Source organism: Haliotis rubra, unplaced genomic scaffold, assembly GCF_003918875.1.
Source record: "Haliotis rubra isolate DU_JTF1 unplaced genomic scaffold, ASM391887v1 Scf1629, whole genome shotgun sequence".
In the NCBI taxonomy this organism is placed as follows: domain Eukaryota; kingdom Metazoa; phylum Mollusca; class Gastropoda; order Lepetellida; family Haliotidae; genus Haliotis; species Haliotis rubra.
In genome coordinates, this window is record NW_025765591.1 from 9,110 (window position 1) to 138,714 (window position 129,605).

Genomic DNA, 129,605 nt, shown 5'->3' on the forward strand with positions numbered 1-129,605 from the left:
CGCCACACTCAGCAATATTCCAGCTATACGGTCTGTAAATAATCGAGTCTGGACCAGACAATCTAGTGATCAACCGCATGAGCATCGATCTACGCAATTGGGATACGATGACATGTGTCAAACAAGTCAGAGAGCCTAACCACCCGATCCCGTTAGTCGCTTCTAACAGCATGGGTTACTGAAGATCAATTCTAACCCGGATCTTCACGGGTCCATATTCTGAAATGTGATGGCGTATGGAATAGTATAAGGGACATTGTCGCACTTTGGTTAATTTTGACACGTTCTGCTTGTTTTTGTAAGGGCGACAACGCGATAATGCCCCTTCTTCGATTTCATAGATATCTGATTATTTACAGGCAATTCTCTCACGTCACCCAAACTTGGAGCCTTCTGTGGCTTCATGACGCCTTCCTACAACAGCACTGGGAAATACCTTCTCATTGAGTTCCATTCGGATTCGGCAAGGACATTCAAAGGCTTCAAGATACAGTATAAAACAGAGGATGACAAAAGCAGTGGACACAGGCTTACTCACAACTTGGGCTTGTTAGCTATAATAATCTCATATCTATCACTCCAGGCAAACCTGTAAAGGAAGGTATGATATTACCAAGTCACGCCTAGTGTATGAGTAGATGTACTCGAGACAAGTTTTTGCAATATAGGCTCCTCAACAATAATTTCTTAAAATAATAGGAATATAACGTTGTTCTTCTATCTGTATTGTAAAGACGTTAAGTTGGAAATTACATATAGTATGCCAGTGTGCACGCCCGATTACTCCTGAAATAAGTGAGTGAACGAGTGAGTGAATCTGATCAACGCCGCTTTTAATAACATTTAAATTTCAGCATGTCCCTTCATGAGGGTGGTGCAAGTGTTGACCTTTGTATAAGTGAAACCTAGCGAGCGCGGGTTAGGATATGACAATGTAAACCTAGAAACATGATCACACGAAAGAGGGATTCGAACAGAAGGCCACTACCATCGTTTCAAAAACGACTGGGCCACCCCTACAACTGAACCGAATAAAGATGACAGGTATAAGACTTCAGAATACCGGATACCTCCCGCCATCTTTGAAAGCACGCGATGTTTACTTAGGGTTAGGGTAAGGTTTAGGTTTAGGTTTAGGGTTAGGGTTAGAGTTAGGGTTAGGGTAAGGTTTAGGGGTAGGGTTATTGTTAGGGTCAGGGCGACGTGACACTAAACAACATGGCTGGTAGGTATCCGGTATTCTGAAGTACCATGACAGGTTATGTATTTCAACTTTTACTGGCAAATATATAATAAATATATTAAGTAAAATAACACCGACATCTGTTGTTTCCGATGATTGTACATCATGATGTCAATGCCGTAATACATTCGGAAGGTGGAAGTGTCCCTCAGAAACCACTGTACATAGATCTGGTTTCTGAAACAGTACCAAGGACTTTCGATTAATGAAATATCATTCGAGGTGGAAAGGGATGGGGTCAGAGGTGGTAACCTCCAGGAGAAACAGGTGTATTGCAATATATTATATAATAGTATATATAAGCCATACCCGATATGCATGTAATAAAGAAAAGAGATTATAACACAAAATCGTACTTGATCTATTTGTCAATTGTGGATATTGGTCTTTAGCAACCCATGCTTGTCGTGAGAGGCGACTAACGGGATCGGCTGGTCAGGCTCGCTGACTTGATTGACACATGTCATCGTATCCCAATTGCGTAAATCGATGCTCGTAATGTTGATCACTGTATTGTCTGGTCCAGATTAGATTATTTACATACCTCCGCCATATAACAGGAATATTGCTGAGTGCAGCATTAATCAATAAACAAATCAATTACGGATAAGGCATGCTGACCTGAACTCATGATAACAGCCTAACAACGGTGGATCTGTCTGTAGTCTAGTTTCGACATCGACGACCTGTGAATCTACAATGTACTGCTCTCTACAAACATGAAGTTCACGCTACGACATACGGCTTAACGTCAAACAGGTTTATCTCTGTACACCGATAACACCACGAGAAGACAATGCACCTGTGAAAGAAACTGAACGAGAAATTCAATTAATTAATGATACTGATTCATAACCATGTCTATGTTTATGATAAAGTCGAAATCGTACAATAAACGCTGTTTATAACAGACATGTATCATTATTATGTTAAGGGTTGTGTAAAGTTCATGTAATAAACAGGATTTCCGTTATGGTAAGTCGGTTGTATCGAAATGACAGCTGTGGTTATATATTATTCAGTTAAAAGAACTGTATAACATAATGAATATCATATTACGTCTTTTAGAGGCATTTAGAAGTTCGAGCAGCAAGGAAGGATAACAATATATGGGTGAACAACTTTATTGCTGTGAGAGCGACGTTTCGGTGTAGGATCATCACTTGCTTGATAACGGTGTTAGAACCTGCATCGAAACGTCGCATTCATTGCTATAAAGAAGTTGTTCTTCTGTTCATCCATATATTGTTATCATTCCCTGAATACCATATTTGCAAGGGTTTCTAGATTATTTTTATATTAATTAACAGACCTTCAAAATTTAGTTTGCTACTCTCATGCTTTCCCACGGCTACAGATGTTATCTATATGCAATATAAAAAGAAAGGAAAAAATAGAAACGGAACATTGGAGGTATTTGACGGAGTGTTTGTTGATATTGACACAAAATGAATATTAGTTGATTTTCTCATGTCAATATACATAGGGAGTGGTTTGTGCTTAAACTGACGATAGCTGCACTGTATGTACTTGCGAATACAGGACCGGTATATTTGTTTTGATATATAGCTTGTTTTACGATGCAGTAACCAAAATACCAGACCCCGTTTCACAAAGCTATCGCAGCTACGACTGTCGTACCTCCTCTACTGGGCCTAGATTTTCGAAGCTTTCTTGGCGCTAAGATAGTCGTAAGTTAATGTTAATGTATGGCACTTACAACTATCTTAGCGCTAAGAGAGCTTGGAAAATCTAGGCCCTGTAACATAGACTTACGACGTCATCACGAGTATGACTGACATCACGAGTATTGATGTATCATGATATGAATAGCATTACAAACAATCAACAATGTCACATAGTCTGAGATCAAGCCTATCAGCAGCCACTTACGACAAGCACAAATTGTTGGGGATCGATAGTCTTACCAGGACAATCAAGGGACATGTTGATCTCGTGGCAACACTCACTATGAACCTACCCAATAAGAAAAAAAATAAAAGGTTGTCAGGTTTGATGATAAGGCTGATTGCGCGTTCCCGCATCTCCTCGAAGTCCAATGCTGCTCATATTATCAACCACTGATTTGTCTGTCCAAGATTCGTACATTTCACAGGCCTGTGTCACAATGCTGGAACATTGCTGAGTGTGGCAAACGATAAATAAACTATAAACACTTAAACAATGTGAGCCTTGAAACCACCCGCTAGGAATTGAATGTATGTGCGGTTAGTTAACTAAGAGATTATCAAGGTTTTATTCTTTGGAGAAGCACATTTCTAGCATAAATTTGTCAGTTACAGGTTTGAAATCACATTAACCACCCCTTGGCTGAAACATCTGATTACACCACAAACACGCACAGTGATAAATACGCTGCCTTTTCGGTTCTTAATTCAATTTATTTCCCTAACTCTGCGTTCATCAACGAACTTAGGCTCTGTAGTCCATACTTGGCATTCATGGGGACTGGTGGTACCTTCAAACATATCACACAGAGCAAACAATGAGGTACAGCTGTAAAGAGTAAATGAAGATGGCCAATGACCACCACACAGGGTAGCCTCAGAAAAAAAGTTTTCTTAAAAGTGAGATATTAGTAATTTGAGTATATACAAAAACACTACATGTCAGCATATGGTAGGAATTAGAAAACTAACACTGTCCTTCCGCTCTTACAAATCCTCTGTAGTGAAGTGATATCGTGTTTCTGTTGGTACATGTTATCACTAACTGTCGATGGGTCCAATGCTTCTATTCATACCGTTTGTAGCTTTAAGATTTGCTGATTCGACGTTCGATATAAAGAATAGGGGTTGAAGAAAATCAGTCGCAGCCAAATGTTCAAAGCATGGGACTACGTACTTTCTACACCGGATCTGTATTACTAGTCCTGTTTTCAGTCACAGGTGGGTGTTTGACAATGCTAGGATCGATATGATCGATATGATTTTCTATGAAATGAACTACCTTATTATCGAAATATGACTGAAATGACTCCATGATATGCTAACAAAGTATGTTGGTCAGTTACGCTATGTCAAAGGTGAATTAAAGACATGGATAGTATATTTACCATATCGTGACCATATTCACTATTCACCCCAGTATAAAATAATTGTAGCAGTATCATATTGCAGCAATGTCCATCTCTACGCTAAATTTGATTTGAGATTATGTTTTTATATTATCAATAATTTAATATGTAACAACACTGACAGTGTGTCCTATTTCTCAACAGATTCGTGCAACGTTACTCTAACCGCAACCATTCCACCATCATATATCACATCTCCAAACTATCCGAAGAACTATCCGAGGTACAAGCTTTTTTTTTGTACTTAGATGGTGCTACTTTACTACTTGACAGTTCTTTGGAAGAATGACTAACCTGTATACTCCAAACTGAGAATGATGTCTTCTCTCTCTACGCCGTATTCAATAATGTTCTAAGAGTCCAATTGGCAACAATTGTTGCCACAGTCTCCGGGTCTTCATGTACAAAGCTATCTTAGAGCTAAGGCGAATCTTACGATCTTCAGCATGGGTTTACGATATTCCTAGCGCAACGATCGTTTGTGCACCCACGGCAATCAGTTCAAAAGTCAGTGACCTATTATGCCCAATTCTCGAGTACACAACATATTTGACCTTTTCAGAAATTGTATATATTTAATACCTGACATCATAGCTTTGTTTTGAATACGATTAGACCTGACATGTGTGGTCACCAAACTTCTTGAGCGAGTTCAGATCTGTGTTTGGCTACAGAAAAGAAAGACGATGACGTCAGTTATCGTCGCTACTATGACAAATGGTCGGGTATTTATCACACTAGACACTATTTTGTGCATATACTGTTTATACAGTAATGGAACATAGTTCCTATCCAGTATTCCTGTTTTACGATAAACGGAGTAGTTGTCTTGTTCAAGACAAGCAAGACTCCGCGGTTGGACACACTGAGTCATCACAAGGAAACATATTGGTCCAGTTTGATCATATACTGTATATGTTGATATGACCCAATATAACATGTGTTGACTGGTCCTAGCTGAGATGGTGTTTATTACTTCATTTTGTGACAGAAATACCGATTGCTGGTGGAGGATCGATGCCGGCAGTAAGGACAAGAGTGTTATGGTGACAGTCGTGGACAATTTTATCGAGTATTCCACCAACTGTACAGATGACAATCTTTCCTTTTATGACGGTAAGTGAAATCTTGTCACCGGTTGTTCTATTCCAACAAAATGTGTGCATGGCTTTGTGCATATATGAGTGTACATACCTGAGTACGTGTGTTGGGGTACATATCAAAGGATGAGTATTCGTTGCACTATCAGTTAGGGCGATGTTATCCTGGTGAACTGAAGGTCCCGGAGAGTCATCAAAAGCTCAGTAGCATATTTTTGTGTGCTCAGTCAACAACAAACGAATATTTTGGTCGGGACATTAGAATTGACCCACAACGTGATTTAAAACAAATATTGTCTTTGAATGTTTTTCTTAATACTTCTTTAATCTGAATCTCTGTTCTTCATCATAGCAGTCGAAATTGAAATCTGACAGGACCTTACTTCCATCGATCACTTGCTTGTCTGGTGCGTTTCAAGGGCGCGGTCGCATGTCATGATTACTGCTGTGCGGTCTCAGGCAAAACATACTTCCATATTAAGCATTTGTTTAGAATGGTGGGTTCTACCGGTAGGAAAGGTTTACCCTTTGCGCGAACACCTGGTGTCGTCACTCATTTTCAGTGATCCATTCATTGAATTTTCACATTGAACATTTCCCTTCACACCAAACAGAGTAAATGTTGTTTCTGAGGGTAGTCAAGACTGGGTATTCTTTCGCACTGAGGTTCCATAATTATTTGCATACACAAAGAAGGAAATACAGTTCACATCGAATTTCATCAAACGTCAGTGCGATATCCCATCCAATATGAAAATGCTAAATTTTAAAAATAAATAGTCAAAGATCAAATGATTGCACGTAAGAAGTTACAGTATTACGTCACCTCCCTACTTCTTATAAGGAACACATGTGATAAATATGTTGTGCGTATTTTATCATTACTTAAATTATTAGTGTTCATTGTGTTTCTGTTTTAGGACCAAATACATCAGCTCCTCTTCTCCGGAAAATCTGTTCCGTCACTAAACCTGCTCTTATCAGCTCCGGGCGTTCCATGTACGTCCAGTTCAAAACTAATCAACGGGGCGAGCGCACGGGGTTCAAGCTGGAATACGTTGAAACAACTCGTAAGTTGGAATAAATCAGAAGTAAAGTATACATATACCTACACAAATACCTATTCATTTGAATGGTCAAACAGCTGACCGTGAATTTGAAATGTTCTAAACGAATTACTAGTACTACACATGCGCGCACGCACACACACATCATGAAGAATCACAATGTTCACAACCTTGCTATAGTAGGTGGAGACACCAGGCAACTAACATCGCCTGAAGGTGGGCCTTTTTTTATGTGCTTGCAGGAATGTTAGAACATGTACATACACCACCGGCACTGTTAGTTCATTTTTGACATGTACAGTTTTGAACAGGGAATTGTTCTTATTCTATTCTGCACAGGTTGTGGAGGTACATTGAAGGCTACTTCTAACCCAACAGTCTTACACTCGCCCGGTTACCGTCGCCGATACTTAAAGTACGTATGTATACAGGACTAGGGGCGCGGTGGGCGAGCTGGCTAAGGCGCCAGGCTAGTGATCCAGCGAGGTTGAGGTGACGGGATCGAGCCCATCTGTGACCGGGTATAAAAAACCTTGGAGTCAACTTTGTGTGCAGACTCTTTCCGTATTGTCACAAACCCTAGTGTACAGTACACAACCCTGCGCACTTAAAAGAACCAACGAATCCTTTGGTATATGACCAAATGGTGGCCATATGAATACGTGCAAACACCTAGTTGCGGGTACAGCAACGTGCAGTGAACTTGGACAAAGTACTGTGACTATATGTTCCAGTCCAACCAGCTGTGAATGGGCACCTCGATAGGATGAGAAAGCCACAAGAACTCGGTGCGCCTAGTGGCAGCAAGAGTTGTATACTCCCCAGGGAGTTGAGATTGATAATACGATGTGCCGGTGAGATTGACATCCAATGATCGAGGGAAAAATACCAGCGCCTTGAGCATGCACTAGTTGCGTGGATATGTGCGCTATATAAATATCCTATAAATAATAATAGAATGATCACAGGTGTGGCGTAGCAGTAAAGGCAAGATATTGCATAGATGAAACCTTCTGATGTGGTTTGGATACCGATCCTTTCAACAGAAGTGATCATCCATAACATATCTTGCCTTTAATGACATAATAGAAGAGCGTTCAGCCAATCAGAAAGCGACATTTATGTGAGGTAATATAATACGTGATGTGAATCAGAAATGTTCAAGCACATCAGTTTGTCACTGATCATGAGGTGTTTGCCCGGTCAGGCTGTACAATGTTACTCACACATGGATATGGTATGGGCTATGTGATAGTGAATACTGTCCATGGCACAAGAGTTTTCTGACTTCAAGTCAGTTTCCTTTTGTTTTACTGCCTGTTATTGTTTGCCATATAGGTGTAGTGAAGTAGTAGAAGTGTTATTTTACAGTGACATGAACTGCACGTGGCTCTTAACAGCTGAAAACGACGGCGAAACGGTTGTTGTTGAATTTCAAGAAACCTCAATAGGTGGGATGGAGGACTGCTCCAGTGATTTCATCTCAGTATATAACGGCAACACGACAAGTGGTAAGTAGATGTTTAACACGAAACATGCATTCTTGTATCTCTGGCTAGAGATGCCCTCCATGTCTTTGTGAGAATGATTTACAGACACATCCTACACGTCCAAAGAGAACCGTGTTAAATGCAATGCGTGGTTAACCATTAAATTAAATTACCTTGATTGGACCAGAAATGCCAGTTCATGAGTTGCAACGTAAGGCCCTCATTTAATGGTTTTGTATTGTGCACAGCAGATGACCTATTCCTCGGAAAGTTTTGTGAACCATCGCAACCAACATTTCAAAGCTCAAAGAACAGTATCCGGATTGACTTCAAAACCGATGGTCTTTGGGCTGATCAAGGCTTCGCCCTGCAATACAGGGCTGTTGGAGGTACGCATAAAGAGTGCACTTAAATGAAGGAATAGAACTTTGTCTAGTTTCACAGAACTGCTACCCTGTTAGTGCACTTGATGGTGCAGCTTAAGCTCCAGTCTTCACAATTACAAAAATGAGTGTATTATGAGAGGGTGTCTTGGATGTAACTATACTATGAAGACGACAAAGATGTTTCAAGGCGAACCAACCTTCCTTAGTGACATATTCGCTAATGTTTGTGAAACCGACAATCATGAATACATTGTTGGTAAATCAAGGCTAATGAAAAACGTTTAAAATATTGAACCATTCAGAGGATACCGACGTTACATTATGATAAATACATGTCCATTATCCCGAAATGTTGATTAACATTGGAAATGCACTGTTAAAACTTAGCCTGTTGTCCCGATTCAGTCTCCTGCATTATGAACACTATTTCAAGTATATCATGAATGGTCAGCTCAAGAGGAATTCCCAAAGCAAGGCCATGAGACCAACAACTAGGTAGACATGAGGATAAGAGCCACAACAATAACATTTCGACAATATATATATTAGGTTTCAAAACCATCGCCAAGAAATCGCTGGTAAAGACGGGATCCATTGTAAGATCACTATCATAAGCGTGTGTTCACGATTCCTATGAAATGGTGAGGATGCCATTTTCAAATCTTACTCATTTGTCAGATGCAATTTCATGGCCAGGTACAATCATCTTCTCGAACACTTTTTTATGATCACTCCTTCATGGTAAATGACATTTATAAACATACTATAGACTCTGCATTTAGCAGGTATATGTTATGATTATGGAAGGAGTTTGAACTTCCTGACGCCCTTTCTCTACAGCTGGGTCGTGTAACCTTACTCTGATGGCTGACTCCAAACCAAGGTATTTCTTATCCCCTGGATACCCCAGTGCATACGGCAAGTAAGTACACAAAATGCTAATAACTGATAAAATTGCAATGTCATGCACCTCAGGAACACACGCAAATAGCTCAATTGACATGACAAACTGTTCTTGAGGAGTTTGTGTATTACCGTCGTCTTTTCAGCGACTTAGATTGTGTATGGGAGATCTTTTCACCCTTTCAACATGTCCACCTTGACGTGATAGATTCAGACGTTGAGGGACCTTCTCCTCAATGCAGCAAAGATGTAGTGAAAGTCTATTCAGGTAGGTTCATATACAGTTATTTATATGTTGTATTATATAATGTATTAACACACAAAATTGACATAAATCCTGGCTCATTCATATTTAGATGTAGAGATACCGATATCGTTATTCCAGAACCTTAGTTTGATCATGTTTTCAATGTCAGTACCTTGCATCTAAGTATCTAATCAACTGTATATTCCGTCAACCTAATTATTGAAACTCCTGTTTTATCCAATGTCTTCATATCAATTCAATTTCGGAGAACGCCAAAACTACTCCATACTGGTATTGAGGAAGGGTCGTCAAAGATGACTGAGGTGAAGTAATTGTTTCATTACTTTTGAGGCTCTCCCTTAATATGTCCACATGTACATGACGCTTATTGCAAGTGTGACCTTGCTCGAGAATCACTTCCTTACATGTTTTGTCAGACATAATGTCACTTGCTACACGACAGGAATAGCAATTTAAGTTACTTTGTTAGATAGGTAACAGTTTTACTGGTCCTAAAAAGTTTTAAACACAAATAGTTTCTGTTAAGGTGTACCCATGCGTATGGATGGGATTTCAAGAATCTGAATTTATTGTAGGATAAGTGAGAACAGTCCTAAAAATGATAAACTATACATGTGTGTATCGAGCTTGACTGTAGTCTGTAATTCAGTATTGATTATTCACATACCAACAGGTAACACTGGGTCAAGGTCTGACCTTGGGTCTCTGTGCGGCAATTCCACGGCGACGTACGACACCTACAGCTGGGGCGTGATGGTTGAATTGAGGACAGATGCTGCGGTGGCGGGCAAGGGGTTTCGTGTCAGATACCAGAGCGATGGTTCGTTAAGCACATGTAAGAACACATCGGTATTGACACGATTTGCAGGCCCTTGTGATAAAGATTCAAGTGCTGACTGCCGTGTAAATCACTACTGATCTTACTCATGTATTGATCTACTTATGGTTTTACTATAGTATTTCACCTGTATCTTCCCCTAGACTTATCTGTATCCATTGATAACACACCTATTGTCATGACTATAGGAACAAGGAATCGAGAAGGTGTTTTACATTCCAGTTTTTGCAATGTGAACACATAATTCAAATTGTAAAACCCGGTAAACTCTACTCGTAGCCATTAAAAGATTAATTTATTAAATAGTGAACCACAATTTTTTGTCATATAAAGTAAATGCGTATTCTCATGTCACGAATATTAGTGCCACTGGAGTTAGAACTTGTCAAGATCTTGGAAATATGTTACACTGTTTGTTACAGTGACAACGCCAGATCCAGCTTGTGGTCAAGGCGAACTGACCGCTGGGGATTCCGTCCACTACCTCCGTTCCCCTGGGTATCCTGTAACCTACCAAAAGTACTACTTAAATTGTAGATCGGGAAACTGGAATAGAATGATTGATATCTATCAGCTACGGAGTCATCTGCGATTTTCCAGTACATTATATCGCCAGTAGATTAGGAAAAGTAATCATCATCACAAATAACGTGGAAAAAACTGATGTACAAAAGAAAGTACATACCTGGTGTTTTTGGATTATTTTAAAATATACTGAGTCAAAAAAGAAACTTCACAAAATGTAATTTGAAAAATAATGAATAATTTTTCTCTGATGATACATCTATATATCCGAAATGGGATCCCTATCTTTCGACTCTAGAAAGACGTTAGCAAAACCCACTCAAACCCATCCATTCGTCGTGCAAATGACGTTAGTGTCAAATCAGGTTTTGCACGTGCAGTCGATGACGGGATCTTCGCATCGAAGTTTTCTTCATATGCACGTGTTTGCATTGGCCTCAAGAATTGAAAAAACACTTTTAAACCACAGTTCTAACGGTACTTGAAATGCCACGATTGTCAAATGCGCAACGTGAACGTGCCTTTGGCATGTTGCAAGCGGGAAGATCAGTTATTGACGTTGCAAGAGCAATGGGATGCAGCCGTCGTACTTTGTATGACTTGCAAGGTCGTCTACAACAAACTGGCACCAATTCTGATCGCCCAAGGTCGGGTCGACCACGTGTGACGTCACGAGCAGAAGACCGTCAAATCGTCCTACGTCACCTACGTGACAGATTTCTGCCGGCTACACGAACCAGGGCTGAGATGTTTAGAGGTCCATATCGTGGGCCAATATTGACGCCGTTTCATCAACGTCAACGTCTGCTGTGGGCCCAACGTCACCTCCGATGGACCTAGAGAGACTGGAATCGAGTCGTCTTTAGCGATGAATCCAGGTTTACCCTCAGATTCGCGGAAGGCAGGCATAGAGTCTGGAGACGACGTCGTGAACGGTATGCCCAATGTTGTGTACAGGAAGTCGACAGATTCGGGGGCGGAAGTTGCATGGTGTGGGGTGCTTTCTGTGGGAACAACCGTTCCCGACTTCTGGTCATCCGTGGAAACCTCACAGCGGCTGCTTACCGCGACAGGTGCTCACCCCTGAACTCGTTCCTTTCATGGCGGCTCCTGGCCAAGGTCTACAGTTCAAGCATGATAATGCTCGGCCGCATACCGCCAAGTTGACACGAAATTTCCTTTAAAACGCTGGAATCAACGTCATGGACTGGCCATCGAGGTCCCCTGACCTTAATCCAATAGAGCACGTTTGCGATGCACTTGAGAGAAGGCTTCGTGGTCTTCGGAACCAACCTCAGAATTTGCAGGAACTTGGCGCTGCCTTGCAAGAGCAATGGCGCAGAATCCCCAACCACGTGTTCACAAGCATCAGGCAGTCGATGAGGAGACGGTGTTTGGCAGTGGTGAATGCACGGGGCGGCCATACACGATATTGAACTGAGAAATTTCGCATTTTTATTCGTGTGACTTGACATTCTGTATACCCATGTTTTGGAACGGCGGTGTAGCCTAATGGAGCTGATCATGTAAGTGTATTGAGTACATGTACATAACACAGATCTCAGCAATGAAATAATAACAATTTAACCATCTTACCATCTCTTGTTCGTTTAAAGTGTCCTGAAGAAAGAATATGAAGTTTCTTTTTTGACTCAGTATATAACCCTGTAGGAAATATTTTAAGAACTGTTTTGATTGTGACTTACAAGTCACATGAGTTGCACTTGAAGTTGCATTCTAAAGTACATTGAGTTGGTGAGGGGGTCGATTAGATTTTACGCCACCTTTAGCAATATTCCAGCAATAGCACGGCGGGGGACAGAAACCGCCCCAGAACACATGAAATGTACAATCATTGATCTTTCAAATAAAGTCAACAAGCACTGCTACTAAAGTATTCATGAATCGTTCTGTCACAGTAACGAGCAGTGCACCTGGACGCTGACCGCAGTCTCGGTGTTCGGCCAAGTCCGTGTGATTGTGACGGACTCTCACCTGGAGGGTGGAGCACACTGTCAGTTTGATTATGTCAAGGCATTTGACGGTTCGTTGATACCAACCATTGATAATAAACATGTAGGCTGGGCAAAGTAAGAAACCGATAAACAGAAATGTGAGTCAGTGGACATTATATAATAAATATCTGTTCGTCAAATAATATAATAATTATTGGAATAGTTTCTCCTTGAGGATTTTATAGCGCTTTTAGCGCTTTTATAGCGCTTTTGGCAATTGTGTCCGCAATATCACAGCGGATTCACTCATTATACCATTGTAGGGAATAGACCCCAAGCTAAAGCTTTAACCTCTAGGCTAACAGATTGTTTTACTATTTTGACAACATTCAGTCAATGCATGCTAGCTGAAAAGTGAAACGTGCAATGAAATGATGATATGTAAAGAGGAAAAGTATGATCCTCTTTGCCAAGCAATCTTCATTTTATATATTCTCACGTGTGTTGCTACAGGCAAGGATGTAAACTCCCCACTACTCGACACCTGGTGTCAAGTAACGACTCCGACTCTGACCAGCACGGGGCGGTCACTAACGCTCATGTTTAAGACTGATGATTCAACAACGAACGATGGATTCAACATCAAGTATTTTCAAATCAGAGGTAAGCGTAATTCACCATTGTCTGATATAGTCCATATGACGAAATGTTCCAAGATAAGTGATGAACTACGGAGTAGTTTGAGCACAGAACTTGCAATAATAGCTTACTTGATATCCAATAATAGCCATTGTGTAAAATATTATAACACTCAGTTTTTAACAGGTAACTCAGTGAAGTAGGCTATCGTATAACACTTACTAGTATAAGTAACTGTTTGTCCGTATGGATTAGTTGTATTTCTTTGATAGTGTTCATGTGTATTTTATCTTAACAATTGAATGCCCGAATCCAGTTTAATATGACTGGTTGAAACGAACATCAATGAAGAGTAATAAATGTGTTTGAGAGTTTTGTTACTATTTGTTGAGGCTGAAATGCGGTCAGACCCTGTTGTGTCGAACCTTGATGTGACGAACATACGGTTATCTCGAAGTCAAAGCTCAAACGCTGTGTATTCCTTATTTAGTCATCATTATGAATTTGCTTTGTATTGAATCCACTCGAGAAGATCCAGGTCAGAATTGATCGTCAGTAACCCATGCTTGTCGCAAGAGGCGACTAACAGGATCGGGTGGTGAGGCTCACTGACTTGGTTGACACATGTCATCGTATCCCAATTGCGTAGATCGATGATCATGCTGTTGATCACTGGCTTGTCTGGTCCAGACTCGATTATTTACAGACGGCCGCCATATAGTTGGAATATTGAGTGCGGCGTAAAACTAAACTCACTCATCTGTATCGAACCTGTCAAACTCGAGGCATGTCCCTTCAACTTCGACACAACAGGGTTTGACTGTATGTTTAAGATGACAATTTTTTGCAGCTGTTTACCCGTGTCATACACTTTCATATATCATCAGAGCCATAAATATAACCATACCATCATTTTCCATCTAACTGTACATCGCACTTTGACATATTATACTATGAACTGTTTAATAATATAAAACGTGAAACATAACATGTAAATTATGTGTTTGTTACATGGATTTCTTTTACGGCATGCTACAGTAACTGTATATTCTATATTTTACTTGTATTCCTGACTTCAGATTAATATGCAGAAACGTGTTCTTTTTTTTTAGCGTGTAGAGTTCTGCTCAGCTGATATCTCCTGAGGCTGAAACTGCTGTTTTAAAACTTCATAGGACAATAGATGCAGAGCGTCATATAACGTTTTGATGATAATCAATCTTGACTAATCAATTAATATTGCATCATAATGCTTCGTTTTGGGAGGACTTGTGAAGATCCGGGGTAGAATAGGTCTTCAGCAACCCATGCTTGCCACAAAAGGCGACTATGCTTGTCGTAAGAGGAGACTAACGGGATTGGGTGGTCAGGCTAGCTGACATGGTTGACACATGTCATCGGTTTCCAATGGCGCAGATCGATGTTCATGCTGTTGGTCACTGGATTGTCTGGTCCAGACTCGATTATTTACAGACCGCCGCCATATAGCTGGAATATTGTAAAGTGCGGCGTTAAACTAAACTCACTCACTCACTCGTTTTGGGAGAACTTTTAGTATGATGATTGTCTTCCATTGTTCATGTTCCTTGTAAGCTTCACATTTCATGCCTTTTACTTCATATTGTGTCTAATAATGAAAGTTGGTAAGATATGTACATGCTCACCAAAGGTTCAAGCTTGCACCATTTCATTACTGGCGACAGAAAATCCTTGATTCCCAACATCTCGTTGTTAAATCTGTAAATATATCTGTCACAGATATTGCCGAGACAGATTCGAGATTTCAAAATAGGACGTACTAATGTGTCACCGAGCTGTTTCAGGTGACCATGGCGCTAGTTTGACCAGGTGAGTTATATTACTCCCGGATGCACATACACAATGATCTGGGCGTTACAGCTATGACTATGTTAGAGTGTGGGAGTTGCGATACTTAAAGTTCAGGTCGTCTTGAGAAACTGACCCCAGATGCAATCGGATCTTGTGTGTACAGGTGAAAATCACCTGACACTGGCTGATGTTTCGAGATAAGCTGTCTTTGACCGGTACGACTTGAGTTGTAGGGGTTCGAAACAGAAAACGTAGATAGGGGAAAAAACGCAATGTTATTCGATTTGTACCATTGATGGTTTTACGCCACTTTTAGTAATGTTCCAGAACATTTAATGATCGGGGATCTCCTAATAAGAAATCACTGTAAACCAAAAGTAACCATAACATCGGATGTACATTTCGCTTGAATTTGCAAAACATCAGCTGACGTCGTGGTAATGGCCTGTCATGATCATGTGAATTCCGTTAATATTTCTTTAATCCGAATTTCAACATCCTTGGTTACTGCGCAATATAAACACAATAAGTATGTAAGTCGGTAGTTATCATTCCTAATTCTCCGAGAAACCTTTGGACGATTGCAAATCTGTATCGTGTTTGTCAGAAGGCGTACGAGCCATATAACCTGTCTCTACGATACACTGATCCATATCAGCTGTAGGCTTGGTACACATCATGACCTACACAGACATGGAGATGGTCTTCATGTGTTTACTGTCTTTTGTGCTGCTAACACTTCCACACCTTTCTGAGGCATCTGGTGAGTAAAAGATTAATTTTCTTTTCAATGTCACTTAAATGAAATATTTCAACGGATTTCTTACTTACAAAATAATCCGTTTCTATTGGGCAATACATTTGGTGACCTGGATACGATCAGTAAACAGTCAGTGCGTGGGTGAGTTTGATGCAGCTTTGTCCAGTGGTGAATAAATACACAATTCTACCAATTACATGCAAAATTACAGTACAGGACCAGTACCAAGGTTTACTTTTACGCTTATGAGATACTTGCATCTCTTTATTGGAGGGCAAAACCTTTAGACTTCAAGAATGTACAAAGTAATAACCTTCAAGTTCATCACATATTGATTATATGGTATTTGAAAACTGCTTCCTGAGATGTAAGTTCCCATGGACTTACATGATTTGAGTCACGACACGGTTCCAGCTTTAAAGTTGCCATAATATATCCCTTGTGTCGTCATCAGTATTATTCATTTCCTCCCTGCGGGCACTCGACCACTCGTTATAGGGCTTGGGGTAAAAGTCATTATCGGGAAATAACGTGGGCCTAGTCGAGTGTCATTATTCTCCGACAACGCTGGTCGTTGACCGTGCCTGCTGAATTAAATGCAGCATTTAAACTCACTCCCTCAAACTTTTTACTCTGATACTTGGACTATCAAAGTCCGTTTATGACTTTTCGATCAGGAAATTTTGAAAAATAATCGGTTATAAATTAATGTAAATTTCTCGAACATATGAACGTGCTGATGAAAATAGGATACGGCTTTGAGAAAGTGTGTATACATGCATATTACGATTATTGTGATTTAAGCTAATAGCATATTCCAAGGAAACGTTCAGAATATCCAGCCCTACACCCGCTTCGTACAGGCTGATGCCAACAAGAAATAACCACCTATTCTAAAAGGAATATATCTTACTGTTCACCATACTCTGAAAAAATACTATTTTCATACTCTGTAAAACATGAATTTAAGAACTTGTAGGATCACACATCTAACACTTGCATTTGTTACAGCTCCAGGCAAATACATTTGTTACAGTTTGATGCAAATACATTTGTTACAGTTCCATGCAGTAACAGTGTAGTCGTGGTGACGCCCAACTTTGTCAACATCACGTCCCCCGGCTACCCTAACCAGTATCCAGAGTAGGTATCTTGTTCAGTGTGTTTTACATCATCCTAAACGAACTGTTGATTGTTCACTCGATTGATTAATATTCCATTTACAAAATATTCCAATCTCAACGATCATTTAATGGCATCAAAACCACCTCTCTGTTTAAGACAGTTAATGTGACGGTCGTAACACCATTGGGGCTTACATTTCAGATCTTCTTTCTCTGCCATTGCTAGTATTTAAGAATAATCAAACTCCAATAGGGCCCGTAAGTAGGTCACGGCACTTCACGAGACCTTACGTTGTTTAGTACTTCCGGTGACAAACAAGGTTTTTTACCTTTTCGAATGGTGTCATGGTTGTCAGTTGACAGTAAGGAACCAGTACTCCTTGCAGTAATAACAAATTTCCGTTTAGAAAATTAGCATTTGGCGGTCGCGCAATTTGGAACCAGAACTGGTTCTTGATAAACTTGTCACCGGAAATCTGGTACCGGAAGTAAGCTAGGCCCCGTCTCGCATATCGCAAGTTGTAGCAAAGAGAGCCGTGAGCCAGCTTAGTACCGGAAGTAACGCCTCGCGAGACTTACAGGCGCTATTAGTGGCTACACAATGCAGAGTTGCTGTTTCTGCAATATTCAAAGTGTTTGTGGTGATACATTTTGGGCACTAGATATGACAGATATCGAATATCAAATGTTAGGGACGATAGAGAGTTGAAATGTGGTGTTTTCTGTGTCTGTCTTTTGCATCATATGAATTGTGCGACATGATAAGCCGTGAAATGAAGAACCGTGTAGGCATAATTAAGATATCCATTTATACGTTTTAAGTAAGGCTTGATCAACATAATGGTAAACGAAGGATGACGTATTGAAAGATGCAAGAGAATGTGCCTTCTGTGTAATTTAGATGTGGAAAAGGAAATTCATTTTCTACTGCATATGTCCTTTTTATAAAGATTTGCGTACGAAATATACAGCTAAATATTATCCATGTAAGCCACCTTCAGTAGCTTTTAAACCACTTCTGTCATCAACTGATTACACTCTTATTAAACGTAACAATTTGATATAAAGTTTTGTAGATCCATCGTATTTCACTACTTGTAACGTAATTTACTGCCTGTAACATGATTCGCTGTTGGATCACTAATTACTATTTATTGCAACATATGTATAATGTATATGTATAACTATAATGTATATGGGCCGGAGGCCTTTTGGACTTTGACTTTGACAAAAGCCTATTAGACTTACAGCTGTTAAGTTCATGCTGCTCGAGATGTAGCTTGACTACACACTTTCGAGTATATATGCATGCGAACAAAAGCAACCTATACACCTTAAAATAACTAAGCACCACTTATATATCTATGAATGTAGTCACTCTAAGAATTGTACCCTGCAATATATTGGTTTTTGTCTGCAAATTTTCATGTTGAACTCTGGAAATCCAAATCGATTACTTGGAGCTCTGTTTTGAGACTGTTCTAGGACAAAAGCTCCTCGGTTATTCTTTTAAAGTCCTCAACTGGTTCCTTTATTAAATTGTGTGTTGTATACCTCTGACAATTCGGAGGAACCTACAGTGCCCTTGTGCTGACGTTCCACAAGGAAGGAGTGGTTTCCTATACATTCATCAAAAGTATGCTCTGTATTAGATACGTAAAGAAAATACATGGCAATGTCAGGAGACATAACAGTAAACAAGGAATGTGACTTACGTTTTAAAGATGTATATGTATGCATACCTATTGTCTGTTACAGCAACTTGGACTGTGGATGGACATTGCGAGCAAGGGATCCTGGCAATATTGTTGCTATTGGAATAGCTGATTTGTCAATTGCCTGGTCGCAAAACTGCTCCAAAGCAGGCCTGGAGGTCTATGATGGTAAGGAATAAGTTAATTATCAGGATACTATGCTAAGTAATACCACGCCTGACAGTCTGTGATGGTAAGGAGTAAGTCCATCATCAGGTCGCTATGCTATAAGGGTAATGCTATTTTTGAGGGCATTATCATTTGCAGAAGCCCGAGGCTTTCCATTAACTGCCCGACGAAGGAGGGCAGTTGAAAAAGACCGAGAGCTTCTGCAAATGATAGTGCCCTCAAAAAAAGCATTACCGTTATTATTGCTAAAATAAATGGAATTTGTGTTGAGAAGAAAAAGGAAACAATGAAGGAATTTGACTGTAAGTTTACCCAAATCAACTTCTGAAGGGGTTAACTGTCCGAATGCAATCGTCGAACAATTCAAAAGTGACGTCACAACAGAAAGTGACGATATTCGACCTTGGCCTTTGACCAGACCATAGCCTGCAACATGTCAAACTATGTCAGTGTTCGGTTTTAGTCATTCAACAGCCTTAATAGTGCAATTGCTAAGGTTAGAACCAACAAGAAAAACAATATTACCGCTATTTACAGCGGGAATTCGGGTTGTTTTGACTTGTTTGACCCAGAATATCTGCCAGTCGAAAGCCAATTAATGTCGAATGAAGCGTAAGCCCACGCACCCACTATGACGTCACAACAGAACTGATAGTGGCCCGTCGTTAAGGTTGAGCGGTCCAATATCATTTGCAGCGGCCCGCAAATTTCTGATAATGGGAGGGCCGTTTCATGATAATTCCATGTATTTTAGCTATAATAAATAATAACACGCCCTGCAGTCTATGTAGTTAGGAAACACAATCATCATGCAACTACGTTGCACATAACACGCCTAACAGTCTATAATGGTGAGGTATATGCCAATCACCTGAACACTAAACCGTACGATAACGGGATTTTTAGTCTATACTACCCATCAAAAGTTTAGACTCACTAGTGTACGTGTAACCACTTACTTCAGTCAACTATTCTAACTATATTTTGCATAATATTCCATTCTGTTTAAAGGTACTGTTTACATATGAACTGATGTATTGTAAACCAAATTCGTAACGTGGAAAAGATTATTATCGTCAGTTCAATAAATGATGAAACTCAGTAAATATTGGCGAATTCTTAACCTAAGTTAGTGGAGGAATGTATCTTCATTGTAACCATATGTATATACATAACATATAGTGAGTGAGTTAAGTGAGTCTAAACTTTTGATGGGTAGTATATGTTGCAATGACAGGGTATGGTTGTAAGGTGTATGCCACCATCAGATCGCCATACCGTCCATTTATAGTGATTCAGTTTTACAATACACAACCATCATATTTGAAATAATAATAATACCTTGGCTTCCAATTTATACAATGGATACATTGTACATACAAAGATGTTAACATGCTGAACATATGTTTCTTAGGAGCCGACAGGACAGCCCCAATCATCAACATATTTTGTGGATTTTTTAAAGACTCTATTGCCAGTTCTGGAGACAACCTGTTCGTTAGGTTCCACTCAGGGACAGGAGGCCAAGGACACGGATTCCGACTTGTCGCACTGGAGATGCCACGTACGAGATGACAATATCAATATCAACAAACATATCAATAACATAATCAAGTGAAGCCCCGTTTATCTATTCTAGGATACGGGCGGTGGGGTAGCCTAGTGGCTAAAGCGTTCACTCGTCACGCCTAAAACCCAGGTTCGATTCCCCACATGGATACCATGTGTGAAGCCCATTTCTGGCGCCCCCTACCGTGAAATTGCTGGAATATTGCTAAAAGCGGTGTTAAACTAAGGATAGATCAATGCAACAAATTATCTGTATATTTATTTCGGCAACTGTTTTTCAACATTATGTCCTAACCAGTGAGATAGAATAATCGTAGATTTTCAGTTTTGAGATCATATAAATCATGTCATTGTATTCTCACTCGTAAGACGTTCAGCATTCGGCTACATGAAAACAGTATATGAAAGACTTTGTGTGCTGGATACATGAGAAACCTTTACTTATTCAGTTGAACATAAAAAACATTAGCTGCGTAACATTTATATTGCTTGTACTTTTAAAACATTAGGTTTTAGGGCTGAGACGGGTCAAGATTTTCTACCCGGGTACCCCCACCCCCACCCCCACCCCACCCCTCCTTTTACCCTACCCGGATACCCGTTATCGTAATTCCAAATTAATGAAAGTAATGGCAATATATTTTCCAGCTCGGGGATAAATATTTCGAGTTTTTCAACATCTTAATCAAGTATTATATTCAAAAGAAGTGACTGTAATTATGTCTAAATCTTCAATGACAATACAACTTTTCATCATGAAAGAATAACATATTACATTGTTTAATCTATTAGTCACATGATCATAACGGGGCCAGGTATTGAGGTTGGTACCGGGTCCAACTCATTACCAGGCCGTCCAGGTATCCAGCTTACCCGTCACAGTCCTATTAGGTTTATAAATAGATAATACTTTGTTAGAAAACACTGCTGAACGTCACTTATTTTGACCTTGTATCTTTTGTTGGGGATAATTTGTTGAGGTGATAATCTACTTATGGTCCTTAAATGTCCTTAAACACCCTTGTGTCGAGGTTGAGTGAGTGAGTGAGTGAGTGAGTATGGTTTTACGCCGCTTTTAGCAACACTCCAGCTATATCACGGCAGGGGACACCGGAAATGGGCTTCACACATCTTAACCATGTAGGGATTCGAACCCGGGTCTTCAGCGTGACGAGCGAACGCTTTAACCAATAGGCTACCCCACCGCCCCGTGTCGAGGTTGAAGGGATCTACGTAAATACTTTGACTGTACACAACCACAAAATGATGATTTAAGAAGGAAGTAAGCTTTTAGTTCATCAAATTAACACAATTGTGAAAAAGTATTAATTTTATAATACGTCTTCACGTTACAGAATGCACAGGGAATCTCAATGCTACGTCGAATCTGCAAGCGCTGTCGTCGCCACTTTACCCGAACAACTATTTCAGGTTTGAAAATAAAACATTTTACCTAAACTGCCAGGCAGAAAAAGGTATACACCCACACTTTAATTAAAGCAACCCTGAAATGGTTACTCGAAGGTGACAGATTTTATATTGTTATTGTATGCACAAAGAATTTAGCTAAGCACCCCCTGACATATCTCACTATTGAACAGAAATGGTTTTGTATGAAACTCACTGTTTTAATTTTTAAATGAGCTATTATAATCATAAAATCAACATGAATTCAAATGATTTTGCCGACTTTTATGAGAACTTCACCACGAGAAGTTGTATGTACGTGTTGAAAACCTATCATTGCCTACCAGGTGCTTAATTAAGTTCTTTGTGTTTAGATGAGTGTGTTTTCGAGATTTATGTGTACGTTCGCAGTGTTTCTGCGACTGTGTTCAGTCTAGTAACGTTTTGATAATACTTGTGAGGTTTTGTCAAATCCATCTAGGTGTACACTTTTCTTTGCATTGAAATAGAATGGAAAGATACAAACTGTTGTGGTCGTTTTTCCATAGTGTGACCCAAGCTTCACGTCTGCACTGGAGTTCTCTACATCTACCTCGATTGCAATAAAATGTACCAAAACATGTTAGTATTTAGTACAAATTGTAACCGTGAGTCCTTATATTGCATAATCGTAACTTATTTCGTTATCACCTTGTGCCTAGTGTCGTCGCTCACTTTCAGGGAACCCGTGAAGATCTGGGTTAGAATTGATCTTCAGTAACCCGTGCTTGTCGTAAGAGGCTAACGGGATCGGGTGGTCAAGCTCGCTGACTTGGTTGACCCATGTCATCGTATCCCAACTGCGTAGCTTGACGCTCATGCTGTTGATCACTGGATTCTCTGGTCCAGACTCGATTATTTACAAACCGCCCCGATATAGCTGGAATATTGTTGAGTGTGGCGTAAAATTAAACTCACTCACTCACTTTCAGGAAGCAATCTAATTCATTTTTACCGCTTTTTTGCCCTTCACACCCAATTGAGTCTACATTTAATGGTTATCCAAACTCTTTATCCTCCAATTTCGACGTTACATTGTACGTACGAGGGCTGGCTGAAACGTTGTAAGCCTAACCGCGGTGAAAGACCTGTACAAAGTCTATGGTTTCCATTTATGTGTTGACGTAGTCCACTTCGAGGTGTACACACTTTTGCCAACGATGTTGCAAGGCCTGAATACCGGTCAGGAAGAAATTTAATTCAACCACCATGAAAAAGTCGTCCACAGCTGATATGACGTCAACACTACTTGTAAAATGACTGCCGGCTAGTTACTTTGATTGAATATCACGCAACTGTCTCAGTAGGTCAGCATAATATCGTCCATTGAAAGTCTGGTCTTTTGCAAGATAGTCAATCAACAGAATACCCTTGGAATCTCAGGAGAATGAAGCCATCACCTTTCCAGCGGAAATTACCGACTTGTCTCTCTTTGGGGCTGGGTGCGTCCACGGTTAAAACAGAATTTGTTTTATTCTGGTTGAAAGGGGTGAATCCAGGTCTCATCCATGGTTACAAATCTGGCCCAAAAATTCAGGATCTGCTTCAAAATGGCTCAGGTTTTACAGGACGTCAGGAATGAGACACGTTTCTGACCAGCAGTCAAGAGCTTTGGCACCCATCTTGCAGAAACGTTTGTCATCAATAACTCGTTGTCGATTACGTGCTCAACCCGCTCAGGGCAGATGCCAACAACACTGGCAATATGGCGAGTGGTCAATCGTCGATCAGCCATCACCATGTCATGCACCGTTAATGTTTTCTGGAGTGGTTGCTGTTGGTTGCCTTCCAGGATGCGGGCCATCGTCAAGTCTCGCCGCCACGCTTAAATTCTGCTGTCCACTTCATAACTTTTGAAAAGGATGGGGCATCATCCCCGAGACCATGTCGGCATGAATCAGTGTTGGGGTTAGTCCTTTCAGTTGCGGGTACTTGATGACTGCCATAAAGCCAGTTTTGTCCATTTCTGGTGATTTTAATGAGTCGGTTCACAAGATGTTTTAGTACGAAGACAATATTAACACTGCAGTTGCAATTCGTATGTTTATGATTGTACATTTTGTTGGCAAAAGTCTGATTCGACCCGAGAGAGTTATCCTATTTAGCCTCAGAACTTTTCAGCCAGCCCTCATATGTGATATGATATTGAAGCTTTATTGCATTAGTGTCCTTCTTAGAGGCATGTATTTGTTTTTCCTTATCCAGTAATCTTCATTGTAAATGGACAATAACAGCCGACATCAACAGTACAATCATCATCCAAGTATTAAACGCCCAGATTCAACCTAGTACTGGGTGTACTGCTGATTCACTCGCTGTTTATAACGGGAATGATACTACAGGTGTGTAAATTGCCCATTTTGTACACATTACGATACATGAACATATCTGTAAACAATCACTTGGGAACGCTTAATACCCATTCGTCAGTAACGACACAATTTCTCATCCACATTGTGGATGCGCCCGATCTGGACGACCGGTCTTTGCCTGGAAAAGTTACATAAATTGAGTGAGTTGAGTCAAACACCGCAATGGGTTAATGACATGCCTCAGGGACACAACCTAAAATAAATTGGCCAACCATTGAAACCAGCATATTGTTTATACGCCCGGAACGTTGAACGGAAAGTGGTTTAAATGCAGTTTGAAAAAATGACATGTGCATCCGAACTACCTCTAAACATGAGTTGGACGTATTTAAAGTGGAGGAGGCTAAAAGCCAAGTCACCTTTACAATATCGAATAATGAAGCCAAAGAACACGGATGTATAATACTGACAGACGAATAACCCGGGCCAATTTGGCGCGGGAATTGAACCAGCGAATACTGGTACGACAAAGGGAAGAAACTGTGCACAGTTTAGTAACCAGACATAATAGACAGCAGTATTATTGAATGCAAATTATCTGGTTAATATTTGGTTTATTTCCGACACCAGTCCACTATTTATAGTACGTGTTTTTATTATATTAGATATTCACATATATTCATGTTTATCAATATGCTTGTTATAAAATGTCATAGTGTTTTTCTGTTGTTCTATTTTCAGCATCCAGTCTGCTGGGTTCCGGTTGTAGTGATGACACTCCCACCTATCAGACCGGTTTAAACAAAGCAGTTATTACTTTTGAAACTGATTATTCCTTTGTAATGATGGGTTTTAACCTGACCTACAAATCCGTCCCAAGTAAGCAGCCATAATCACGATATTAATAATAGTGCATATTTATAGTGCGCACATATCCACTCTCGTAAGCGTGCTCATAGCGCTAACACATCATTACCCCGAATAACCCAAGCTGCCTGTTAGGCGCTAGAAGGTTATAGTCACGTGACTCCTCCCACCGAGTACAAATTTTCTGCTGGGTGAAAAGAGGCAATTTTGAACCAACTCACTTGCCTACGGTCAGACCACATGTATCACATTGTGGGGCAGGACTGAAATCCTAGAAACTCCCAGGAGTCAAGCTGCCAAACACGGCCACCCATCCCCGCCCAAAGTTGCTGAACTTCAACTGATTTGTGACCTGAGCTCTATGTACAGGACCACACACCTGCACAAACGCCATACGTTTTACTCATGGGCGGATCCAGGAATTTTGAAAGGAACCCCTGAACCCCAACCCCATATACCCCCTTCTTGATCCGCCAATGTTACTTGTGGTGTAATACCATATACTATAACGCAATGTTCACAGTTTTACAGGTTATGTATGACATATTGTATGGTGTATGGTGTAAGTTTACATGCTGCAGTTTACGGTTTAAATAATTTTATCAGTTGGAGAGAGTGAGTTTGGTTCTATACCATTTTTAATAATTCTGTGACAGAAACGTTGTCAATGACACAAATCCTATACGTTAATCACTCCAGTGAGACCCACATACACAGGATATGGCCCTGAAACAATATACTTGATCTGGTAACATTCTTTCCTGGGGCCACAGCACGAAAAGTCGAATTTCCATTTTGCGAAACCTTCTTTTTTCGTTCTGACAAAATGTCATTCGGAAGAACCTTTTGTTCAGTTGAGTAAGAAGGACTTGCAATTGACAATGTAATGTCAAATGTCTAATATTGGTTTATGAAGGGAAGCGGAAGCGTTTTACAGAAAACGGAAACATGACTTCCTTCTGCTTTCTAGTCACTCTCCCAACGCAAAGTATTGCTCTTTAGGTCATATCACCAACTGCCAGATATTGAAAACAATTTTGTTCAGTATGGTTAGTGCATGATATTAAGACATGACCATGTATTATATGAAATGAAATCATATGCTTTCAGGTTCGAGCTGTTCTCTGGCCATCTTGGCCTTTGAATCATCTCCATATTACATTGTTTCACCGGGCTTCCCTAATGCATATTACAAGTACGATGTCGTTCCGCTTTAAAACACGTTCGTTCTATTCCAATAAAAACTTCTTTATGATATACATGTATTTGCACTCCTTGATGAATAGGGGCGGTGGGTTAGCCTAATGGTTAAAGCGTGCGCTTATCACGCCGAAGACCCTGGTTCGATTCCTCACATGGGTAGAGTGTGTGAAACCCATTTCTGGTGTCCCCCCGCTGTGATATTGCTGAAATATTGCTAAAAGCGGCGTAAAACTCACTCACCTACTCCTTGACGAATGACAATTTAAAATTTGAATTAATGAACAGGAAGGTACGTGAGTGAAGTTGCCTTAATGCAGCTTTGGTGAACCTCACGAGGACGGCGAAGAGCTGACCAACCTACATCTACAATCATGCTCATGCTGTTGATCACTGGATTGTCAGGTCCTGACTCGATTATTTACAGACCGCCACCAGATCGCTGGAATATTGCTGAGTGCAGTGAAACACTCACTCACTCACTTTTCACGAGCACCTGGTGTCATCAATGATTTCCACTGGTCCGTCATAAATTTTGCACATCTGTATTGCCCTCTGCACGGAATCTGTATCTGAAGATTGTCAAGACTTGTTATTTCATTTAAATTGTCGTTGTATAAATAAATTTCTAAATACTAATAAAAAGTATACAAAAAATCAGATCAATGAACTCATATAAGCTGAACAATGCACGATGAATCTACGTATCTAAAATTTATCTACATCAGGTGTGCCAAGTTACTGCGTATAGCTGATCGATTGTTTTACTCTGTTGCAGCAACCTTGATTGTGTGTGGACTATAATAATTGTCCCTGATTCTGATAAAATTGAACTGGATATTGTGTCATCCGATGTGGAAGGTCCTTATCCTGCTTGTGGACATGACGTTGTTACTGTACACTCAGGTGGGTACACGATTGTTCTCCGTGCATTCCAGGCACAGGGAACATTGTCTTCGTAAGTGGCACGTGTTCATCGGATGAGCTGACTTCGATAAATGCAGGACTGGAATTTTGGACTGATTTAGACAGAATAGATTCCATGCATACGTAACAAGGCTGAGTTGGTTGTATACTACCCAGGGTGATGTGACTGACTTAACATCGATCGATAAGTATTCGATTACATGAAAAAACAACAGCAGCAGTAGTAGCAGTATAGCAGCAGTAGTAGAAATAGTAATAGTAGCAGTAGTTGTAGTAGTAGTTGTTAAAGTAGTAGGACTAGTAGCAGCAGTAGTAGTAGTCGTGTAGTAGCAGCAGCAGCACTAGTAGTAGCAGCAGTAGTAGTAGTAGTAGTAGTAGTAGAAGTAGTAATAGTAGCAGTAGTTGCAGTAGTAGTTGTTGTTGTACTAGTAGGACTAGTAGCAGCAGTAGTAGTAGCCGTAGTAGTAGCAGCAGCAGCAGTAGTAGTGTTTGTTTATGAGCTGTTTAACCCCACCTGAGTAATATTCCAGCTGTATGTCGGCGGTCTCTGTATAATCGTATAGGGACCAGAAACCCAGTGATTGACATTATGAGTAGCGTTTGCATTGATTGCACAGTCTTATTGACTATGTGATACTATGAACAGTGAATCACACTACTGTCGTACAATGACAGGTCGCCGAGACTCACCGTACTGATGCTCTATCCATTACGGTAAAGAGACAGACGACAATTATAGAATGGCCCTATTTCAGGCTCCTCCGGCCCGTTCCACAAAGTGTTCGTCATATCATCGACTTCTCAAATAACAAACTGAATTTGCTTATCCATTGTTACTCTCGGCTTTACTATGCTCGAAAAACATTGTCGCCTCTGACAGTTAACAAATCTGACAGCATGCAAATGTATACTGTTAAAAAGTTAGACGGAATTCGGTTTTCACATTCTGATATTTGTATATGTTCTCAGATATTCCCCCGGATGGTGTCAAAGTTGGAGAGTTTTGTGGTAACACAACCAACACAACAATATTTACAACATACACAAATGTGATGCTGCTGAAGTTTAAAACTAACAGTGCTGTAGTGAGACGTGGTTTCAAGTTACGCTACAGTGGATTCTCTGGAGCTGGTAAGTCTTGGTTTAGTTTACATTTTGGCATCTTATACTGTGAGTGTATGGAAGGAAGTATCCAATTGGCTTGACATATTATCTGAAGTAAATACTGACTTCCCTCATGAAATTAGTTTTGGTTTTAAAGGTAAAAACAATAATCCACTTAATGTGGTCATACTAATTGTAAAATATACATTATATATAATACGCTTCAAAATTACATTTCAGCCAAATTTAAATAACAAATATTTCCTGCGTGAAATACTAAATTATCATAAAACTACAAACTATATCGCCTTTTCATATGCAAAGCCAACACAATTTCATTCCTTTTGGTCTTCCTTTCACAAACTATTTTCCAATATCATGGATTCTTGATGTATCTTTATAGCAATCATGTATATACAATACTCAACATTTAAAAAAGTGTACATCGTCTCCTATCATATATCGGCTATGCAATTAACACGATTCATGATCATTGTCTGATTTGCAATAATTTTGCATTGCAACATGTTTATTTGTTGAAATATGATGCTTAACATGCTTGCAAGAACTTTACATTGTAAAATGTAACAATTTTATTTGTTGAAATGTGATGTACTTGTACAACATGCTTATGGGAAACAAAAATGCATAAAAAACATATTGGCACCTGCACACAACCATAAAACATTCTTATTTGCGGCGAAAAACACATTTCTGGAACATGTTCTTTATAGTTTAAAGAACATGACAATCACGAAAACGTCATTTGAACAAACATATATGTCGAGAAATCAGTTTTGTTGAGTCCGAAAGCAAATCTGGTTTTAGTATGTGTGTAATATTTACTTTTAAGTTCTTTTTCTTTTCAAGGTTTCCAGTGTGTCATCTTCCTTAAGATCTAGAAGTGGGAGAATTACTGGTCACTTTTACGATGAGAAACAGTTTTGTTTTGACGATAGAACTGTTTGACTCTGTTGAACTTATCAGTCGAGATTGTTGTTACTGCAGGGCCCACGAAGCCTCCGCCACCATCTCTCCCATGTGGGAAGGCGAATTACACCCTACCAGACACATCGTCCAACTTTACACTCATATCACCTGGTTACCCAAAGGGTTACAACGGGTACGTTTCATATCCCCAGGGCATCCCAAAGGATGTGTTTTCATATAATACTATACAGATTACACTGTTTTAAGGGTATACATTTTCAAATCACCTAATTATCTGAACAGTCATAAGGGGTATGTTTTATATTACTTGGGTATCCAGACACACCCACACACTATGGTTAATGCCGGTGGCATATAAATGAGCACAATGGTGTTAGGGAGAAGATATTCGACTGACATTATAAACATGCAAACATGTTATCAATGCATTAGACATTTTCTAAAATGTTTCTGTGTTTAAAACAGTTGATTTACTACGTCATTCCATGATTCCTATCTGACCCGTGAAGATCCGGGGTGGAATAGGTCTTCAGCAACCAATGCTTGCCACAAAAGGCGACTATGCTTAGTTTTAACTGCTGAATACAATGGTCAGAGCGACAAATTTAATACACCTAATAAAGAAATATACTTCAGTTTCTAAGCATACTCTAAAGTCCTGCGACAACTGTTTTGGTCACATTTACTTTACCCTTGGAGGAGATGTTGCCACTTACTCCGGGTGACCCGTGAAGGTCCGGGTTAGATCTTCAGTAACCCATGCTTGTCGTAAGAGGCGACTAACTGGATCGGGTGGTGAGACTCGCTGACTTGGTTGACACATGTCATCGGTTCCCAATTGCGCAGATCGATGCTCATGCTGTTGGTCACTGGATTGTCTGGTCCAGACTCGATTATTTACAGACCGCCGCCATATAGCTTGAATATTGCTTCGAAAAACTAAACACACTCATTCACTCATTATTCCTATCTGAATTATCATAGATACAGAGCAATGAGAATAATCAGTCTCGATCGTCAACCGAAAGAGCGTAACGGGGGGCAAATAGCTGTGAACACTAAATGAAACGATCAGTCAATAGCAGCAATGACACCAGTTGTTTCTTGACAGCATTTACACAACATGTATAGCCATGGTATTTTGCAAACTTTGCTATATAGTGCACATGATATATCAATATTGCCTTTGGGCTTCCACTGTCTTTTAGTATTATCTATCTCAGGCCTAATTAGTATCTTTCTTTTGATTTATGCTTTAAGTATGCCTGGATACATAATATTGTTCGTATTGTATAGGAAATACGGCTAGTGCAGGTTTGACTGTATCTGATAACATGCAAGTCATAAATCATTTTTACATTACATACATACTCTCTGAGGTTTACAATGTAAATATTAAGTCTCAGAAGTCTAAAAATAGTGTGTGGAAAGAGGACCAAAATGCAAAGAATTAAGACTGATTATTATTTGTAAAATCAATAAAAGTGTATGCTTGATAGTATCTTAATATTCGTTTTGGATACATCTAAAAAATATTTTCCCCCTTTTTCTGCTCACAGTGTAGATATTTGGTTTCACAATTAAACAGATGGCATTAAGTGGGTTAATAATTAGTAGCTTTGTTCATCTGTCCGGTTGCCTGACAGGAAAGCAAACTGTTCGTACTCCATCACGGGACCACCCAAAACCATGATACACGTCAAGATTACAGATTCCAGTCTTTCATCGGGACCATTCTGCAATTCGGCTTACGTCAATGCATACGACGGTAGGATCCCGAATAAAACTGACTATGCAGTATCATTGCAATTGTTGACTACCAAGGCCATTCAGGTAGACGCACAACCGCCGAATTACACCACTGCGAGTTTTGTGTAATAGGATTGAAATATTATGCAATAAATTTAAAGCAAAGCGTATTTTGAGGTTAATTTGCTCAAAATTAAAGACTACGATTTCATAGTTTCCGACCTTTTGAGTCTATATTCTTTCTCCATGTGATATTTTTCGCTATAGCTATATTTTAAAGTTTGTCGAAATCTTTGTCGAAATTGTTTTGCTGGGCATCTACGTCAGCTACGATGTTGATTGTCAATGATGTATTATCTTGAGCCATAACAAATTTGGCAATACGCATTAGTGTATGCGGGAATCGGGTTAAGCATCTTTGGGGAAATTATTTCTTTGTATTATTGTATGGTGTTTTCTTGTATTATTGTTAACCATATATATCATAATTGCCTTCTTCTTCTTTTCTTGAGCAAGGCGAGAAGTTCTTGACAGTGTGGTGTTCTGGACTAAAACCTGAATTTCAGACGACAGGAAATCAACTTAATCTGAGATTCATAGCAAATGGATCAACAAGATATAAAGGCTTTAATCTGACGTACTTTGCCACTACAGGTATATGCATGTCCTGTCTGTATCAAATTATCACGGGTATCTCATTACTCGTCTAGTTCACTTGTGTGAAAGTGACAGAAATAGCAGTCAGTGGAGTTCCTTGCCTTACTCCAAAAGCATTATGCACGCTGGCAAACATTAACATGACCATAAATTTAAAATCTACATGTTATGAAACATAACTTTAAAAACAATATACAACATCTTCTATGAAAATTTAACAAGGCTTCCGACTGGATGAAGTTAAAACAATATGAAAAAATTATGAGTTTATATGAAAGTTAAATATCCATTCATTTCAATTCAACAAATGCTTGACAATGTGTTATTTTTAAAAGTCATCGTGAAATTTACCTTACTGTTGCGGGATCTGAAAATGACATAAAAATTAAACACGTTCCGTTGTTGGTTTATTGCGCGTTCTGATGGCAGCAAATTGACATGATGTGTTATAGATTACGAAATTCATTTGCAAGTCCACTGATTTGACTAGTGGGTTTATTTCTTAGTACAGTTGGTTTCTCGGAAACTAATTCTCCTATGAACTGTCAGGCAAAAAATGGTATACAACCATGTTTGATGGAGCTCATATATAGCGTCATAGGGACTCGGGGTCGGTGGTTAAAGCGTTCGCTCGTCACGCCGAAGGTCCGGGTTCGATTTCCCACATGGCTACAATGTGTGAAGCCCATTTATGGTGTCCCCCGCCGTGATATTGCTGAAACATTGCTAAATGCGGCATAAAACTAAACTAACTCACTCTCAGGGGCTTAGTCATGGAGGCTGAATTGTTAAACAAACACAACTAAATAGTCATGATTTCAGTACATTACTATCCGAATATGCCGTCATTACACGTTCATCCCAAAATTATATCTTTCAGCGCCCTACTCCTGTGGAAATCAGCTGATAGCTTCCACGGCGGCTGATTATCTCCGATCACCTAATTATCCATTTGGGTATCAGAAGTAAGTTTTTGTTTCAAAAGTAACACCGCTTTGTGGTATTCTCCAAATGAAAGTCTTTGATTCGATTGTCCATGTTAATTATGCTCAATGCTTTGTCCAGGATCACAATGTACCGTTGGTGAAGTCATTTCACAGTTACTGTTTTCAAATCATCCTAGGTTCAGTTAGTGATATTGATATTGTAAAATATAAAATGAAATAAAAGTGATCTTCTCCCTCAGCAACGAAGATTGTCAGTGGCAGATAACAACCTCGGCGATAAATATCAGGGTACAATTTATAGAAATGTCACTACAGGGAGGACGTAACTGTGACCACGACTACGTCGCTATATACGACGGTGAGCTCTACTGATTGTACAATGGTAGTGATATCGCGGGAATATTGCAAAAGTTGCATAAAACCCAAGTTGCACCTTATTCACTCAACCTATTTCGTACATGTCCTACCTACCTCACTCATACAGTTTTCACAACTATTTTACCATTGCTCATCCTTTTCGCGAACACCTGGTGTCATCACTCATTTTCATAGATCCATTTATATAATTTTTCAAAACCACTTTCAATGGACTCTGCATTTTATTTGGGTTGAAATTGGTTTGTTGCCTTAATATATTTATATGACGTTTTAAACAATTGTCAGGTTCATCCAACTCTACGCAGATGCTGGGGAAACTGTGTTCTACCGATACCCCGTCATTTACCAGTTCTGGTTCCAATGCTTTCATCCATTTTCACACCGATGCTTCCGAATCTCATAATGGCTTTAGGATGAAATACATTGCAGGGAATTTTTCCGGTAAGCAGCCTGTGTTAGGGTTAAATGTTAAATTTACAGGCACCAAGTCATTGTATTATTCATGCGTCACTGTAATGACGTTTCTTGGATGAAAATGTAGAAAATTCGTTACTTTTACATCATTAATACCTGATGATTCTGACACCTCCAGATGTATTTCATCCAAAGGTAAACCTTTAGCTTCTCAAGCTGATGCCATGGGTCCGATTCTTCACTGGAAAGAAAAATTATTATCCCAAGTTATGATGAATTTGAACGGGTACTAAAAATGGCCTGAAAGTCTATTAACTCTTTAACTTCTATTAATCACGACGTTTTCATATCTTATGTGATGTTAATAACATTACAATAGCCTACCTACGTTTTCTTTCTGACAATAACAGTAGTTTGACTGACATAATAACGATGCTAACTCAATCACCGTCAGGTCCACGTTTTGTTTTCGATCTATATTGCAATTTCTATGATATAATTTCAGTTTGTGGTAAGACGGATCTTACAGCTTCATCCGATTTTATTTCGAACATAAAGTCACCGGGATATCCGTACTCTTACCCAAGGTAAGCATGTCTTCCAGATGCATCCAGGGCGGTGGGGTAGCCTAGTGGTTAAAGCGTTCGCTCGTCACGCCGAAGACCCGGGTTCGATTCCCCACATGGGTAGAATGTATGAAGCCCATTTCTGGTGTCCCCCTCCTTGTCATTCATGGAATATTGCTAAAAGCGGCGTAAAACAAAAGTCGCTGACTCACCATATGCATCCAAAGCATGATTCATCCTCTGTTAAACATTCGCTAGCATGTTTGGTAGCTGTCAAACCCTGCAGTCAACAAGATTTCAGCAGTATGATAACGGTCTGAAAATTATGGTGTCCTATAGTTGTCATCGCGTGGCGCGTAAAAAACGAACGACGTCGTAAGCGACGTCGCTTTGCAAAATATGTTTCTTATTTATGGCGACAAAAATAATGGGCGACGTCGTTCGTTTTTTACGCGCCACGCGATGGTAATTATAGTACACCATATAATTGAGTCTCGGCTAGACAATCCAGAGATTGAAATCATGAGCACTGACTTGCACAATTGCTAGACGATGACATGCATCAACCAAGTCAGTGAGAGTGGCCATCTGACCCCATTCGTTGCCTCTTACGACAAGAGCTGGATGCTAAAGACCAATTCTAAATCGGATCTTTTCGGGTATTGGCAACATGTTGGGCATATATTGCTTGATTACAGCTCAAAAACCTAATAGAAAAGGTGTGTGAAAATAATTAAGCTTAAAAGATAACTATTTTATTTGAGACAAAACCTGATGGCATGTGTTAAAAGAATATATCATGCTCAAAGTCGATTCGCTCTTTAAGGTAAATTATTTTGTATTGTTGCCCGACAATCAAGTCCGGATTGTGTGATATTAACATTGTAGCTTTCATCGCTTTCCTGAATATTAATTTTGTTGTGCAGGAATACTGAGTGTGTATGGACAATCCGTGCAGACAGTGATTTGATTGTGAGACTCACCGTATCCGAGGCCTCCCTGGAGAACAGCCCTGGTTGTGTCAACGACTATGTGCAAGTCTACAACGGTAACAGTTCACAAACAAAAAACGACTAAAACATTAACTACATGTTTCTTATATTCGAAATGTGTTCCCTCAAATACAAGTATCCTGCTCTTTCCGCTTTACTATTAGATTTCTCCATGTACACTTCGAATTTGCCGAAAATTACGTTGTAGAGTTCCTTCCCTCAGCCGTAACAGGATCCGCGGATCTAATATTCCAGATATGCCCTGATTATAATTCTTGGCTTGTCAGTAACATATCACTAAACGTTTACCACCTTCATCGGTCAAACCCTGGAATAGTTTGTATAACAGAAATACTTTTCACTGCCGAAGTTGATCCCTATATTTGCTGCTGTTACAGGTCCAAGTGTTTCATATACATCACTGGGGAGGTTTTGCGGGACTCAGACGCCAACATATATAAGCTCTGGACGCTATATGACAGTGAAGTTCCACTCAAATGGCGACAACAGCGACAAGGGTTTCAAGCTAGTATACACTGCTGATTTCAAACCCAATTTTACACGTATGTATCGACACGTAGGAAGCTAAACCGAGGTAATATTGCATGGACAAATCTTTTAAAATCAAAATAATGGATTCCTTTGACTTTCATACACTTTGTTAAACTATGCCTGTCGTATAGATGCATCCCGCAATTATCATCCTTAATCCTGCTGGAGCGGTGGGATATCCAAGTGGTTAAAGCGCTTGCTCGTCACGCCGAAGACCCGGGTTCGATTCCCCACATATGTGCAATGTGTGCCTGGTGTTCCCCGCCGGGATATTGCTGGAATATTGCTGTTGACCAATTCTCGAGGCTGTGATAGTGAGTTTAGTTTTACGCCGCACTCAGCAATATTCCAGCTATATGGCGGCGGTCTGTAAATAATGACGTTATGCCCAGACAATCCAGTGATCAACAGCATTTGGGATACGATGACATGTGTCAACCAAGCCAAAAGCCTGACCACCCGATCCCGTCAGTTACCTCTTACGACAAGCTTGGGTTACTGAAGATCAATTCTAGCCCGAATGTTCTCGGGTCTCCAGACACTATTATCTTTCAATAGTTTGTTGTAATGTTGGTTCCTTTGTTGTGTAATATATCCATTCTACATTTATTTATTACGACAGGTTGTAAATAGGCTCTGGGCCAGGGTTTTTAACATCATGACCATTATTATTGTCCATAGATCTTCACGGATCTGTTGATATGTCAACAAGAGATTGTAGTCTTCATATTCGTCTTAAAACTTTAAGTTACACAAAGCGATATCTCTCAACCCGCTACAATTTCCATTTATCCTCGTAAATGGTATGGCATATAAATAACCAAGCCATGGGCTAAATATTGACATGGTTACATTTTCATCATATGAAAATAGTCGCCTCTATTTACAGCATCACACCTTGACGTCGAAATTGGAGGCAGTGTTGGCGCTGCTGTGTTCCTGGTTATCGTTGCAGCAGTTCTGTGTGTCTACATCAGACGGAGACGAAGAGGACCAACTATGCAGAGGTTTTAGAAAACGTAACTATTTTTAGGTTTGGTTTTGGTTTGTTTTTGTTGTTGAACTTCATCTTAGACACTGTCGAAAGCTTAATGGAACCAATTCGTTATTGTTATGTTCATTATGTGTGTGTGTAGAATGTACTGTAATGTCCTGTTTGATCCATCAAGTATCACACCTTTCTGATTGTACTGTAATGTGTTTAGTAGTCATGAGGATACTAGAATAATTAAGATGATGATGGATCACCGATGATTGGGTGTAAGGTCACGTATTGCTCTGCTCCACTGTGTCCCTTGGTTCTAATCTTTGTTATGTTTAAGCCAAAATCTGCTTTTTAATCCTCAATAGAAGGAAAAAACCTTTTATCCGTAATATTGTTTTGATAATGGTTATGTTTTAATAATGATTTTTGTCTCTCATAATTCTCATTTGAATGGTTCTGTACATTGTACTCTTTTGAATGTTTGTAAATTGCATTTGTATGTACAGATGTAAGACGTAAATAAACTACTGTTGGTCTGTCTTTCTGCGTTCATTCATTCACAGACTTCCCGGAAAGAGACGTTCATCCGAACCTACTCATTCACTCTAAATACTGTTTATAAGAAGGATATGCTAATCAGCCGAACATCAGGATAACTGAACTATATACAACTATACTTTCGATGTGTAATGACTTCATAGATGGACCGTTAGCAAATGTTAAACTGTGGCATATTGTGAAGTTGTCAAATTAAACACTAATTTGAAATGAATGTATGCAAGACAACATAATAAATCCTTGTTTCGTTTTCATTAATACTGATTATGGAATAACATGACGTTTTGTTCACAGTGATACAAATGTAATATTCACTGAGTCTTTTGGTGCTATAGTTTCTCGGGTGTGCACTATTGTACCTAACAAAAAAGTGTGTCAAGCGCCATGCTCCTTCTGCGATTTTCCCTGGGTTTTTAATTTAGATGGCAAAATTCACACGTCTTTAGACAAACGGTTCACCAACACAACAGCAGCCTTTATTGTTGTGTTTCTGTTTTCTTGAGTCCACAAGCAAAGACATGTACAAGGCCTTGAGAACACGCGTAGAAAAGGTATGTCATCGTTTTTACAGTATGTTGTTATATGCATATGTCAGAACTAAACATTGGAGTCATCACTGGAGGGGTGCCGGTGGTTTGATAACGATTTGTCTGATTGGAACCGTAGTTTTCATGAAAATCGAAAAACATATTTCAAGCGTATCTGGAAGCAAGATGAAAAGAATGCTATGAACACGGATTCACTTATATAGATCTTGAAGCAACAAACCCGGTCTATGACAACCGATAGATGCTGGCATACTGGTACACAAACATAAGATAAAAGGGCTTTAAGTCGCATTCATCACTATGCCAGCCACCCGTCAACCTGAAACTAATGAAATCTTGTGAGGCCATAGTATAGTCAAGTTAGAAACCGCCGAGGTTTGGCTTCATGCATCCGAAACAAGTCACCGAGTCGGACACCCTACCTATTTAGTCGCTACCTACAACAAGCATAGGCTGCGATAGAACTATTGTACCCAGAGTCCGCACACAAATGCATCGTATGAACGAAAAGGCACCTCTCGAAAACTTGAATCTCAACTGTCATCAATAAAACAGCTAAAATGAATACCTCTATTGATGGTATATCTGTTTACATATTTCCATGGCAATTTTAATACAACTCACTATTTATCAATAGTACAGTTTCACTCATGTTGACATGTTTTCCTGCATGAAACAACGGCAATCCACTGAGAGGAATGCATCTGACTTTCATGTGTAATGACACTTAATGATCCACACTATTATAGCGTATTCTGTTGTATTTATGAAGACTGACTGGCTGAGTATGGTTTTACGCCGTTTTTAGCAATATTCCAGCAATATCATGGACACCAGAAATAGGCTTCACAAGTTGTACCCATGTGGGGAATCGAACCCGGCCCTTCAGCGTGACGAGCGAACGCTTTAACCACTAGGCTACCCCACCGCCCCTAGTTTAAGAAGAAAAGAAACATGTTGACTATGAACATATATATCAACATACCATTATTGGTATCGCGATATTGCAATTACACTTTGTATTTTTGCATGTGTAAATGATACTGTGGATTGAGACCTGTATTTTTGATATTTTTATTTTCTATGTAAATTACGTTATTTGTTGACAACGTTGGTGGTATTTACAGTGTATGTATAGAACATTATGTTTGGCAGATTCACTGTGCGTGAATGACTTAACAGTTTTCCTTCCAACCATATTAGTCAGTTTGAATTAGATTATGTAAAATATCTAATTAAATTGTTTGTTTGGCTGCGAAGGTCGTCTTGCACATTCTCGTTATAAAGCTCTCGGTAAGTTTTCGGTAACGGCCACAGAGTTGGCGTGTGGCCTCTTCACGGGATATTTCATTTACCATGGAGTCGGTCTTTTGTATGTAGGAGTAAGTGAGTATGGTTTTAGCCAGCTTTTAACAATATTCCAGCAATATCTCAGCGGGTCACACGAGAAATGGGCTTCACACATTGTACCCATGAACGGAATCGAACCCGGGTCTTCGGCGTGACGAGCGAATGATTTAACCACTAGGCTACCCTACCGTCCCTCTTACCTGTAGGAAAGCCCAAAAGATCCAAGTCAGGGTTAATAATGGATTCGAGGTTTTGTATCAAGAAGAATGATGCAAGACTGTACATCGCGATCATCAGTTATATCTATATATTATTGTAAAGATGAGATATAGTCAAGAATAAGTTAATCTAGGTGTTTGCATGGCACATGTGTTAAGTCTTCTTGTTAGCTCTCATATGTATACTTTTACTTCCCTGGTTACGATATGGGGATCGAACCACCGACATTCCGCACAGAAAAACACTGACTGACTGTCGGCATATGTCCATATTGACCACCCGGGCCAAAATGCAAATCAGCCGTATTGCCATATCAGCCCAAGGGCCGAAAATCCATATCAGCCAAAGGGCCGAAAATCCATATCAGCCCAAGGGCCGAAAATCCATATCAGCCGTATTGCCCGGCTACTAAACTGGTACGGAATGAACACACGCAAACTCTCGAAACTTCAACAGACGGAGCTTAGTTTATTTTACACCCCTCGGTGTGGTAGGTTATGACATGACAGTTACCTTTTCGCCAGTAATATCAGCGCTCCACTACCACATCATACCTCGGGACCTTCGGCTCTCGGACTCATATGGTAGTCTCGGGCCGATATGACTGGCGAAAGTCATGATGTAATAATCTCTTAATATTAGCATATTATTTACAAATAGTACTAAAAATAGAAGTTATCTTATCAACGTACATGTGGACATTTCAAAATACCTTTACAAATATTAATTAGTTATACTCCACACAAATTTTGAAGGCTTCACTCATATAGACATGAATGATAAAAACTCACATGTGAAATTACTATAATAATCAAATCACAGACAGAAAAGCAGAACAAAGTGTGCGACGATTCTGAGTACAGCAGCAGGAATGCTTTAAAGAGGCTATAGTCAAAGTAATGTTTTGGCAAATTTTGACGTCACTCAGAATATTATTGGTAGTCTGTGGCAACGGTACCGAGCCACTAGAGAGGAGGCAGGATAGCTACAGCGTAAACCTTAGTCACCGTAACATGTTCCTATGGTCATATGACTCATGATGAACTATTTAATTACATGAAAGTACGCATTCGTCAAAGCTCAATACGATCGGTCACTTTTGCCTTTTCTTGACGCCCGGCAGTTCGACCACCATATCATAGACAGGTGCTTTGGTGCTCTCACCATCAACGATGGAATCAAGGTCAGTGGACCATCAGTTCTTTCTCTGATGAAAACAGATTCAATCGTTCATTCCAAGATGAAAAGTATACGGTTTGAAGATGTATTGTTTGATAACTATGTTATGAGGCAGCATAATAGCGACCGCATCTTTATGGATGACAACTTCTTATTTATTGCATAGAACGACGTTTTGATGTAGATCCTTACATCGCGATCAAGCTAAAAGTAAAACACCTTTAGCTTGATAACAATGTAGATCTACATCGAAACGTCGCTCTATGCAATAAATAAGAAGTTGTCATCCATAAAGGTTGTATGTTTCATTTTTGAAACCGAATGCCGATCAAACAATTAACGACTGCAAGGTTCAGTTACTCTAGGTTGCTGCTGTGAACCTGACAGCACAACGCTTCAGCTTTAGATATTGGCCCCAAAAGTGACACTCCTTTCATGAGGACTATGCGTAAGATAAAGGGACGCCAATATTTTAGGGTGATAATCCCTCTCTGCACTGTGAAGACCTTGTCAACGCCTTTCACCAAAAAACAATGTGCACGAAGGACGAATTGGCCTGCATGCTAACCAGATCACTATGGAACATATACAGACATCGTGTGACACATGATCTCCATCCTCTCCAAAAGCTCTCATCATGGAATGCCATACCTCAAGCTTTCGTTAAGAAAACGAGTTCAGGAGCACTGGTTCAAGATGCAGTGTGGGAATCCTCCAGAGATGTGAGTCAGTACTTTGTATGGCCACCAATGGAAGCAGTTACTGTTGACACCCTCTGGGCACAGACTGGATACGTCGACGAAGTCGCTCTTGCGGAATTCTTCTCCACTCTTCTAATCAGCAATTATCTCAGAGCCTACCAAAATGATATCTCCTAGGAGATCTGGATCTTCGACAAGCGATATCTCCTCAGGAAAACAGCCAAAACACTATTAACACGAAGTACCAAATGAATTCCCACAGTTCGGCATTCCCAGCGGGTAACATGCAAAATGTGACTCACTTGTAGGCGGGGTACATTGATTGGCTCAGCCAATCAGAAAACGACATTTATGTGTGAGGTAAGATAACACCTTTTAACTACAAATATTTCACAAGGATCATACGGACAAAATAGATGAACACAAATATACGTACGGAAAGTACATACACACATACATGCACGCACGCACGCACGCACGCACGCACGTACACACACACACACATACAGACATACATCAAAATTTCATTTCATTCACTCTACCATACGTGACTACACCACAACATTCTTGATGTTGACATTCGTCACATGACGCTCAGTTGATACGAGCTTATCAAACGGGGTCAATTTCAGAAATTCGGTGTAGTATTTCGCAACTTAATTGCAAGGTAAGTAGATTGCGACACTGTGACATGCCATTTATCGCTATGTCACCATGTCGCATTGTTTCGTGATCAATATCCTATAGGTTACAGTTTAATGCAAGGTAGCATAATTCCTGTATATATACAAATAAAGGCAAGTCGCATGAGTTTTCACTGAAGATGAAGATAGATAACCTCAACACATGTGTGGTATCCAGTATCTGCTGGGGACTGCTGTCTCTCGCTGTATCAGGTAGGAGCAGTTATTGACCTGACCTATATGGCTGATACGGGTGTTGATGACACGGTTGATGACACAGTGAATTAAACACGATTAAAACGTTACGTCTATACTTTGTTTATACAACATTGTCGTTTCAGTATTTAAAAGTCAATATAAGTATGAAATTAATCACATTATTTAAACGCCTCTTATGGTCCAAAACACAACTTTGGTTCCAGTTTAAAATCCTAAACCCTAGAACAAACATTTGTTGTTTGTTTGGCCACGATCATTCAATGATGAGTGCCTTTGTCCGGCAGGTTAGTAACCATGATTATCTTACCTCCCACATAAATGTCGTTTTCTGATTGGCTGATCGCTATTTTCAATGTATCCCGCTTACAAGTGAGTAACATTTTCTACGATACCCGCTTGGAATGCTGAACTGTGGGAATTCATTTTGTACTTCGTGTTAGTAATTCTTTATCTCGAATAATTTGAGTAACATATGATGGACGGAAATTACCGATGCAAATCGACGGAAGGGAGATAACTCTTAATTTGTATACTTTCTTGTCGTCTCTCGTTGTCGGTATTGGCTAATTACCTAACTCTGGTACTCCTTATTATGAACCGACACCCGTGCTACAAACAGTTAAAAATTAACATTGAGGTGTTCGGTAAGATACATACGTTGTTCACTGGTCCCTCGGTACTCATGGGTTGATGTACCCTATGTTTGTATAAACAGTCATAGGGGGTACATCAACCCATGTCCCCCACGTGACCAGTAACACTTTTGAATATATATCATTAAGACCTAAGTTGAGTAATCTGATTTGGCTTAAAAAAAAGAACTGTACTCAACTGGATGTAGCATTGATAATGCTTATCGATTAATTAGTATATACGTTTTCATGTTATTATATTGTTGGGTTAAGGTTTGTACGTCGCAGTAAGTAAAATTCTAACCGTATGAAAATAATCAAGCCAGACCCAATCTAATAAGTGGTTAATATTATCAGCCAGGACCTTTGCCATTGTACTATGCTTGGTTTAGAGTAGAACTGTTTGTCGTAATAGTCGACAAAACTTTGATCTGGATTTTATGGATCTTCTCTCATGGTCTTAGTCACTGGTTTGTCACTGGTAGTCGAACGTACCCGTATTACAGCTGGACCATCTGAGTCTTTGGAGGTAAACGTAAAACATACGTATATTTCGTAGACTGTGGCTAAAATGGTGCCGTTGTTAGACCATAGTGCGGAATTGTGGGGACGTACATGGTATGATGGAGTTCCGATAAGTTCAGGTTCAGTGCATCGTAAGATTGAGTGCAGATTGTGGAGGTTCCATTGTACTTTGACAAGGTCATGTTAATATGCCTGATCTCGACATTTTCTTGTTTTCACATATTTAACCATTACAGTTTCCATGGAAAGATAAACTTACATTGTACTTACTTGGTAGTCTGGTAGGTATAATGGTCAGACAATATTGGGCTCCTAACACGTTATTAGTTGTACTTTACATCAAGTATTGAGTTTTAACTACACACCCTGACATTGTTTACAATATGAGCAAACGCATATTCACTCTCACTTTGTACATGGAGAGTCCATCAGTCCATAAATAAATATTATGAATAACCATTTTATTGAAAGGAATATGTAAGTCGCCAAAACAATAAAAGGTCATTTCATGTTATTGACAGTTCCATGATCATGATAAGTATATTTGATTTCTGCAGATGCGTGCAATGTGACAAAAACGACATACAGAAACTCTTCTGTACTCACTTCTCCAAACTACCGGTATAACTACCCGAGGTACGTATATTTCATACATCTACATGTACATACCTCTTATAGGTTTAGGTTTGCTTGTTTATATCTGATAGAGAAAACAATACAATAATCGCAGTAAGACAAAAGTAGCAGAAGTGTTACAAACTGTGTCTCTTCACTGATGTTCGAGAACGTTGTTCGATTTCCACATCCGTAACCGCTGCAAATATCTCTATCAATTAACAACTAGCACGGTTCCAACACAGCAAACCTTTTATTCTGAGTCATCTGTGTACATTATTGTTTTCTGCTGCTACTGCTGTTGTCGGTTTTGAAAAAAATGAAACTGCATAACACTACATGCCCCTGTCACCAGGTTACCTCCCCTTTGAAAGTCATGTGACTTACACGAGATCTTAATCTAAATATAACTATCTAACTTAAGCACCTGACCATAACATCAGCAATATGATACTTCAGAAGGACAATACCGTGTATTACTTTGATACTCCTTAACATTTGTCTGTCAGACCTGTTCCCATGTAATCCATACTTGTGTGAAAGGCGATCTGATGGATGCTTATATGATCAGTCTCGGCGACATGGGTGATAGCCTGTCTTTGTTACAGATGTACCTGACCCAGACCCACACCCAGAAAAGGCTTCAATGAAAGTCCGAAATCGCGGTATCAACACTGCAGCCTTATAAGATGGTGTTCGGGGGTGAAGACATCACCTATGGTTGCACTACATTATCGTGACCCATGACTGACAATTAATTAATGCGGTTTCATATCATCAGAACGTTCTTTCAACTTTGGGGCGGTGGGGAAGCTTAGTGGTTAAAGCGTTCGCTCGTCACGTCGAAGGCCCGTGTTCGATCCCCCACATGGGAACAATGTGTGAAGCCCAATTATGATGTCGCCCACCGTGATGTTGCTGGAATATTACTAAAAGCGGCGTAAAACTATACTCATTCGCTCTTTCAGATTTTGTCATTTTGTCACTTATTCCCGCACATTGAAAACATTTCGAAATTGATGAAACGTTTCATGTAAAAACAGAACATTAAACAATACAAAGGCATACATGGGCTATAATTTATCGTGCTTTTCTTGCAGCAAATGCAGTTCTTTGCGTACTCTGTAATCAATCACCGACGCCTGTATTTAAAAGTTCCAAGAACATTATGCGGATTGATTGAGAACAAGTGGGCTTAATGCTCGACAAGGATTCACCATGCGGTATAAGGGTGTTAAAGGTTTGGACAACTCATTCGCTTTTTGCATTTATAAACGTTTATCGCCTATTTTTTTTTAAAAAGACGTTCATTTTACACATGGTAAACAGGTTTTCAGTTTCAAAGGAAGACCAATTTGCCGCAAAGAGCGACAGATGCTGACATTCGTAATACAATAGCAGTGATGATAGGATTGATTTGACACATTTCTAGCTATATACAACCACATCATTAAAAAGGAAATATAAACCTCAAGAAGCGTTACGTACATAGCATTGATACTAGTCTTCAGATTGTAGAATATTCGTGTGTTCCTCATTCTCTCCTGCGGGCTCATCCAGATTCATATGCTGAGTAGGTTCATCAATATTCCATAGCCGTAATCATTTTAATATTTATCTAACATTTCTTAATAAATAATTGTATTATCAAGTTATTAGCGGTTTAAACCATCGACTTTGCTGGCGTTAATGTATCATTAATGCTTTGTTTTTTCACTATACACACATCCTCACTGCAATAACTACATGTGTTTTGGGTATGGAAAGTGAATTCAATTATGACGTTATGTTTTCAAGACTTTGGGTGTCGCTCAACTGCTTTTAGTAAAAAAATCTTTATGATAAAATGCTCGAGTAAATATAATTTGCAATCTTATCAGCTGGCAATATGGTAAGGACTGGCTGACTCTTGTGCTGTCCATGGTGGGTTTACTGTAATTTCAGCAACTTGGTTTGTGTGTGGCGAATCATTTCGCGGTATCAGTATATCAATCTGAGGGTGATCACTTCCGACATAGAAGGGACGTCTCCACACTGTGGTAACGATGCAGTGAGAGTCTTCTCATGTATGTTGATGAATACACTTGCATATATGCCTGGGGTATGGTCGTTGAATTCAGAACAAATCGTAATGTTGCGGGCACGGGATTCCGTATCCAATATCAAAGCAGTCGTCCCTATAGACAATGTAAGTGTGGTTTCTTCAACCTGGAACATAAGCTACAAATATGATGTTAACATGAATGCGCCTGTGTGCTTCGAATCCCGTGATCATTTGCTCAGGAATCAATCAAAGTAGTTTTGTACTTACAAGCATATGCTGTTTTCAAATTTTGTGTTTGCATCTACAATTGTTCAGAGGCATTCAAAGGAACATGGTTCATTGGCCATCATCCTGAACACTGGATTGTCTCGATTATGTAAAGACTGCTGGCGCATTGCATGACCGCTGGGTGCGGCATCAGGCAACAAGCAATCAAAGATGTTCTTGTGATAATTGTGTTAGTTGCCTAGTAACAGTTAGAGCAGAACATGCTTACTGATTGTTGGTTCGTTGATATTGTTTTTCATCATTATTTTGCCTTTCACGCATTGATATTTAATCTGTATGGTTTGAAAAAATGCCAAAATAATTCATTATATTAATAATAGATTTATCCACAGGCCTATCCACGAGTGGAAGAGCGCCCAAGTTTGTTATTGTAATTCATAACATAACATTGTAATAATCCTCTTATTTAATGTTAATGGCACAGGATTACGAAAGAACACTCCTTTACCTATGGGTGACATATGCCTGTCTATTACAACTGTAGTGTTACCAGTGCTATAATCTACAACACAATTAAGCCCTGTACCAATAAATGTAGTGATTAGCATTGTAATACAGATGCATGCATAGCACATGTTAATTAAGAAACAACCAATATAAGTTCTAATTATTTTAATTTTGAGGACAAAGGATGGCTAAGTTGATAACACCTATGTGGTCACACGTTTTCAGAGATTTGTAGATATCTTCCATGCAAAATTTGGATTCATATGTGGATGATCTAAACCATGGACCTTTATCATTCCAGGTGAGTCAAAAGACACATTCTTGGGTAAGTGATGTGGTACTGAGTCACAAATCTGTCGAAGCTCTAGAAATCTTGTTCTAATCAGCCTCGTTAGTAACGACAACGAATAGGCCTATAGTACATTTTACATACATAGAGTAGCAGAGGGTGCAATATAAAAGAATATATAGTAAATAATATCACATCTGTAATGCAGAGGATCTCATATTCATGGCATGGTATATATACATTGCGAGATATTTTGTGGCTGTTTAATTTTGAGATGCCATGAGGGTATAGAATTTGTCTTTGCCGGGGTTCAAGTAGAAATATTTCTTTATGTATTCTTTTCTGATATTTGCATACAAAGGACAAACAAGCAAGAAATGATATTCATCTTCTACCTCCTGATAAGTACAATATTTACACAATCGTTTATCCCGTGGTATCCCTAAATGCCTACCTTTTTCTAATAGAAAATCATGGGAACTACATCTGAAACGGGCAAAGGCTGTTCTGAATTTCTTAACATTAATGTCTAGAAGATATTTTTCTGTACGAATGAATGCTTTAAAACAGGAATAACTGTTTTACTAAATGTGTAAACGTAGTGAAAAATGCCACTTTTGAAAATACATATCTTTTAGCCTTTGTGTTAAATCATATATAAAATGCTCTGGTGCTGTTACACTTTGTTCTCTCCAGATATAATCATAGCCGCAAAACTGAAGTATCTTTCTGACACCAGAGGTCCAGTTATTTTTACCTCTGTCATCGTAAAGCATCATCATGTTATAACATTTTGGGGACAGGGAGTAAACAACATATTAACATTTTGTTTCTGACAAGAGATATATTTGGATAGATTTACTATGTCTCGAGATGTTTTTACAGATAATATTTTCGTTAACTTTGTTTTATTAAGGTTAGATGGGAGGGTAAATATTGTTTCCTCAAATTATCTAATGCTTTGCAATGAAACATATAATGATATTCATCTGCAATGCTTTTAGAGGTGCATAGTTGACACGTTATCTCGTCCCTTGGAATAATATACCAACAGCCCGTCTCAATAGGTAAACTATGGTTACTTGCTCTTAATCTCAACAATGGTAAAGAAATACGTTTTGGAAGGAGGAGATATGCATCAAAATTGGGAAATGGCTTTAGGTGCTGATAGTAAGTTCCCTTGGGACTAGAAATAATGTCATTGTGCCAGTTTTGGATAAACTGTTCTTTAAGAATATGTTGAACTTTTGAGACCAGCTACTGGGCTGTACACATTGAGGGTTTATAAAAACATACGAAAGTCCAGTATTGTCTAATATATTTTTAACCTGCGAGAGCAAGGGATTATGTTTTTTTATTTATTGTTTTTTGAAGTGATACGTACTTATAAATTAACGTCGTAAGCTTAAAAACACCCTTTTGTTAAGTTAACTGTGCCAATAGGGTATCTTCCTAGTTCTCCATACATCATAAAACGAGGGGTTGAATTTCTTAATCCTGTAATGAGTCTTAAGAATTTAAACGAATTTTCTCCAAATTATTTTCGAAAGACCAGACTTCTGTACCATTTGTCGAGATAGGTATTACCATTTTGTCAAATGCTAACAATAAACAGTCTAAGTGCAAGCCTAATTTTCTAGCTTTTTTCACTAAACTATACATTGATTCTGAAGCACTATTGCTTACAGTTTTAATGCTTGATACGAGTTTTCTATTTCTATGTAGGGTTATACCGAAGTAGGTATAACTATCAACTAATTAGAAATTTACCATCCAAATGAAATATATTTTTTGGTGGTTTTTGATGGTCCTCCCCCGAATATTACTATTTTAGTTTTGTTTATATTCACTTTAAACTTCCATGAATCATAATAGTCCTTGAATGTGTTCAAAGCATCTTGTAGTCCCTTTGGCGATTCATCAAATAATATTGTATCATCTGCATATAATAAAACTAACATCATTACAAATACCACCAGATCTTCGTCTTCAATATAGTTAAGATTTACACCATTACAGTCTGAAGCAAGTAAATGAGATTCAATATCATTTATGAAAATTGAGAAAAATGAAGATTACAGATCTTCCCCCTATCTGACGCCTTTGTAGTGAGAAGTAGTTTGATACATTATTATTACATTGTACAAGTGATTTGATATTGTTATACATTGATTTAACAAGATTGAGGAATGTACCCTCTATACCAGTCGTTCGCATTTTTTTCTAAAATCCCACTCGCCAAACAGTATCCAAAGCTTTTGTAAAGTCTGTAAAGGCACAACAGAGGTTTTGTTTCCTATCTTTCAAAATTTGCATCAGATTATAAATTATAAATACATTGTCAACAGTGGAGAATAACGTTCTAAACCCGGCTTGGGCATGTGTTAAAACCTTATTAGTATCTAAGAAATATAAGTTTCAAAAGGACAACAGACATTCACCAGGGGTCCACATGACAACACCTTCTGAATGAACCCTTTGTTTAACACTGAAATGGCATAGTCTGAGACCCGATGGGATTGGTTGCTGTAACGGGGCAAAGTCGCTGTAACTCTTTGGTAAGCAAAGACATGTACAAGGCCTTGAGAACACGCGTAGAAAAGGTATGTCATCGTTTTTACAGTATGTTGTTATTTGCATATGTCAGAACTAAACATTTGAGTCATCACTGGAGGGGTGGCGGGTGGTTTGATAACGATTTGTCTGATTGTAACCGTAGTTTTCATGAAAATCGGAAAACATATTTCAAGTGTATCTGGAAGCAAGATGAAAAGAATGCTATGGACACGGATTCACTTATATAGATCTTGAAGCAACAAACCCGGTCTATGACAACCGATAGATGCTGGCATACTGGTACACAAACATAAGATAAAAGGGCTTTAAGTCGCATTCATCACTATGCCAGCCACCCGTCAACCTGAAACTAATGAAATCTTGTGAGGCCATAGTATAATCAAGTTACAAACCGCCGAGGTTTGGCTTCATGCATCCGAAACAAGTCACCGAGTCGGACACCCTACCTATTTAGTCGCTACCTACAACAACCATAGGCTGCGACAGAACTATTGTACCCAGAGTCCGCACACAAATGTATCGTATGAACGAAAAGGCACCTCTCGAAAACTTGAATCTCAACTGTCATCAATAAAAAACAGCTAAAATGAATACCTCTATTGATGGTATATCTGTTTACATATTTCCATGGCAATTTTAATACAACTCACTATTTATCAATAGTACAGTTTCACTCATGTGGACATGTTTTCCTGCATGAAACAACAGCAATCCACTGATAGGAATGCATCAAGTTGTACCCATGTGGGGAATCGAACCCGGCCCTTCGGCGTGACGAGCGAACGCTTTAACCACTAGGTTACCCCACCGCCCCTTGTTTAAGAAGAAAAGAAACATGCTGACTATGAACATATATATCAACATACCATTATTGGTATCGCGATATTGCAATTACACTTTGTATTTTTTGCATATGTAAATGGTACTGTGGATTGAGATCTGTATTTTTGATATTTCTATTTTCTATGTAAATTACGTTATTTGTTGACAACGTTGGTGGTATTTACAGTGTATGTATAGAACATTATGTTTGGCAGATTCACTGTGCGTGAATGACTGAACAGTTTTCCTTCCAACCATATTAGTCAGTTTGAATTAGATTATGTAAAATATCTAATTAAATTGTTTGTTTGGCTGCGAAGGTCGTCTTGCACATTCTCGTTATAAAGCTCTCGGTAAGTTTTCGGTAACGGCCACAGAGTTGGCGTGTGGCCTCTTCACGGGATATTTCATTTACCATGGAGTCGGTCTTTTGTATGTAGGAGTAAGTGAGCATGGTTTTAGCCAGCTTTTAACAATATTCCAGCAATATCTCAGCGGGTCACACGAGAAATGGGCTTCACACATTGTACCCATGTACGGAATCGAACCCGGGTCTTCGGCGTGACGAGCGAATGATTTAACCACTAGGCTACCCCACCGTCCCTCTTACCTGTAGGAAAGCCAAAAAGATCCAAGTCAGGGTTAATAATGGATTCGAGGTTTCGTATCAAGAAGAATGATGCAAGACTGTACATCATCAGTTTTATCTATATATTATTGTAAAGATGAGATATAGTCAAGATTAAGTTAATCTAGGCGTTTGCATGGCACATGTGTTAAGTCTTCTTGTTAGCTCTCAAATGTATACTTTTACTTCCCTGGTTACGATATGGGGATCGAACCACCGACATTCCGCAAAGAAAAACACTGACTGACTGTCGGCATATGTCCATATTGACCACCCGGGCCAAAATGCAAATCAGCCGTAGGCCCAAGGGCCGAAAATCCATATCAGCCCAAGGGCCGAAAATCCATATCAACCGTATTGCCCGCCTTCTAAACTGGTACGAAACGAACACACGCAAACTCTCGAAACTTCAACAGACGGAGCTTAGTTTATTTTACGCCCCTCGATGTGGTACGTTATGACATGACAGTTACCTTTTCGCCAGTAATATCAGCGCTCCACTACCACATCAGACCTCGGGACCTTCGGCACTCTGACTCATATGGTAGTCTCGGGCCGATATGACTGGTGAAAGTCATGATGTAATAATCTCTTAATATTAGCACGGAGATATTATTTACAAATAGTACTAAAAATAAAAGTTATCTTATCAACGTACATGTGCTCATTTCTAAATATCTTTACAAATATTAATTAGTTATACTCCACACACATTTTGAAGGCTTCACTCATATAGACATGAATGATAAAAACTCACATGTGAAATTACTATAATATACAAATCACAAGTTGTCAGTGATGTTATGTTGATCATGAGAATGGCAACAACATGGGGTAAAGTATTAACGGTAAACGTTTGAAATCCAAGTTTTGTTTACAGCCATCAAGAGAAAAAAACCCGTAACACACGAATACAGGCAGCTGCTACCATTGAAAGCTCATGTGGTCTCAAATGTTCGGAACGATAGGAGCGACAGAAAAGCAGAACAAAGTGTGCGACGATTCTGAGTACAGCAGCAGGAATGCTTTCAAGAGGCTATAGTCAAAGTCATGTTTTGGCACAATTTGACGTCACTCAGAATATTATTGGTAGTCTGTGGCAACGGTACCGAGCCACTAGAGAGGAGGCAGGATAGCTACAGCGTAAACCTTAGTCACCGTAACATGTTCCTATCGTCATATGACTCATGATGAACTATTTAATTACATGAAAGTGCGCATTCGTAAAAGCTCAATACGATCGGTCACTTTTGCTCCTTTCTTGACGCCCGGCAGTTCGACCACCATATCATAGACAGGTGCTTTGGTGCTCTCACCATCAACGATGGAATCAAGGTCAGTGGGCCATCAGTTCTTTTCTCTGATGAAAACAGATTCAATCGTTCATTCCAAGATGAAAAGTATACGGTTTGAAGATGTATTGTTTGATAACTATGTTATGAGGCAGCATAATAGCGACCGCAACTTAATGGATGACAACTTTTTATTTATTGCATAGAGCGACGTTTTACGCGCAATGCTTCAGTTACGAGATACTGGCTCTACCGAGACTCCTTTCATGAGAACTATGTGGAGGTATAGAGGCTCTCCTGTACTGTCACAATGAATTCTTTCAAAATTTTTGTACGAATGCGTAGAGCTTTTTAGACAGGCATACATTTTCATGCTACTGGTATGTACCACGTCTGTTCCTGTATTACTTGTTCAGTAACCCGTGAAGATCCGCAGTATATAACCAAACTTTATTTTCGGGATCGGGTGGTAAGGCTTGCTGACATGGTTGGCACATGTCATCGTATCCCAGTTGGCAGATCGATGCGCACGTTGTTGATCACTAGATTGTGTGGTGCAGACTCGATTATTTACAGACCGCCGCCATATAGCTGGAATATTGCTTTGTGCGGCGTAAAACTAAACTCACTCACTTCTACGTGTAAATGCACTTCCTGTATTTTTGTGACAACCTCAGTGATCGATGCACCGTTTATTTATGTAAACATGAAAATGTTCTTCTAATGTTATACCAATCATCATTCTCTCTGTATATACATTGTATGCAACTTATCGTATGACAAAGGACGTTCATAGTTAACTGTTCAATCTTTAAAACCCTTTGGTACAGGGTTTATGGGGTTGTGTGGAGTTATATGCACGGACAGGTCAGTACGTCCTGCAATGTCACTTACTGTGGGAAGACAATTCAGCCAGTGCATCGGGTCGTCTGTAAGAACGCCCATACAGAGTTCTGAGAAAATAGTCTCAGCCGATTTTTATTGCATGAGGAGGCGCGACTTCAGCAAAGTGAAGTATCCCAAGAGGTTTATTTACAACATTATACAAGCACTTATAAATCGTAATCGCGTGACACTGCAATGCACACAATACATTCAAAAGCTCATAAAAGTATGGGCTGAAGGGTGGGGGGACAACGTTCCGGTTTAAGTGTTCAACAGCCACCCAGGAGAAACGTGAGTCAATGTAGTCCATGCTGTGCGCACACCCGCTGTATAATATTGCTGTGTCGTAATACTGCACACAAGAGAAGTTGCAGTTGCTCACAAGCTGTAGTTGTGTCGCAATACTTCAAGCTTCCAAGTTGAAGTTGTTTTTTATACTGTACAACTTCTATTTTTTAATCAAATATTCTCTTCAAACTACGTGTTGACACACCAGCTGAATAACGACGGTCTGTAAACAGTCGAGTCTAGACAAACCTGACCACCCGTTCCCGTTGGTTGCTTTAGATGAGTTCTATCTTGGGTCTCTTTTCAGTTCAATCCTATCAACTTCATCAGAAGATTGTTCCTCAAAAGACCCCTCACTCAATTACAAAAAGCAGTTCCTACAACGAAGCATACCAATTCTACTTAAGACGTCATATCGTTAACTTTACAACGGGTCAATATGACCTACATACCTTAACCAGTTGCAAAATACCTTCACTGAGTGGAAAAATATCACGTTGTCGGTGACGTCACAGTTAAGGACATGACAACCTGGCTATGGTTCTATAACTGGGGCACAGACTTCGTAGAGTTCACACAAACAAACGGACTACACAATGTTGATACTGACGTTGATCTCAACGACATTGTTGATTAGTAACATCCACGCAGATGCCAACAACCCAGGTAGGCCCTTAATCAAACCCTGTTTGGATGCGCTTCACAAAACGCGTCTCGCACAATCGTGATCTGTGTTTGCCGACCTGATGTTGTAAACACTAGTCCAGGAAAGTTATATGTACAGATATGGCTTACCAGGGATCTCACTCTTCCCTTCACCGTTCAGTATCACTATTTCTCAAAAACTAATTGTAATTAGGCACGGGAATGTATATATGAATATAAAGACATTTAAGGTTACGTACAAACTGTGTGTGGATCTTCTCATGTAGATTAACTGTTACTGTGTACACATCATAATCTTGTCAACAGAGCCCAGTGTTATTTGGTTTTGTTTGTATCTGAATATGGATCAGCTGCTCCTCAAATAGTCTTTCTTTTTCAGAATACTTGAATATATATAGTTTGTATTACGGGGCTGTTGATATAAATTCTTTGAACAAGACACGAAGTAATTAGCTACAGACACTCTGTAATTTGAAACGATATGCTAGCTTACTCTTAAAATGCAAGGAAAATTACGTGGCATCAATCTTCAGCCCAATTCATAAACACAAGTTTGTCTTAGAGTTTCTCTCTTAGGCTGGAAGTTTACATGAATGCCCCTGGACAAACCCGGTATGAGAAATATTCCCGTTCTTACAGTTGTGAGTGTTGAAAGGAATCTGTTCATATGATTGTCATCACTATTTTATTTGTTTAACGGGAGTTAGTAATTGCGCAGTATAATTGTTAACATTATTTTTATATCAAACGGTACCCGTGAAGGTCCGGGTTAGGATGTGCCTCCAGTAACCCATGCTTGTCGTATAAGGCGACTAACGGGATCGGGTGGTCAGGCTCGCTGACTTGGTTGACACATGTCATCGGTTCCTAATTGCGCAGATCGATGCTCCTGCTGTTGATCACTGGATTGTCTGGTCCAGACTCGATTATTTACAGACCGTCGCCATATAGCTCGAATATTGCTGAGAGCGGCGTAAAACTAAACTCACTCACTCATTCATATTAAACGGAGTCTAGTCATATAATTGCCACTACTACTATGTATGTATGTTAAACGGAGTCATATAATTCGTAAATACTATGTTGTACGTTAAACGGAGTTTGTTCATATAACTGTCACTACTATTTGGTATGTTGAGTGTGTTCATATAAGTGTCGCCATATAGCTGGAATGTTCCTAAGTGCGCTTTAAACAGCAAACAAATAATATAGTCACTACTATATTTATGTTGACATGAGTCTGTCCAAGGCTTAATATTTTCTGTCGTATATGATTTAGATTGACATGTAGACATTATCATGTTACGGACATTAACAGCCAGTATTTGTAACAGGTTTATATACCGCCTCATCTTGTTTACCGTTTTCACAAATAATTACATAATACCAGATGGACAACGCCCAACCACACAGTCGTATTGTCTTTAAATACTTTGACTTTAAATGTCGAGGAAACTAAATTGAACTGTTTTTTTCATAATCTACACCCGTTTAGGTCACATATACTGATATAAAGCACTAACGTCTGTTGTCACTTATGATGTCTTCTGTTGGCCTTATACTGAATAAATCTGTCTGTCTGTCTGTCTTCTGTTGAACCCATCTGAGACAAGAAAATTACAAACCCGTTTCAGTCACACTTAAACACAAACATTGAACCACGAAGATATCTGGTTGTGATCCCTTACAGATGAATTCCTTTGTTATAACTGTTTAAGACATGACATTGTTAAGATTACCCGTCTATGTCACAGCACACACTAATCTTAAAACATCATAATATCTGGTTGTTAACATGTTACACCGCTGTCACAGTATACACTAATATGAAACCATCTGGTTGTTAACATCTTTCATTGGTGTCTGCTATTCCCGTTTAAGTCAAAGTACACGCTAAGATTCAAACATTCCGATATCTGGTTGTTAACATGCTTCATTGGTGTCTGCTATTCCCGTTTAAGTCAAAGTACACGCTAATATTCAAACATTACGATATCTGGTTGTTAACATGTTTCATTGGTGTCTGCTATTCCCGTTTAAGTCAAAGTACGAGCTAAGATTCAAAAATTACGATATCTGGTTGTTAACATCTTTCATTGGTGTCTGCTATTCCTGTTTAAGTCAAAGTACGAGCTAAGATTCAAACATTACGATATTTGATTGTTAACCAGTTTCATTGGTGTCTGCTATTCCCGTTTAAGTCAAAGTACAGGCTAATATTCAAACATTACGATATCTGGTTGTTAACATCTTACATTGGTGTCCGCTATTCTCGTTTAAGTCAAAGCACACGCTAATTTAAAAAAAATACGATATCTGGTCGTTAACATCTTTCATTGGTGTCTGCTATTCCCCTTTAAGTCAAAGTACACGCTAATTTTCAAAAAATACGATATCTGGTTGTTAACATGCTTGATTGGTGTCTGCTCTTACCGTTCAAGTCAAAGTACGAGCTAAGATTCAAACATTACGATATCTGGTTGTTAACCAGTTTTATTAGTGTCTGCTATTCCCGTTTAATTCCCGTTAAGCTCTCTGATTGTTTGTTTTTTAAAGCAGCACTCGGCAATGTTCCAGTTAATTTCTCATAATGGTTCCGTTCACCTTCAAATATTGATCATGTTTTTTCTTTCAATAACTTCTGCATGCGTCATCTATCTCGAGTTGAGAACCGAATCTTTGAGTTTTTATAACTTGTGTCTTTTTTTCAGTGATAGTAGCCAACACAACGTTCTTGGTGAACGAAACAGCAACACACGTTTCATCGCCTGTGTTTGATTTTGATTATCGGTATGTACGCTTGTGCATCCTAAATATTTTAAACTTTGTTTGCAATGATCTATTGGCTGATACGCTTTGTATTTATATAATTCAGTTGTTCAGTCTAACATGATGCATACCTTTGACCACTTCACTGACGTGGAACCAGGTAAAAAAAACATGTTGCTAACATTTGCCATGCAAACCAAATTGCTGTCACGAGCGAGAATAATGCTGTGCTATCATAGATAGGTCGCGATGTCCCAGTCGCATTGCATGTTTCAAAATAGAGATGGCATAAACTACACTGGATAACGAGGAACTGAAATATTTGTGAAAGAGTGACTCTAGTTTTTCGCCGTTTTTAAGCATTATTCCATCAATATCACGGCGGGAGACACGAGCAATGGTCCTCACATGTTGTACTAATGTGTGGAATTGAACCCAGGTCTTCGTCAGAACGAGCGAACGCTTTAACCAATAGGCTACCCCGCCGCCGAAATATTTGTGTCCATGTAGCTACAAACGTAAAAACTGGTGTGCATCATATTTGAAGCAGTAATAACACTGTATGTCCAAAGGGAGCAGCGGGGTAGTCCAGTGGTTAAAGCGTTCGCTCGAAAGTCCAAAGAACCGAGTTCGATTCCCTACAATGGGTATAGCCCGTTTCTTGTGCTTCATGTCGTGATGGGCGGTTGGGCAGCCTAGTGGTTAAAGCGTTAGCTCGTCACGCCGAAGACCCGGGTTCGAATCCCCGCATGGGTACAATGTGTGAAGCCTATTTCTGGTGTCCCCCGCCGTGATGTTGCTGGAATATTGCTAAAAGCGGCGTAAAACCAAAACTCAGTCCTGTCGTGATATTGATGGAATATTGCTATAAGTGGCATAAAACCGTACTCACCTGTTCACGTATAGTCCAAAGAGATCAATGTCTTATCCGGCTACCACTGGGGCAAGGGGAACCCACTGGGGAGGAGTTGAAAACCCCATAAACATGATGAAAGTCAAACTGTGATTCGAACCTACGTCATACGTTTTTACACAAATAAGGGACTCAACCTTGGGCTGCGAACTGGAGTGCCTTAGACAACTGAGCAATACATGCCTTCATCCAAAGCATAGAAGAAGTGGTGGTATTTACCGTATAATTAGTACCTATTGTTTGTAAATGCTTTAAAATTTGTATTCTGACAGAGATGCCTCAGTTCGCATCTACTATCTCTCACACTTACTTTAGTTGTTGCACATTTGATGTTATCCTCTGTATCTGCAGAGGTCACATCTCGAGAATATTCATTTACCCCTGGATCAATTCCCGAGGTCTGAAATTACTTGTCCTTTGCATTTTTATTGCCGACCAGTACAACGTCGAGATAAGGAACAAGGAACAAGTGAGTGAGTGAGAGAGTATGGTTTTACCCCTTTACACATTGTACCTGTGTGGGGAATCGAACCCGGGTCTTCTGCGTGACGCACGGACGCTTTTACCATAAGGCTACCCCACCGTCCTTAAGGAGCAAGGAAATGGATAAAGGGTGTAATTTGTATTACCTAGGGCCTCAAGGCACCATCAGTCATAATTGAGATGGAGACGAACACTGGAATGGACCTCGGGGTTAGTGAAGGGGCCCAAGACATACAGAGTATGATATGATGTGCTATGTAAATGATACAATTCGAACACATTTCTTTTCAGCCTTATTTTTTTCCCCATGGTGGAAGTTACAAGCCCAAAACCCAGACATGAACATTATCTTACATATAGTAAAGTTCGGAAAGTACAGGTGGTCGCCGTGCGCTTCAAGTTCTTTAACCGTATATGATGGTAAGTTAACTTTGCGCTATCATCACACAATAGATATCTCGAGTGAGTGTGTATGTGTGTGCGCGCGCTTGTGTTTTCGTGCGTGTGTATGTGCGTGCGTGCGTGCTTACATGTACTGTTTGTCGGGGCGAATGTTTTGTGCGGAAATGTATGACAGAAATGTGTGTCTATATGTTTGATTTTGGATTCTGTGTATGTGTGTGGTGCTCGCGCGCGTGCGTGCCTGTGTATGCGTGTCTGTGTGGGAACAGGTGTGCATGTTAATATGTATTCTTTGTCAGGTATTGTCCTGATAAAAGAAAGCTGGAATCCGTGAACGAAGGCCACGTCTATGCACAGTATTTGTTTATTTCACACGACTGGACATGAATACTGCCAAGAGTTACTAAATTTATGCAATTCAATTCGTCACATGTGAAGGAACCGACTTGTTTCCAGGTCCAGCGACAGCAAGTCCACGACTGGCTGTTTTCTGCGAGTCGCTTACAGATCGACATCTAGTCAGTTCTGGGGATACCATGTTCATTGCTGCATACTATGATTACTTTGGACCCAACACATCATATTCCTTTGCTTTCTCATCAGAAAGAGGTAACAATGCATAGCAAACAGCTGTTAAAAGGAACTTGTATGTGTGTGTGTGTGTGTGTGTATACAGTTTACTGACAAAATTATATATCAGTCAATAAATCGACATTACAACACACACACGTTGATGTTATATATACTGAAGGAACAAAATAAGGGATCACATGAAAGCACAAGTGTTCCTTTATTTTTTTATAGGTGTCTTCACAAACTGTGCAATACAAGGCTTGTGAAGAAACCTTGGAAAAAAATAAAGGAACACTTGTGCTTTCATGTGATCCCTTATTTTCTTCCCTCAGTATATATGTTAGTGTGTGCGCGCGTAAACATATATATACACACTCAGACACACACAACCAATGTGTGTGTGTTGTAATGTCGATTTACTTTACTTTGTCAGTAAACTGTCAGGCAAAAGAAAACACTTAAAATTGGATGTTGCCATAATATATATTACAGAGGTCTAAAATACAATCATGATAGACGTTCTCAATACATCGAATAACCATTTCATATTTGTTCCATCGATGCTTTCCTTGACCTGCAGTTTAATTCTGTTGGGTTTTTTTCAGGTTAAGTCACGATATCTTCAGTAAAGTAAATGTACACCGTTAATTGCCACTGTGTCGCAAGTCATCTCAGCATAGTAGATTTTTGTATGTATATGAACGTGTGTATTTAGTAGGAGGTTCCACAGTTGGTAGTGTTGAATTATTTCCCTTTTGCTTATCCGGATTCGCAGATCTTTATTTTGCCTAGATTATGATCCTTTGTTTGTACAAGTAAGCGGTGCACTATATAACTCTCTCAATTTCTGTTATCTACCACATTATGCCGACGTGTCAAGATGTAATTTATAAATAGGACAGCCATAAACACCTTCACACACTCACATGTATCCAATGTATTCAGTTGACAAATCCTGCGGAGGTGTTCTTGAAGCCAGTTCTACAATCAATTATCTGACTTCACCCGGGTATCCCCGAAACTATTTCAAGTGAGTACAGAAGGGGTGCTTATAACCATAACCCACAACCCGGGAACATTCGAGAGACAGGTCATACTCACTCAAGACTAATCAGATTAATAATAATTTGAAAAGTGTTTTGATTGATTAAAGATGATAGTTTAAAACAGTCCCTCGTCTTTGTATGTGACATTAAAACACTTGAAGGAGAAATTATAACATTTGCAGAATGATTTAAGAGTGACTGATAGGAAATTTTACAGATGTTTACAACAGACTGTTGATGTTTATACAGACGTCATCGGTCTGGATTCTTCAAATCTTATATTTGTTCCAGCAATCAGACATGTGAGTGGACCATACAATCCCAGAACGAGTCCGTGACTGTGGCAATATTTGCAGTGTCTGTGAAGCTACAGGGTTCCTCGACATGTTCAAACGATTTTTTGAAAATATTTTTCCTCAACGATACGCATAGTAAGTATGATTAATCATAAAAACATGGCCATCCCTTCCATATATTTAACTATTTGTTTTGGTATCAATGATCGAGGGGCGGTGAGGTAGCCTAGTGGTTAAAACGTTCGCCCGTCACGTCGAAGACCCGGGTTCGATTCTCCACATGGGTACAATGTGTGAAACCCATTTCTGGTGTCCTTCTCGCCTTGATATTACTGGAAAATTCCTAAAAGCATACAAACACACCCAGTGAGCGTTAACGTAACGTGTGGGTTAAGTTTACAGGCATAGTATGTTTAACGATGATGGAATCTGCACCAACACGTCGCATTTTGTGATTCAGAAGCCTTCCTATCTGTTTCATCGAATCTTGTGTATTTTTCACATTTATCCGCCATAATCACGAACAGAAGTGCGCAGCACGCATTCAAATTATTACCGACAACTGGTGAGCCTTGGCAGTTGATAATGATAATTGTCTTAATAAATCTAGTTTTACGGGTTGGGATCAGATGCAACTTAAGTTCTACGTGACAAGGGTTTTAGTTCTGTTATTTTGTTTTCAGATGAGCTGCTGCTTACAACAATATGCTCGACAACAAGCCAATATTTTTTGGTTAAGAGTCCCAGAAATACGCTAATCCTGCGTTTCGAAACTGACAGTGAATTGGTGGACAAGGGGTTTGACATATCGTACACAACGGAACCAGGTACGTATAAGGGATATATGGCGTTATTGTCTGGAAATTTAGTTTGACGTATATATATATATATATATGTTTAATGTGTGAGTTTAAGGGCCTTCCCAACATTCCAGCTTTATCATGACCATTATTTGTAAACAGATCACGTTTGGGATCGGCAAACCAGAAAATCCAGTGACACGTCAGCACTAATTTTATGAAATTAAATTTTGAAAACGTAAAGAAAAAAGTTTACTGCTATGGTTAATGGTATCGTACTAGTCCTGTGTTAGTGAGCCTGACCACCCGATCCCGTTAGTCTCTCCTGACGACAAGCATGGGTTACTGAAGATCAATTCTAACCGAGATCTTCATGGATTTTGTGTGATGAAGGTTCATCATAACGTGTTATACTTAGTCAATCGCTCACGCCAAAGATTCGGGTTTTATTTGGATTCACCACATAACTTCTATTTCTCGGAACCCCGAAGGGTTTTATCAGAGTAGTACAGCTTGCGACATTGTACAACACCAATACAACTAAAATCCTGTTCAGATATTTAAAGCTTAACTGTTCTACAAACAAGCAAACAAGTATCACTGTACCCCATCGTTTTTATTGGACTAAATTATGAGTATTCTTTTACGACGCTTCGAGCAATATTCCAGCATTGTCACGGGGTACACCAGAAATTGACATCAGGCATTCTGCCCATGCCTGAAATCGAACACGCGTTTTCGGCGTGATGAAGGAATGCTTTATGCACGTATTTGGCTACGCCCCTAGAACTACTGCATACCACTGTATGTTTTTGGTGTACTCGTGATCGTTTGAGTGAGCGAGCAAGATTTCACGCCGCTTTTATCAATATTCCAGCAATATCGCCGCGGGGCACACCAGAAATAGGCTTCACGCATTAAACCAATGTGGGGAATCGAAGCCGGGTGTTCGACGTGACGAGTGAACGTTTTAATCACTAGGCTACCCAACCGCCACTCGGTCGTTTGACAGTATGAACAGTAAAAGGTCTTTATCATGCATCTTCCTCATGGAGATCATCAGTTGTCAATTCCAGATGAGGTAAACTGTTGCATCACTGTATTTTCTTGCACCACAGCCACAACTACAGCCACAGCCACAACTATAACCACAACTACATCTACAACTACAGCCACGACTAGAGGCACAGTTAGACCGAACCACTGTGAGGATACATACCTGAGTGCTACAGAAACCGATCAGTATGTGACATCGCCAGGTTATCCTACCAGATACGTTCCGTACGTATATTTGTGTTCATCTGTCTGTTTCGTCTGGTTGATCCTTTGTGAAATGTGTCTGTGTATGTATGTATGTATGTATGTATGTATGTATGTATGTATGTATGTATGTATGTATGTATGTATGTATGTATGTATGTATGTATGTAATATGTATGTATGTATGTATGTATGTATGTGTATGCGTGCGTGTGTGTGTGTGTGTGTGTGTGTGCGCGTGCGTGCGTGCGTGCGTGTGTGTGTACACGTTCATGTATAATGTTGACGTTGATTTGGTTTCTAGGGACCTGTATTGTGTCTGGCACATATCAGCGCCCCGAGGGAAGATGATCCATGTTGAAGTCGTTGATTCAGAACTGGAATCCTCCACATCATGTAGCTATGACATCGTGAAAGCCTTCGACGGTGGGCTACATAATTTTGTGTACTTGTCCAGAATTGTGAACTTTGTATCTCCGCGAATAACAGATTGTTAATTGAGACTGATGTAACCCAAAACAACTCTGATTTCCATTTTTTCCTTAAATGCAAATGCACGGAATAGAACGTCTGCCGCGGCTGAATACGTCTCGTAGGCGAACATATTCCATGTTGAGGAGACACGGTCTAATATCCGGGCGTTTTCTTTGTGGCATTTGCTTTGCTCAATATCCGCTGCTGGTCGGTTCAAATCCCATCGTCGTCCTTGGTATAACCATTTTGCCAGAAGAAGTCGTTTTACCAACGAGGAAAACATTTCAAATTTAGGTTACTTAATTGCGTTTGCCTCACTCATTTACCTGAAGCGTATGACATGACCGATATACTCACGCGCTCACTCCGTTTGCATCACTCATTTACCTGAAGCGTACGACATGATCGAAATACTCACGCGCTCACTCCGTTTGCATCACTCATTTACCTGAAGCATACGACATGATCGAAATACTCAAGCGCTCACTCCGTTTCCTTCACTCATTTACCTGATGCGTACGACATGACCGAAATACTCACGCGCTCACTCCGTTTGCATCACTCATTTACCTGAAGCGTACGACATGACCGAAATACTCACGCGCTCACTCCGTTTGCATCACTCATTTACCTGAAGCGCACGACATGACCGAAATACTCACGCGCTCACTTCAGTGCGATAATACCCGAAAGTTAATTTGATAAGGCATCTTTTTAGGACAGCATAAACTTTCAGGCAACATAAATATCATTCACGTGTAAAACCCGCGAAACGTTTTAAGATCATTGAGTGGAAATTTGTAACTATATGAATAATAAGCATGAAAAAGCTCATAAGTACATAAAGGAGAAAATTAATCTTTATGTAGAGTCCATTATATTTATTCAACTATGTCAGTTTCACATGTTTATGGATCATCACGTTTTGTTTCAGGTGCCACAAATCAAAGTTCTCTTCTTGAAAACTGGTGTGGTGACAGAGCCCCCACATTTCAAAGTACAGGAAATGCCATGTTAATAATCTTCAAAACTGATAGAAGTATAAATGAAAAAGGTTTCCGTCTGAAATATTCAATGACAGAAAGTGAGTATTATATTCATTTCACAGTCATTTTACTTTCTCAATGTAAGCTGAGGACCAACTATTGAGGATACGAAAACTCATGAAACAAATATAGACTGAAAACAATGATTGGGTAAACGAATTGGATCTCAGTTTCATGATAAACGAAAAAGCAGTCAGTAGCATGATCATTATGTGACGAGGACCTTGCAATTGTCTTTGGATGTATCTGGGCAGAATCTCATCAGTAGCGCATCATTGTCAGAGAACTGCCGAAAACAACTGAATGCACATGCGGGTCTCTATGACAGGTCGCTATGTTTAAGCGTTCGTGAGACCGAAAGATGCAATCGGACAATGAACGACAACGCGTCATCTTATGGTGCGTGGGTTGTCGATGCTTACTTCGGACAGTAGACATTTGACACATGAGATCGCTCTGTCTTTCTACCAAATCCACAGGACCTTGGCAATACTCTTCTGAAGCGTGTATTCTCCTGGGACTCGTTCCCCAAAGCGATCGTAGCGCTACGACATTCGTAAGTAAAATAGTCGTAAGTGCCATACATTAACATTAACTTACGACTATCCTAGCGCTAAGAGAGCTTCGAAAATATAGGCCCTGTACACTTGTTAGGAGTGTGAAACGACTGCTCCCTGTGATGGCATCACGTGTATCAATTAGGGGCTCAGATGTCTTTTTCTTTTCTTTTTAACTTTGTGTGTGCGTGTGTGTGTCATTAAAAATATTTTTTTATGTTTATGTTTTAGTCAGATACTCTACATATAAATGTCTTAAGGGGTGATCTTACTGAGTATTTCTGTTAGATAATTCGTCGAAGGCTTTATACAACTAACATATCCACACCCATTCTAATTACAGCACCCTACGCCTGTAGTACAAACGTCTCTGTGACGGCTTCGGGAACGATGATCTACTCACCAATGTATCCTGTTACTTACCCAAGGTAGATTCTCTTATAACTGGGCTAAATGGATTGAGTATTACTACACGTAGAGGGAACTTGACCAACTCTTATAGTTGTGTCCACAGATTTTCAAAGATCCGTGGGGCGGTGGGGTAGCCTAGTGGTTAAAGCGTCCGCTCGTCACGCCGGAAACCCGGGTTCAATTCCCCACATGGGTTCAACGTGTGAAGCCCATTTCTGGTGTCTCCCGCCGTGATATTATTGGAATAAAGTGGCGTGAAACCATACTCACTCACTCAAAGATCCGTGGTGCAAGATTCATCCATTGGTCTGTAAGCACCACGTTGTGCCCACTGATGTCATCAGACTGATCAACTCACACCCTATAGCACTGGTGTATGTCGTAAATCGTACGACGAAATATTCGTTCTTGACTGTTAACCAGAAAAACAAGCTAATTACTGTAGCGGTAATCATTTTACATGTCCGTAGTTGAGAGTTACCCCTTTGCCCTTATATTTCTTTGCAGTGTAAGCCCCACAGTCATGAACAGAGGTTTATGGAGTTTTAAGGAAGTTTGAACGAAGTACATGTGTATGTTAAATGTGCTGCGTTCTTTGAACCTTGTGAATTGGCGCAAAACGAAAACTAACGAACTAACGCTTGTATTCATGAACACGTACGAACCTCCGTAAATAAGGACACTTGGAGACTTTGAAATCATGTTTTATGTGGAAAATGAATAACGGCAATTACAATATTATCATCATGTGCGGTTAATAAATTGTCAGCAAAATGAGTTGACTTTTGCATATCCAGATTTGCATATGTCTAGTGTGATGTTTATGTCACGTGTTCTGTTGACTTACCACGTTGTACTGTGTACATGAACTATACTGTAGTTGTACTGAGTGTAGAATATAGCAGAATATAGTAATTTCCATGTGGTATACTGACAAGGAAATGCAAATGAAAGTTTAACTCATAGTGCTTAATGTGCTCAAGTAGATTTGAATCCAGATGTCTTATCCGGCGCAATTAGCTGTCCTGATTTGCGTCCTACAAGCATGAATCCAAGATTCGTTTTGTTTAATTTTGGGGGTTTTGAACTCTGCTGGTTATTTTACCAAAGTTTCGCCTAAGACATCTCTGACTTGGTTCATCAAGCAAGCTGACACACCATGACATAACTGAAATACTTTTTGTGTGTTTTTTGTTGTGGAATTGCAGACTGTTTGGTTATGTAAATCTATGATTCACGTTTCCTTCTAAATTTCAGGCACAGGAATTGTTGGTGGTACTTAACAGCAGATCATTACGTCAACATCAAACTAAGTGTTCTGGCGAACAGTTTCCGATCATCCGGTGACTGTTCTGTGGATACTATTTCCATTAGTGACGGTAGGAATGATATATGTGTAGTATTACTCAGCAGTGAGTTGAGAAATAATATGTCAGTGTATATGACTGTTTTCAAACTTCAAACACACGCACTAATACAAGTGTATAATAATTATTGTATATTATTGTTCATCATCTATATAATTATGAGATTTCCGATTAACAAGATAACAAGATGTTGTAGTGGAGCTAATTAATTTGCGTCTTATGACAGTTTAATAGAATATTTTAATGTAATATTTTTGTGAACTTTCTTTCCTGTGCCTGAAAAAAAGTATGCTATTGTCTTTACAACATGTATTCAGATTCCGGAGAAGTTGGTTCGCTTTGTGGAACTTCCGACCAAACATTCGTAAGTTCTGGGCACAATATGAGAATACGATTCTACTCTGGTAGTTACGGGACCACAGGAACAGGTTTCAAGCTGTCTGCCACTGGGGGTAATTACGCAGGTGAGTACTTCTGGAATGTTTGCTGTCATTTATGAAAGAGGCAAAATTCACTTAAAATGTACCAGTATTGTAATATTGCAGTAGCATATAGCTTAAAACTCAAAACCTCGGTTTGTTCTTATTTGGGCTGAAAATAATCCCACGAGAAATATGTGGTCTCATTTATACAGATATAAATGTACCTAAAGGTTACCTAATGGTATCCGTAATTTGAATTCATGTAATCATATCTTTCTTTGTTCTCCTTATATATCACCTATAACCATCATGATAATTGAAAAGGTTCGTTATTTTTTGCTTATGGGAAAACATATTCATCAATGCACAATTATTATTATATTTCAGCAACACACAACTATATTTATCATCAATGTGGATGTACCTTCCCTGTTCAACATTTTCTTATTAGTTTATTTAACTCCCTGGTGATAATCTTAAGATATTTCGCACATCCGACATCCAAGAAGCTATATCCATGTTGTCTTGTTATATTACTCGTGAAGGTCCGGGTTAGAATATTGATCTTCACTAACCCATGCTTGTCGTAAGAGGCGACTAACGGGATCGGTTGGTCAGGCACGCTGACTTGGTTGACACATGTCATCGGTTCCCAATTGCGAAGATCGATGCTCCTGCTGTTGATCACTGGATTGTCTGGTCCAGACTCGATTATTTACAGACCGCCACCATATAGCTGGAATATTGCTGAGTGCGGCGTAAAACTAAACTCACACACTCACTCTTGTTATATTATCCCCTAAACACTACATTCCGTCTTTGGGTGAGTGAGTGTGATTCTACTGGGCTTTTAGCAATATTCCAGCAATATCACGGCGAGGGACACCAGAAATAGTTTTCACACACTGTACCCATGTAGGGAATCGAACCCGGGTCTTCAGCGTGCCGACCATTTAAACAACCCCACTACCCCACAGAGAAGGAACGTAGACCTTGTGACTTCACTGATCATTCAATTAATACATTACGTAGTAACCTTTTTAGAGCAAGCTGTTGAATTATTACGTTTCATTCCGTTCAGCCTAACAATCCTGTAAAGTGTGTTTCACAGTGTCACAGTGGAACTGATGGCCATTTATCAGTCGGTATCTGATATTATGAAAAACCTGATTAGTGGTATTATATTTTTCTATTTGTTTTGTCAGTTGCCTGTTTTGTCAATTGGACACGGGCATCCTAGTTGTGTGATGTTTATGTTGCAGAAAATATGTGATTCGATTCGAATTCTAGGTTTGTCAGCACCAATCCCGAGCTCAATGGTCTGTACGTATGTCTAAGAAATGCCGCATTTTGAGCTATCGTCCCTAGTCAAATACAACCCAACCAAAATACAACAGTGATATAGCTTACTGGAGACAATTACAAATGTCGGATATTGCTGGACCGTTCATAGTTTATGGCTAGGGGGGTGGTGATGATTTTAGGGTGGGTGGGTAGGGGGTCACCCATTTTGTTCTGGGGAGGTAGTGGGGGTCATCAATTGTGTACACCTGTCCTAGCAGCAATTTTGTACATAAAATATGTAAGGATTATGCTTAAAAAATATGGGAAGGAGGAAGGGGGTGTCATTGATTTTGTACATGACATACAGGGGGGAGGGGTCACTTATTTTAGGGGGGTCATTCATATTGCACATGCTTCTCCATAAAAGTCATCATCAACCCCCTAGCCATAAATTATGAACGGACACAGACGTGATATAATTGTGCATTCGTGAAACGAGGCGAATATATGCTTAATGTTCGACTAATCGTTTGTTTCAGTTTGTGAGCCACGACATCTGGAAGCAGATGAGTATTATAGCTACGATTTAACATCGCCTCGGTATCCGCTCTCTTATCCAAAGTAAGATAGAAGCATTTGCATTCATTAATGCATAACCTGTATTAACAGCGTTACCTTTCAAATTGTGGAACACTTGTAAATTTAAGACAATGTTTTGAAATTCTTTTTTGCGTGTAGTGTATGATAACATTAACAAATTTTATCTTAATTTAATGCCTAGGATGAACAGTAATGATTTTCGGGGGAAAATAAGTGGGGTTTGTGTGTGTGTGTGTATGTGTATATACATATATTAAGCGCTCCCTTTTTCAGCAGACCGCCTCCGTGGTGTAGTGGTTAGAGCGTCCGCCCGGAGAGCGGAAGGTCGCGGGTTCGATCCCCGACCGCGTCATACCAAAAGACGTTAAAATATGGTACTTGTTGGTCCCTGTCTGGCGCTCGGCATTAATGGGTACAACAAGGACTGGTCAGCACGGAGTCAGTATAATGTGTCTGAGTGGGGTATTCATGCTTCACTGCGGCATGGTATCTCAGTGAGCTAGCACTATAAAACCAGCTTAAGTCTGGGCTAGTACAAGCAGCCGCACATACACATACGCACGCATGCACGTCGTCCTATGAGCGAAATATTCTCAAGCACGACGTTAAACTCAATTTCACCTCACCTCACCTTTTTCAGCAATGCCGACTGTACATGGTTCATATCAACCAATTCCTATGACCATGCCATTACTTTGCAAGTGGTGGTATCTGACATTGAATATTCTGCTGGCTGTTGGAAAGACTACGTTGAGGCATTAGATGGTACGTAAAGGTTGTGAAGTCATAGCAAATATAACCAGTTGTTAATTTGTGATGAATTTTTATTCACTTCATCATTTCAGAATAGTATTTATTCATTTCAGTTATCGGTGAACAGTACTTGTACAAATACAGCTCTGTTCAATGTTTCTGTTCAGTGAAGACTGACTGACTGAGTTTGGTTTTACGCCGCTTTTAGCAATATTCCAGCAACATCACGGCGGGGGACACCAGATATGGGCTTCACACATTGTACCCATGTGGGGATTCGAACCCGGGTCTTCAGCGTGACGAGCCAACGCATTAACCAATGCTACCCCACCGCCCTGTTCAGTGAAGAAGGTGGTTAGGAAGACATGGTTAAATTTTCAACATGGTCTCAAAGAATTATTTCCTATGAATATATGTCTTCCTAAATCTTCAGTGAGGGGAGTAGCAATGGGTTAACCAAGCGGTTAACGTAGTCGGCCGCCACAATTGCCAACTTTATGTACTGGGTGGACCAATTTTTGCTACTTCAATAATGCCGGAAAATACAGTATGGAAGAAAGGAGTAAAACTCAAACGTTGCGTTCTAAAATTAATTTTTCAATTATTCTGTTATGTCATTGTAAAGTTCAGAACACTGGCTGTGGGAAATATCTAACGAAAATGGAAACTGACAATAACATGAGCCTTGAGTTACAAGAATGTACTATTTCCTCGGTAGTGCCAGAACGTTTTCTGGCACCAACTGTGTATTGACCTCCTCCATTTTTATTTGACTCGAGGTTACAATAGCAATTTGTAATAATACACAAACGTCATTAGCTTAATTATTCCAGGTTGTGTTTGAAAACGTGCGCCTTCTTTGGATTGTTATAATGAGTAAGAGAAACTTTAGTCACATCGGCAATATTTCAGCCATATCGTGACTAAAACGGTTAATACGTTAATGATAGATAATATTAGGGTAATTTTTACTATCAAATCGGTCGACAGAGGACAGTACATCAACCAGACTATCACAATTTGAGATATTAAAACTAGCATTTAACATGAAGTTTCCATAACTATTTGGGACAATACAATGTAAAAAAAAACGGCCTGAGTATCGCCAGCAACTGAAGGTAGATCACAATACCAGGGACCATAGGGACTTACAGTACCTTTACTACCTGCATTGACCCTACATGGACATCAGTCCTTCAGCCGTTGGCGATTGTAGTGAAATTTAGCCAAATACTAAAGGGACACATATTCTGCATATAAAATACGTAGTATGAAAAACATATTTTGAATGAAATTGGACTTACATACCCTCTCAGGGAGGTAATCATTTCACGCTACTTCAACCCTCTTTGAAGGAATTGCCACAAACAGTCGACAGTTGTTTATTCATGCTGACAAATTAACATATATTTACTAATTACAATATAGAATCAAAATTTATTCAATAAATCAATATATTTTAAAAAACCCACAATAATTAAATGAAAACGAACCATTTCTTTGTTTTCGTTATGATCTTAGTCTACAGTATATGGATCAGTAGAAACCATTTGTTCTATCATATGTGCAGTTCCGAAAATGTTTGGAATGACACCTATGAGTATTTGGGACGTACATTTTAGGGCAGTACACATCTTCACTATCCCTTGGACGATGGTGCGGTATTCTTAACCCAACAAAGACAAGTTCTGGCAGCTCGATGACAGTTCTCTTTCATAGTGACCAATCTCACACGGAAGGCGGTTTCAAGATATCATATTACTCAAAGCAAAGGAACCAAAATGGTAAGCTACATAGATTGCCAAATATTCGGCAAACGGGACACGACATTACTTTTGACATACTTCCAAAGACGCCAAGTCATTGTGAACGTTATATTGTCACCATGACACAAAGAAGTTCTAAACGTGTAATTGTTACCATTATACAAAGCGGTTCTGAATATTATCTTGTCAAAAATGATAGCATTACAAAGTAGTGCTAATAATATCATTATACAATGTAATTCTAAATGTTACATTGTTACAGTGATGTAAAGTATTTTTGAACGTTCATTGTTACCATGGTTATAACAAACTTGTTCTAAATGTTGAACTGATCTAGTGATGCAAAACAGTTTTAAACGTTTTATTGCTTCCAGGATATAAAGTAGTTCTAAACGTAACCATGACGTAGTTCAAGGTGATAAATTAGTGGCTGCGTGCAGTGAATACTCATTACTTCAATACTTGTATAATACTTGCTTCAGAGAATGGACCGGTCGAGTTCAATACTGGTGCACTTTTCGGAGGATTGGCTGGAGGTGGGCTCTTGCTTGCTATCCTTATCCTTTGTGCAAGGTCATATAAGAAACGAAAGTTAACAGAAATGTCTCGAGCAGATGTAAGGACAAGACCTGCTTATTTGACCACACCAGTTGGGCAATTGTCTACCCCAACCCCGGAATATACGGTAGGGTACAGTCAGCAACAGGTTTCAATCCAGCCAATGAACACAGGGGAATACTACAACACCGCTGTGTTTGACCCACCGCCTTCCTACGATGAAGTTATAAAGAATAACACCGAATTCCAGGTACCTCCCCCTTACAGTAGTATTCCTGATAACTCTACAACGAACAGTAATACAGCAGACAGCCAGGCCGATGACGCACGGTTGTAGCAATTGTACTTGCGTCAGAAAGGCTATGCAATGTTTTTATTTGATATCCAAGGTCAACATTTACTTTAGTGGAATATAAGCACTGGAGAGTATTGGTCCACGACAGCAGCCAAGTGACTGGGCAGTGAACGTTGTGTTGCCGACTGTGTCAATCCTGACAGAGAAGGATGTGTCGGACATACAAACTTGTGTTTGACGTATCCTACGACGTCAGTGGTGAATTGTATAATTAGGTGACAGTGTGTTTGGTTGATGTTCCCGAACATTGGTTAATCGGACAGGCGGTTGTTGCAGCCCTGATCGCATCAGAAGGATACGGATGAGTGATTGTGGTTTTATGCCGGTTTTAGTAAAATTCCTGCAATACTACGTCGAGGAACACCAGGAATGGGCTTCAAACCAGAAGGATTCGGGGTACACTTAGTCAGAAGTATACGTACATGTAATGAAGATTAGGAATAAGATCCCATTGAACTTGTTTCTGTCGAACAGTCTGGTTTGCTAAAGAATGCACCGGAAAAAAGACTTCTCTCTCCAAAGTGGGCATATGTAATTTCCAAAAGAAAATAACACCACTTTGACTGGTTTTGGAATGTTGCTTTTGCTGGAGGTGGTGAAGAACTGAATAATGAGTTGCTCGGTGATGTTATTTGTTGAGTATATAATACCTGTGTGTGTAATTGTTAAAATGTATTGACAATTGCGCAATATCACTAACTTTGTCATGAGGTACCAGCTTCTTATCTTATAACAAATACCTTCAGTGCTACGTACAAACGGATAATATCATTAGCATAAAGTGAAAATGTATCTTAGTTTACAGACTGTTCGAATGTGAATTAGCTCTTCTTTAAGAGCCTTGTAATATTTCAGTGTACAGTTCAATAAACATGTAATGCAAACAATCATCCAACATTTGTCAGAGGAACATCGACTTGCAGATGTCATATATTTTGTCTGAAGAGGGTGTGTAATAATGGGTTGTGAAAGAGAATAAACTAGTATACACCAAACGTCCCCCCACTCGTTCGTATATCGGGGGGCGGTGGGGTAGCCTAGTGGTTAAAGCGTTGGCTCGTCACGCCGAAGACCCGGGTTCGATTCCCCACATGGGCACAATATGTTAAGCCCATTTCTTGTGTGCCCCGCCGTGATATTGCTTGAATATTGCTAAAAGCGGCGTAAAACCAAACTCAGTCAGTCAGTCGTATATCGGCATGCAACACGGTTTGTATGTCTGAAACGTGAATTATCACATGGAAATGCATGTAGTATTATTACATCTGTTAAAAAAATGTTCATGACCCTACACGTACCCAAGAAGAGTTCATGGCCCAACACATACCCAAGAAGTGGTCATGACCCAACACCGATCAGAAGTGGTCATGACCCAACACCGATCAGAGGTGTTCATGACTAAACAGACACACAGACCCAGAACTGTTCATGACCCAACACGTACAAACGAAGAAGTTCATGATCCTTTTCATAACAAAAGTGTTCATAATCCTACACGCACTACAGCTTGTTCAGCTTGACCTGAGCTACTCTACATATGCATGACCTTGGAGGTCAAATGGTACAAACGGCTGGTCGAGTTAACTTCATTAAATAGGGGACATGTTCTATTCGTCCCAGGGTTGCACTGGAAACATCAGGCCAGAATCGCATAACATTAAACCATCTGTAGCTTATTTTTTTAAAAAGTTAGGACATTGCTGAGACACTGAGATGTCAAACGGCGACCTTGTCTTGGCTTTTCGGACATGTGTGACAATCAACTGACAAAGGTTTGCACCCCTTCACAATATACACCGAACCAGTTGTGACACGGTCACGCAATACATTATTCACTTGATTAGGTCAAGCTGAAGAACACATGACCCAACACATAACAGAAGTGTTCATGGCTCTATGCGTAACAGAAGTGTTCATAATCCTACACGCACTAATAGACTAGTGTTCATGACCCAACAGATACCCAGCAACCCAGAAGTGGTCATGGCCCTATACATCCCAGAAGACTTCATGACCTCACAGGTACCCAAGAAGTGTTCATGACTCAACACGTAAGTGAATGAGTTTAGTTTACGCCGCACAATATTCAAGCTATATGACGGCGGTCGGTATATAATCGAGTCTGGACCAGACAATCCAGTGACCAACTGGAAGATGATGACATGTGTCAACCAAGTCAGCGGGCCTGACCACCAGATCCCTCTTACAACAAGCATGGATGACTGAAGACCAATTCTTAAGTGGAAAAGTCCTTTTGTGGAAAAGACAATATACCTATGAAATTATGTGAATGGACTACTGAATTTAGTAAAGAGCCATTCAAAAATTATCATAGAAAAGTAAATATGAATAGCCTGACGCCACACAGCAGAACTTCTGCCACGCCATGTAAACAAACCACACAGACCAGTGATAAATGAGCCAAAACTCATTGTTTAATGACGGCTGTATTGAAGTGCATACATTTTGCTGCTTACAAGTAAAGGCAAACGTTAAGGAAATTAATTTCGTTCACAGAGGAGTTTGAGTATGAATGTCTCGGACGAAACATTTCTTTTGTAGTTGACTTAGTATATATAAATGCTACTGAGGGTATGATGCAGATCTCAGACGATTCTTCTTTGATAAAACAGACAAGCAAGAGTAGTGTGCTGACAATCATTGACATTCATCATCAGGTATCGAAACCAGTGATTTCGGTATGGTGCAACCAGAAATCTCGTTAGTGAGAGCACTACCAACTCGGTTTTAATTCGAAGAGTTATATTAATTCTGCCACGAAAATCATGAAACTATGTTAACGTTTCATTGACAAATTTCGAAAAAATATATGAAAAGAAACCTGGAGATTAAATGATACGGGTTTTTTAAACTATACGCATGGTATTAATTTATTACCATCATTCGATAGATACATACAGTTAAAATGTGATCAGAAATACGAGTTCTCCATGAACGCATTTACATCAAGTAAATACTACAATATAACTAAAATTGTCACATACATATACACACAGAACCTACGTTATGGAAATTAAAGGTCACTTTTAACCACCAATCACTTTATCCATTATTAGCTGAAATTCAATAAGAAAGGTGAGACTGAGACCAGTATCAAGATAGAAAGAACTGCATGTTGCCCTGTGCATTACATAAAGAGCATCTCAGGTTGACGTCACATTGCAACACTGCTCAGCAAGGTCGTAGCATGAAATAAAATCGAGAATGTACTGTGTTAGGGGTATTAGCCTTCAAATATATTCAAAATGGTTGCGGGCTTTTCTAAAATTAAAGTCTACCTTTTCATTTTCACTAAACATTTTAAGGTTGAACAAGCAAATACAAAATGTTGTATAGTTGGTTGCTACCACTACTACTACCACTGCTGCTGCTACAGCTACTGCTACTACTACTGCTTAAATAAATACTAATTATCACACGCCGTAAATGTAGATTTATTCGTTGAACACATATACATGATGACGATCTGTCAAGGAAACAGAATAAATTAAAAAAAATGTAAACTAATCACCGTCGTGTCTTTCAACAGTACACAATTTCAATGGAAATAAATAGTATTGAAATATCAACTTGTTGCAAAAATACTTTATGGATCGAATAATGTTTTACTTGTTTGTACTAAAATAGCAATATTACAGCCAAATGACAAATCATTACTGGACCACACAATTTAGTGAGTGACATAACGACTACCGTTGTATGCAACTGCCGCATACCCAAGAATCTGTGCCCTGAAAATCACTCCAGGTTGAAATCGAACGCAAGCTGGTGATCGGTAAATAGTAACTGTAGTTCAGATGTCTATCTGAGTATTTAGAACATGTTCCCTGGATTCATAATACTGGAAATCATGTCTGTATGGTGCTGTAAGTTAGACATATTGAAACATTTGGAAGACACTTATAACAACATTTGAAATTTGTCTCATGGTTGCTTCTACATGCACACCCGCGTTTAGAATTGATCTTCAGTAACCAATATTTGTTGTAAGAGGCGGCTAACGGGATCGCGTGGTCAGGCTCACTGACTTGGTGTACACATGTCATCGATATCGTATGCCAATTGCGTAGATCGATGCTCATGCTGTTGATCACTGAATTGTCTTGACCAAACTCGATTATATACCGACCACTGCCATATAGCTGGAATATTGCTGAGTGCGGCGTAAAACCAAACTCACTCACTTCTCCGTGTTAATGCACTTCCTCTATTTTTGTGACAACTTCAGTGATCGATGCACCGTTTATTAATGCAGGCATAAAAAATGTTCTTCTAATGTTATAACAATCAGCATTTTCTCTGTATATATATTCAACATATCTGTAGTATGACAAAGCACGTTCATATTTACCTGTTAATCGTCATTACCCATAGGTGCATGGGGTTGGTGGATGTATATGCACGGACAGGTCAGTACGTCCTGCAAGGTCGCTTACTGTGGGAAGGCAATTCAGCCAGGGCATCTGGTCATCTGTAAGAACGCCCACACAGAGTTGGAAAATAGCCTTAGCCGAGTTTTTTTTGCATGAGAAGGGGCGACTTCAACAAAGTAAGTGAAGTATCCCAAGAGGTTTATTTACAACATTATACAAACACTTATAAAGTCGTAATCACATGACACAGAATTTATGGGTTGAAGGGTGGGGAGACAACGTTCGGGTTTAAGTGTTCAACAGCCACCCAGAAGAAATGTGAGTCAATGTAGTCCATGCCCTGCGCACTCCCGCTGTCAAGTGCCAATGCATTATATTGCTGTGTCGCAATACTTCTACACAAGCGAAGCTGCAGTTGCCCACCAGCTGTAGTTGTGTCGCAATACTTCCAAGTTGCAGTTGTTTTTTTATGCTGTACAACTTGTATTTTTCAATCAAATATTCTCTTCAAACTACGTGTTCACACTCCAGCTGAATGACGACGGCCTGTAAACAATCGAGTTTAGACAAACCTGACCACCCGATCCCGTTGGTTGCTTTAGATGAGCTCTATCCAGTGTCTCTGTTCAGTTCAAATCTATAAACTGCATCAGAAGACTCCTCACTCAGTTACAAAAAGCAGTTCCTACAACGAAACATACCAATTCTACTTCAGACGTCATATCGTTAGCTTTACAACGGGTCAATATAACCTACATACCTTAACCAGTTGCACAATACCTTCACTGAGTGGAAAATATCACGTTATCAGTGACGTCACAGTTAAGGACATGACAACCTGGCTATGTTTCTATAACTAGGGCACAGACTTCGTAGAGTTCACACAAGCATACGGACTACACAATGTTGATACTGACGTTGATCTCAACGACATTGTTGATTAGTAACATCCACGCAGATGCCAGCAACTCGGCAGGTAGGCCCTTTATCAAACCCTATTTTGGATCCCCCTTCACAAACGATGTCTCGCACAATCGCGATCTGTGTTTGCCGACCTGATGTTGTAAACACTAGTTCAGGAAAGTTATATGTACAGATATGGCTTACCAGGGATAACACCTTTCACACTTCCCTTCACCGTTCAGTATCACTATTTCTCAAAAACTAATTGTAATTAGGCACAGGAATGTATAGATGAATATAAAGACATTTAGGGTTACGTACAAACTGTGTGTGGATCTTCTAATGTAGATATAGCTGTTACTGAGTACACATCATAATCTTGTCAACAGAGCCCAGTGTTATTTGGTTTTGTTTGTATCCGAATATGGATCACCTGCCCCTCAAATAGTCTTTCATTTACAGAATACTGGAACAAATATAGTTTTCATTACGGGGCTGTTGATATTAATTCTTTGAACAAGACACGCAGTAATTAGCTACAGGCACTATTTAATTTTAAACGATATACTAGCTTACTTTTGAAATACATGACAGAAAAATACGTGGGCTCAACCTTCAACCCAATTCATAAACACAAGTATGTCTTAGATTATTTTCTATTAAGGAGGAAGTTCCACGTATATGCCACTAGACAATCCCAGTATAAGAAATGATATAAGATTTCCTTTCCTACAGCTGTGAGTGTTGAAATGAATCTGTTCATATAGTAGTCACCACTATTTTGTACGTTAAACATAGCCTAGTCACTACTATTTTGTATGTTGAAAGGGGTCTGTTCATATAATTGTCAATACTATTTCCTACGTTGAATCAGTTCATATAATTGTCACTACTATTTGCCAATGGTATGTTAAACGGAGTCTGTTCACATAATTGTCTCTACTATTTTGTATGTTAAATTGAGTCTGTTCACATAATTGTATACTATTTTGCATGATTAATCAGTTTATATAATTGTCACTGCTATTTGGTATGTTGAATAAGTTCACGTAATTGTCTATACTATTTGCCTGTGGTATGTTAAACGGAGTCTGTTCATATAATTGACTCTACTATTTTGTATGTTAAACGGAATCTGTCCATATAGTAATTGTCACTACTATTTGATATGTTAAGTCTGTTCATATAATTGTCGCCATACACCTGGAATATTCGTGAGCGCGACGTTAAACAAGAAACAAATCATATAATTGACACGACTATATTTATATTGACAGGAGTCAGAGGAGGTTTTAGATTCAATTTAGACATTATCAGATTACGGATAATAACCAGCGTAACACGTGCCGGGTCTGCGTTTTGTCATTTCAACGGCTGCATACTATTATGGCGCCTTTTCTTGTTTATCGTGTTTACAAATAACTACATAATATCAGATGGACAACATCCAAACACGTAGACGCATTGTAATTAAACAAGTGTGATACTATTGCAGGGTCAACGTTGGCATAGACTACCAACACTCTGCTGGGGTGTGAGGTTGTTTATTTCGGTGAATGTGATCGATAAACGACACCCTGTAACAATAAATATAATAATATTATATACATCTCACACAATTCATACAGTATGCATATAATTCCATACACGGGTTAATACATATGGACAATTACCAATAATACTGTAGTTACTCAAGGCATGAATACCATTATTTACAACACATATGGAATATGGGCATTATGAAATTACAGCATTACGAATAACGTAATGATAATACATGCGTACAATGTAATACACAGAAGATAGATAATAATACACCATTACGCATTAGTCGTTATGATAATGTACACATGAGTCGTCACCACGCATTACGTGATGGTACTATATACAAATACAATGATGTAAAAAGACATATACACATACCCTGTGGGTGGTACAAGGGTGCACAACAATCGGGCACGGCACCAGTCTTATGGACGGGGACCTATCTGCTGCAAATAATATTAGATGATAAATAATATACAATGTAATGTGGAGTAGATTTTGGGCTGCTACATTCATGAACATAAAATAATTACTTCCACACATTGATAATTACACTTATACTTATCATAGTTAAAACATAGCAACTTATATTAAAACACATTCTCTCATCTGACACATTCAGTGAAAGGGATAGTAAAGATAGGAAACTATTAGTGATACTTATTGATGTTTATAGCTTAGGATTGGAAAGCTAGCATAAATACATATAGCACACTTACATGCTATACAATATAATACCTATTTAAATGATAGTAAATAGATATGCGTTTATTATATATATACTCCAAGGATGAAATGTAATATTACTTTAATTAAATGAATACTAACCTTAATGTTACACTGTGTGTCTGTCTAAGCTGTCCAAAAGTCAGTGCAGAATGAGTGAAATTGTGCATGGAGTTCGTGAGACCAATCAGCCGAGAAGCGTCATGGCTTGGGCAATTAGTGAGAGAGGCCAAGCTCTAAAGCTTAAACCTTAAACTGCCTAGAAATAATATAGCTAAAAGGAGAGAATAATAACATGATTAAAATAATATATTTACACTGAAATACACCTGCCACAATACTTTGACTTTAAATGCCGAAGAAAATAAACAGAATAGTTCTTTCATAATCTTTTCAAAATCGTTACTTTTTACATCGATAGTAAAGGAAGCATACAGTGATAAATCTGCTAGTCAAAGTTTGACATTAAATGACTGACCTTAAATCAGTACGATGTTGCTATGCCTTATGCTGATTTCTGTTGCTCTAGTTTAAGACAAAGACAGGTTATACCCATTTAAGTCACAGTACGCACTAATATAATATAAATATTCTGGTCTTTGATAATCTGTTGTACCGGTGTCTGTTATTCCCGTTTAAGTCACAGTATAAACTTAGCTAATATAAATATTCTGGTCTTTCATAATCTCTTGCACCGGTGTTTGTTATTTCCGTTTAAGTCACAGTATAAGCTTAGCTAATATCAAACCATTCTGCTCTCTGCTAACCTGGTACACTGCTGTCTGTTATTCCCGTTTAGTCACAGTACGCATATAAATATTCTGGTCTTTATACTGTTATGATGTCTGCTGTTTGTTTTTAACACCGCACTCAGCAATAGTCCAGTTAATTTCTCATAATGGTTTCGCTCATTTTCAAATATTGATCATGATTTTCTTTCAATAACTTCAGCATGCGTCATCTGTCAGAAGTTTAAAACCGAATCTGTGAGCCTTTATAATATAATATAATTTGTGTTTATTTTTCAGTCATAGCAGTCAACACAACGTTCTTGGTGAACGAAACAGCAACACACGTTGTATCACCTGTGTTTCATGTAGGTTTTCGGTATGTACGCGTTTGCATCCTAAATATATTAAACTTTGTTTGTCCTTATGTGTTCTCGATTACCCTAAGTAGTATACGGTATGGGGCTACGAGACCAGGTCCCTCCCAGAAGTCCCTAATCCCGTAGCCCCATAGCGTATACTACTACTGAGGTGCATGCAAAATGTGATGAAAATCGATGGAATAGTTTCTGAAATATTGACTTTTAAATGAGCATGGGGTCGGTTGGGAAAAGGCAAAATGTCCAACTTTTTGTCGTTATTAAGTCTAATTAATCTAATGAAGTCATTGAGAGTGTTCTTAATGCCTTTTAGCAATAGCGTAACCATCTGCCGAGATGCATGCGAAAATAGGTCAAATAGTTTAGGAAATAATAACTTTTTAGTGAGCTTGTGGTCGGTCTGGCGAAAGGCTAACATCCAACGTATTGTCGTACTTGTTATATATTAGCGAGGCGAGAGGTGTTTTCAGCCGATTGATACGCAGCTCTTGGCAGTTCCCCCGAGCTGCCTTGCTACCATCTCGTTAGGACGTACTTGTAGCGATGTGTGAGCTGTCTGAAGGTGAATGAAACGCAGGTCTCAGCAGTCATCACCTCGCTACCGTCTCGGGGGTTGCTCTGAGCGAGCGCCGTAGACGAGTATAAGTGTGTGTGTGTGTGTGTGTGTGTGTGTGCGTGCGTGCGTGCGTGCGTGTGCGCGTGCATGTGTGTGTGTGTCTTGGCTCGGCTCGGCTTGTACAGCCGACTGGCTGGCTGGCTGGTTACGTTATGTTCATTTCCACTAAATCATACCGCAGCTCTCGGCAATTCCCGCCGGGTCGCCTCGCTGCCGTCTCGGTATCACCGAGCGAGCGCTGTGAGCCAGTCACAGTGTGTGTGTGTGTGTCTCGGCTCGGCTATTCACCTACAGCTCGCTGAGCTGACTGGCCGCCTGGCTACGTTATGTTGATGTCTGCGAAACAATTTATTGTTAATCTCCTTTTATGACTTTCATTTCGTAATGAAGGCTTGTCGGGCCTGTTGCTTCCCTTGGTTCACGAACTTTTTTTTCTCGAAAGCCTTTTTACGAGACCTGGTTAGAATCTTTTGTTTCATTCTGTGATATTTTGCGATTTCTGATAGCAGCAAACGAAACTCTTCCTCAGAGATTTTACAGTCGGTGAGCGCGGTGGAAATATGATCGTCTATCCTGTATAACTTCGCTTCGGCTAGAATTCTAATTTTTTCCTGTTTCAATGCTTTACGTTGCAGTCTGCGAGACACGAACTTAAGCGCCAATCCCATCAACCCTGTCACTCCGGCTGTTATTTCGATGCCTAGCACCACGGGTGCGGGCACGATGGTGGATAATAACCTGACACCTGCTACGCCTAATCCCATGCTGACTGAAATCAGGGCGCTGTCAACACCATCCACGGAATTGACGGCCTTGTGATATTTTTTTTCTGTAATGCCGACCGCGTATCGCGTTCACATTCTAGTTGTTATTTGATCTAGCATATCTGTTGCAAATGAAACTTGTCTACGGTTTCCGGTGTTTTTGCCACTTCATCCACGACCGGGTACAGTCCCAATCTGTATATATACTCTTTTTATAAAATAGTATTTAATTGCTCCTCAGTCAATGTTTAATGAATATACTTTAAGCTGATGAGGTACACGTTTTGGTATATAAAAATGGTCTGGAGGTTAATGTAATCCTTTTGAAAAATCATAATATCTAGGTTTGCAGTGGGGTTTCTTCCTACGACAACGCTTTTGTTGATGGTGAGGATGCCAGCGTATTTTTAATCCATGCAAAACGTCTATATCTACTCTGGGGGCATCTCCAAGAATAACTTCGATAATAAGAGTAGAACCTTGTATCACACTGATCCACGAGTCTGGCACGACAGTATATTTGATTAAAAATAACAATGCTTTTTTCTCATTGGGGACTAACATGTTAGCCGTTTGATCTGGTAATGGCGCTACGCTCGTCCACGTTAATATTCCAGGATCAAACCTCCCCAACAGTATCACGTTATTTTTTAGTGAACCGCCACCCTCATTATTATCCATGATAAGATAGGGGTAGGTCAGGACCAGGTTAATAAACCAGTTCAACTGAGATTCGAAGATGACTTCTCGTCGTTTGTACACGTTGTCTTGTAAGTGCATGACGTATAAGGTGTTTTCCTCGCCGGGGAGATCGAATCCCCACGTGTCCCCTAGATCGGGTAGCGTTACGTTGGGGTGATGGTTCATCTCGTTTATATAGAATGTATTACGAAATGGTTTTCAATTGGTTATCGGATAATTCCTCGGACGTGCACTTCAAACCCATGAGATGTATGTTGTTGAGCAGGAAAATTTTTGTGAGCGATATCGTGTCTTCTACGGTCACAGTGACACCCTGCAGACTGGTGTAGTCGTTAACGTTCACCCGCACGTAAACGGAGCAAACTTGGTATTGTTGTTGTTTGGCCCAACAGAGTTTGATCCCTTTCACGATTTCGACGACGTTACGCACCGACAGCGGTTCGCTGAGGTAGACTTGGATGTACAGTGTGGTTTTCGATGGCAGATTTTCCAGGACGTCTACCAAGCTGTCGAATTCCAACACCATCTGCAACCCCACGTTTTGCATCCCGGGTTTGCTCGACAGCATGTGGGCTACTCTTTGCCTCAGCATGCTGACGATCACGCTGGGTCTTCTCGTAGGGATGTAAGCCACGAGCAGCATTCCGTTGTTCACGACTTTCATCAGGTAGTGATCCTTGTTGTCCATGAAAACGTGGGGAGAGTCGAGCGTGATGTTGAGATTCCAGTCGATTTTGGATGGCACTAATACCCAATTGTTGTCGTCGTTGAAGATGAGATGGTACTGCGTGTTTCTGGAGACGGCTGTGGTCTCGACGTCGTCCAGGTGAAACAGCCTGCTGCGGAAGGCTTGGGTTATCGTCCATTCGTCCTCGTCGTTGCGTATCAGGTCGTGTTTAATGTCTAAACTGAAATTTTCAATTCCGTGATGTTGCCTCGGATTAATTTCTTGTACTGCCGCGATGAAAACGATTCGGTTCTGCCGTCGTTGTACTTTTCCATTTTCACCGGCACGGCTCTCAGCAGTGTGGAAGGTCGTTCGCCTTGAACGTTGTCGGTCGTACTCAGCTGATCAAGATGAATGTACAGTTCGCGGTACGGAACGAGTTCGAGTAAATCATGGTGGGTTTTTGTTGTATTACGCTCGACCAAAACCCGAGCGTTTTAGTCAGTGGCCGGCTGAGTCTCAAAGTGTTTTCTCCATTGTTGACCAACATGACCGTGCCATTCGAGTCTTTATTTTGAGTTTGGTTCCCACGTGTTTGAATATTTCGTCGTTCAGTGAGCACATACTGTAGTAGACGTCTCTTATTTGGTTGCGTTTGTCATTGACAAACAGCCTGTAGTTGTGTCCTCTGATGTTGATCCATTGCGGGTAGTAGGTGATATCGCAAATCGCGACTTCAACGTCCCCTGACGTGTTATCGATCGCGTGCAGCAGTGGAACGGGCTCGCCGCTCGTGATTCCAGGTAGCGTGACGTACATGTTAAACATATGCAAGACACTACAATATATATTCAATATGCTGTTTTATCTTAAAAGCGATAATATAAGTGCTGATGATTTCACGCAACCGAAGATCGGGGTGGATGCAAACGATGGTTCCCACTTTCAAACTCGATTTATCGATGTATTTGAAAAGTATAGATTTTCGGTCATGAATGTGAAAACGGTGCACGCTTGGTTTGACAACCCGATGCAGTTCTGGCAGAATCCTTTCAATATCGCCGTGTTGTGCACGACAAGGTGTGGTGTGGCCTTGAATGACACTCGAGTCGGTCCGTGTTCTATTTTCACGTGTACTACCAGATCAGACGTATTTTGAAAGAAATCAGAGCCCCGATTCCACAGGACGTAGCGTGGAATGCGGCAAACAATCCTTACGATCGGCGTGCGTACGAACGGGTTTGCAACGAATTCGAAATCGATCTGAAGACGGATTGGTGTAGATTGTGTACAAACCACGGGTTGAGCATTCCATACAGTGGAGCTCGATCCGTGAAAGAAGTAAGAGATGGTTTACTGAAAAGTGGTAGGCTCTGACAGGACTTTGCTCTGTCGAGTAATGAATGGTGAGATGATCGTAGGAATTTTAAAGGCTTTGTTGCTTTCACCGTTCAAAAGTAGGAGCAGCCTCGATACCCCGAAGACGATTGGAAAGTATATATGTTGGACACTTCAAAAGGGTTTACTCGTGCCGGTGTCGTCAGATTAAACGATTTGATTCGAACGTACGTGTGGGGCGTGATGGGCGTTCAGACGCAACTCGTTCCAGCCTCGTGGGTCATGAAGGGACGGCTTACGATGCGCAGAAACAGTTCGTGGCTAATGTCGAGGATGCCATTGCTAGACCGATCGATCTACCAAGTGCCATCGAACACTAGGAGAAAGCCCTGGAATATGCCTGTTCAAAAGTTGACTACGTGTTTGGCGTGGGACTGTACATGGCTCCGAGCGACATGCAACTGAGGGTGAACAGAGTGGTGGGCTATAACAACGAAATCAACATTGCCACCGGCGATCAAAAGTTGGGCTTGAACCCGGATGTCAATAATGCGAGTCGAGTCGTGCCACAGCACGAAACGGGCATCGTGGCACCGACACCTGAAGAAGTAGTACAACAACAGCAGCAGCTGTCCCCGCATGTGCACCAAACCCGTCATGGCAATGACGAAAGCCCACAGGTTTTGACCAAGCCACGTGACCATTTTCGACAAGAAGCCTAACAACCAGGAAACGATGCTGCCCAACATGCCAGGCAGGGCTTCGGTGGCTTTGCCGGCCAGTTTAGCCAGGTCCTCGCAGAGAGATTTCAAATGTTTTTTTATCCAGTCTCTGACATCATCGCCTGATGATGGGCTTGTTGGTGTTGGGCTTGGTGGTGTACCACCACCGCCCGTCAGTGATACGACCAGGGTTGATATGATGAAGCCCCAAACCGTGAGAATGCTGGCGATGGTGATTCCTTGTTCCCAGAACAGAATTAGGACCCTGTCGGCCAACGTGGTGTCCTCGTGCAAGACTCGGTCGATGGTTTTCGGGTACACTGCTGATCTGTGATAGGAGGGCTTCCCGGTTGGAGAAAGCAGCTTCCAATCTGGTCCGTCTCTCGTCTTTCAGGTCTCAATGATGTTTTTCGTGGCCTCGACGTCATCCACGAGTTTTCTTTTCTCGTGAGCAATGTGTTCGTCAATTATGTTCAGTTTACCAATGTTGTTCCAAGTTCTCCGCGCACGTTTTTCAAGGTTTCGTCTAGACCCCAAAGTTCCTTAAGAAAACACCCATCAAAATAAGCGGGAACGAGGTGCTGAGCATCGACGACAGTGACGTGTTTTACTGTTACGCGGACCTCTGGAAAACCTCGAACGAACACAATGACATGGCGTATCAAGGACTTTGTCAGAGTAACAATATATCGAAAGAAATCCGTGTGGGCTACGATTTCATGGAAGACCAGCTCGGCAATATAACGGCAGGAGAAAAAGCCATTGCCGAGGCATACGGGAATCGGTTTTGCATACCGCTCGACTTCGAGCTGCTTGAGGGGCAGATGCCATTTTACCAGGCCGCGTTTGGTGACCGGCTGGAATACGAACTCACGTTCAACGACTACGGCAAGGATATCTTCATGCCGGAAGGCAACGAGGCCAGCTACGTCGTCGACAACATCTCGCTGGAGTTCAACATGGTCACGAGCATGGAACTGGCCCGGCAGATTCGCCAACAGTACTCGGGAAAGCTGTCCATCCTGTACGAATGCGTGTTGCGACACCGGACGATCGTCTAGGACAAGAGCGACACACCGTGGAACATCAACCTAAATATGCCGGCTCGATCGATGAAAGTTACTTTGCTCATTCCCGTGGCGGAATACGAGCAGTTTCAAAGAAACAGCGAACTCACTTAGAATCCCGAGATCACGAAAGTGGAAGTGACTGTCGAAGGTGTGGCCAACCATCTGTTCAGCCAAGGCATGCGAGCTCATCAGCAGTGGGACGAGATCAATAAACTCGATGTCGCCAAAGACCTGGGTTTCACCTACATGACGCTCGGTAAGTGTCTGGATAAGCATTACGCGCTGTGGCAGGACATGCGATCCATGGACGACTACAGACTACATGGCAGCGGGCACCGCATCAACAACGGCAGTGAGGGAATCACCATCCAAATCACCATAAAGGCGCAAAATCCGGCCGACAAGTTAAATTTATATTTGTACTTGATTATGGACGCGCAACTCAATATAGACAATGGAAGATTCGTGCAAGCCATTTTTTGATTTACCTCGCCATCCCCACTGCGCCATGGTGTGCGGTCAGACGGGATGCGGCAAGACAGCATTCGTGCTGGACAGGCTAGAAGGTTACTATCGTGACGTGTTCGACCACATCGTCAATCTCTCTCCACTTTTACAGGTGAACAAGACGTACACGGAGAGACCGTGGGTGATGACGGACCCGGACGTGTACAAAATCGATCCAGGAATTCGTCTGCAGGACTGGTTGTGCGCTTACCATGACAAGCTGAAAGGGGAATTGACACTGTTCATCCTGGACGACTGCAGTGCCAACAAGGAGATGGTTAATAAACGAGACGTGTTGTCGTACCTGGCCTTCTTGGGCCGGCACACAAAACACAGCGTTTGGGTTCTGACGCAGAAATTCAACTCAGTGCTAAATGATTTACGGGAACAGACGAGATGGCTCGCCCTGTTTAACTGAAAGGACAGGGATTCGTTCGAGGACTGCTTGCGAGAAAACGACATGATCCCAAACCAACAAGAATGAGAACGAGTGAAGAAACAGCTCGCCGAAGCAAAACAAGCCAAACTCATGTTGAAAACCGACCAACCCGTTGCGTATAAAGTCTTCTAGCTTAAGCAAAAAAAATTTCTAGCACAATTCTAGCAAAATTCAAGCAAATTCTAGCATAACTCAAGCGAATGAATAATTTTGGTTAACGATGTTCGAAACTATCGTTTGTGCAACTTGACTTTCATCTTGCTGTGTTTCATGTACATCGCATTTTATTTTATTAGACTTAAAAATCGTTTGTTACATTATAAGATGGAGTGCGACAAACTGCTCAAACAAATGTTGGATGATGATAATAATAATAAATTTGACAAGCGAGAGAGACTGGTGGTGCTCGCAGTCAGTGGCAAAGCCAAATAATACTTGCTACCACACTCCCGATAAAATTCACAAGCTGTACGCGAGATACGAAGCGAGACTCGGCGCCGAAATGACTAAAACCATAGGGTCTGTCATAACGCAGGTCTACGCCGGTGTAGCATCGTACTTCCTTCCTATTCTGCCAGAACGTCACGTGGGAAGATCTCGAGAAAGATCTATTCATCGACCACGCTTTGAGCGCTGTCAGCTGCGTGCTGTACCACAGTTATGGCATGTTTTTGGCTCCGGTGACCACGGCGATCATGGCGATCATCACGGCAAAGCATTGTCAATTTAAAGAAGAAAAAAATAATAATGATAATAATATACAACATGGATGCGCAACAGGAGGAGGAAACGTCGACGGGGGAAGCAACGACGACACCGATACCACTAGTCACCACCAAGAATCCTAAAAAAGTTGCCGCCGGTAGAAAAGGTGGTTTAGCCAAGCACCACAAAAATAATACCCATTACACTCTGTGGATTGTTTGCCGTGACAACGGGATTAAGCGTGGTCGTCTTTATCCTGCTATATTAATAACAAGCCACCACCGCAATAGCAGACGATGCAGTTAGAAATAAATCTGCATGTTATGTTATAATTTTTGTTAAAAATATATATATATATTTTATATACACACGATGTCGTCCGAAGGAAAAACATTCGTCAATGATGCATATCATAATGACGTGTTCGAAGGACTAACTGTAGGTTACGCTCGCTTAACGAAAATGGTTCTCAAACAGCCAACGATCAAACTCGATTTCAATGTGCAGAACATGGGCATGCTCGGCATGCTCGGCATGCTCGTCATGGACTTAGGGATGGCGATGGCCACTAAGGACATTCTTGTGAAACAAGGAATTATACCGGAAAATATTTTGAAGTAATATTAAAAAACACATAATATAAAAAGAATGGCTACGATCGCCATGATGGTCGGTGGTGCATTAGTCAACGTCCTGCCATTTTCAGGCAGCAATTATCTCTTCTCCAAATTACGAACGTTGAACGCGGCCGAAATGGAAGCGGAACGTAAACATCATGATATGGCCTTGGAGAAACTGCAAGCCACGCAAGCTGAGTACATCAAAATATTTGTGCAGATAATAGAGTTCATCAACGACCAAATCTTGCATGAAAACCACACCGTTCAAACGTTCAAGAACGTTGATGACGCCATGCGAGAATACTACCTGCTCACTGATAAACGACTCAAACCTCTCCGCGACGAACCCACCCTCTCGCAGTTTTACACGCCTTCAGCGGAACAGAAAGACCAGGAACTAATTTTCGTGGCACTGGGTCTAGCAGCGACCGTGTTGATCGCCAAACAATTAGACTACACTATATTTATGTATATATATATAAAATGGGAAGACGTGCACTGTATAACTGAAAGTATGTGCTGCTAGGAAAAACTGAAACCTCCGACAGGAAGTGCACCACCGAGTATTGTGGCATACACATGATGTCCATACGAAAGGGTTTCGTGAATTACACGTGCGAAATGTGTGGTGTGGGCGTGAAATGCCATTTCGTTGTTGCAAAGCCCATGGAGCAGACGTCGTACGAGGCGATCTCTTCTACTTGACGAAAAGAGACTACTTCAACGAACGCAACCGACTGCTCAGAATAAAAATCTAACATGCATGCACAAATTTTCACGAAAATCGCTATCCAACGTATTGACGGGGTTGCTAACATTTAACAGCGAGACATACTCCGCACATCAAACAAACTGCTACAGATTTTGACTCGCAGCCGAACATACCGATGAAAATCCTATTAGAGATTTGACTTCACATGTGAAAAATCTTATTAGAGATTTGACATAGCACCTGACTAACGAACAACCGATTAGAGATTTGACTTTGCATCTGAATATAATTATTTTTCATTTAGAAAAAGTGTTCACACATTGATATAGCAACGATGATTACCGTTCGAGAACTAAAAACGATTGCCAAAAAATGCGGAGTGATCAGTTACTCCCGTTTAAGGAAACCTCAGTTGTTGAGATTGCTCAGCATCATCGACGAACGACGACAACCCAAGGTGAAACAGCTCAAATTCCAAGCGAAGGAGGGTGGGATCTGAGGTTATTCGCGCCTGAGAAAAGCCGAGCTCGTCGAACTGCTGGAGGAACACAAACCCGTCGAACTACAGTTCGCGCGGACGTAGCACGTGGTATATGAGAGGCTTGAGGATGGACGTCGACAGGAACATGGACGTCGACGACATCAAACCATCAAAAGCCCCCGTCGTGTTTCATAATCTTTGCGGTTACGATTTCTAACCTAGTGATGCAGGCCATCTCGAAAGTTGACGGCAACCTTGGACAAACCGGGCTGCAAGAATTCGGGCGACTACCACGAGCTGTACTTGAAAATGGACGTGCTGCTGCTAGCCGACGTGTTCGAGATATTCAGAAAAACGTGAACAGAATGGGTCGTCTGTCCGTCCGATATCGACGTGAATAGCATCGCGCCAGATTCGAACAAAGGCTACATGCTCGAAGTGGACTTGAAGTACCCCCTAGAAATACACGAAATGCACAACACCTATTCCCTGGCTCACGAACGATTGATGGTGAACCCGGACTGGATGTCCACATATCAACGAAACTTGCTGGGAGACAATAAGCTGGCTAACGTCAAAAAACTTGTGCTGAACTTGATGAACAAGTCAAAATACATCGTTCACTATCGCAATCTGCAGCTGTACTTGTTGCTGGGAATGAAACTCACGACAGGTGCGAAGTGCTGTACACAAACACGGATTCCCTGCTGATGGAAATTCGCACTAAGGACTTGTACGTGGACATGAAGAAAACACATGCACCTGTACGACACCAGCGACTACCCTAAAGATCACCCTATGCACAGCCAAGTCAACAAAAAGTGCTCGGCAAGATGAAGGACCAATGCGCGGGCACGCCGATTGCCAAGTACGTAAGCTTGAGACCCAAGATGTATTCCATCAAGAAAGCCGATGATGACGAAATCCGAAAGGCGTGAAAAAACACGTGGTAAAAAAACACATCAAGGAAGCCCTGTTCAAGAAAAAACGTTCAAACACCAAATGAACATGCTGAGAAGCGACGGACACAGGATATATGGACTGAGAATCAACAAAACCTTGCTGTCTCCCATGGACATGAAACGATGGATCGCCATCGACGGAGTCACCACTTCACGCGATACGGACACACACACACATGCGTACATATATCAGGGAGAAACTTTATTACAGCCCACGAGTGTACCGGAAAGGCGCTGATGCCATCACGAAAGTCGCCAAAGCTGCTCGAGTCTCGGAAGAGAAAGCCAAAGCCAAAGTTGAGAGATTCAATCGCACCCTGGCCGAACACCTGTTCTCACACCAATACTCGCAGGATTTAATCGATCCCGGAAACAGAAACACGGAATGGGTTGTACGCTTGCCATGAGTGGTGGATGTCATCATCAACGAAGTCACCAGACTTCGTAGGCAAAAGACCCATCGAAGCCATCAAAATGAAATCAGTCGAGAAACATCACCAGCGGGCGGGCGCACGTACGCGATAAAACAGAGAAAACATTACCGGACCATGTCAGCGTTAGGTACTTATACCAGCCGGGCGAATACGAGGGAGACAGCAGAAAACGCGCCACTGATCCGATATGGTCCATGAAAACGTACAACATCGACCTGGTCGACATCAATGACGGCGAACCGAACTTGTACTACTTGAAAGGCGGGCTGCGAGAACATTCATCAGAGAGGAGTTGATGATTGTACCTCACGACACAGTTCCTTACCCACCGTGTGATGATAGCTTCTCGTCATGATTTTTATCGGTCTTGCATGCTTATTTTTCTGCTTAAGGTAGCCAGCCAGCCACCCGTACACCAATCGGAGAGACACACGCACACGCTCTGCGACTCGTCGCCCACAGCTCGGAGGAGCAACCACCCCTGAGGCGATTCGAGCCTTTTCCCCGACCGACCCCATGCTCACAAAAAAGTCAATATTTCAGAAACTATTCGACCGATTTTCATCAAGTTCCTGGTCCCGTAGCCCCATAGTGTATACTACTCCCTATGCACTAACTGTTCATTCTGACATGATATATATCCTTGATCACTTCGTTGATGTTGAGCCAGGTTAAAAAAGCATGTCGCTAACATTATCCATCTTAACCAAATCGTTGTCACGAGCGAGAATAATTCTGTGCTGTCCCTTCCAAATAAGAAGCAAATAGGTCCATTAGGCCATGCGTGAGACAATTTTTCGGTACCACTCAGAGGGACCAAACACTTGTATGTTGTTTTAAGTTGTTATGGTCTCACATATCAAAATCATATGATGGCCATGTAGGTTTGGTAGCTCAAACTCAGAATGAGGCTAAATACAAGATGGCAGCCCAAAATACCCGAAGTTTCATAAAATGTCAATTCCAAGCTTGGGTACAATGTGTGAAGCCCATTTCAGTTGTTCCCCCCTGCTGTGATATTGCTGAAATATTGTTAAAAGCGGCTTAAAACTAAACTCACTCCCACTCCAAATACCACATCGATGTGGTAGCTTCCTGTTCAATATGTAGGGCTGATGTTAGAAGTGACTGTGATAGTTCCCTTAACGTCTTGTTATCACCATCGGTTTTCTGTACAATATTCCATCTATAATGCATGTTAAGGGTCCAGGAATTACCTCTGGCGATGAAACAGATTTTTCAAGATGTCTTGCTAAAGCTGCTTTGTTGGTCTATTTCATTGTCCTATCGCAGTTAGCTAGTTCCGATGGTAATAGTCCTAGGGGCAAAGCTAGTACCTTCTCTCTACAAGTCTTCATCAGAAACTTAAAGGTATGCCTCCTCTTCGAGCTGTTTGGCATTGAGCACAAGATTCTGTCGATATGCTGATCAGATCAGATGGGCAGCTGTCAAAGGGTTGATCCATTCATTTTTCCATCACATTAAAAATAGATTGAACATCAGATTCATCCTTGACTATCCTTGAATGTTCCAGTCATGGTGACTAAGGTCATGACCCTGAATCTCTGTGAGTCTTCTTAGCTGATTAAGACTTATGCTTCTATGTTCAGAGGTAATATAGTACCTACTTACAGCAGAAGGCTTGAGACTGTTCCTCAAGATCTTCAGCGAGTCAAACAGCTAGGAGAGGGGGCATACCTTCAATCTTCTGATGAAAGGCTTGAGAGTCAGACAAAGAAGTTACATGTATGATCGTCTTCCAAAACTGAAAAGTGTGAAAACATTTACTCATGTCAAGTGCCAAGAGAAGAAGAACGGGTCAAATACTGCAACAATCCTGAAAGAAGTTCACAAGGTCTTTGGCCATATGTTACTTGTCGCTCAAAGCAGGAAATAAGACACGCGAAGCTACCGCATCGATGTGGTATTTGAAGTGTACCATAACAACTCCATCAAGTCAGCAGAGTCTACGCCGGTGTAGCATCGTACTTCCTTCCTATTCTGCCAGAACGTCACGTGGGAAGATCTCGAGAAAGATCTATTCATCGACCACGCTTTGAGCGCTGTCAGCTGCGTGCTGTACCACAGTTATGGCATGTTTTTGGCTCCGGTGACCACGGCGATCATGGCGATCATCACGGCAAAGCATTGTCAATTTAAAGAAGAAAAAAATAATAATGATAATAATATACAACATGGATGCGCAACAGGAGGAGGAAACGTCGACGGGAGAAGCAACGACGACACCGATACGACTAGTCACCACCAAGAATCCTAAAAAAGTTGCCGCCGGTAGAAAAGGTGGTTTAGCCAAGCACCACAAAAATAATACCCATTACACTCTGTGGATTGTTTTGTCGCGTGACAGCGGGATTAAAGCGTGGTCGTCTTTATCCTGCTATATTAATAACAAGCCACCACCGCAATAGCAGACGATGCAGTTAGAAATAAATCTGCATGTTATGTTATAATTTTTGTTAAAAATATATATATATATTTTATATACACACGATGTCGTCCGAAGGAAAAACATTCGTCAACGATGCATATCATAATGACGTGTTCGAAGGACTAACTGTAGGTTACGCTCGCTTAACGAAAATGGTTCTCAAACAGCCAACGATCAAACTCGATTTCAACGTGCAGAACATGGGCATGCTCGGCATGCTCGTCATGGACTTAGGGATGGCGATGGCCACTAAGGACATTCTTGTGAAACAAGGAATTATACCGGAAAATATTTTGAAGTAATATTAAAAAACACATAATATAAAAAGAATGGCTACGATCGCCATGATGGTCGGTGGTGCATTAGTCAACGTCCTGCCATTTTCAGGCAGCAATTATCTCTTCTCCAAATTACGAACGTTGAACGCGGCCGAAATGGAAGCGGAACGTAAACATCATGATATGGCCTTGGAGAAACTGCAAGCCACGCAAGCTGAGTACATCAAAATATTTGTGCAGATAATAGAGTTCATCAACGACCAAATCTTGCATGAAACCACACCGTTCAAACGTTCAAGAACGTTGATGACGCCATGCAAAGGAATACTACCTGCTCACTGATAAACGACTCAAACCTCTCACGCGGCGAACACCCTCTCGCAGTTTTACGCCTTCAGCCGGAACAGAAAGACCAGGAACTAATTTTTCGTGGCACTGGGTCTAGCAGCGACCGTGTTGATCGCCAAACAATTAGAACTACACTATATTTATGTATATATATATAAAATGGGAAGACGTTGCTGTATAACTGAAAGTATGTGCTGCTAGGAAAAACTGAAACCTCCGACGGGAAGTGCACCACCGAGTATTGTGGCATACACATGATGTCCATACGAAAGGGTTTCGTGAATTACACGTGCGAAATGTGTGGTGTGGGCGTGAAATGCCATTTCGTTGTTGCAAAGCCCATGGAGCAGACGTCGTACGAGGCGATCTCTTCTACTTGACGAAAAGAGACTACTTCAACGAGCCGCGCAACCCGACTGCTCCAGAATAAAAATCTAACATGCATGCACAAATTTTCACGAAATCGCTATCCAACGTATTGACGGGGCTGCTAACATTTAACAGCGAGACATACTTCGCACATCAAACAAACTGCTAGAGATTTTGACTCGCAGCCGAACATACCGATGAAAATCCTATTAGAGATTTGACTTCACATGTGAAAAATCTTATTAGAGATTTGACATAGCACCTGACTAACGAACAACCGATTAGAGATTTGACTTTGCATCTGAATATAATTATTTTTCATTTAGAAAAAGTGTTCACACATTGATATAGCAACGATGATTACCGTTCGAGAACTAAAAACGATTGCCAAAAAATGCGGAGTGATCAGTTACTCCCGTTTAAGGAAACCTCAGTTGTTGAGATTGCTCAGCATCATCGACGAACGACGACAACCCAAGGTGAAACAGCTCAAATTCCAAGCGAAGGAGGGTGGGATCTGAGGTTATTCGCGCCTGAGAAAAGCCGAGCTCGTCGAACTGCTGGAGGAACACAAACCCGTCGAACTACAGTTCGCGCGGACGTAGCACGTGGTATATGAGAGGCTTGAGGATGGACGTCGACAGGAACATGGACGTCGACGACATCAAACCATCAAAATCCCCGTCGTGTTTCATAATCTTTGCGGTTACGATTTCTAACCTAGTGATGCAGGCCATCTCGAAAGTTGACGGCAACCTTGGACAAACCGGGCTGCAAGAATTCGGGCGACTACCACGAGCTGTACTTGAAAACGGACGTGCTGCTGCTAGACGACGTGTTCGAGATATTCAGAAAAACGTGAACAGAATGGGTCGTCTGTCCGTCCGATATCGACGTGAATAGCATCGCGCCAGATTCGAACAAAGGCTACATGCTCGAAGTGGACTTGAAGTACCCCCTAGAAATACACAAAATGCACAACACCTATTCCCTGGCTCACGAACGATTGATGGTGAACCCGGACTGGATGTCCACATATCAACGAAACTTGCTGGGAGACAATAAGCTGGCTAACGTCGAAAAACTTGTGCTGAACTTGATGAACAAGTCAAAATACATCAGTCACTATCGCAATCTGCAGCTGTACTTGTTGCTGGGAATGAAACTCACGACAGGTGCGAAGTGCTGTACACAAACACGGATTCCCTGCTGATGGAAATTCGCACTAAGGACTTGTACGTGGACATGAAGAAAACACATGCACCTGTACGACACCAGCGACTACCCTAAAGATCACCCTATGCACAGGCAAGTCAACAAAAAGTGCTCGGCAAGATGAAGGACCAATGCGCGGGCACGCCGATTGCCAAGTACGTAAGCTTGAGACCCAAGATGTATTCCATCAAGAAAGCCGATGATGACGAAATCCGAAAGGCGTGAAAAAACACGTGGTAAAAAAACACATCAAGGAAGCCCTGTTCAAGAAAAAACGTTCAAACACCAAATGAACATGCTGAGAAGCGACGGACACAGGATATATGGACTGAGAATCAACAAAACCTTGCTGTCTCCCATGGACATGAAACGATGGATCGCCATCGACGGAGTCACCACTTACGCATACGGACACACACACACATGCGTACATATATCAGGGAGAAACTTTATTACAGCCCACGAGTGTACCGGAAAGGCGCTGATGCCATCACGAAAGTCGCCAAAGCTGCTCGAGTCTCGGAAGAGAAAGCCAAAGCCAAAGTTGAGAGATTCAATCGCACCCTGGCCGAACACCTGTTCTCACACCAATACTCGCAGGATTTAATCGATCCCGGAAACAGAAACACGGAATGGGTTGTACGCTTGCCATGAGTGGTGGATGTCATCATCAACGAAGTCACCAGACTCGTAGGCAAAAGACCCATCGAAGCCATCAAAATGAAATCAGTCGAAACATCACCAGCGGCGGCGGCACGTCGCGATAAAACAGAGAAAACATTACCGGACCATGTCAGCGTTAGGTACTTATACCAGCCGGGCGAATACGAGGGAGACAGCAGAAAACGCGCCACTGATCCGATATGGTCCATGAAAACGTACAACATCGACCTGGTCGACATCAATGACGGCGAACCGAACTTGTACTACTTGAAAGACGGGCTGCCGAGAACATTCATCAGAGAGGAGTTGATGATTGTACCTCACGACACAGTTCCTTACCCACCGTGTGATGATAGCTTCTCGTCATGATTTTTTATCGGTCTTGCATGCTTATTTTTCTGCTTAAGGTAGCCAGCCAGCCACCCGTACACCAATCGGAGAGAGACACACGCACACGCTCTGCGACTCGTCCGCCCACAGCGCTCGGAGGAGCAACCACCCCTGAGGCGATTCGAGCCTTTTCCCCGACCGACCCCATGCTCACAAAAAAGTCAATATTTCAGAAACTATTCGACCGATTTTCATCAAGTTCCTGGTCCCGTAGCCCCATAGTGTATACTACTCCCTATGCACTAACTGTTCATTCTGACATGATATATATCCTTGATCACTTCGTTGATGTTGAGCCAGGTTAAAAAAGCATGTCGCTAACATTATCCATCTTAACCAAATCGTTGTCACGAGCGAGAATAATTCTGTGCTGTCCCTTCCAAATAAGAAGCAAATAGGTCCATTAGGCCATGCGTGAGACAATTTTTCGGTACCACTCAGAGGGACCAAACACTTGTATGTTGTTTTAAGTTGTTATGGTCTCACATATCAAAATCATATGATGGCCATGTAGGTTTGGTAGCTCAAACTCAGAATGAGGCTAAATACAAGATGGCAGCCCAAAATACCCAAAGTTTCATAAAATGTCAATTCCAAGCTTGGGTACAATGTGTGAAGCCCATTTCAGTTGTTCCCCTGCTGTGATATTGCTGAAATATTGTTAAAAGCGGCTTAAAACTAAACTCACTCCCACTCAAATACCACATCGATGTGGTAGCTTCCTGTTCCAATATGTAGGGCTGATGTTAGAAGTGACTGTGATAGTTCCTTTAACGTCTTGTTATCACCATCGTTTTCTGTACAATATTCAATCTATAATGCATGTTAAGGGTCAGGAATTACCTCTGGCGATGAAACAGATTTTCAAGATGTCTTGCTAAAGCTGCTTTGTTGGTCTATTTCATTGTCCTATCGCAGTTAGCTAGTTCCGATGGTAATAGTCCTAGGGGCAAAGCTAGTACCTTCTCTCTACAAGTCTTCATCAGAGACTTAAAGGTATGCCTCCTCTTCGAGCTGTTTGGCATTGAGCACAAGATTCTGTCGATATGCTGATCAGATCAGATGGGCAGCTGTCAAAGGGGGTTGATCCATTCATTTTCCATCACATTAAAAATAGATTGAACATCAGATTCATCCTTGACTATCCTTGAATGTTCCAGTCATGGTGACTAAGGTCATGACCCTGAATCTCTGTGAGTCTTCTTAGCTGATTAAGACTTATGCTTCTATGTTCAGAGGTAATATAGTACCTACTTACAGCAGAAGGCTTGAGACTGTTCCTCAAGATCTTCAGCGAGTCAAACAGCTAGGAGAGGGGGCATACCTTCAATCTTCTGATGAAAGGCTTGAGAGTCAGACAAAGAAGTTACATGTATGATCGTCTTCCAAAACTGAAAAGTGTGAAAACATTTACTCATGTCAAGTGCCAAGAGAAGAAGAACGGGTCAAATACTGCAACAATCCTGAAAGAAGTTCACAAGGTCTTTGGCCATATGTTACTTGTCGCTCAAAGCAGGAAATAAGACACGCGAAGCTACCGCATCGATGTGGTATTTGAAGTGTACCATAACAACTCCATCAAGTCAGCAGAGTGAGTTGGCCGGGGATCAGAGAAAAGCCGAGTCGACTAACATTGCTTCAGGACACAAGGTACAAGAGTGGAGACGACTTCTTACTTCAGAAAGCAAAACCAATATCGAGGTCATTGTTCAAGACTGGCAGCTTCCTCATTTCAGGACCAAAACTTGAAGACCGAATACTGTATGTGACATGTGGAAGCAAGTGCTACAGAACGACCTCTGAATCTTCAGTTGAAGAGGAATCCATGTCAACTATGCAAGAAGAAGCAGACATGCTGATGCTGTCGCATGTCCTAAACATGCATCTTTGGAATCCTCATCAGTTGTCATTTCCTCAGATGACTCAGATGTCTTTGTCTTGTCCTTAGCAAAGAGTAGTGACATTGCAACCAATATTTACATCAAAACTGGTACAGAAAATCGCCAAAGATCATTGCGGCATTTGGTCAAAGCATTTGTAAGACCCTTCCTGGACTACATACACTGTATGTGATACTGTTAGATCTTTTGGAGGCAGAGGGAAAGTCGAACTTCCTGTCAACAGCAAGGAATATCAAAGGCTTTCCAACAACTTGGGAATGAGTGGACTGTGCCACCGGGTTTGATCGACTCACTTCAAGCATTCACATGCCGCCTGTATGCTTCAGGTTATTAAGTAAGGGATATCAATCAATTGCGCTACCACTTATTTGAAGTGAGAAAAGGGACAATTGAATCAGGACAATTGCCAACCTGCTTTGATTGTTTATCTGTGCACATCCTGAGAGGAAACTATCAAGCTGCAATATGGAACAACTGTCTGGAAGCTGAATATCAAACTACACGGCCAACAGATGGTCATGTATAGGTGGACGGAATTGGTCACAGAGATTTGCTGTATGACAGGACCTCTTGCTCAAGATGCTCGTCTTGGGTTCATTTCTTGGAAGTGCACAACAGTCTGTAAACCGCCAAGTTGTTAATTCCTTACCAATGGACTGAAATGCACAGTCGGAACCAGACTTGTGACAACTTATTATGCGAGGACAATGACATGCCAAAGAGTGATACTGATGATGAAGCTGACGTTTATGATATGGAACAGTGACTATCACTACACAGTTTAAGAAACTTGAAGGTGCTCTCACCCTTTGGAGTTAAAAGGCTGTCTTTAGAATAAATGAAATGATGAGTTTTCGAAAACGTTCTTTGAAGTTACAATTTGGACACTTACCAAATCAGGAAGAAATACTATTTAATGGTGTCAAATAACACAACGTGATATTAATTAAATCTTTTTATTCATGCTAGCACCATTTTACCTCCTTTTTCACATTTCAAACTTATTAGCTGAACTATACTCATGATAAAAGCTTGGAATTGACATTTTATGAAACTTTGGGTATTTTGGGCTGCCATCTTGGGTTTACCCTCGTTCTGAGTTTGAGCTACCAAATTGAGATGTCCATCATACTTTTTTAATATGTAGAGACATAAAGGGACAAAAAACACTAAAACTTTTGGTCCCTCTGACTGATACCAATATGTGGATTTTCAGCTCCTGGCCCATGGCCTTAATCAAAATAGAGAGGACATTAACTACGCTGGATACGCGGAACTGAAATACTTGTGAGTGAGTAAGTTGAGTTTTACGCTGCTTTTAGCAATATTCCTGCAATATCACGTCGGGGCATACGAGCAATAGGCTCCATACATTGTACTCATGTGTGGAATCGAACCCAGGTATTCGGCATTACGAGCGAACGCTTTAACCAATAGGCTACCACACTGCCGAAATAAGTGTGTTCATGCAGCTGCAAAGTGGTGTGCGCATCATGTTTGAAGTAGTAATATCACTGTATGTCATCTTTAAGGCCCAAAGGGGAGCAGTAAGGTAGCCTTGTGGTTAAGGCGTTCGCTCGAAAGTCCAAAGAGACCGAGTTCAATTCCAAACAATGGGTAAAGCCCGTTTATTGTGCTCCTCGTCGTGATATTGATGGAATATTGCTATAAGCGGCATAAAACCGTACTCACCTGCTCACTTATAGTCCAAAGAGATCCAGGTTTTGTCCGGCTACCATCGGGAAAGTGAAACCCACGGGTGAGGAGTTGAAAACCCCATAAACATGATGAAAGCGAAACTGTGATTCGAACCTATGTCACACGTTTTTGCACGAATAAGGGACTCAACCTTGGCCAGCGAATTGGAGTGCCTTAGACAACTGAACAATCCATGCCTTCATCCAAAGCATATTAGAAGTAGTAGTATATGTGTATATATGTATAGGTTATAATTAGTACCACTAGTATCTAAATGCTTTTGCTTATCAGTATAGTATTCTGATAGAGATGCTTCAGTTCGCATCTGCTATCTCTGACACTTATATTAGTTGTTGTACATTTGATTCTCTGTATCTACATCTCGGGAATATTCATTTACACCTGGAACACTTCCCGAGGTCTGAAATTACTTTGCATTTTTATTACCGACCAGTACAAAGCCGCGATAAGGAACACGTGAGTGAGTGAGAGTGTGGTTTTGCCCTTTTTTGCAATATTCCAGCAATATCAATATTTTTGGCTTTTGCATTTGAGACATTTGTTCAATGTTCAATTACTCGCAAAGTCAAATCGCAAACAGTGGGAATGGTTCCCATGCTAATGATACCGTAAACTGAGTCTGAGTTTTGGTTTTACGCCGCTTTTAGCAATATTCCAGCAACATCACGGCGGGGGACACCAGAAATGGGCTTCACACATTGTACCCATGTGGGGATTCGAACACGGGTCTTCGGCATGACGAGCCAACGCTTTAACCATTAGGCTACCCCACCGCCCCGATACCGTAAACAAAACATTGGAGATGGTTTGTAACTCAAATATCTGATTGGTCCGCCCGACTGAATAGCGGACCAATGGACCAATGAAAATCAAGTACGTTGAATTTGAGATGGCGAAAACCACTAGAATGGACCTGGGGGTTAGTGAAGATTCACCGAGAGCCCAAAACATACAGAGGATGATATGATGTGCTATGTAAATGATACAATTCGAACACATTTCTTTTCAGCGTTATTTTTCCTCCATGGTGGAAGTTAGAAGCCCAAAACCCAGACATGAACATCGTCTTACATATAGTAAAGTTTGGAAAGTACAGGCGGTCTTTGTGCGCTTCCAGTTCTTTAACCGTATATGATGGTAAGTTAACTTTGCGAATCGGCACAGAACAATTGTTTCATCGTTATCATCACACAATAGATATCATGTGTGTGTGTGTGTGTGTGTGTGTGTGTGTGTGTGTGTGTGTGTGTGTGTGTGTGTCAGAGAGAGAGAGAGAGAGAGAGAGTGAGCGTATTTTTCTGATTTTGGTTTCTTTGTGTGTGCGTGTGTACACTGGTGTGCATGTTAGTATATATACTTTGTTAGGTATTGTCCTGAAAAAAGGTAACGAGAGTTAGAGTATTTGTAATATTTTTGTTTATTTCACACGACTCGACATACAGATTGCCAAGAGTTACATATTTCATGCAAATAAAATTTCACCACATGTGAAAGCACATATTTTGTTTTCCAGGTCCAGACACAATAAGCCCACGACTGGCTGTTTTCTGTAAGTCCCTTACAGATCGACATCTAGTCAGTTCGGGGGACACCATGTTTATTGCTGCATACTATGATTATGTTGGACCCGAAACATCATATTCCTTTGCTTTCTCATCAGAAAAAGGTAACACTGCATAGCAAACAGATGTTAAAAGGAACTTGTGTATATAAATATAGAGAGAGTGAGTGAGTGTGTGTGCGTGTGTGTGATAAAATTGTATATTGACTAATATTTAATTTTGTCAGTAAAATGTCAGGCAAAGAAAAAACACTTAAAATTGGATGTTGCCATAATATATACTCTCCCAAAAAAGAAACGCATCGTGAAAATAGCAATTTCATGTAACAATGAATTAAAACGTGATTCATTTTACAAAAGGTTTTGCTCTGTTTATGAGTCAAATGGTGTTTATGTTTTGAAACATCGCAACAAAACGCACCATCCGTAAAATACCCGTATTTAACAGCATGATTTTCAATTTCGGCGTGTTCAGAATACACAATTCACATGTGATGCACGTGAAAGTTGGGGATCAGATAGTCTCAATGATGGGTATAAAAGGTTGATCGCTGTCTGTCGATTATTCACTGTATTTGGAATATTGTTGACGAACGCAAAATGCCACGTCTAAGTGAAGCCAACCGTCATATCGCCATTGGTTTGCTTAAAGCTGGCCAGTCTCAACGTGCAGTTGCCCGACGCATGAATGTTCACAAAAGCACCATTTCACGGCTCTAGGAGCGATATCGCCGGCAGAATGCGGTCGCAGATGCCCCTCGTAGTGGGCGACCTCGAGCGACCACTGCGGCGCAGGATCGCTACATCCAGGTACATCACCTGCGTCATCGAACAGCTACGGCGACCAGTACCGCTCGACAAATACCCGGATTGAGGAGGCTTTCTGCACAGACCGTCAGGAACAGGTTGAGAGAGGCTGGTTTACGTGCCAGAAGACCTTATTTCACCTGCCGTAGGAGAAGTGATTTGGTGATGATCCAGGGCAACCTGACAGCTCAACGGTGTGACGAAATCCTACGCCCACACCTTCTTCCAATCATTGATCGCCAGAGGGACAATGCCAGGCCCCCACACAGCACGTCACACTAGAGACTTCCTCCAGAACGACAACATCAATGTGCTCCCCTGGCCCTCAAGATCACCGGACTAAAACCCGATCGAACATCTGCGGGATGCCCCGGACAGACGGGTGCTACGCCGTAACCCTCACCCCAGACACTTCAGCAACTCGCACAAGCACTACAGGCAGAATGGGCTGCGATTGGGCAACACAAGATTCTGAGACGTATTCGTTCGATGCCGAGGCGATGCCGTGCAGTTCTGGATGCCCACGGTGGTCACACGAGGTATTGACTTCAGCGTCACCACACGTCTCCATGTGACACTCAAACTGACTTTTCTCGAGTTGATGCCAAAGACGGATAAGTCTGCAAACCCAGTGTGCAATTTCGCTATATTTCATTGACTCATATCGCCTACAAGAAGTTTAAAATATACATAAAAATACGGTTGAAATTCCTATGTGCGTTTCTTTTTTGGGAGAGTATATATTACAGAGGTTTAAAATACAATCATGATAGACGTTCTTAATACATCGAACAAACAATTCATATTTGTTCCATCAATGCTTTCCTTGACCTACAGTTTAGTTCTGTTGTTTTAGGTTAAGTCACGATATCTTCAGTAAAGTAAACGTACACCGTTAATTGCCACTGTGTCTGAAGTCATCTCAGCATAGTACATTTTTGTATGCATATGGATGTGTGTATGTCGTCAGAGGTTCCACAATTGGCAGTGTTGAATTATGTCCCTTTTGCTTGCCAGGATCCGCTGACCTAGGGGTTTGCCTATATTATGATCCTTTACGGTAACTCTTGTAACTTCAGTGATCTACCACATTATGCCGACATGTCAAGATGTCAATACAGCAGCCATGAACACTTTCACTCACTCACATGTATCTAATGCATTCAGTTAACAAATCCTGCGGAGGTGTTCTTGATGCCAATTCAACAGTCAAACATCTGACTTCACCCGGGTATCCCCGAAACTATTTCAAGTGAGTACAGAAGGGGCGCTTATAACCACAGCCCACAACCCGGGACAAAACAATCGAAAAACTCAAATGAACACTAATCAGATTAACTATAATTTGAAAAGTTTTCTTTCCTTATTAGATATGATAGTTTAAAACAGTCCCTCGTCTTTGTATGTGGCATTAAAGAGAATGAGAACATTATAGAACATTATGAGAAAATATATAATTTTGCAGAATCATTTTTAAGAGAGACTGATAGCAAATTTTACAGATGTTTACAACAGACTGTTGATTTTAATACAGACGGCATCGGTCTGGATTCTTCAAATCATATATTTGTTCCAGCAATCAGACATGTGAGTGGACCATACAATCCCAGAACGAGTCCGAGCCTTTGTCAATATTGATATCATATTTGACGCTACAGGGTTCTTCGACATGTTCAAGCGATTTTTTGAAAATATATTTCCTCAACGATGCACATAGTAAGTATGATTAATCATTAAAACATGGCCATCTCTTCAAAATATTTAACTATTTGTTTTGGTTTCAATGATCGAGGGACGGTGAGGTAGCCAAGTGGTTAAAGCGTTCGCTCGTCGCGCGGGTTGGATTCTCCACATGGGTACAATGTGTAAATCCCATTTCTGGTGTCCTTCGCCATGATATTGTTGGAATATTGCTAAAAGCGGCGTAAAACCATACTCACTCCCTCAATGCTCGTTAATATAACGTGTAGGGTTATGGTTAGAGTGATAGTATGTATAGCAGTTGTCTGATAACGATGATGGAATCTGCACCAACACGTCTCATTTTGTGATATCTACCATAATCTGCTTAATCGAATCTTGTGTATTTTCAATTTTAAACACCCCAATCACGAATAGAAGAGCGCAGCTCGCGTTTAAATTATTACCGACCACTGCTGAGCCTCGGCAGTTATAATTACAATTGCATTAATAAATCTTGTTTTACAGGTTGGGATCAGACACAATTTAAGTCATACGTGACAAGAGTTTTAGTTCTGTTATTTTGTTTTTCAGATGAGCTATTGCTTACTACAATATGCTCGACAACAGGCCCATTTTTTTGTAGTTCAGAGTCCCAGAGATACGATAAGCCTGCGTTTCGAAACTGACAGTGAACTGGTGGACAAGGGGTTTAACATATCGTACAGAACCATGCCAAGTACGTATAAGAATATATGGCGTTATTGTCTGGAACGTTTGCTGTCATCTTGATAAGAGACGCGTTTGCTTTTTCTGGTTAAACGCTACCATCAATGGTCCAAATATATGACGGGGGCTTGTAAAATAACCAAGTCGGTGATACACATGTCACTGAGCATTGAGTCACGCAGTTGGGATACGATGATATGTAATCAAACAAGTCACATAACCATTTCACTCGATCCACTTAGTTCATTCTTTCGACATGGATTGCTGGGGCGAACATAATCCACCGGGATCGGGGAACTAAAAATAATACATAGTGAATGTGTGAGTTTTGGGCCTTCCCAACATTCCAGCTGTATCATGACCATTGTTTGTAAAAATCGTAAAATCGTTAAAAAAAAGTTTACTATACGCACTGTTATGGTTAATGGTAACGTGCTGATGCTATGAATTTTTCATCACTACTATGAACAACAAGGTTTTATTTATTTCAGCAACATTATGCAATTCGTACTTGAAAGCCTACGATTACCCATCGTATGTGTACTCTCCTGGTTACCCAGATTCTTATGAAAGGTAAGAGAGATGGGCAAAGATAATAAATAAGTCATTGTCAGCTGGAAACGGTTCTCAGAACCATCAAGTTTGATCATAAGATCAATAACTTGGCATGTTTGTATGTATGTATCGGTCACATGGTCAACGATAATTATTGTTTTCAGTTTGAGCTGATTCAAATTCCGCAAACAGATTGCAATAAAAGAAATTAAAATTAACCCTTTTACCATTGTATTTATAGATCCTTGTACTTAAATTGTAATATATACCTCGATGGATACTGAAATCATTTCCATTTGGGTAACAATCGAACATGTTTGTTTTGATGGTCTACACTTTCATCTACTACTAACCTTTATTGTGTTTATTATTAAATCTAATAATAAGGTCCCCACAATTAAATGTGGACGGTTGTGTCCCTTGGTTGTGGCAGGATGTGATTATGAGATCAAGCCAGAACCATAAGTGATCGTACAACATTTGATCTTCTCCCAGCACATGAAACAAGATCATCATGAAAAGCTAATGCGAGGGAATAGCAGTCTTTGAATATTTCTCGATCATCCACTGGGCGAAAAGCACAAACACAATTACATTATCCTGCCTTGTAGTAATTCTAGCACTTGTTTTATGCACTCAAACTACTGAAGTGAGATATCATTAACTCCTCATAAAAAACATCGAAGTATTCTCCGTTCTACCATGACACTGAAGAAGGCTTGATTCCGATTGGTTTAAACACGATATCACATTTCCACATGATGCAACTAAATTCAATAATTGCTCATGAATCCATAAAATTAGATAGTCCAAACATCGATGCTTGAAAAACGTATCGGAATAATATCGGATACCTTTGTGACGTTCTCGACCTTAACCTTGACCCGTACTCCTCTGTTCTAGAAATACGGATAACTCTATTATGCTTCTCAAGACTCGACATCGAGATAACGCGGTTCAATTGTATATTGTTGTTTTTTCTTCAGTAACCTCACCTGTAGCTGGAGTATATCAACTACTTCAAGCAATGTGAGGATCCGAGTCTTTGTTGAACTGGAAAACGGCCTCGAGAATTGTACCTCCACCGATGTTTTGGTCTTGACTTACAGTAAGTAAACCAGAAGTGGGTTTCAGTGAGTTTGGTTTACGCCGCGTTTAGCAATATTCCAGCAATATCACGGTGGGGGACACCAGAAATGGGCTATACACATTATACCACTGTTGGGAATCGGATGCGGGCCTTCGGCATGACGGGCGAACGTTTTAACCACAAGGCTACCCCACTGCACCCTAAACCCGAAATGGAAATCAATGATAACACAAAACGTGGCGCGTGGACGCACAATACATGTGGTTATATTCACGTGGGCATTCTGTCAAATCTGTCTGTATATTTTAAGGTTCATCTCCGGATCAACAAATTGCAGTATGCACGGATGGCGATCCAGCAAACAGTACGGCGTATGAACCTGTTAGCTCTTATGTTGATATTACCTTCCATTCATCCCCTAACGAACCCGGGCCTGCTTTTCGTATCTCGTACCAACAGGTACCTGGACCAAGTGAGTTTTCCAAGTTATATCCTGCAGCCATGCGTTGTTTGGTCAAATGACCTCCTGGTGTCAGTTGCGCTTTGTTTTGAGTGAATGAGTGAGTATAGTTTAACCCCGCACTCCGCAATATTCAAGCTATTTGGGGGTGGTATGTTAATAATTGTGTCTGGACCAGACAATCCAGTGATCAACGGCACAAACATCGATCTAAGCAATTGGGATACGATGCCATGTGTCAACCAAGTCAGTGAGTCTGACCACCCGATCCCGTTAGTCTCTCCTGACGACAAGTATGGGTTACTGAAGATCAATTCTAACCGAGATCTTCATGGATGCTGTGTGATGAAGGTTCATCATAACGTGTTATACTTAGTCAATCACTCACGCCAAAGATTCGGGTTATATTTGGATTCACCACATAACTTTTTCTCGGAATCCCCAAGAGTAGTAAACGCATGCGACAATAATGTACTACCCGAGTACAACTGAAATGCTGTTCAGATAAAGCTTACTCATAAATAAGCATCTGTGTTCAACCCCCACGTTTGCTCATATGGATTCAAACCAAGTATGCGACTAAATTATGAGCATTTTTTTACGCCGCTTCGAGCAATATTCCAGCATTGTCACGGGGTACACCACAAATTGACATCAGACGTTGTGCCCATGCCTGAAATCGAAGCCGAGTTTTCGGCGTGATGAACGAATGCTTTATCTACATATTTGGGTACGCCCTATAACCACTGTATACCACGGTGTGTATTTGGTGTACTCGTGGCCGTTTAAATGAGTGAGTGAGTGAGTGAGTGAGTCAGGTTTCACGCCGCTTTGAGTAATAATCCAGCAATATCGCAGCGGAGGACACCGGAAATGGGCTTCACACATTGTACCCATCTTGGGAATCGAAGCCGGATGTTCGACGTGACGAGCGAATGCTTTAACCACTAGGCTACTCCACCGCCCCTCGGTCGTTTGACAGTATGAACAGTAAAAGGTCTTTATCATGCATCTTCCTCATGGAGATCATCAGTTGTCAATTCCAGGTGAGGTAAACTGTTGCATCACTGTATTTTCTTGCACCACAGCCACAACTACAACCACAACTACAACTACAGCCACGACTAGAGGCACAGTTAGACCGAACCACTGTGAGGATACATACCTGACTGCTACAGAAACCGATCAGTATATGACATCGCCAGGTTATCCTACCAGATACGTCTCGTACGTATATTTGTTCACGTGTTCATCTGTCTATTTTGTCTGTATGATCCTTTTGTGAAATGTGTATTTGATAGGTGGTATTTTGCATGCAATGTATGTATGTATGTATGTATGTATGTATGTATGTATGTATGTATGTATGTATGTATGTATGTATGTATGTATGTATGTATGTATGTATGTATGTATGAATGTATGTACGGTTGTGTGTGCGTGTGTGTGTTTGCGTGCGTGCGTGCGTGTGTGTGTACACGTTCATGTATAATGTTGACGTTTATTTGGTTTCTAGGTACCTGTATTGTAACTGGCACATAACAGCGCCCCGAGGGAAGATGATCCATGTGGAAGTCGTTGATTCAGAACTGGAATCCTCCACAGGATGTCGCTATGATATTGTGAAAGCCTTCGACGGTGAGCTACATACATTTATGAGCTTTTCCAGAATTGTGAAGCCTGTTAATGTTGCATCAACGTGAATATTTGATTGTTAATGGTGTCCGATGCAACCAAAAACAGCTTTCACTCTAATTCCCATTTTTCCCTTACATGCAAATGCACGGAATAAAAAGTTTTGCAAGCCTGAATACATATACCATGTTGAGGAGGCACAGTCTAACACATCGGCGGTTTTTCAGCTTCATTAGCTGTACTCAAGACCTGTTGATGGTCTATGCAAATCCCAGCGCTACCTTGGGCATAACGTGGCGGTGAGGTAACCAAGTGGTTAAAGCGTTCGCTCGTCACGCCGAAGACCCGGGTTCGATTTTCCATATGGGCACAATGTGTGAATCCCAATTCCGGTGCCCCCGCCATGATATTGCTGGAATAGTGCTAAAGGCGGCGTAAAACCAAAACACCCCCACTCACTCTTGGGTAGAACTATATTGCCGCACCAAGTAGTTTCACCAACCAGGAAAACATTTCAAACTTACGTCACTTTCGTTTCCTTCACACATTTACCTAAAGCGTACGACATGACCAAAATACTCTCTCGCTCACTTCAGTGCAATAAAACCCGAAAGTTCACTCTTGATAAGGAGTACTTTTTGGACAGCATAAATTTTCAGTCGACGTAAATGTTATTCACATTTGAGTTTCGTAATCATTGAGTGGAAATTTGTCAATATAAGAACAATAAAGATTTAAAACTCGTATGTACATAAAGGCGAAAAATGAATTTAAGGGTCGATTATATTCATTCAACTATGTGAGTTTCACATGTTTATGGGTCACCACATGTTGTTTCAGGTACCACAAATCAAAGTTCTCTTCTTGAAAACTGGTGTGATGAGAGAACCCCCACATTTCAAAGTACGGGAAATACCATGCTAATAATCTTCAAAACCGATAGAACTATAAATGAAAAAGGTTTCCGTCTGAAATATTCAGTGACAGAAAGTGAGTATTATATTCATTTTACGGTCATTTTACTTCTCAATTTTAGCTATGGACCAACTTTTGATGATTCGACAAATGGTCCAATAAATATGGACTAAAATATCCGTGGAAACAATGATTGGGTAACCGAATTGGATCTCAGTTTCATGATGAACGGAAAAGCAGTCAGTAACATGATCATTGTGTGACAAGGTCCTTGCAAACCTTTGTCTTTGGGTGTATCTGGACAGAATCTCATTAGTAGCACATCATTGTGAGACAACTGCCGAAAACAACTAAATGCGCATGCGTCCTCTGTGTCAAAGGCGACCTAAGAAGTAGTCAGATGGATGCTTGGAACAGGGTCTCCAGTTTGATGCAAGACGTCATAACTTGGTGACTTCTATCACACTCAGAAATGACCTGCGACACGCCGGTTCCGTCAGACACTGAGTAATCGTCTCCGTGAGACTGGTCTCTTTCTCATCGGGGGCAGGTATCCAGCTGACTCGTCGTCACAGACAGGCACGTTTGGATAAGTCTGAAGATCACACCAGTCGCTGGGGTGCTCTGTCTTGATCTGGCGTAGGATTAGTAAAGCTGGAGAATCGACCACAATGACCTACAGCGGGTCTCGATGACAGGTCGCTATGTGTACAGGGATGACATTGAGTAATCTCCTGGACACTTGTCAAGAGTGTGAGACTACTGCTCCCTGGATCGCATCACGTGTAGCAAATATTCGCTCAGAGGATCTGTTTGTTTTATTTTACGTGTCCGTGTGCGTGCGTACATGCGTGTGTGTGTCATTAATATATTCTCCTGATTTGTCTATGTTTAAGTTTTAGTGAGATAGTCAAGGTGTCTTTAAATAGGGGTGATCTTACTGAATATTTCTCGCAGATATTTCTTCGGCTGCTTTATGGGCGGTGGGGTAGCCTAGTGGTTAAAGCGTTGGCTCGTCACGCCGAAGACCCGGGTTCGATTCCCCACATGGGCACAATGTGTTAAGCCCATTTCTGGTGTCCCCCGCCGTGATATTGCTGGAATATTGCTAAAAGCGGCGTAAAACCAAACTCAGTCAGTCAGTCAGTCGGCTGCTTTATACAACTAACATATCCACATCCATTCTAATTACAGCACCCTACGTCTGCAGCACAAACGTCTCTGTGACGGCTTCGGGAACGATGATCTACTCACCAATGTATCCTGTTACTTACCCAAGGTAAATTCTCTTTTGACTGGTCTACATGTATTGACTAGTTCTACATGTAAAGGGGACTTGACCCAAAGGACTAAAGACCCATAAATGTTACAGTTGTGTCCACTGACGTTCAAAGATCCGTGGGGCCGTGAGGTAGCTAGGTGGTTAAAGCGTCCGCTCGTCACGCCGAAGACCCAGGTTCGATTCCCCACACGGTTACAATGTGTGAAGCTCATTCCTGGTGTCTCCCCGCCGTGACATTGCTGGAATATTGCTAAAAGCGTCATGAAGGCGTACTCACTCACTCAAAAATCGGTGGTACAAGCTTCATCCTTTAGTCTATAAGCACCACGTTGTGCCCACTGATGTCATGAGACCGATCAACTGACACCGTATAGCACTGGAGTATGTCGTAAATCGTACGACTAAATATTCGTTCTTTGCTGTTAACCAGGAAAACTAAATATTAATTATTGTAGTGGTAATCATTTTACACGTCGTAGTTGAGAGTTACCCCCCTTTTTGCCCTTAGTTTTTTGTAGTATAAGCCCCACAATGGCGGCGTGCGTGTGTTTTAAGGAAGCAACAGAAACTCATTAGAAATTAAAAACCTCATAGTATTCTCACAGAGGATTATGGAGTTCTAAGGAAGTTTGTACTAAGTATGTTGAATGTGCTGCGTTCTTGTGAATTGGCGTAAAACTAAAATTAACGAACTAACGCTTGTAGTCATGAACGTGTAACGAATCTCCGTAAATAGAACATTTGGAGACATTGAAATCATGTTTTATGTGGAAAATCACGGCCATCACAATTATCATCATGTGCGGTTAACAAATTGTCAGCAAACCTTATTGACATGTGACTAGTGCGATGGTCATGTCTCATGTTCTGTCTTATACTGTTGTTTATTGTACATGATATAGTGAGTTTAGTTTTACGCCGCTTTTAGCAAGATTCCAGCAATATCACGTCGAGGGGACACCAGAAATGGGCTTCCCACATTGTACCTATGTGGGGAATTGAACCCGGGTCTTCAGCGTGACGCGCGAACGCTTTAATCACTAGGCTATCCCACCGCCCTTATTGTACATGAACTGTACTGTAGTTATATTGAGTGTAAGATATAACAGATACGTACGTAATCAACTGTATAAAGGATGCACAATGTTGCTTCGTATGCTCAAGCAGTTTTACCGTAAGGAGGATTTGGATCCAGATATCTTATCCGGCGCAATTAGCTGTCCTGAGTTGCTTCCCTTGGGCGTCCTATAATCAGGAAGCCTGAAATAGCTGTTTGTGTTTTTTGTTGTGGAATTGCAGATTGTTTGGTTATTTCAATCACATTTTATTTTAAATTTCAGGCACAGGAATTGTTGGTGGTACTTAACAGCAGATCATTACGTCAACATCAAACTAAGTGTTCTGGCGAACAGTTTTCGATCATCCGATGACTGTTCTGTGGATACTATTTCCATTAGTGACGGTAGGAATGATATATGTGGAGTCTCACTAACATAAGCTGAGAAACAATATGTTAGTGTATGTAAGACTGTTTTCAAACTTCAAATACACGCACTAATACACGTGTATAATCATTATTGCATATCACTATTCGTCATATAATTATGAGATTTCCGATTAACAAGATACTCTCTGTGATGCTTTTTAATTTGTGTCTTATGACAGTAACTAATAGCGCCTTAATTCATTGGTTCACTTTTCAAATATTTTTTTTAAAAAATTCTGTAATGTGCCTGAAAAAGTATGCTATTGTCGTTACAACATGTATTCAGATGCCGGAGAAATTGGTTCCCTTTGTGGAACTTACGACAGAACTTTCGTAAGTTCAGGACACAATATGAGAATACGATTCTACTCTGGTAGTTACGGGACTACAGGAACAGGTTTCAAGGTGTCTGCCATTGGTGGTATTTACGAAGGTGAGTACTTCTTGAATGGTCATTTTTGAAAAAGCTAAAATTCACTTCAAATGGTCCTGTAATATTGTTTGTAGCATATAGGTTAAAACTAAAAACTTCGGTTTGCTATCATTTGGGATGTAAATATTCCCAAGAGAGAGAGAGAGAGAGAGAGCGAGTAAAGCTTGTGAATTCACCGATGAGTCAATAAATACATTACCACGTTTCATTCACTTCAGCTTAACAAACCTGTAAAAGTGTATTTAGAATTTGAAGTGTCACAGTAGAACTAAAGGGCATTTGTTAATATGCCTGATACTTGTAAAGCTTCTAGGAAGTACCCAAAGATGTATATGTTTTAAATGTGGTTTCTCTGCTAGATCAAATTCTGAATGACATGTAGGAGTATGGTATTTGCATTTATCTGATATGAAGAAACTCGCTGGTTGTATTATATTTTTCTAATTTTTTGTCAATTGCCTGTTTTGTCTGGGGACACGGGCATCTAAGTTGTACCATGTTGATGTTGCAGAAAACATATGATTCGATCCGAATCGTAAATACAACACAACACAACACAACACAAATATGACAGTGATATAGCTTGCTGGATACAATTACAAATGTCTGATATTTCCAACGTGATATAATTGTACATTCGTGAGACGAGGCGAATATATTCTAAATATATGACTTTTCGTTTGTTTCAGTTTGTGAGTCGCGAAATCTGGATGCAACTGAGTCTTATAGCTACGATTTAACATCGCCTCGGTATCCTCTCTCTTATCCAAAGTAAGTTAGATGCATTTGCATTCATTAAATGCATGTGGTGGGTAAATGACCAGATAGTGGCCACATGAATACGTGCCAATGCCTAGTTGCAGGTACAGCAACGTGCAGCAAACTTGGACAAAGTACTTTTTGTCCCAGTCCACCCAGCTTTGAAAGGGTACCTCGTGGGAAAGCCACATTATCTTGGTGCGCCTAGTGGCTGTAAGAGATGTATGCTCCCCAGGGAGATGAGATTGACAATACAATGTACCGTTTGAGACTGACATCCACTGATAGAGGGAAAAACAAAGCGCCTTTGAGCAGCTGAGCTGATCTGGATATTGGCGCTATATAAATATAATAATTAGATAAATAAATAAATAGATAAGTACAGACAGACAGACATTTTTGTGTCTAGTGTATAATACAATTAGCACAATATATCTTAATGTAATGCCCAGGATGAACAGTAATGATTTTGGAAACACACACACACACACACACACACACACACACACACACACACACACACACACACACACACACACACACACACACACACACACACACACACACACACACACATACATACATACATACATACATACATAAAGACAACGTTTCGAAAGTACTTCATTTTTGCGCCCCGGATGAACAGTAATGATTGTGGAACACCTACACACACACACACACACCTGAAGCAGCAGATACAGGCCGTTGGCCAAACTTATTTCAACTTCATCTTTTCATATACAAAAATTATACTTAAGAACTCCCCTTTTTCAGCAATGCCGACTGTACATGGTTCATATCAACCTATTCCTATGGCCATGTCATCACTTTGGAAGTGGTGGTGTCTGATATTGAATATTCTGCTGGCTGTTGGAAAGACTACGTTGAGGTATTAGATGGTACGTAAAGGTTGTCAGGTCATAGCAAATATAACTAATCGTCTTTTTATTCAATTGATCTTTTCAGAATAGCTTTTATTCATTTCAGTTGTCTGTGAACAGTACTTGTACAAATACAACTCTGTTCAATGTTTTTGTTCAGTGAAGAGGGTGCTTAGGAAGGCATGGTTCAATTTCCAATATGGTTTCAATGACAGAATTATTTCCTTTAATGGCAAATAAACAATGTCCACAAAATGTCTCCGTATGATAATATCTCTTCCTGAATCTTCAATGAGAGGAGTAGCAATGGGTTATCCAAGCGGTAAAGTAGTCCGCCGCCACAATTGCCAACTTTATGTGCGTACTGCGTGGACCAATTTCTGCTGCTCCCATAATGCCGGAAAAAGACATTATGGAAGAAAGGAGTAAAACTCAAACATTGCATTCTGAAATGAATTTTGCAATTATTCTGTTATGTCATTGTTCAGAAGTCTGGATATTAGAAATATCTAACTAAAATACAAACTAACAATGTCATGAACCTTTAAGTCACAAGAATATACTATTTCCTCGGCAGTCCCAGAACGTTTTCTGGCACCAACTTTGTATTGACCTTCACAATTTGGATTTGACTCGTGGTTACAATAGCAATCTGTAATATAATACAAACGACATTATCAATATCTAAATTATTACAGGCTACGTTTGAAAACTTGCGCATTCTTTGGATGATAATAGGAATACTTTGTTGTGAGACCTTTCTCCTGCTATACATGATTCAATACTTTAAGCTACGAACTCACAGATATATCGAGCTGAGCTGGGGTCTCGACCATTTGCTGTGTATTTTCATCGAAATGTGTAGTACAAACTAAGGTCGAAAGCAACTAAACATTTTTGTTTTCGTTATGACCTTAGTCTACTGTGTATGAAGAAGTTGGAACCATTTGTTTTATCATATGCAGTTCCGAAAATGTTTGGAATGACAACTATGAGTAGTTGGTATGTGTATTTTAGGGCAGTACACATCTTCCCCATCCCTTGGACGATGGTGCGGAATTCTTACCCCAACAAAGACAAGTTCTGACAGATCGATGACAGTCCTCTTTCATACTGACCATTCTCACACGGGAGGCGGTTTCAAGATAACATATTACTCAAAGCAAAAGAACCAAGAGGGTAAGCTACATAGATTGCTACATATTCGGTAAAATGGAAATAACATTGCTTTTGAAATGTGACACACTTCCCAAAAGACAAAGCAGTTGTGAACGTTATACAGTCATCATGACATAAAGAAGTTCTAAACGTGCAATTGTCACCATGGTAATAAATGTACTTCTTAATATTATATTGTCCAAAATGATAGTATTAGAAAGTATTGCTAAGAATATAATTGTTACCATTATACAAAGTAGTTCTAAAAGTTACATTGTTACAGTGTTGAATTGTTACAGTGATGCAGAGTAGTTTTGGACGTTTTATTGTTACCAGGGTACAATGTAGTTTTGAACGTGTATTGTTACCACCATACAAAGTAGTTCTAAACGTAACAGTGTTACCATGATACCAAGAAGTTATAAAGGTAACAGCGCTACCATGATACAAAGTAGTTCCAAACGCAACAGCGTTACCGTGATCCAAAGAAGTTCTAACCGTAACAGTGTTTAGTGGGTTTTTTTAAAAAGAAATTATTATTCATTCAAAATCAGTACATAGAATATACAAAGTACATGATGCAACAGATCTTGTACACAATAAAACAGAAATTCATATGGGTTGGCATTACACATATTGGAATCTTCATTAGTAAGCTGGGAATGTGTGCAATAGAGATGACCATTTTCTGTCAAATTGTAATATGTTTTGATTTTTATTGGCAATAAACTTTTCTGTCTTGAAAATATGACTCAATATTTTTACAAATGTATCCAGTGAAAACTTTTTGTTTTTAATACTTAATACATGGATGTATTTTTTACTGGCAAGAAGTATGTGGTTCATAAGGTCGTTATTATTTCCGCCAATTAAAACTGTATATTTTGTCAGGGTAAAATTTTCTGATGATTTGTCTTCAATATATTCTTTCAGTTTCAACCAGAACGTTTTCACACATTCCCATTCCCAATAAACATGTATCAACAATTCTGACATTAAATTACAGCATGAGCAAAGTTCATCATCTACTAATTTCTTTCTCAATAATTCTGTTTTTGTATCAACAATATTGTGGATAAATTTAAACTGGATGTCAATCAATTTAGTATCTTTTGTACATCTTCTATATTTTTTGAAAATATGTTTCCATGGAATTGCAATATCAAAGATATTTTGCCATTTTTCACATGTCGAAGTAGGTTTTCAGTACTTATAAGTTTATCATAGAAGTATCCGGATCTCTTTGTTGCTGAAAGTAAACCTATGAGTGATGTGTTAAGATAATGATTATGAACAATCAATAAATTATTTCTTATAGTACCTTTCCATTTTTGGGGTTTATTTGAAAGAACCTAATAATAATCAAGAATTGTGCCTTTAATTTTGTAAGGTTTCTTAAGTTTACTAAACGACAAAATACCTTGATCATTACACAAGTCTCTTATAGAGTGGATACCTTTGAGATGCCAATGTCTCAATTACTATTTTGGAATTGATGATTGAACCAAAGGGCTTCGGAAAAGATTTGATCAATATCTGTAAAATAAGTTTTATGTGTTATATAAAATATTCCCCAAGGAGCCAATACATCTTTCCAATTGGGATTCATAATATTGACATAAGTTTCAATGTGGGCAGAAAAATATCTTTGAATGGAAAAATACTAGGGCTAGAACTGCTTTTATTTTGAAGATATTTATGTAAAACCGACAGTTTTAAAGAGTTTATTAACACCTCTACATAACCATTCTGAGTCCCCCTTCTTCATATTGTCTAATAAGTGTCGTTAGCTTTATCTTATGCCGCTTATCATTCCAGATGAATTTATAAAATATACTGTTTAGTTTGTCAATGAATTCCTTTGGAGGATTTGGGAGTGAAGTGAATATATGCACCAATGATGAAAGTGCCAAAATTTCAATAACAGTTATTTTCCCTATTAATGTCAACTTTATTTTCCTTCAATTCCTTAGAGTTCTGTTAATAATTTCTAGTCTTTTTCTTGTATTAATTACCCAAAGTTTATTTAAATTTGGATTAAGCCTTATTCCTAGAATATCAAAATCCCCATTATGCCAATCAAGCTTAAGATCCTGGCATAAAATCATACTATTACCTGCCATTGAACCTATCCACACTGCTTTAGTTTTATCTATATTTATTCTTAAACCAGACATTTTGTAGAAATTACTGAGTGTGTCTATTGCTGCCCTTAAACTTTCTTCACGCCCATCAAGAAATAAGTCAGTATCCTCTGCATACTGTCCAATTTTATGTTCAACATTATTCAATGTATTTCCTTTTATTGCACTGTTGTTACGGATCATTATTCCTAAAATTTCAGCCACTAAGAGGAATAAATAGGGAGAGACTGGGTCCCCTTGTCTACAGCCCCTTTCATTGTTAAACAATTGTGATAAATTACCATTCTGTATAACACATAATGTAGCATTATTGATTAATATTTTTATCCATTTTTCCATATTGGGTCCAAAGCCAAACTTTGCAATTGTTAAAATTATAAATTCTTTAGAGACAGTGTCAAAAGCTTTTTCAAAGTCAGTAAGTAACAAGACATGATGTCGTATAATAATCTAATGTTCTCACTGATACATATTCCAGGTATAAAGGGGCGGTGGGGTAACCTAGTGGTTAAAACGCTGGCTCGTCACACCGAAGACGCGGGTTCGAATCCCCACATGGGTACAATTTGTGAAGCCCATTTCTGGTGTCCCCCACCGTGATGTTGCTGAAATATTGCTAAAAGCGGCGTAAAACCAAACTCAGTCAGTCAGTCAGTCAGTCCGGGTATTAAACATGTTTGAGTTTCATGAATAAGTGTATTCAAAGGGGTTTTTTTTAATTCTATTGGCTGTACATGTGCTGAGTATTTTATACATAGAATTCAGTAGGGAAATTGGGCGCCAGTGTTTTAAAATATTTCGGTTTGTAGATATATATCAGAAACATTCAGGCAAAATATCTTAAGTCCAACAATAAACAGGGGCGTCATCATATGTATTCTAGAATGTAACAATGTTACCATGATACAAAATAGTTCACGGCGATGAATTTGTGCTTGCATGTAGTGAATACCCATTACCTGAATACTTGTTTAAACTTGCTTCAGAAAAGGGACCGGTCAAGTTCAATACTGCTGCACTTTTCGGAGGATTGGCTGGAGGTGGGCTCTTGCTTGCTATCCTTATCCTTTGTGCAAGGTCATATAAGAAACGAAAGTTAACAGAAATGTCTCGAGCAGATGTAAGGACAAGGCCTGCTTATTTGACCACACCAATCGGGCAACTGTCTACCCCAACCCCGGAATATACGGTAGGGTACAGTCAGCAACAGGTTTCAATCCAGCCAATGAACACAGGGGAATACTACAACACCGCTGTGTTTGACCCACCGCCTTCCTACGATGATGTTATAAAGAATAACACCGACTTCCAGGTACCGCCCCTTGACAGTACTGTTCCTGACAACTCCACAACGAACAGTAATACAGCAGACAGCCAGGCCGATGACACGCGGTTGTAGCAACTGTACTTGCATCAGAAAGGCTATGCAATGTTTTTATTTGATAAAAGTTCAACATTTACTTTAGTGGAATATAAGCACTGGAGAGTATTGATCAACGACAGCAGTCAAGTGACTGTGTAGTGAACGTTGTATTGCCGACTGTGTCAATCCTGACAGAGGAGGATGTGTCGGACATACACACTTGACGTTACATCATCCAACAACGTGAATTGTATAATTAGGTGCAAGTGTGTTTGGATGATGTTCCCGATGTTGGTTAATTGGACAGGCGGTTGTTGCAGTCCTGATCGCATCAGAAGGATACGGATGATGAGTGTGATTTTATGCCGGTTTTGGTAAAATTCCTGCAATACCACGTCGGGGAACACCAGGAATGGGCTTCAAACCAGAAGGATTCGGGATACACTTAGTCAGAAGTATACGTACATGTAATGAAGATTAGGAATAAAATCCCATTGAACATGTTTCTGCGAACAGTCTGGTTTGCTAAAGAATGCACCGGAAAAAATTCTCTCTCCAAAGTGGGCATATATGATTTCCAAAAGAACACTTTGACTGGTTTTGGAATGTTGCTTTTCCTGGAAGTGATGAAAGAATTGAATAATCAGTTGCTCGGTGATGTTTCTTGTTCATTATATAATACTTGTGTGTGTAATTGTTAAAATATATTGACAACTGCGCAATATCACTAACTTCGTCATGAGGTACTTGCCTCTTCCGTTATAACAGATACCGTCAGTGCTACGTACAAACGGATAATGTTATTAGCATAAAGTGAAAATGTATCCTAGTTTACAGATTGGTTCCAATTTAAATTAGTCCCTTGAATACTTGTAATACTTCAGTGTACAGTTTAATAACCATCTAATACAAACAATCATCCAACATTTGTCAGAGGAACATCGACTTGCAGATGTCATATATTTTATCTGAAGATGGTGTGTAATAATGGGTTGTAAAAGAGAATAAACTAGTACATACAAAACGTCATTCTACTAGTTCGTATATTGGCATTCTACACGGTTTGTATGTCTGAAAGGTGAAGTATCACACAGTAATGCTTGTAGTATTATTACATCTGTTAGATAAGTGTTAATGGCTCAACACATACCCAAGATGTTTCATGACCAAACACATGCGCAATAAGTTTCATGACCAAACACATACCCAAGAAGAGTTCATGGCCCAACAAATACCCATGAAGTGTCCATGACCCAGCACCGATCAGAAGTGTTAATGACTAAACACAGGCCCAGAACTGTTCATGACCCAACGAGCACAAACGAACTGTTCATGGCCCTACACATAACAGATGTGTTCATAATCCTACACGCACTAATAGTGTTCATGACCCAACAGATACCCAGAAGTGGTCATGGCCCTATACATCCGAGAAGTGCTCATGACCTCACAGGTACCCAAGAAGTGTTCATGACTCAACACGTTAGTGGGTGAGTGAGTTCAGTTTTACGCCACACACTATTCAAACTATATGACGGCGGTCTGCATATAATAGATTCTGGACCAGACAAGCCGGTGATCAACAGCATGAGGATCGTTCTGCGCTATCGGGATACGACAACATCTAACCAACTCAGCTGGCCTGACCACTCGATCCCTCTTACGACAAGCATGGATGGCTAAAGAGCAATTCTCTAGTGGAAAAGTCCTTTTGGTGGAAAAGACAATATACCTGTGAAAATTATATGATTCAACTACTGAATTTAGTAAAGAACCATGTTTTGCGATAAAGGGTGGAGATGTAATGCCCTACGGGTGTCCCCGTAATCCATACAGTTGTCATAGAAAAGTAAATATGAATAGCCTGACGCAGCACAGCAGAACTTCTGCCACGCCACGTAAACCAAAAAGACAAATCAGTGATAGATGAGCCAAAATTCAGCACATGGTATCAATCTATTTCTCATCAATCGATACATACATAGAATTCAAATGTGATCACATAACGAATTATATTTTAAACATGTATGTGTACCTACCATTGTCAACCATCCACACACAGAAATAAAGCAGTGGTTCTTATCATGGTATAAAGGTATTAAGGAATTCTCCATGAACCTATTTCCATGAATTAAATAATACATTTCATAAAATTATAATAATCGCATGCATATACTCACGGAATCTACATTATGAAGATTAAAGGTTAATTTTAAGCACTTTATCCATTATTTGCTGAGATTAACGAAGAAAGGAGAGACCAGTATCAACACCGAAATAACTACCTGTTGACCCTGTGCATTACATGAAGGGGCATAACTCTGCTGCACGTATCTGCAGGTAACATAGTACAGAAGGATAAAAAAGGTTGACGTCACCCTTCAAACACACGATGCTCGGCAAGGTCGCAGCATGAAATAAAATCTAGAATGTACTGTGTTATGGGTATTAGCCATATAATATATTCAATTTGCTTGCTATTTTTTCTAAATTTATACTTTACCTTGCTTTAAGCGGCATCTCAATATTTTCATTTTCAACATTTAAAGGTTGAAGGAGCAAATACAAAATGTTGTATGGTTGGTTACTACTACTATTACTACTGCTGCTGCTACTGCTACTACTACGACTTAAATTAATTTCTTTGAGAGGCATTTTAGAAGTTGTGAAGATGAAGGAAAACTGATTTCTATGGATAGTCAACTTCTTTATTGTGAAGGTATTTGTCGGTATGGGTGGGTTTCCTGTAGACAGTAGTGGAGAGCTTGCTGTCTTCTTTCTTTACTAGGACGTCGAGGAAAGGGAGCTTGTTGTCAGATTCTTCTTCCATTGTGAACTGCATACGGGGATGTTGAGAATTCAGGTGGTTGAGGAGGTGTTCAGGGTTGTCGTTGGGGTTGAGAACATACCGACCAATACCTTCACTTTACCTCCAACCACCCGCTACAGGTTAAGAAAGGCATCATATCCACTCTCACCCGGAGAGCTAAGAACATCTGCTCCACAACGGAAGCGGAACTTAACCACATCCGCCATGTCTTCGTCCATTATAACCAGTACCTCCAGAAACTAGTCAACAATATCATCACAACCACCCTCAACCTAAGAGATAAACCACCCCGCCGGCAATCAGCACCCTTTGTAATAAGTATCCCGTATGTCCCAGCAGTCAGCCACCAAATAAGACGACTCCTTCAGCACCAAGCAAGCATAGACGTCCTGTTCCAAAAAGGCAAATCCATCCAGAACCTCCTCCAAGCCACAGGCAAACCACCGTCAACAACAAAAGATGACCCCTCGGGAGTAGTCTACCAGATTCGTTGTCAATGTGGAGACTTCTATATTGGTGAAACATCCCGCCCGCTTCCACTACGAATCAAGGAACATAAAGCCTCAGTCCAGAAAAACGACTCCAAATCCGCCATAGCTGACCACACCCAAGCCAACCCTGACCATGTCATCCTATGGAACAACATCGATATCCTAGAAATCAACAGACAAGACTACAAAATTAGGAAACTCCTTGAAGGCATAAACATCCAACGCCACAACCCCACCATGAATCGAGATCAAGGTTATTTCATCTCGTCAGCCTATCACCACCTAATCAAACACCACCACCAGTAATCCTCCCCTTCCCTTCTTTGTCCATCGGGCTTCCATGCTCCCTCCTTTGTGCTTGTAATCACAACTATTGTACCTCAACTCATCAATTGTATAAACTTTATATTCTAATCACAACCAATCACTCTGTACATCAACCTCCTATGCTGTAATCACTTATCAAATACCCAATGTACATTAACCTTTTTAATTGTATACTCACTATACAGCTATATATATATTCTCCTTACCTCAGTTGTTGTATCACTTGCTTGATAACGGTGTTAGTACCTACACCGAAACGTCGACTTAAATTAATACTGACACTACTACTACTACCACTACTACTACTAATACTATTACTACCACCACTAAACATATCGCTGCTACTACTGCTGCTGGTACTATTGCTCGTACTAGTACTGCTACTATTACTACCACAACTACTACTATTAAACATATCGCTGCTACTGCTGCTGCTGCTGATAATGGTACTATTGCTAGTACTACAATAACTACAACGACCCCATTGTACTGACACTCCGAGAAGCTACTGCAGCACGATTACAACAAATACAGTAGCTCACGATATGAGAGTGGAATGACTTGGAGATCATCAACCAGGACATATACTTAGTAAGAGCAGCATATAGGTATACATAATTGACAAAACAGTTTCTCCACATTACATATTTATGTAGACATCGATACGATCAACGGGTTTAATGTTTCTTTGGTATTTCGACATTTATCTCAAAGAATTCAATGTTAATTGCTATCTTTCACGAATCAATACACTGAGTACTTGCTATCTCTGTCCTTGAGCGAGGTCATGTGCTATGGAGACTCTTATCCTCTGAGACAGTTTGCAGTATGATTATCGTATGTTCCATCAAGTACCTTCCGTTTAGTGGGGAAGCTGTTAAACACCATCGCCTGTCGCGATCATGGAATAAGTGGAAGACTGTGCGCTTAGTTCTATGATCAAACCAAGACCAGACACATACTGGGAATGCTGAAAAGACTTAACAGACAATTTTGAAAGTTAGCAATTAATTTTGGAAAAGAGAACAAAGTATATGTACAGCTGACAATTCACATGTCCATAAGAACACATGGCAGCAAACTTGTAAATTCTAAGTATACAAACACATCATGTCCATAAGGACACAAGGCGGCAAACTTGTACATTCTAAATGCACAAACACATCACATACATAAGAATACAAGGCAGCAAACTTGTAAATTCTAATGCACAAGCACATCATGTCCATAAGAACACATGGCAGCAAACTTGTAACTTCTAATGTGCAATCACATCATGTCAATAAGAACACAAGGCAGCAAGCTTGTAAATTCAAATGGACAAACACATCATGTTCATAAGAACACATGGTAGCAAACTTGTAACTTCTAAATGCACAAACACATTCAGTACATAAGAACACATAGCAGCAAACTTGTCAATTTTAAATGCACAAGCACATCATGTACATAAGAACACATGGCACCAAACTTGTAAATTCTAAATGCACAAACACATCAAGTACATAAGAACACATGGCACCAAACTGGTAACTTCTATTGTGCAATCACATCATGTCCATACGAACACAAGGCAGCAAGCTTGTAAATTCAAATGGACAAACACATCATGTTCATAAGAACACATGGTAGCAAACTCGTAAATTCTAAATGCACAAACACATCATGTACATGAGAACACATGGTAGCAAACTTGTAACTTCTAAATGCACAAACACATTAAGTACATAAGAACACATGGCAGCAAACTTGTAACTTCTAAATGCACAAGCACATCATGTACATAAGAACACATGGCACCAAACTTGTAACTTCTAAATGCACAAACACATCAAGTACATAAGAACACATGGCACCAAGTTGTAAATTCTCAATGCACAAACACATCATGTCCATAAGAACACATGGCAGCAAACTTGTAACTTCTAATGTGCAATCACATCATGTCCATAAGAACACAAGGCAGCAAGCTTGTAAATTCAAATGGACAAACACATCATGTTCATAAGAACACATGGTAGCAAACTCGTTAATTTTAAATGCACAAACACATCATGAACATAAGAACACATGGTAGCAAACTTGTAACTTCTAAATGCACAAACACATTAAGTACATAAGAACACATGGCACCAAACTTGTAACTTCTAAATGAACAAAAACACATCATGTACATAAGAACACATGGTGGCAAACTTGTAAATTCTAATGTACAATCACATCATGTCCATAAGAACACATGGCAGCAAACTTGTAAACTCTAAATGCTCAAACACATCATGTCCATGCAGCTTGGCAGCTTGGTCTTCTATTGTTTTTGAAAGTAGCTCACAGCCAAACCACCACAGTTTTGTGTAAAGTCCATATTTCGACAAATGATAGCCAAGTCATAGTTTCAGAATACAAATGCAGAAATAATGTTGAAGGTCCATGCCGAAATTCAACAATAGACCACTTGAACTGTTTGTACATGGTTTCTAATGTTTTTCAGTTTAAACGATATTTGAGACTTCCGAGACAATTCAGCATTAGTGCAACTTTTTTAGTTTAGTCGTTAATGTGTTCATTCCATGAGCAATCATGATGAAGTATAAGTCCTAAATGTGTATGGCGTTGAACGGAATTAATGACATTACCATTCATGGTTAGATTCGGCATTGGATTCGGTTGCAATTTACAAGTAAAGCGTATAATCTTATTTGGATAAAAGGATACTTTCCATTTTTAAGTCCATTCGGAAATTCGCTGTAATTCACTGTTAATATCAATAACCTAGCTATCTGTTTATCTCTTCATCACTACCTCTTGTAGATTTGTTATCAAATATATTTGAAGAATTGTTAGCTTTAAGAAATATATCGGTTGTAATAATGAAATTGCTGTTGAAACATTAATTATCATCTGACTGTACATTAACCTTATGGTTTGTCGTGTGATTATCCTGACTGATAATTTTGTGGTTTATTTACCTTTGTAAATTTATTGGATCGGCATTAATATAAGCTTGTAGCTTGTTTGCCCATCCATTCGTTTCACGAATAAATACGTTTAAACCATATCTAATGAAAAAAAATGTTATGACATGTATCCCGGGCTGGTTAAAGCGTTTTTGGGGATATCTGTCTCTTCAAATACAAAAGTCCATCAGTGGGTCCACAACACTTTATTCGTCAGCTAAGTAATGTAATTACATGATATCCCAGCAACAGCCAGGCAGCATCACAGAGGCGATCGTCAGCCCACCTGCCTAGCCGCTGTCCGAGGGTCAAATCCCGGTACATTAAGAATTCAATGTCTATATACTACTGACTGTCAGGCTGCCCTGTATCGTATTACAATACACGTATGGTCAACCTGCAGTATCCAACACGCACCTCACCCACAATGTTAAACTTCCGTGGCCAACCGGCCATACTCTAAGGTTCATTAGGGTTAATTACACGCAGGCAGCGGATCTGTACATGGCTGTGCTGATGGTCATGATAATAAGCTGCTGATATTTCATGTATATTGTCAGCACTGTGATTTAGATTTAGATAACACAACTTTAACTTAACTCAGAGAATATACAAACATGTCTATATTTCCCGATAAAACCCATACCCCATCAAAGTACCTACGACATACGCCCTTTCTGTGAATGAGGTAGCGAATAAGTTACGACATACATTAGATAAATTATACGTCTTCAATATGAAAAGTTATTTATATTGTTTAAAACTGCCAAATTAACATCACATGTTAGCTGATGTGACAATAATTACACAAATTCCTCGGTAGTAGGAATAAGCTCTATAATAAACAGATATTGTTTAAAAAAACACACCCTGATAATCACAAAATTGAAAACCTGATTTCAGCTGAGGTTTGCTGACAGAAATATCGACATAAGAATGATATTTTGAAAATTTGTTGAAAATTTGTATGGACAGGTAAAGATTTGTGTCGTGGAACCATTTTTTTCCTGTTTAACACAATAACATAAAGGACAGAATAATAAGCTTGTAGCACTGTATAACATAATACATGTACATTCAAGAAATTCAGGTGAACGATTGCATGTTTCGGCGCACATTTTATCCTATGGATGGACAACAAATTCCTAAATATTAGTCAAGCTTCCATACAATATAAACATGAAACTCTTCTTATATTTGAAGACACACACATACATACACACACACTCTCACACACCTCAACATTTTGTCAATTCTCTGTCCCTCACACACTCTCTCTCTCACACCCGCGCGCAAGCAGACGTTCTCACACTATTCATATCATACTTATTTTAACACACACTCACTCTCTCTCGTCTGTTCTATCTTGACATCAACACTCTTTCCCATTCTTTCTCGCCTTCTCTTTCTTTCTCTCTCTGTCGCTCTCGCTCGCGCACACGCACGTATTCATGTACTAACGTCACACCATTCAAATCAAACTTAAACTCTCCTTGCATTTTAACACACACAAACGGTCTCTCGCCTGTCTCTCTCTGTCACACATACACATACACACTCTTGCGCGCGCAATTCTTCTCTCTCGTGTTCTATCTAAAATAGCAGTCAACAACAGCCCCTCACTCACTCTCACGCACATACACACACACACGTTCTCATCTACACTCGTCACACCATTCAAAACGCACTTTCAAGTCCTATTAACATCATATCAACAACACAATTAGATATATATCAAAAACATCATATTCCAGCTTATTGGCACAACATTACCATGAAAGGCAAAGCATAGCAAATCAATCTCAGACATATTTCAAACACATCTTTCAACACCAAACATTAATCAAACAACGGCCCATGAATACATACATATATGCTTCAGTACATATTAGAAAGCGGTGGCCAGGAGGACAGACAATTACTTTGATGGAACATAGACACACAGGTGTATGCTGCGATAGGGAGCATACAGAACAGGGACATGAAACGGAACACATTTACAAAACAGGTAATAAGCCGTGTCGGAAATAAGTTGAGGGGGTGGAGGCGACACTCTTGGGGACTGAGATAGTATAACCCACAGTGGATGCACTTGAATGGGTGTCTTAGGGCATGATACACTGGGGGTGGGATGGGAGGTGGTGGGACGGGGAAACTGGGTGATGGCAGGGGGAAGGGAGGGGTTGGGGGAATGCATTGCTGGGGGAGGGTTGAAAGTCATTAGTTGGCTTCTGCTGCCCTTCATGTAGTCTGTCCAGCTTAACTTTAATGGATGAGATGAGAGACATGATTCCCTCCATACCATACATTTGGTATGTGTCCTCTGCTACCTGGGCACTTTCTATCATATCGGACAAAGTGTCATGGCGTCTGGTGGCAATAAATTGAACGATATGAGGAAGGGAATTTCTGAAAATGAGGTCTTTTATGAATTGGTCATCGTTACATTTCAAAAGGGATGCCTCATGCCGAATTGATTGAAGAAATAATCGAAAGTCCTCATGCTCTTTTTGTTAACTGTCGATAAGGGCATTTTTACGATTTATAATTTGGATACATGTGGGGCCATACCATTTGAGAAAAGATTGTTTGAGTTCGGGCCATGTCATATTGTCTTTACAGGGAAGTCCTTCATACCAAATCAGCGCAGATTCCGATAAATATAAAGGAAAAACGTTAATGATTTCTTCATCAGCGAAATTTTGAATATTAACAAATTTCTGAAATCTACTTAGCCAGGAAGATGCAGAGCGGGGATAACGTCCATCAAACAGTGGCATTTGGGAGGTTTGTGCAACAGACACGGGGTGGGGGATGGTCAGCGGGACGGTCTGCGGGCGGGGAGGAACATTGAGGGGGAGAACAACAACTGTTATTACAGTGGGGATTGTTAATGCGCCATGGGTGATTACCGGGGCTGGTGGTAGGCTGAGGGGAGGCTGATGGAGAGACTGGGCGAGTGGCGGTAGTTTTACGTTTAGATTTTCAGAGGACCCTC

The 129,605-nt window shown here is 40.3% G+C and overlaps 2 protein-coding genes and 1 long non-coding RNA gene across 5 annotated transcripts; 2 read left to right on the forward strand and 1 right to left on the reverse strand.

The window, feature by feature from the left end:
• Positions 1 to 54,004: 54,004 nt before the first annotated feature.
• LOC124271713 (cubilin-like) lies at positions 54,005 to 121,026 on the forward strand. Of its 3 annotated transcripts, none has more exons than XM_046706875.1 (20): positions 54,005 to 54,179; positions 56,891 to 56,969; positions 58,636 to 58,764; positions 59,203 to 59,355; positions 60,265 to 60,349; positions 60,657 to 60,796; positions 61,345 to 61,488; positions 106,330 to 106,411; positions 107,380 to 107,501; positions 107,794 to 107,955; positions 109,032 to 109,170; positions 109,460 to 109,581; positions 110,419 to 110,568; positions 111,688 to 111,772; positions 113,116 to 113,237; positions 113,548 to 113,694; positions 114,384 to 114,465; positions 115,231 to 115,355; positions 116,355 to 116,516; positions 119,626 to 121,026. In XM_046706875.1, the coding sequence occupies exons 3-20, from the start codon at positions 58,683 to 58,685 to the stop codon at positions 120,036 to 120,038; spliced, it is 2,517 nt and encodes an 838-aa protein (XP_046562831.1). In that variant the 5' UTR covers positions 54,005 to 54,179; positions 56,891 to 56,969; positions 58,636 to 58,682; the 3' UTR covers positions 120,039 to 121,026. The 3 variants fall into 3 exon arrangements, with proteins under 3 accessions (XP_046562831.1, XP_046562832.1, XP_046562833.1); XM_046706876.1 differs by having other exon boundaries at positions 110,419 to 110,481; XM_046706877.1 differs by lacking the exons at positions 54,005 to 54,179; positions 56,891 to 56,969; positions 58,636 to 58,764; ... (2 more) ...; positions 60,657 to 60,796; positions 61,345 to 61,488 and adding exons at positions 77,535 to 77,684; positions 80,911 to 80,989; positions 102,071 to 102,198; ... (2 more) ...; positions 105,006 to 105,145; positions 105,704 to 105,848.
• LOC124271715 (deleted in malignant brain tumors 1 protein-like) lies at positions 63,033 to 72,467 on the forward strand. The gene is made up of 9 exons (XM_046706878.1): positions 63,033 to 63,147; positions 64,130 to 64,279; positions 65,142 to 65,226; positions 66,467 to 66,588; positions 66,894 to 67,040; positions 68,822 to 68,903; positions 69,523 to 69,647; positions 71,258 to 71,419; positions 71,884 to 72,467. The coding sequence occupies exons 1-9, from the start codon at positions 63,069 to 63,071 to the stop codon at positions 72,294 to 72,296; spliced, it is 1,365 nt and encodes a 454-aa protein (XP_046562834.1). The 5' UTR covers positions 63,033 to 63,068; the 3' UTR covers positions 72,297 to 72,467.
• On the reverse strand, positions 79,140 to 79,633 carry LOC124271716. Its single transcript, XR_006897113.1, has 2 exons — positions 79,535 to 79,633; positions 79,140 to 79,188 (listed from the first exon to the last, which is right to left on the reverse strand). It is a non-coding gene; the product is annotated as an uncharacterized LOC124271716 (long non-coding RNA).
• Positions 121,027 to 129,605: the final 8,579 nt, after the last annotated feature.

Coding starts and splice junctions, on each gene's coding strand:
- LOC124271715 (XM_046706878.1), top strand. CDS start 63,069: ATGATCCATGTTGAAGTCGTTGATTCAGAACTGGAATCCTCCACATCA. Junction 64,280..65,141: donor GAAATATTCAATGACAGAAA/GTGAGTATTATA, acceptor TTCTAATTACAG/CACCCTACGCCTGTAGTACA. Junction 67,041..68,821: donor CACTGGGGGTAATTACGCAG/GTGAGTACTTCT, acceptor CGTTTGTTTCAG/TTTGTGAGCCACGACATCTG.
- LOC124271713 (XM_046706875.1), top strand. CDS start 58,683: ATGAACATTATCTTACATATAGTAAAGTTCGGAAAGTACAGGTGGTCG. Junction 110,569..111,687: donor GAAATATTCAGTGACAGAAA/GTGAGTATTATA, acceptor TTCTAATTACAG/CACCCTACGTCTGCAGCACA. Junction 114,466..115,230: donor TATCCTCTCTCTTATCCAAA/GTAAGTTAGATG, acceptor CCCCTTTTTCAG/CAATGCCGACTGTACATGGT.